The following is a 133,138-nucleotide window of genomic DNA, read 5'->3' as shown; positions in this document are numbered from 1 at the left end:
CACCACCATGCTCACGTAGCAGTGTCTGTGGTACATGGGGGGCATTTCATGCCAGATTTTCTTGGTCAAGTCCAGACGCCAGGCGCTGTTAAAATGCTCCGTACGGTCGAATCCTCCCACACGACATACTGATCCGTCGAGGAACACCGAGCCATGGTACGCCCTCGGCCGCTCCTCGTGGTTCGTGACGTTGACCCAGCAATCGGTCTTGTAGTTGTACGCCTCGATGATGTTGGTGGGATTGCCGCTGGCCCAGCCTCCGATAGCCAATAGGATGGCTTCGGGGAGCCGGGGGCGGGCCAGGCGGAATTGGGACCTCGGGTTTAGGGCAACTTCCAAGATGGTATGCCTTGTATTGATCATTGTGGTCATGCATTCCTGGTTGTTGTCCACCAGGGGGTTGTTGAGGACATTGTTCCTCACAAAGTCGTATGAGATCTGAGCGAAACGGACCTTAAAGATGCAAAACAATACAGGGTATCAAACCCCCTCTTTAATAACCTGTAGAAGTAAACATAACAAACTCTGAACCACTGACCTTTGTCAATAGATGTGGGAATGCGTCTCTACGTTTCTGGAGGTCGTGGTTGATCCAGTGCAGAATGGCTTTGAAAACGACGGTCTCATCTTTGACGTTGAGTTCATCGTTTTCTATAAATCGATCCAGATCTTCTGCAGTGAGCTCCTGAAACTCCTCAACATCCATCACCTCCTTAAAATTCCTCAGGATGAACCTCTGAGCCAGATCCCGTGTTTTGATCGACAACACCACATCTGAGAACTTCCAGATGCCGATCCAGTTCTCGGGGTCCATGTTCTGCTCCATGAACTGGAAGCAGATTTGGCTGAGTCTGTGGAGGAGCAGCATGTCGCCAGCCAGCAGAAGGTCTTGGACTGTCTCCGAGTTCAGGGAAGTGGATCCAGTGTAAATCCAGTCAAGGACCAGAGACATCGTCTGAGGAGACATTCCACCAATTGTGAAATATCTGTCTTCTTCAGAGCTCCAGTGTTCAAACGTGGCTCTAAAAAAAAAAAAAAAAAGGATTAATTCAGATTTCACTACATGAAGAAGCAATAGACATTATAGATTCTTCAGATTCAATTCTCGAGACCTTATTTTTCCTGGGTTTATATTAAAAAAATTGGACAGTTTGGACTGCTTTCTTTATGTGAATGTATTCGCAGATGCTAGGGGAGAGGACACAGCGACACCATCCATCTGTGGGAGCTGGTGATGTGTATGTCGAGAGAGGGATTTGAACGGGCAACCTTTGGATCAGCAGACCAACTACCAGCTGAATTATTGCCATATACATGTTATTCGTTTGTCGTGAGCTCGCTGTACAGCCTTTGCTCTGGTGGCTATGCTAGCAAATGTCTGATGATAGCGTCAAGTTTAGGGACAGTTAGCACGGGGAAGTAGTTTTGGGACAGGTGCTAAGCTGGCTGTGCTGAGAAAGGTAATGATGTAATGATGTATGTTGGGTGGACACTGGTCCTGGTCAAACTGTGATGGCCTGAAACTCTTCTGTGTTGTTTTCACACTGCAGTCTCAGCTCCTGCACATTTGAGGAGTAACTTTAGAACATAAATATAACATATACAACGGCTCCGTCTCTAAAGAGTTTACTCTTGTTCTTGTGGATCCTGGTTGCAGATACTACTGTAACTTACCCAAAATAATCACTGGCAATCATAATCACTGAAAATTAGAATATAGTAAATCAGTGTGTGTGTGTGTGTGTGTGTGTGTGTGTGTGTGTGTGTGTGTGTGTATGTAGGTGGGGGTGTGTAGGGGTGTGTGTATGTGTGTAAATGTATGTAAATTTTCATTTTTACATTGGATTTTTATATTTAACTTTTTAAAATGTGTTGTAGAAATAAAGTGAATTGGAAAAGACACACCTGTATTACCGCCTCCTCTTAAAGGGGCAGACATACCTGTATTACCACCGGCTCTTAAAGGGACAGACACTCCTGTATTACCACCGTTCCTTAAAGGGGGACACACCCCTGTATTACCGCCTTTTAAAGCAGGGGTCTCAAACTCAATTTACCTGGGGGCCACTGTAGGCAGAGTTTTGGTCAGGCTGGGCCGCATTAGGTTTTCCACAGGAAATGCTATTTAAAAAATGCACCATTCAAAGTGCCATTTGAACTGTGCATTCAAGGGCTTATGTAACTTCCGGTGCGACAAGTGCTGTCCCATTTCATGCACCTGACGAATGCAGCCGAAAATGTGTCATGCATTTCCATGGAGATTGGCCGTAGCCGGAGCATGCACATGAGCACACTTCGCACACTGCTATATCCCATCATGCACCGCGCCTATGCAAATGGAGTACGCTACGCAATACACGTTCAAATGTAAGTACTGGTTTACGTCACCTACAACAGTGCGACATGAAACTGTTGCTACATGAAACTGTAAAATCTGAATAAAAATATATGTGTATATGTGTGTAGTATATGTGTTTAATGATTAAAACACTTGTACAGCTGTGGCACACTCAGGTATAGAAGGCATATGAGGTAAACAGCGCCCTCTACTGGTATTGCAGTTATTTAGCCACAGATCAAATTAAACCTGGCCCAAATACAGAACCGTTAAACTGCAATATCCCACTTTATGTACAACTAATCTGTGTTCTCTGGTTTATAGACTATGAATGTAAAAATGATACTGTTTCCTCTGTCTCTGTAATTACATTTTAACAAAGTATATATTGTTAAAGTTATGTAGAAGCTACAATTGGGAAAAAAAATCACTTCGAACCTTATATTTGTCTATTGATATTAAAAGGGAAAGATTAATTCCTTACTTCATTCAATTTAAACAGAAATAAACAGCTGCGACGACGACACCTTGACTCTTCTTCTATTAAATAATAAATATATTAAAAAAAAACAACTAATTATTTCAGCGACGTCACGTAAGCGCACAGCCAGAGGTTGAAGTTCGCTCCGTGTCCCATTTCAGCGCCAAGGCGGGTACACAGAGGAGTCCCCTCCGTTGGCCGGGTACTTCGAACGGCACTTTGAACTGTGCATGTGGCGGATTGGGACACGGTCGCACCGTGGGTTTGTAGGTCACGTGTACCTGACTGCAGACACATCACACTGCATTGAGCTCCTTACTTTTCTTTTATTCCGCTGCGTACGCATCACTTTGATTTGAGCGCTTATATTAACTCTCTAAGTGCCATTTATGTGTGTGTATAAATATATGTATACAGTTATACACATTTCTATACGTATATGTACGTATAATGTCCAGCTCAGCAGCAATTATATATATATATTTTTTTGAAGTGCTATGAACACAGCGCGTTGGGACAAATGTCCGCGTGTGTCCAATAGAAATGATGCACCAGTCAGGCACGGAAGAAAACACTCCATGACAACGCTGCTGTAAGTTTCACTCATTCAGAAATGTTTCTCTGCATCAGCCTAATGTCCCGCCCTGAGAGCCATATACCCCACCGTGATTGGTAGGTTTGTTCAGCTCCGCACACAACACTGTAAAGTGCCATACATATCAAACTCGCATGCCGCACTAACATTAAACTTTCATATTAAGGCCCCGAGTTTGTGGCCCCTGGGCCGCAATTAGCTTGCGGGCCGCGAGTCTGAGACCCCTGTCTTAAAGGGACAGACACCGGTATTAACACCTCAAAGGGACAGACACACCTGTATCTGTGTCTGTCCCTTTACAGACACACCACCTCCTCTTAAGGGGACAGACACACCTGTATTATCACCGGTTCTTAAAGGGGCAGGCACACCTGTATTACCACCTGCTCTTAAAGGGGCAGGCACACCTGTATTACCACCTGCTCTTAAAGGGGCAGGCACACCTGTATTACCGCTGGCTCTTAAAGGGGAAGACACACCTATATTACCTCCTGCTCTTAAAGGGGCAGACACACCTGTATTATCACCGGCTCTTAAAGGGGCAAACACACCTGTATTACCACCGATTCTTAAAGGGGCAGGCACACCTGTATTACCACCTGCTCTTAAAGGGGCAGACACACCTGTATTACCACCTGCTCTTAAAGGGGGCAGACACACCTGTATTACCCCCAGTTCTTAAAGGCGCAGACACATCTGTAATACCAATAGGGCTCTGGGTGCAGTACTTTCTACTGTCTGGGTGTAGTACCTTATACTGTCTGGGTGCAGTACTTTTACTGTTATGTCATCAGTTCTGGTGGTATTTGTATACGTGTATGTAGGATTATTATTGTACATGTGAGCAGCTTTAGGCCGGAGCTCTGTGGAAACGTCTCCAAAGGATCAGAAAAGATTATGTCATGAGCCGAGGACGAGCTTTCGACATCACGGTTTGGAATGTGGGAACAATGTAGTAGTAGTGGCAGTGTTAGTAGTAGTAGTACTAGTAGTAGTGGTAGTTGTCATAGTAACAGCAGTAGTTTTAGTACTAGCTATGTCCTTCACTCATTTTCTGTCTCTGCTGATCCATTCGAGTTCACACATAGAGAAAAACGTTTCCTGAAAAAGTACTTGATTAATCATTTCAAACAAGGTGAGTACAAAAACAGCATGTCTGACACTAAACATTTATTTAGTCAAAAAAGATACTGTTTTAGCATTGTACGTTAACTGGACCAAACCAGGTCTAAATGAGGATCAAACCAGGACCAAACTCAGTCTAAACCACTTAACCAAATCTAAACCAGGACCAGTCTGACCCATGGTCCTTCATACAGACATTAGGCCATAAACACATTGTAAATATAGTGAATATTTTTAACATGGAGAGTATAATGTCCCCTCATGTGTTGTAGTGTATAATGTCCCCTCATGTGTCGTAGTGCATAATGTCCCCTCATGTGTCGCAGTGTATTTCGTCCCTCATGTGTCACAGTGTATAATGTCCCCTCATGTGTCACAGTGTTGCAGTGTATTTCGTCCCTCATGTGTCACAGTGTATAATATCCCCTCATGTGTCACAGTGTATAATGTCCCCTTCATATGTTGCAGTGTATAATGTCCCCTCATGTGTCGTCCCTCTTGTGTTGCAGTGTATATCGACACACATCTGGTGATTCCCACTCGCCATTATGGTGCTGCTAAGTGATGATATCACTATCAATATCACTCATCCTTTCATGCAAATGCTTGTTGCAGTATATATTGTCCCTCACGTGTCGCAGTGTATATCGTCCCTCATGTGTCGCAGTGTATATTGTCCCTCATGTGCGCGCCTACACTGTCTCTAATCCATCTTTCCCATTCAAAATCTGCCCTTGAAAAAAAATAATAAAAAAAAATCTGCCTTTGAAGATAATCCTTCATTCTGGAGAAACCCAGGCCTGTGATTGGCTAGGAAATCAATGCACCAATCAGAAACCAGGAATTATAGTCAGTCAATCATAATTATTCACATTTGCACTGGAGAGGAGGCATGTTTTTCTGTAGTGTTTTTTGAGTCTGAAGCATTTCAAGTTTCAGGGTTAATAAACAGTAAATGTGGACAGAGTTTTAATATTCAGATTTGCATCCTCTTGAGCAAGACAAGGGGTATGAAAGTATTTGTGTGTGTGCGTGTGTGTGTGAGTGATTCCTTGAAGGTGGAACCATGGTGATGTAAATAAACGTCTTGTTCAAACTCTGTCCTCGTGTCTTGTGTTTTTATTTCTCGGACACTACAGTTTAATCTACAACAGCATGATAATGAGTGAACACTGACACAGTGTAGAGCTTTGAGAGACTTCTAGGAGTCTGCAGAGCACTACAGGTGTAAGAACTTATTATTATTAAAGCAGAACTAAGGAACTTTCAGCGATAGAGCTCCCCCTGCAGCTCCTTATGAGAATACACTGTCAGAGAAAGGGCTCAAAAGCACTTATTTTATTTGTATTTAAAAAAAAAAAAAAAAAAAAGTATGTGTATATGTATGTGTATGTGTATATGAATATGTATGTGTATATGTATATGTATGTGTATGTGTATATGCATATGTATATGTATGTGTATATGTATATGTCTGTGTGCATATATATGTTGGAGGCTGGTGTTCTGCACAGACACAGCAGAGATGCTTTAAACTCCCTGAGAAAATATAAAACTCTCACAGAGACTGAGAGTGTATTAGTAGTAGTAGTAGTAGTAGTAATAGTAGTAGTAGTAGTAGTAATAGTAATAGTAGTAGCAGTAGCAGTAGTAGTAGCAGTAGTAGTTATAGTAGTATTTCACATGAGGTCTGAGGTCTGGGTCCGGCTCCAGTGAAGCAGCACTGACTCCTGTAGATCTCCTTTTAACTATGGTCAGCGCTCAGACAGGACACTCCTCCTCCTTCTTTGCTGCCCCTCACCTCCTCCCTTCTTTTCTTCTCCCTCTTCCCCTCCTTCCCTCTCTCCTCCACACTTCTCTCCATCTCTCTCCTCCCCCACCCTCTCCACCTCTTTCTTTCTCTTACTCTCTCCTTTCTCTCCATCTCTCACCTCTTCGCTCTCCTCCTCCACCCTCTCTTCTTCTCTCTCCCTCTCTGTCTCTCCACCCTTCCCTCCTCCCTCATCCCTCTGTTCTGTAAAACTGTGTGTTCCTTTAGGCCATCTCTTCTTTGATGACTTTAGTGGGACTTTTTTGGTTAAATCAAACAAAGCTCTTTTTCTTTCTGTGACTGTTTGACCTGCTCATGTGTTTTTATTTCTTTTAAGTTTGAATCATGTCCAAACAACAGTTTCTGCTTCAACAATGATCCCACATTTTTTAAATCATCACAACAAAGCACCACATGCTGTCGGTGCCCCCTATGGATAGTTCCACATCACACTAGAGCAGCACTTTTTTTTTTTCATTTGTACCAAAAGGAGTATCACCGATTAAGAAAATAAAACTAGAGAAGTGCGTACAAAATTGTCTAAATCTAAGCGTGTGTTGCCCCCAGTGGCCTCTGTGATTTCAAGTACTATGTGACATCACATAAGACTGCCTGGTGTTTCTGATGCAAACACCTCTATGTAAAGCTAAAACTATGGGCTAAATAACTAAATATAATGTAAAAAGCACAAGTATCGGCCCAATATTCAATTCAATTCATTTTATTTTTGTAACGCCCAAAATCACAACAACAGTTGTCTCGAAGGGCGTTCATGTTTTGGTTGATGGGGGAAACCAGAGTACCTGGAGGAAACCCATCCAGACACAGGGAGAAACATGAAAAACTCCACACAGAAAGGCCTGGGCGACCCGGGGATCGAACCAAACCTTCTTGCTGTGAGGCATGAGTGTTGCCACTCAGCCACCGTGCTGCCAACACACAAAAACAAACAGGAAAATCAAACAACAGGAAAAATCAGACAAAACAAGAAAAATTGGCCAGGCGAGGATGAGGGAGGGGGGCGGAGGAGGGCCAGGCGAGGAAGAGGAGGAATATATTGGTCTATCTCCACTATAAAGACAAGCTGATAATGAAATTAATCTATGTCCCTTTAAAAGGCGCTGTGTGTAGCCTGACCTGTGACCTCCTGTGTGTCCAGAGTCTTGACCTGCAGACAGAGACACATCCAGGTGTATCTCTGTTTCAGTTTATGGACAGGCCTCATGTTCAGAACCTCCAGATTCACTCACTGAGCTGCAGAGGCTGCACTAGCACTGAGTCCTGATTGGCTGCAAGTGCTGGGGTTTATGTAGTGAAAAAAAAAATCAAATCAGAGAGGAATTTTAGATTTAAACCAACTGGATTTCAGCTTTGAAATTGGCAACACAAATGAGTCATGTGAGGCTACTACTTTCTGATTGGATAATTGCCTTGAACCAAAACACAAAATTATAACAGAAACAACTTGCCCATCATGTTTAATGTTTTTGTAACTAAGAAAAAAATAATCTTTAGAATAGCGATCAGTAAACGTTATATTTGATTTGAACATATTTAGCCCGTATCTGGGGGGTCACACAGAGATCATGTTTATGGAATTTAAAATAAAAATGTTCCACGGTGCTCCTTTAAAGTTAGTGTTCTGCAGTGACCTGGAGAACAGACTCTGTTTGTAACACAGTCACACAGACTATTCAAATGTGTTACATAAGAACAGAAAAGAGGAGGAGAGGAGGAAGAGGATGAAAGGAGAGATGGAGGGGACAGAGCAGAGAGGAGGAAGGAGGAGGAGGAGGAGAAAGAGAAAGAGGGGGAAGGGACTGGTTTACACTAAAGAGTGACCCACATCAGAGCGCCCTCTCCTCTGGGAGTCTGGTTCACTGCTACTACAAGGTGTGGCTTGGATTCGCCAAAATGCCCTTAAATGCACCGTTTGAAGAATGCATCAAAGGGCACTTATGTAACCGACGCGACAAGGACTGTCTCATTTCAATGCACCTGACGAATGTGCCCAATAAAAGTGCCCTGCATGCTTAGTGTTTCCATGGAGATTGGCCATAACCGATGCGTGCATTCATGCACACACTGCTATATCCCATCATGCACTGCGCCTACTGTTCGTACCGGTTGAGGGGAGCTGGGTCACAGGCGGAGGTGCAAGGTAGTTCCAAGGAGCGGGATCTGATGAAAACCAAAATAACCAGCTGAGTACAGCGATCATATGCACAAGAACTAGACTGAGCCAAGCGGACCTGTACCACGGGGGATACACAGATGATCTGGCGACGTGTGTTGGATCCTTGGTCCCTTTGTGCTCCACAGGTGCAGGCTTGATTGCTCATGGGCTGCAGGTGTGTAGTGGGTGGTGCCAGAGTCCAGAGCCCAGCTCCCGGCACAGACACAGAAGGGAGGGGGGAAAGACAGCACAGAAACACAGGAACAGACTGGAATCTTGACAATGCTACACAGAATACTACAGAGAATACTACACAGTACTACAGAGTGTGTATTGTTAGTCACATAAAGTTCACTGCCATCTGGCTCCTGTGGATGTTCTGTTTGTTATTGACTCTTTCTCTGTTTGATTTTCTTTGGTCAAATCCGCCGTGTTCTTCAAACTGTTCAGATGTTTGTCCATGTTCTAGTCGTTTCTTCTCATTGAGCCTCTGAAGTTGTATTTGGAGTGATTCATGTTTGAGTCATCTTTAATCGACTAATTTCAAGACGTCATTTTGCCAATCTACCCCCGTTTAACCTCCATCGGTACACGCCGACTCTGATGTACACGCCCACTTATGAAGGGGTTTTAGATTAATATTGTGATTTAAAATGAGTAAATTATAACATAATGATTCACAGGGGTCACAAATGAGAACCATAGAGACACAAGCACTATAGGGCTGGTTTAAATACTCAAAGTAAATGAGACTCTTCCCTCTTCTGCAGCTCGTGACATTAGCCTTGCTCTGTCCCTCCTCACTGGCTCTGGGCTGGAGGCTGGAGGCTGCTCTGATCCGTCTCCTTCTGGGTCACACTCAGAGTTACTGGGACACTTCCTGTTCTCAGGCCAAATGGAGCGACAACGAGCCAACAGCGCAGAACATAAAATACAGACGTGGGACACACACATTATAGAAGTTTAGAAGGCTCTGATTCCCAGCGATAGGGCCTTTTCCACTGAGCCTCAGACTTAAACAAGCCCTGTTGTGCTTGTGTCTCTATGGTTCTCATCTCTGTGGATCATTATGTTATAATGTACACATTTTAAATCACAATATTCATCTAAAACAACTTCATAAAAGAAACCAATCCGCTGACTTCCACATTAGAAAACCCAATGCCCAATGGGAGCTGACGTCACCGTAAACATCATTACAACAAAGCGCCCCATGCTGTCAGCGCCCCCTATGGATAGTTGCACATCACACTAGAGCAGCAAATTTTTTTCCATTTATACCAAAATGACTACGCGATACTGCCAAATCCTACGAGTATCACTGATTAAGAAAATAAAACTAGAGAAGGAAGTGTGTCACAGTGGGCGTGTCACAGTGGGCGTGTCACAGTGGGCGTGTCACAGTGGGCGTGTCACCGTGGGCGTGTCACCGTGGGCGTGTATTGGTGGAGGTTAAATGGAGGTAGATTGACAAAATGGCGTCTTGAAAATAGTGGATTAAAGATTACTCAAATATGAATCACTCCAAATACAACTTCAGAGGCTCAATGAGAAGAAACGAATAGAACATGGATAAAGTTCTAGATGATTAAATTGTTTCTGTTAAATGTCTGAAGGTTCTGTCGTCGTGTTGTTGGCTCTGCTCTTGTTTCGTCTGTCGGCTTCATGTCCCTTTGTTCTGTATAAAATACTGTTCTAATCCCATTACAGCCACAGTCCAGAGAAGAGAGAGCGACAGGGGGAAGCCACAGCAGGGGAGCCACAGGGGGGAGCGACATGGGAGTCACAGGAGAGCCATTTACCTGATGGAGTTATGTGGACAACGAAAGGAGAGCAGCAGACAGAGGAGAGCCAGAGCAGGAGAGCCAGAGAAGGAGAGAGCCAGAGGAGCAGAGCCAGGGGAGCAGAGCCAGAGGATCAAAGAACCAGAGGAGCAGAGCCAGAGAAGCAGAGACCCAGAGGAGCAGAGTCAGAGGAGGAGAGAGCCAGAGGAGGAGAGAGCCAGAGGAGCAGAGAGCCAGAGGAGCAGAGAACCAGAGGAGGAGAGAGCCAGAGGAGGAGAGAGCCAGAGAAGCAGAGACCCAGAGGTGCAGAGAGCCAGAGGATCAGAGTCAGAGGAGGAGAGAGCCAAAGAAGCAGAGACCCAGAGGTGCAGAGAGCCAGAGGAGCAGAGTCAGAGGAGGAGAGAGCCAGAGGAGCAGAGTCAGAGGAGGAGAGAGCCAGAGGAGTAGGTTCAGTATTACAGACATTTATGATGAGATCGACACAGGGAGAAGTCATGTTATTCAAGGAGGAAATGAAAACTGAGCAAATGACTCAATGGCGCCATCTAGTGCTTACCCTTTGACGTTTTTAGTAGAACGTCAGTGTCAAAGCAAATAGAACAAAAATACAACTGCAGTAAATGCAACTTTAGGAAACACAACTGCAGTAAACACTTGAGCAGTGGCCTAATCAGTATTTTGAAATAGGGCCACTTTTCAGAGAGCGTCGTTTGGGACCAGATCAGACCACAGATAAATGTGTTTAAATCCGCTTAATGTCAAATTTAAAATAAAACTGAACCATGAGCGCGTGGTGCACTGGACAATAGTCTCAGGAGAAAGTGACTCGCGGACAAAGCAGCTGTGACCTGGAGGAGCTTTCACTGGAGGATCTGATGACCATGAATCATTCAGAGTCTGAGAGTCCGAGTCTCCCCCGGGACCCGAAGCACAAGGCACAGGCACAGAGACTCACGGAGACGCACAGAGACATACGAAGAAGCACAGAGACGCACGGAGAGACAGAGACACAGAGGGACCTCCAGTGGAACAGAGGGACCTCCAGTGGGCTGTGGGTGAGACTTCTCTGGATGTAGTTCTTGTTGGACAGCGGGTCCATGCGTAAAGAGAGTCTCGAGGGAGACTAATTTTATTAAAACTTCTTGGAAGTTCTCTGTGAACTTGTGTAACATTTGAAAACGGCCTAAACCCTCAGAGCCAGAGCCATGCTCCCGGCTCAGGAGGCCGCCAAAATCTACCACACCAACTACGTGCGTAACGCGCGCGCCATGGGCGTGCTGTGGACAGTGTTCACCATTACGTTCTCCGTCATCACGGTGGTGGTGTTTATTCAGCCGTACTGGATCGGGGACAGCGTGAACACGCCTCAGGCCGGATACTTCGGCCTCTTCCACTACTGCATCGGGAACGCGCTTACCTCGGAGCTCACGTGCAAAGGGAGCGCGCTGGACTTCGGCTCTATTCCGTCCGGAGCGTTTAAGACCGCCATGTTCTTCGTGGGCATCTCCACGCTGCTCGTGGTGGGCAGCATCGTGTGCTTCAGCCTCTTCTTCTTCTGCAACGCGGGAAGTGTGTACAAGATCTGCGCGTGGATGCAGCTGGCCTCTAGTGAGACACACGCACAGTGTACACCTCTACACACCTGTACACACACACACACCTGTACACACCCTTCTGTACACACACACACCCCTACACACACATTTGTACACACACACCTGTACACACACATCTGTACACACACACCTGTACACACACACCTGTACACACTTGTACACACACACCTGTACACACCTGTAAACATACATCTGTACACACTTGTGCACACACACCCCTACACACACACCCCTACACACACATCTGTACACACCTGTACACACCTGTATACACACCCGAACACTCCTCCTTCATAATGTCATGGACCCACACCGGGTTTATTACATGTATTTATCACATTAAAACTGCACATTCGCTCGTGTCACTGGAGTCTTTGTGAATAAATCATAAAGAGACGATTAAACACAGACAGTGAGAGTTTGTGTTTCTCATGTTTCAGTGTCACCTGAGTCTGATCTGCATAAAACATGAAGCTGTTAACATTGAGGTTATGAACAGGGTCAACCTCCGGCTCTCCCCTCTCCTCCCTCTCTCCTCCTTCTCTCCCTCCCTCCCTCCTTCCCTCCTCTCCTCACCTCGTCCTCACCTCGTCCTCACCTCCGCAGGCACGTGCATGGTGATCGGCTGTATGATCTACCCTGACGGCTGGGACTCGGATGAGGTGAAGCGGATGTGTGGTCAGCGCACAGACAAATACACTTTGGGGAACTGTACGGTTCGCTGGGCGTATATTCTCGCCATCATCTCCATCATGGACTCGCTCATCCTGTCATTTCTCGCCTTCAGCCTCGGCAGCCGCCAGGACAAGCTACTGCCCGAGGACTTCCAGGTCGAGGGAAAAGGTAGAAACCTGCAGGAGATGTTTGAGGTCTCAACAAAATCCGTCAGGTCGGCACACCAATCACTGAGCAGCATAGAGGTGTGGGTGGAGCCAAAGATGAAGCGTACAGGCGAACCAAAACAAACAGACAAACCTCAGCCTATTTTAGCTAGATTTCCATCTTGTTCTGCTTCAGATTCAAGTATCTGTCATGACATTCGGTCTTTTTCCGATCACTTTCGGTGAGAGCCGATCCAGATAAAACGTGAACAACTCCACAGATCTGTCTTGTCAGTCTGGAGTGAGCTGGGTCTGTATCTGTAGAGTTTAAAGTTGTTAAAATATTCCTCTTTGTCAGAATTACAGAGATATTCATGAGCAAAAAGAGTTGGTACATTTGCTCTAACAGAATAAAACAAAAACATAAAAACAACCACAAAAGAAAAGTGAATTCTGTAACTGGACAAATGAAATGATCGTTTTACCATCACCAGCTCCCCAGAATGGTTTTGTATTTTTCAGTAAGGTTTAATCACTGCAGAACAATAATAAGTGTCTGTGTAAGTTAGTGGACTTCAAACATAAAAGTCACACGTGCCTTGAGCTGTGGGTCCCCCTTGTGGTCGTGCTAGTGCTGTGCATGTGAGCGGGACATAAACTTGACTGTCTCTTTGTCTTTTGCAGATAACGCTTAGATCTTCTGGGTGGAGAGAATGGAGGAGTTTGAACTTTGACCTGGAAATACACAAATAAGTCTGCATCTCGTCAACTTCAATTTTTTATATTTGCAAGACAGACTGTATAAAGCTCCTCTATGGAACTTTTTAGCCAACAAATAGAATAAAATAAAGCATGTTTTCTTCATTTTTGGTTGCATTTATTGCCCTGAAAATGTTAAAAAAATACGTGTCTAACTCTGAGTGGGCTCGCATCTCCACAAACATGACTTTTATTTGTCCTGGAGGAGGACCTCACCTGCTTGTTTCTATGGAAATGTAGCTCCTTTGGCTATAATATAACTGAGTCAAGGAGAATGTTCCGTAACATGGTTTTAACTTTCTCTTTCCATGGAATCATACAGGTGAAGTACCACCTCCAGAAAGTTACACAGTGCTGCTTTAAAAGAAAGTCATGCTAAATGTCAATTAAAAATGTCAGAACTGTTGCTTAAACCTGTTTGTACTGAATTCCCTGTAGAGACTTGTGCTTCCAAAACAGCAATGGACTTTAAATGTTTTTTTCTGAAAACACTTCATCCTTATTATTTTAACCTTCTGACCTGTAAAGCTGCATGATGTAACTTTTCTGCCACCTGCTCAGTTATCAATAAAACCTAAAATTTATTTATTACTACTGTTGTCTCGATACTTTTTCCAGCTCTATTTATGACTCAAACTAATCCAATCCTCCAAAGAAAATATAAGATCCATCTGTTTTGAAAATTTATTATTATTATTATTATTATTGCCTACACAGAAATGGAAAGACACAGGAACAGATATGGAATTATTTAAGAAAAACACAAATTATCTTCTTTTACAGTTTAACCCTCAGAAAATGATTTAAAAATGCTAAAATAAGAACTAAAGTTTGGGCTGCGTTCACCTGCGATGGAGCCACCTCTTTGGTTTGAGAAGAACAAACACAAACACACTTTCTACTCAGTCTGACAAATGAACTTGAAAATCTGCAGTTTGCTCATGAGGAGAGACAGCGCCCCCATATGGACCAGCACTGCTATGGCCCTGTTCAGTCTAAAACTGAAAAGACGAGTTTAGTCCTGTGGATTTGGAGTTCAGCCTCAAAGTCCTGGTTTAGTCCTGGTTTAGTCCTGTTATAGACCTGGTTTAGGCCCGGTTGAGTCCTGGCTTAGACCTGGTTTAGACCTAGCTTAGGCTTTCCCTTAAATATTTCAGTTTGGCATTAAACTCATTTTTAAATTTATTATTAAACAAAAAAAAACCAAACAAACAAAACAAAAAAAACAACAACAAAAAACTCAAAACAGTAGCGTCACCTATCCATAGATCTGACCTGCAACTTTTAATTAAATATTCAACTGTATGGCTTTATACTCAGTTATCTCCATGGTGACAAGCAAGTGACTGACCTTCCTTCAGAAAAGTTACACAGTGAAACTTTAACTTCATGTTGAGACATTTAGACCTGCTGTACCTCACAGAGACGCCACAAAAACTAAATGAAACAGACACTTTAAGTCTGGGCTCAAATGAAACAGACTCTTTAAGCCTGGGCTCAAATGAAACAGACTCTTTAAGCCTGGGCTCAAATGAAACAGACTCTTTAAGCCTGGGCTCAAATGAAATGAAACAGACTCTTTAAGCCTGGGCTCAAATGAAACAGACTCTTTAAGCCTGGGCTCAAATGAAACAGACTCTTTAAGCCTGGGCTCAAATGAAACAGACTCTTTAAGCCTGGGCTCAAATGAAACAGACTCTTTACGCCTGGGCTAAAATGAAACAGACTCTTTAAGCCTGGGCTCAAATGAAACAGACTCTTTAAGCCTGGGCTCAAATGAAACAGACTCTTTAAGCCTGGGCTCAAATGAAACAGACTCTTTAAGCCTGGGCTCAAATGCAGCGTTGTGTGTAAATATGGCACCTTATTCCACTGTTTTTACAAATATACAATGTTTTAAGATTCACATGGCTCTGGAGAAACACTAGACCCTGCCATGCTTTTAATGTTTCAGAGCTGAAGCACTTTACAGCAAAATGTGATTTGAGGAGAAGTTACCATTTTGTTTTTTAAAGAGGGGGTATTTACTGGAACACATAAGGTGCAGGAAAGATTGCTAGATTACTCAAACATGCATGAATGACATTTAAATGCTCTTCAGATGTGTTTTTAATGGTTTTGTGTAATACCCCCTCTTTAAGTAAAACTATACATTCAACAAAACAGATTTTTTTCTGATCAAAGCAGTTTTTGAAATTTAAAAAGAGCAATACTGAAATGATCAGCATTTAATGCTCTCAAACTGTTAGAACAAACCAAACACTGCAAACTGCTCAGCCTGATTCAGTGGCACAGTCAGTGAGCTTTCGCCCTCTGACCAGAAGGTTGCTGGTTACATTTTTTACTACAACATTAAGTTGTTGTTGTGTCGCTGGGCTAACACGTCACCCACACTAACATGCTAACTCCAGTAATAATAACGTGATGGTGACTGGAAGGGCATCTGGCATCTTTTTTCAACAGGTTTTAAAACTCTGGAACATTTGAATCTTGAGTGCAACAATAAGCACTTTTCATGTTGGAAGATTAAGAGTGAACAGGTTTAAAGCACTGACATGTTTCCATGGAGATTATTTTTACTTTGCCTGCATGTTCCACAGTATGGCATTAAACCTCTGGATGTTCCGCAGTATGGCATTAAACCTCTGGATGTTCCGCAGTATGGCATTAAACCTCTCATAGTTGACTCATTACAGACATTTTTACTGCTCAAATAGACGTTGATAAACATGCTGTCTTTTTCACTGTGAGTGGGCTTACCTTTCTACAGAGCTGATCTGTGACATGGCCAAAGGCTGCCATCTGCTTGTCTCCATGGCGATAGACAAACTGAATGCCATACTGTGGAAAATTTCAGCAAAACACTAACATCTCCATGCAGACAAAAGTGAAAAGTTACATTTAGCTCTTTAAGTTTATGACTTGTGCGTTCAATTTTTTTTTCCAAATTCAATAAAACTGATACTTTGCTGCTGATGTCACCAACATTCCTTGGGGTGTGATGCTATCTGAAGGCACTACTGCGTCTGAAGCTCTGTTAAGACTTTAATTTGAGCTTTGTTTTAACACAATCTGACCATAAAGAACTGACTTATCTAAGCTGATTTGTGCTGTTAAACAAGTCCCTCTCACATAACATTACAGTCACAAGCTAGCTAGTATTAGCATTAGCATTAGCCAACAGCTCCTGAACAGGACCACGAATGCTTGGATTGATCTCAGGTTCCCGAAAATGTGCTCTTTAAATCCAGTTTGTATTTTTTCATGAGATTCCAGACTCTCTTAAAGCTTGCTAACTTGCCAACGTGTGCATTGTGACGCCATGGTAACTGCTGAACATTCCACCACAGAGATGCATCTAGAACACCCCCAGAGTGAGGTCACAGCAAAGTATCAGTAATATTCAGGGTCGTAACAGTCCAGGTGTTTTTAAAAATCCTTAAACTTTTTTTTTTCCTGGTTCAAAATGGCAACGAATTATGTTGGGAATCGGGGCTTAGATTAAAAATATGAAGAGTGGGTCAGTCCAGGTGAATTTGAACTTTTTTTCCCCCTGGTTCAAACTGAAAGTGTCTCGTTAAGATCAAGTGCTGCTTTGAGACCGCTGTGCTAACAATGAAGTATTTTTATTTCCTCTCTACCCGGCAACAGCACTCTGATTGGCAGTGCTTGGGCAGTCCACAAAACTGTTCTAAACCCAGAAAAAGAACACATGTGGAGGTCAGCGATGTGCCAAAGGGTTTGTGAGAGCGACGAGTTCAGACAGACTGAAGTACAGACCTGCTCCTTCTGTGGGTGAAACTCAGGAACCACAACTTTACTTCTACTCGTTTGTCATTTGCATCATGTTCTGCATCAGGCAGTCCAGGTGTCTTCAAACGAGTTTTGTCCTGTTTTAAAATCACAATGCCCAAAATGATTTTTAGAAGCAAAATAACGAAAAGTTTCAAAAGTTTGATGAGTAGTTGTGCATTTTTATCAATTCCTGCAGGTGTGAGACAGCCGGGGATTTGAGTGATCCTGTTTACTTCCTGTCTGAGACGAACAGTCAGACGTAGCACAGACACTCAGCAACACTGGCTCTCTTCTCTCTGGTTTATTCTTGTTTGAGAGGCGGGTGGAGGAGGGTGGAATTGGGCTGAGGCGGGTGGAGGAGGGTGAAGTTGGGCTGAGGTGGGTGGAGAAGGGTGGAGATGGGCGTTAGGAGCAAAGCCAGGGGTGTTACAGATACTGGGCGGCTGTACCTCTCCTCTCTCTTGTTTATTCTTGTTTGAGGGGTGTGTGGAGGTGTGTGGACAAAGGTGGAGGTTGGTGGAGGTGGGCGTTAGGAGCAGAGCCAGGGGTGGCACAGACACTGGGCAGCTGTAGCTCTCCTCTCTGGGACCAGGTCTAACATTGGCAAGAGGAAGCTGCTAAAGGACTGCGCCTCCTCCTTGCTCCACTCATACTTCTCCACCAGGACGTCGCTCAGACCCCACGGCTTCAGCTTCGTGATGTGTCGCAGGTCGCCTGGAAACAGGAGAGACATGAGTGACAACAAAACAAACACGCCTGGAAACAGGAGAAACATGAGTGACAACTAAATAAACACGGAATCTCTCTTTTCAACAGTAATAATCTGTGACATAAAAACAGACAATATTAACTGCTCTGTCAGCTGTCCTCTCCTGCACCTGCCACCCCCCTGTGCCCCCTCCCTCACTGCAAGTCCCTGCACTTGTCCTTTCAAACATCCCCGTTGGTTCTTGTTTGTAGGTTATGTCTGACTCTGAGCAGATGTTTGCCTGGTGCATTCAGGTGCTGGGCCTAAAATAGGACATTTGTACTCTGGGTCCTGGTGATAATGAGGCTGGAATATTCACCTTTTTTAGTGAAGAATTCCTTTGTGTATTTCCCCGTCGTAATCAGCTTCCGAGGGACTTTACCGAGCAGCTCGATGATCAGAGCAATGTGGTCTGCAAACAAACAAACAACAACAGACCAGGGTTAGACCAGGGTTAGACCAGGGTTAGACCAGGGTTAGACCAGGGTTAGACCAGGGTTAGACCAGGGTTAGACCAGGGTTAGACCAGGATTAAAGAGAAGAACCGTATACAAAAACAGCAACAGTGCAAAAATGTTCAATTTAGAATATTTACGAGTTTAGAAAGTTCAGAATATTATCTTTTTTTTTTTTTAAAAGGCACATTTCACATGCTCCTCTCAGCAACACTTCAAATGAACCACATTGTTCCAAGAGGCACACTTGTTGTTTCTCATTTTGTTTTTACACTCAGAACAAATGCTGCTGATTCAGACACTTGACATTTGAATCATGATTTGCAAAAAATATTAATTCATTCAAATAATTAAAACATACAATGAATGTCCTCATATGTGGCCATCATTTTTCTCAGAAACTACATAATGTAAAAAGATAATTCTTTGTTTTTACACTCATCAGGTCCCAATCAGCCCAAATAACAAAGAGAAATGAATAAAGGATGTCATGCAAGAGTCCGTGTCCTCGGAGGTTAAACATTTATGAAGCAGTTGGACTTTTAGGTTTTTCCAGCTCCTTAAACGAGACTGAACTGAACCATTTGAACTAAAATACACCGTGAAAATCAGGCTTAAAAACTACATCACCGTTTCATCATGCTCTGTATTATGACCATTATGTTTAATGACTTTCATTACATTATTATTATTATTATATGACATAAAGCCTTAGGTCAACTGTCACATTTCCTGAAGCCAAATATCACTTCAAATATCTGGAAGTCAAAATTTCCAGCATTTAGAAGTAACTTTATAAACTCATATTTGATGATAATAAAGTGAATTTCATGACATAAACAGTGAAGAATCGTCATTTTCTCAGTTTTAGACAGGAGTTCATGTCCCACTGACCTTCGTCTCTGGAATAGTCTTCACCAGAATGAGGCTCAAAAAGATAATCTCCTGTCGCCAGCTCAAACGCCTGAAAATAAAAATATACAAAAGTCAAAAACAAGTTTAAGGAGTTTGACTAAAAACAACCAAAATGTTTGAGGTGGTGGAATTACAGCAGATTTAATTAAAAACGCACAAGACATTTTTCCATGTCATTTTTCGCATGATTCATTCACTCAGATTCACAGCCTCACTTCTGTCAGTCTGTCCCAGGGCATCTATGGCTACAATAGTAACTTACCAGCACTATGTGTGGAGTGAATGTATAATGCATTGTAAAGTGTCTTAGTTTTCAAAAGTGTGAAAGTGCGTATCGTCTGTGTAATCCCTCAGTCATCCAGCTCTGAACAACAGTAAAAAGACAAAGTTAAATCTGTCAATTGGACAATTCGTTGTAGGAGTGAAGATGTTTGGCTGTTCATCCAAGCCGCATCTTCAGTTCTGGTCAGATTACTGCTGGACATCGCCTTATATCTGTCTGAAAGATAGCTCCGAACCTGGGGGGACAGAGCCTTCTCCATCGCTGCCCCCACCCTCTGGAACTCACTACCTAAACCCCTCCGTGACTGCTCTGACCTCCCCACCTTCAAGAAAGAACTCAAAACTCACCTGTTCAAAATCGCTTTTAAGGCTTGATTTTATGTTGTAAATTTTTGTGATATTTTATTATTGTATCTACTGTGAAGCGACTTTGAGTGTCCTGAAAAGCGCTATATAAATAAAATTTATTATGAAAGGAGGAGCTAACTATACTGAAACTGGAAACAGTTATTGTTTACAGTTCCAGTCTGCATTCAGTCTTAATAGCCCTGGCTGGTTCTACTGTTCTTTGTTTTTCTTTGTTTGTTTTGGGTCTGAGGATGGAGTTGGGGGATAGATTGTGTCTCAAGGCCTCCATTCCTGTTCAAGGAAGGATTGTCGTTCCTAACAAATAGATTCTTTAACTCCCCTCTCAAACCATTTCTTTTCTCTGGCTCAGATCTGAACCTCAGTATCTTCAAAGGAGTGGATAGTGTCTTTGACTGTTTACAGTTTCAGTGTAGTTAGCTGCTCTCTTCAGACAGATATAAGGAAGTGTCCAGCAGTAATCTGACCAGAACTGAAGAATGAGCAGCCAAACATCTTCACTCTTACAGCTTTTTCTCCAGTTGACAGATTTAACTTTGGCTTTTTAATATTTTTTTTTATATTTTTATTACACTGCCTGGCCAAAAAAAAAAATCGCCACCTGGATTTAACTAAGCAAATAGGTATGGGGTTGCTGCAGTTGGTCAGGTCTAGGTTCAGCAACAGCCTGTGCTCAAAGAATGAGGTCAGCTGACACCTGAATATACTGAATGTCCAGGTTATTCCCTCAATGGATTTTTTCTTCCCTGATGGCACGGGCATATTCCAAGATGACAATGCCAGGATTCATTGGGCTCAAATTGTGAAAGAGGTTCAGGAGCATGAGACATCATTTTCACACATGGATTGTCCACCACAGAGTCCAGACCTTAACCCCATTGAGAATCTTTGGGATGTGCTGGAGAAGGCTTTGGGTAGCGTCAGACTCGACCATCATCAATGCAACATCTTGGTGAAACATTAATGCAACACTGGATGGAAATAAATCTTGTGACATTGCAGAAGCTTATCAAAACAATGCCACAGTGAATGCCTGCCATAATCAAAGCTAAAGACAGCCCAACCAAATATTAGAGTGTGTGACCTTTTTTTTTTGGCCAGGCAGTGTGTTACTAGCGGCACGGAGTAAAGTGGCTGAAGCAAAGTGTCGATCTGAGCTCTCAGTGAAAAGATTGAAGGCTTATAATCTACTACAAAACAAACCAAAAAAATATTTTAAATGACAACGAAACAACCTTGCAGAGTAACCTTTATATAAGATATTTCTGCTTTTTAGAAGTCGATTTCACAGCTCGCTCATGTTTTGTCTGAAATTTAAACCTCAACCAAGACATTTACAGCACTGGTACTAGTACTGATACTAAAATTGCAAACTCAACTTTGATACTAAGGAATAGGTTTGATACTTGACACAGATTTAAATACTACAATGACAATAAAATATTTATGTGTTCATTTCCTAGTTCTTATAAAGCTCAGAATTATTCTAAAACTATTCAGGAAGTGTCCAAATGTGTCTCATATTTGTCGTGTTTCTATAAGACTTTTAAATTCGATTAGTATCAGATATCTGATACTTCTGACAACCATAACAGACATATTTAGTACTTTCTTATGATAGGGCTTGAATATCGTCTCCAGCTCCTCACCATGCAGGCCGTGCTCCAGATATCGGCTGGTGTGCTGTACCCAGCTCCTATCAACACCTCCAGAGACCGATACTGCCTCGTCTGGATGTCCTCTGTAAAGTGCTTATGCTACAACAACAGACAGCAGTGAGGCATGCTGGGAAATCAGTCCAGGGTTAATTAAAAAGTCTTTTAATACTGTACTAAAGCCACGTACCACCCAGCAGGCGTTTCCCAGGTCAGCGATCTTCACCTGCAGCTTCTCTGCATTAACAGGCTCCAAAGGGTTCACTAATAAACTACTGGAACATTCTGAAATAAGCATAAAAATAACTGTAATAAGTGGGTGAAGAAATGAGAAGACAAGTAAAGTAAAGACAAGTTTAAAGTAAACTACAAAAAATCCAGAAGTTTAAACTAGAATTTTAGTATTTGAGACAGTAAATAATAAATGAGACAACAGAGGAGGAGCTGAGCCTAGAGAAAAATTACATGTCACATGGAGCAGAAGATGCAGAGGAACAGAGGATGCCGAGGAGCAGGTCAGATGGAGCAAAGGAGAGAGTCAGAGGAACAGAGGATACAGAAAAGAGGGTCTTTAAAAAACACAATTTTAAAGGTGATGTAACTGATTTTTATCGTCTCAAAAACGTGAAAAACAGAACTAGTTCATTTTAAACAGTTTGGTCGAAAGTCACTCCTCACTGACCTTATGTATTCAGAACATCCTCATTACTCACAGAGATAAGCACTTTTCACAACTTTTAGAGACCAGAGCAGAGTTTTATGATCACGGTAATGCAAAAAGACAAAAACTAGAGCTAACAATACATCCATTTTGCTCAAATACCAGTTCTGGCTCTTTAACCCTATAGCGTCGGATCCTATCGTCGGCGATGGCGCGCGGATGCGGACTTTCCAGCAGCGTAACTCGGCAACCAGTCATGCTCTCATGTAAATTCAAACGGCGTCTCAAAGCGGAGACATGGGGCTATTTAACCATTTTTCCGTCAGTTACGGTAATCTGCCTCTGTTGCTCCGCGAAGGTGACGAATGAGAGCGCGGGTGCTGCGGGGATTTTCCCAGTCATTTATTCGATGCGTAAAAGAAAAAATACAGATGGATGTGTAAAATAGAAGTAGATGTGTGAAAAAGTGCAGTAAATTCTGATACTTCCTTTAATATGATTTTTATGGCTAAGAAAAATATAAAAGTCTAGGTGACCTATACTGGCCCATAGTGTGCTCAGTCCTTAAAGGGTTAAAATCATATGACAATCGCATAATGTGTCAAAACAGTTTGCCTCATAGCACTAAACATACCATTATCTGCTTCCTGCTCCTCCTCCTTGGTCTTGGCCTCTCCTTGCACCTCTCCTTGCGTCTCCATCTCCTCCTGTTTCTTCTCCTCAGTCACCTCCTCCTCTCTTTCCTCCTCTGGCCCGGCTGAGGTCTGCTGCTCCTCTCCCTCCTCAGTCCCATTACACATCTGCACATTTTCATTAGCTATCGTGTTGTTGTTTTCAGAGCTAGCGTCGGGCAAGTTAGCGTTCTGTTCATCCTCTGTTTGGTCTTGTATTGTTTCGGCGTCCGGGATCGTGGAAATGCGTCCATTACAGTTGACCTCCATCTTGGATTCTTCTTGAGATGTTTCGTCCTGGGGCGTGTCTGGTAAATGTGTTGACTGCTGCTCCTCTTGGCTGGCGTCTAAAACAGAAAGAAACCAGATTTAAGTGAATTTTAGATCATTTTATTATAAGCAGGTGAAATGAAACCAGTCCTATAGCGCTTGTGTCTCTATGGTTCTCATCTCTGACTCTGTGTATCATTTTGTTATAATTTACACATTTAAAATCACAATATTCATCTAAAACCGCTTCATAAAAGAAACACATCCGCTGGCCGTGTTGGAAAACTGCAGTGCCCAATGGGAGCTGATGTCGCCGTAAACGTCATCACAACAAAGCTGCACATCACACTAGAGCAGCACGTTTTTTTCAGTTGTATCAAAATGACTGTGATGCTGCCGATTCCTACGAGTATTACAGATAAGAAAATAAAACTGGAGAAGGAAGTGTGTACGTCACAGTGGGCGTGTCACAGTGGGTATGTACCAGTGGCGGTTAAACGGGGGCAGATTGACAAAATGGCGTCTTAAAAATAAGAGATTAAAGATTACTCAAACATGAATCACTCCAAATACAACTTCAGCTCTTTATGCATGTTCTAGTCATTTCTTCTCATTGAGCTTCTGAACAGTTTGAAGACATTTAATTTAAGTTGTTGACTCTTGAACAGTATTTTTTATGGCTGTCATAGGACCTTTTGGTTCTGTTTAACTTAAAGTGCAAACAACAGGTTTTCATGTTTTTCTAATCATTACTTGATTTACTTTTCATAGTTTTACATTACATTGTAAAAAACAGTAGGGATGGGTTGTACAACAGAATCCCTCTAGGAATGTCATCGACAGACAGACAAAAGTAGGTAAAGAGTAGGTAAAGTTTTAAATACCAGCCTAATTATGTTTATCTTTAAGTGAAATATTCTAACTTGCCATATGCACTTTATGTCCTGCATTTGAACCAGGAAACGTAGGTGGCGTTAGAAGACTAGATGAAACTGCAACAAAAACACATTTGGATACTTGGGAGCTTTGAACAAGACACAGATGGCTCAGCTAAATAATTATGGAGAGTAAAGTGAAAAAGTCCAAGTAGAGAACTGGCCCTGACACATCAGAGCTTCAGCTGCTGTGGTTTCAAATGCCTTTGAATCCTGGTTTTACAGATCTCAGCTAAGACTTACCCGCCTCATGTTTAATCAGGGGTAAGTTAAAGACGTTTGATCTGAAACAAGTCGAATCCAAAGCACAAAGGTTTAGCAAAGATTCATTCATTTATTCTACATCTGAAAACATCTGCCAACTTCTACATATTAAACCATAATGAAACACACAGCTCAGGCTCGTCGTCACAAATGAGAGAATTATTAGTTAGACAAATGAGGCGTCTTCTTTCTCTCAGGTCGCTCCCGCTAGCGTTAGCAACAGGTTTGACTGACAGCATTGCTAAGCATCTGCTAACTGCTAAATCAGCGATGTGGGTGGGAAGGGGCGTTACCTTCAACAGCCGCGCTTGAGATTGGCTCTATGGTTGCTATGATACTCGTAGTCGCAATTCCTATTATGAAACTGGGCTCCGAATTCGCTGCTATAACTGCTAGCCTTGATGAGCTTCATTTGACTGGAACTGAACGTTGTGGGTGATTGTGAGTCACAGTCCCAAACTATAATCTCACCTGTGATGTTGCTGCTCAGGTCTTGTAGAGTGGATGAAGAGGCCATTGTCACAGAGGAGTTGGTGTCCTCTGTTGTGTCCGTTGTCTCTGTGGTCTCCTCCTCTTCCTCCTCTCCTCCCTCTGCCGGTTCCTCTGCGGCTGTGCCCTCCTCGGCCTCTCCTCCCTCCGCTATGGCCACGCCCTCCTGGAGTCTCTGCTGCTCCGCCTGCTTCTTCTGTTTCTTCTTCATCTTCTTCTTCTTGTTCTTTGACATTTTGGCCATCTGCTAAAACAGTGGACATGCTGACTTTAAATTCTGACCAGTGAGATGCGGCATGTATACTGATGATCCTTGGATGGGAAATAAAAGCCATACTTTGGAACATTCTCCATGGAGATGCATCATTTGAATGTCATGCTATGGAACATTTTAGCCAAATGAAACACATCTCTATGGAGACAAGCAGGAGGCCAAGTGAGAGTCAAGTTTGTAGCAATGTGAGCCTGTCTACAGTGGGACACGTGTTTCTATATAATTCAGTGCAATAAAAACACCCAAAATGAAACAAAACATGCTTTTACCTTACACCAATAGTTCTGTGGTAGGGCTTTAAACTGTATGTAAGATTTACAGTTTAAATAAAAAACATGACCTGTGCTCCCAGATAGGTAAACATCTTCAAATCAACTGTAAATTTTACTGATAACAATCCTAAAGCTGATTTAGTTTTAATAAATAAAAAAAAAACCTGGACATGATGGACAAATCATTTGTTGTAATTTGATGTTTTGGTTCAAGACAATTATCCAATCAGAAAGCAGAATGAGCCTCACATGACTCATTTGTGTTGCCAGGTTCAAAGCTGAAATCCAGTTTCTTTAAATCTAAAATGCCTCTATGTGATCTGCACCTAGGGACAATCAGGACTCAATGCTGGTGCAGTCTCTGCAACTCAGGGAGTGAATCTGGAGGTTCTGAAATGAGGCTTGTCCATAAACTGAGACTGAGACACACCTGTATGTGTCTCTGTCTGCAGGTCAAGACTCTAGCAACTAGAGATCAACTGACGTTTTCTTTTCATGGCCGATGCAGATTGCTTAGAATCCAGAGCAGTTTACAACTAACTCCCTCAGAGCCCTTTTGTACAACAGACCTACGAAAGAGCTGTGGTCACGTTAGTGCAGCTACCTCTTCGCATTAAAGTGAAAATAACAAGTTTTGTGTGGATTTACTAGATGACAGATCGACCAAAACAAAATATCAGCCTGTGCCTGAGATTTAAGGCCGATAACAGATGCATTAAAAAGCTCAAACATCGATTCATCTCTATTGGACACACAGGCTCAGAGTAGGTGCAGTACCTTCTTCAAACTGTAAGAGGCAGCATACATACAGTTCCTTTAACATAACCCCAACTACCATTTGTGCTACTGCCAATTACTACACACACTAATACCACCATCACAAAAGTACTTTGCATTATACATCAAATACTTGTATGTACTTACTGCTTTAGGGGCTGGGGCTGTGCTCACTGAAACAAACAAAACAGAGAAAATCACATTAGTCTGACAAACATCCAAAGCATTGTGATTTCAGATTTATGTTTTAATAATTCAATTCGATTCTGTTCAAAGTTCAAATTGTAAAACAAGAATTCACAAAAACACTAAAATGTGAACTGACAAGCACATTTCAGAACATGTTTGTACAGCTCTAAACTACAGGATTAGATGTTTTTATGCAGAGTAAGATGACATGGAGACACAGGGAGGGCATCGGACACACAGGGAGGGCATCGGACACACAGGGAGGGCATCGGACACACAGGGAGGGCATCGGACACACAGGGAGGGCATCGGACACACAGGGAGGGCATCGGACACACAGGGACACTTCAGAACATGTTTGTACAGCTCTAAACTACAGGGTTAAATGTTTTTATCCAGAATAAGACAGGATATTTTGACACCTGTGTAAGAAATCATTGTACTTTAAATATTCTCGCCTTTGTGACCGTGCCTCCATTCAAACTGATGTTTTGATTCTATTTTGATTCTGTTTTGATTCTGTTTTGATCAGTCTGTCAGTCGTACTTTTACCCATCAGCCCGTGTGTGTCCCTGGTCTAATATTAGCCCAGAGTGAGTCACTTAGAGCTGAACTAAACACTGGTTTCACTGCAGCAGACGCATCACAAAAAGGCAGAATCACTATTTACTAAAACGACAGGTGAGTCATCGCACAGCGGGAGACGAGAGACCGGAGCATTCAAGAAAAATCTGAAGCCATTCTAAACAGGGAATGTGTTTTTTAATGGTCTTATGTTATTAAAGCAGCAGTACGAAACTTTTCTGGTGGAAATTGTAAACTGTCACATTTTTATACACCGCTCTACCACTAATGTTTATGTTGACAGCGGGATTGGAACCGCCAACATTCAGCTCAGTGGACAAACATTCAACCGACTTAGCCACTGTCGCCCACCTGCTTGTCGCCATGGAGATTATCATGTTATCTTGAATGTTCCACAGCATGGCATTTAACGTCTCTCTTTTGCACTTATCCAATTGCATGTTAGCTACTGATTCATCCTTACATTTGCCATGGAAATAAGCAGGTGACAAGTCAGATCTGTGGAGAGGCAAGCAGATCTTCTTCTCAGAATTAATAATTTTCCAGAATTAATAAAGTTATTTTTAGCAGTAAAAGTTGTAACTGAACATTAAAGATAAACGTTTTATGCCATACTTTGAAACTATTGGCTAAAACTGGAAGGGGTGGGGCTTTTGGTGCACCTGGTCCCAGAATCTGGAACAGTCTCCGTCTGTGAGTTAGAACACCCCTACTTTTAAATAGGTTTAAATCTTTGTTGAAAACTATTTATCCATTGTTTTGTTTTATTGTGTTTTTGCATGTTTCGTTTTAAAATTACACTTTAAGTTGCCTTTGTGCAGCACTTTGGGCAGCTGTGGGTGTTTTTAAATGTGATTTATAAATAAATTTGACTTTATACTATCTTGGCAAAGCAATAACATTTCCATGGAGACAAGCAAATGATAAAGCTACCAACAGAAAAGTTCCATAGTGCACCTTTAAAAAACATTAGTCACTGTTTCAAATCTTTGCTAAATCTGGTGAGAGAGGTCTCAACCCCTGAATAACTTAAGAAAATGGAGGATTTTAGTACCTTTATTTCTGTAAGGTTTGGCTCATCTCCACAAAACAACTAATGCAATGAGTTTATATAAAACAGTGTTTCCTTTAATGTAGTGGTGTGAGCGCCTCCCAGTGGACGTTAAGGGTTATGTACAATTTTTCAGTAAAATACATTGACATCTCTTCGCATCACATTTTAAAACTTGCCTAAATAATAGAATTTGGGCTTCACTTTCCAAATACTGAGTTAATTTAAGTGTCTGGGACGGGGCATTAATCCAATTTTAATTCAAGATTTAATTGATCAGGAGCAGTAGATGTGGTTTGAAGCAGAGTTCAGACTTAGCCATATACCGCTGTTTAAGTAACGACTGCGCTCACTCAATATAGAGCTAAAATACAATTAAAGGTCCTGTATAACACAAAATGGACTCCTTTTTTAGCCATGTTATAATGTTACTTTATCACGAACCAGGGTTGGGACGATATTGAAATTTGTGTGGCAATTCTCATGACCAAAATAACTGCGATTAAAAATTATATCACGATGACAGTTTAAAAATGGATATGAATAATTATCATTTTAATGTTATGAAAAAGTTCCATGTTGAAACAACTTATATACAATTGTACTTTTTTTTGTTTACCAGAGAACATTACGGACAAGCAGGGCCGTCGACAGAAATTTGGACCGGGTCAAGAAGTCTCACAATTCTGGGCCCCCAAGATCCTGGGGCCTGGGCCAACTGACCCCTTAAGTCGCTTTTTTTCTGCACGTTCTGCTGATGTAATGGCGATTATCTTTGTTGTCGATTATGATGATTATATAAAAAATCCCACTAAGATTAATACAGGAAGTGCTCCACTGTGTTTTTAAACTCCATACACCTTCACTAGAATCATCTGGATCATTTCAGTTCTGGAGTTGCCAATCTCTACAGAACTAAAGGTAAAAGGAGCTGTTAACTTGAAAACTACCACTTCATGACATCACAAGGTGGAACAGAGCATTTTGAGCTGTGGAGATGTAGACAGACATGGGACCTTTAATAGTTGCTTGGGCCAGTGTAAAATACTAGAGAGGGCTTAACCTGCAGATCCCGAGGGAGGAGCCGCTCCCGCCTTCTGCCACTGCGTCGCTTCGGCGGCCATCTTTCTAATGTATGCCTCGTTCACCGTCAGCAGAATGTTCTCTGGCTTTATGTCTGTGTGGATGATTTTGCATTTGGTGTGGAGGTAGTCCAAGCCCTGCAGCACCTGGAGGAGCATGAGTTTGAGAACTAAAGATAAAATGCAGATGACAGAGCAGACCTGGACTTCACTGAAATGTAGTTAACATAATTAGACCATAAACACTGGAACATTGGATAATGAACTGATCATCTAATAAAGTAACATGAAGTAGAGTCAGAGGTTAAGAACAGGTAAGAGGAAGACCGACAGAGATGAAGTGAAAGAAGAGCAGAGGAGGAGAGGAGGGGAGGACAGGAGAGGAGGAGAGGAGAGGCAGAGGGGGAGAGGAAGAGAGGAGAAGAGGAGAGGAGCAGAGGAGAGGAGAAGAGCAGAGGAGAGGAGAAGAGCAGAGGAAAGGAGGAGAGGAGGCAGAGGAGAGGAGCAGAGGAAAGGAAGAGGATCAGAGGAGAGGAGGAGAAGAGAGGTACAGAAGAGAGGAGCACAGGAGAGGAGAAGAGCAGAGGAAAGGAGGAGAGGAGGCAGAGGAGAGGAGCAGAGGAAAGGAAGCGAGGATCAGAGGAGAGGAGGAGAAGAGAGGAACAGAAGAGAGGAGCAGAGTTAACAAAGGAGAGGGTCAGATGGTCAGAGGAGAGAGTCAGAGGGTCAGAGGTCACAAAAAAGAGGGTTAGAGGGTCAGAGGTCACAGAAGAGAGGGTCAGACACTCAGCAGACTTAAATCTGACCTGTTTGATGATGCTCTTGACACAGGGCAGAGGGAGGCCCTGATAGTTGGATTTGATGATCCATTTGAGTAAATGATATCCCAGCACCTCAAACACCATGCAGACGTCTGAAGAACACGGGTCAAGGAGCACGAAGGGTCAAGAAGACGAAGGGTCAACGACACAAGGGCCCCTCAATAGGTACCACAAGAACTAGAGCCTGCAAGGAACATGGGGCTGTACAAACTCATTTAACTACATTTGTGTTTCTAGAGCACATTTACAGCAGCTGCGCAAAGTGCTTCACAGGCTCAAGAACAGGTCAAAAAACAGAACAGAACATTATAAAGATAAGTACATATATAAAAATATACTCCAATTGTGTTAAAAGCCAAAGTAAAGAAAAGAGTTAAGAGCAGATTTTAGAGGGAGCAGCTCTAATGCACAGAGGTAAACTGCTGGTTTTCTGACCTCACTGATCTGGGACATAAAGTGATAAAAGGTCTGTGCCAAAAATCCAAAGATCGATAGACAGCGATCTAAACTAAGGCAAATGCATTTTAATGGAGAGGTCTACAGCTCATCTTGCGGCGAAGAGAGCGTGTGGCAATGAAGAGGAGTCACCGCTCTCTTGTTTAGGTCAAAGTAATAGAAATCGTTTGAGAGACTTTGCAAAGATCATTATAATATATGAATAAATATATGTAAAATAAAGCCCAAACTGCATATGAAGGATACGAGTTCCATTTACACCAGAAATCTTGAAGTCGTCGAGAAGCTGCACGACTCGTTCTCTGTTTGGGTCACTGGGATCTGTGTTTCTCACCTGAAAATAAAATCAAAATATGAGCAAATCCATAAGAGCAGATGAGGCTGCACCTGTTTACAGACAGTAAACAGTGGACTTATTTTGACCTCAAGAGCTGCTTTTACAATATATCTGTACTGGGCCAAGAAAAATGTGCTCAAATACATGGGGGAAAAGATCCAGTACCAGCCCTTTAACCAGATGTAAACCAAGACTAAACCAGAACTACACTGATTATGCACAAGTACCCTACAGAGTGCTGTGTTCAGGGACCAGCCTCCACTTGGGACATTTCTGTTCTTGGAATGTCTCTGGTCATATGCAGTGGATGTGATTTCAATTGTAACAGAAGTAAAGCTGATTTATGGATGTTTGTAACTGGATGCAGTTGTGAATGATAATGCTGTTCCTCCTCAAAAACAGACCTGGAGTGGTGTTTTGTTTCATTCACACATGTTTGAGTAACACTTTACAATTAGTCTGTGTACACCTCCCAAACTCAAAATGCTCTGTTCCACCTTGTGATGTCATGAAGTGGTATTTTTCAAGTTCACAGCTCCTTTTACTTTTAGTTCAGTAGAGATCTAAATGATTCTAGTAAAGGTGTATGGAGTTTAAAAACACAGTGGAGCACTTCCTGTTTTACCACATGATGACATCACAAGGGGGAACAGAGCATTCTAACATGTGTGAATGAAACCAAACAAAACTCCAGGTCTGTTTGTGATGAGGAAACAACATGAGGTAAGAGCACATTCATGTTTCTCACAATGGGATGATGTGATTATGACATTTGTGACTTACTGTTTTTAGCAGCTTGATTTCGTCCATGGCTGTTTCTGTGTAATGCTCTGCACTTTTCACCACCTTCATCGCCACAAAACGTTTCTCTCTTAAAAAAAAAAAAAAAAATGCTATATATATATATCATTTTTAACAAATGCAAAATGTAACATACTTTAAAGAGGGGGTATTAAGGAAAATCTGCCTTTTTAAAAAATCTTTCTCCCATGTTATAACCCTGTTTCCTCATCAAAAACATGCCTCCAGAGGTTGTAGATGTCATCCATGCATGTTTGAGTAATCTAGTGATCTCTCCCAGACTATCTGAACCCTCCTTACAGTTAGCAGTATGAGTCTGAGCGCACGAGGAGCAAAGGGAGAGGAGACTAAGGCCGGCAAAACAAAACTAATAAAAAAGTTTGAAAATGTTTGGTGAAATATGCACTTTTTAAAATAAATGATAACATGACAATTTTCAAATATGTTAACAATTAATGCCCCATAGTACTGTAATACCCCCATAGTAGTGTAATACCCCCATAGAAATATAACGCCCCTTTTAACTATAATAATGAGATTAAAAGTACAGCTGGTGTTACTCACTGAATGTCCCAGGCCAACCACACTGTGGAGAAATGGCCCCATCCCAATTTGCGGATCACGTGATATTTCTGATTGTACAAGTCCCCGATCTTCACATTGTGATATCCCCCTGGTGATAAAACAAAACACAATTATTAAAAGGAAAAACAGCTGGCTTCAGGTAAAAACACATTCCGAATATATACAGAATATTAACTATTACCAAAACTACCAATGAAACTATTTATACTTCAACTAGGCAAGGCAAGGCAAGTTTATTTGTATAACACAATTAGTACACAAGGTAATTCAAAGGGCTTTACAGAATAAGAAATTAAGACATTAAAATCAAACAAATCAAAACATAACTAATGACAAATAAACATCATAAAATTAACAATAAAACAGAAGAGTGCAGAATAAAAACCTTTCAGTCGTATGAACATCTAAACAGAACTGTTTTGAGCCTGGATTTAAACATTGTCAAAGTAAAGGCCTGTCTCACATCTTCAGGAAGATTGTTCTGAGTTTACTATTTGCTCATTTGAAGCATCACTACTGAAAAATCCCAAAGACGTCAAATTTTCCTAGTTATAGTTATAGTAACAGGGCCGTAACAGTTGTAGTAGCTATAGATGGATTTGAATCTGTAACAGAAACAGTACAGGACACATGGGATCACACTGAGCATCGAGCAGTTTCCTTAATATTAAAATGTTCATATTGTGACATACACATTGTCGACTTCTGTGCTGAAGACTCCTGCTAGTTTCTTGTGTTTTTTTAAATTATTTATTTGTGGTAACATATTTGCATATGCCACATATGTGAGTATGTAGTGTGAGAGTTTATGTTTTGTGGTGGTGGGTGAAACCGGTACAGCAGATGCAGCCAGTGTGGTGTCAGTCAGCCCCAGGGCAGATGTGGCTGCAGTAATATCGAGTAATCACTAGTTTCAGAATGATAAATATAAAATGGGTCTGTTGCCATAGAAATGTACAATTTAATTCAACCTAAATAATGTATCTTTTAAATGGGAAAAAAGTCCAAAATGTTGCATATAGCATTATTATTAAAAGTCCTGTAAAAATCCAGGCCAAAAATATGTCCCATGTTTGAGAAACATTGGCCTTTCCCCAAAACAGATCTAATGTATAAGCAGCTCTTGAGCTCTTTATAGTCTAATAATCGAGAAGTGCACATTAACATAATAGTTGTTGTTAACTTTACTGGGAAAACTCCACACTGGTCTGTGAAAGTCATGAAAAGGACCCTATGAATGCATAAGGTAAGTGAGGAATAACTTTGGACACCTGCAAACTGTTTAAAATTAACTCGTTCTGTTTTGACTTTTTAAAAACAGTAAAAATCAGGCGCAGCGCCTGTAAGAGCCGAGTACCTCTGCAGTAGTCGTTGGGGTCCTCCTGCTCCTCGTCGTCTGATCCCAGGATTTCCTCGTCCTGTTCGGGCAGAGGGGAGTCAGCCTGTCCCTGAGATCCTCCTCCTCCACTTCCTCCTCCTCCACCGCCGCCGCGCCCGGGAGGCTCTGGTCTGAGGAACACAGAAACGATCACAGATAAACAAACTGTAAACTCACAAAACATTTATTTTTGTTCTCAGGATATTCTTTTCATCCAGATCTGAAGCTCCACCTGCAGATTTACATTATGGGTAATCATCAGAATGGATAAAAAATGATCAAACATTAAAATAAGTCCCACGGTCACATTTAACTAAAAAACTTACCGCAAGTATCATAGCAACCAAACAGTCAATCCAGAGCGAGGCTGTTGAAGGCAACACCCCTTCCTGCCCACACCACTGGTTTAGCAGGGAGCAAGTGCTTAGCAAAAGCTTTGATTGACAGCGTTACTAACTCTAGCAGGAGCGACCTCTGGGAAAGAAGACGCCTGATTTGTCTGTTATTAATGTTCATATCTTGATTTAAAGACACAATAGTGAAATAAAAAACCCAGGATGTAGAGCGGGTTAATACGAACATTTAGGATCAAAATGACGAGTCTGACAGCAGCAGTTACAGAGAGAGGGGACACAGTTTTTACACAGAAATTTTATTGGACCTAGAGTCAATGGAGCCGGAAGTGCACCCATGATCACTTCCTGTTTGGAGTGCGGAGGCTAGCGGGTTAGCAATGTCCATTTATATATACAGTCTATGGTTGTGACTGCCCAGTTATTATTATTATCATTATTACCTTCTTCTACTATTGAGACATCCCGCCTCTGATATGTACAACTCAGATTTGTTTTCATTTGATGTGATCATTCAACAGAAAAAGGAAACCTCCTCAAACCTCCTGTTTGAGGAGGTAACACGTCCCTGTCCCAGTCTCTAAATCACATCCTCACAGGTGGAGGAGGAGTGAGTCACTTCTCAAACCTCCCACTGAAGCCACAAATACCTCACAATAAAGAACTGAAGCCATGAGAGAACGCCATTAATATGACAAAAACGGCTGAACAAAAACTGGGAACGGCAATTATACCAAACGCTTGTAGGATTCTCATAAACATATAGAACTAACTATAAGGGATTTGTAATCAGTTAAAAAAAACAACAGGATTTTGTTACACTACCCTTATAAAGGATAACTGGAAAATTAATTGCAACTAGAGACTGACGATACCAACTGTTTAGAATCCAGAGAAACAGAGCTGATGAACTCTGCCAATATTTCTGAGCCGATATCAGGACAATTTTGATAATTTTAAGTGTTCAAGTAACATATTTTTTGTTTATATATTTTTATAGATTAATCTTCCAGACAAAGGTTTAGTTTGTTTTTATCCCTGACAGTTTGGACTACTCACTAGAGCCTCAGAGTGATCTTACTGTGGCGTGATTGTTCAGCTGGTTTAAACTGACAGCTGTTTTTTTGCACAAAAGCAGAACCAGAGCGACTCAAATCAGACATTTCTGACCACTGCAAAAGAGAGAACACATTATGGAGTGGGACGGAAAAAATTGGACAGCTGCTATAAGGAGGCAATGGAAATACGGAAACATGCACACAGGACTTTAAACCAGGAGGAGGGGGCCTTTTTAGTCTCACACACCTGGGAAACTGTACTGAAGACGTCGGCCTGTAGATGGTGACAGACAGCTCCGCTTCCTCTTTGGGCCGCGGCGGCTAGCGGGTTAGCTATGCCCATTTATATATACAAGTTATGGTTTCAAATAAATTAACAGAAGACTGGATGAACCTCACTGAACTAAAGCTTTATGTGTATCTTTAGGCAGCTGGTTGCTCAAGATTAAATATCAACCTGTACTGGAGTTATAAGGCCGATACCTCATAAATTAAACAGAACAAATATCGGCCTGATATATCTCTCTGTAATTAAACCTATGAATATGCAGCAGTAAGAGCTAAGAGTATTAAAGTGTAATCCCACTATTGAATGTCTAATGTGGTTATATGGATCTAGATGGTCGAGTGGTGTTCTGAGTGACGAGCCGGAGCAGCGTTTACGTAAACGACCAGAGAGATGATGTAATGATGTGGTCGTCCATGGTATTAGCACTTAAGTATCTGACCTGTGGGTTAAGAATGTTCACGTCTCCTTTAAAAAGCCTGTACTGGGCTGTCAAAGTATCGAAAATCAGATTGTAATCGATATTAAAACTAGTATTGAAACTATACTCATTTTTCACAGGTATCGATACTAAAAACATCCCAGTGACAGGACAGAAATGAACCTTTCCTGAATATCTTATAATAATGTTGAGCTCCATCTGAACAAGTGTAAGACACATAATATGTCCGCTGCGTGCTGTCTGCATCCAATTAGAAATATCAGAAAATCAGGAAGCGCACGTTAGCATGATAGTTGTTAGCTAAATCATCACTGCAAACTTTATCTTACCCAGACAGCAAAAAGTTGAGTCTTAAAACTGCTCGGTCTGCAGCTTAGACCTCTACAAACAGACTCTGAAATGTGATTCTTGACCAGTTCATGTTGCAGGCTTCACTTAAATGTTAAAGGTGCACTGTGTAACTTTTCTACCACCTGCTTGTTTCCATAGAGGTGTTATTGCATTGCCTGGAATGTGCTTATAGCTTATATACATCTTGAAAAACAGGCTTCTTACTGTAACCTGTAAATACTGTGGTACATTACAGCCAAAGCAATAACATCTCCATGGAGACAAGCAGGTGACAGACCCTCCACTAAAAAAGTTACACAGAGCACCTTTATGGATTACTTTTTTAAAACTGCAAAAAAGAATTCACCTCAGGATCAAAACCAGAGCTGACACTGGGGCCGTGAAGTTAATCAAATTCTAGTTTAGATTCAAGATCAATCAAGAGAGGGACGTGTTTAACAGCACAAATCAGCTCACCTGTTGGAGTTCAGATAAGTCAGTTCTTTACGATCAGATTGTGTCAAATCAAAACTCAGATTGAAGTCTAACTTGAGTGAGAGAGCTTCAGACAGAGCAGTGCCTCTAATTAGCATCACATCCCAGGGAATGTTGATAAAAACTAGCTAATAGAGTTTTTGTATGAGCATACCAGGGCTTGTTGCGGTTCAGAAAATGCTCTGCTAGCGTGTTCAGTAGCGTGCCGAGCTAATTGGTTTATAATTGTTTTGGCATCTCAGTGTGAAAGTGTGTCAGCAAAAACAGTGTAACGTCTGGCCTCACGTTAAACAGCTGTTGAACGGATCAGGCGGCTCCAGCTACAACAAGAATCTTCACAAAACACTGAACGCTACAGGTTGAAGTGATGTGAAGTCAGTCCCTTGCATATTGCACGTGTCTGATTACATTAAAGGCTCGCACTTCAAAATAACTACATTTATTTTAGATTTTAAGAGGATTTTAGAGTTCTTGTTTTGTGTTTCAGCCCTGTGTTTGACCTGGTTTAGATGAGAGCTGTTTCTATACCAACACTGTAACTGAGAAAAGCTTTAATAAGTCACTTTTTCACTCTACTAATCACTATACTGACTTATCCTTCAGTGTATGAAGCTGAAACGGGTAATTTTTGATAATTATTTGTCAATATGATCAGATTTAAGCTGTAAAAGTTTGAATTAATAACTTGTCTGACTCATTACAAACCCAAACTAATGACTAAAGTGTTTCATTCTGCTGTTTATTGATTCCAGCTCATGAAGTTTAACAATATTGTAGATTAAATCTGATCTTAAGGTTTTGTGTCAGTGGCATAAATGAGTTTCAATATTATCGTTTAGCATTTTACTTCAGCGATATATCAAACTTCAGAATTTGTTATGACAAGCCATCAGCTCTCAGTACTGGCAAACCATGATAGTACTCAAACGGTTCATCGATCTTATTCCACTCAGTGTTTTTCTAAAGGGAAAAATAGTATTGGAACAAGCCTGGTTTAGACTTCTTTGCTTGGACCTGGGTTGTAATGGGGTTATTCCATGTTTAGACCAGATTTCGCCATGTGCTTTTCTTTGATTGGTTGGAATTTGGACACATGGCAATAACGGGAGACTCTGGGTCTACTACTGTAGATATCAGAGTGAGGCGCCAGTGGCAAAAACTGTTACTGTGTCCTTAGGCAAGACATTTTACACTCACATACCACATTCATACTAGGCAGTGTGGATAGAGGTGGGAGAAGCTCATGGTCCAGGTTAGCAGCCTTGCTTCAGTCAGTGTGTCCCAGGGCAGCTGTGGCTACAATAGAATCTCACCACCAAATGTAAAGTGCTTTGTGTGTCATGAAAGGCACTATATAAATCCAGGGCATTATTACAGAGGATTATTAGCGTAAACTGTACAAATATAAAGACAATCATGGCTAATATTGTACGCTAAAAAACTCAGGTTACCTCAGGTTAAAACATAAAATGGACGGTAGAGAAACAAAGTCTCCAAACCACATGTTTTTACTGACAGATGATTGGCTGAAAAACTCTCCATTAAAAACACAACAAAATGGCTTCATTGCACAGCCCAAGCCACAAAGATCATGATGCCAGATAAATAAAATACCAGACACCACAAACATGTTACAAAAACATTAATGTAAAGGACTAACCCTGGCTTATTTTGAGCGTGTTCTAAGCCTGTTTTGAGCATGTTTTGAGCGTGTTTTGAGCGTGTTTAGAGCGTGTTTTGAACGTGCCGTTGCTGTCTACATCAGCTGACCCTGTGTGCTCCTGCAGTAGACGAGGACACTGCATGAGGACACTGCACTGGCTGTAAACCATAATGGTATTACAGCTACATATTGATCTGGAGAACACGGCTTGAATATAGAGATACAGACTGATCGTAAACTCTGGGAATCAGACATAAGGAATTATAGGTCTCTTTAATAAGAACAACAGATTAATTTCACCTTAAAAGCTGCAGATAAGGGAAGGCTGCGGAGGGAGGAAGGCTGGGGGGAGGCTGCGGACGAGGTGAAGCTGTGGACGAGGGGAGGCTGAGGACGGGGTGGCAGACGAAGGGAGGTTGAGGACGAGGGGAGGCCGAGGATGAGGGGAGGCTGCAGACGAGGGGAGGTTGAGGACGAGAGGAGGCTACAGACATCAGATGCCCTCCCTGTGTCTCCATGGGGTCTTATTCTGTGTGAAAGTTGCTAACCCTGTAGTTTAGACCTCTACAAACATGTTCTGAAATGCCCTCACTATGTGTCAGATGCCCTCCCCGTGTCTCCACAAGGTCTTATTCTGCATGAAAACTGCTAAACCTATAGTTTGAAATCTGCACTGACAAACTAATACAAAAATCATGTTTCAGATCATGTTTGTACAGATCAGGTCTTTTTGTCTGTTCATCTTGTTTAAAATATGAACTTTGAACAGAATCCTCAATATTAAATTAACATAAATTGCAAATCTGATCAGAATACTCGTCACAAAAATCTTACATTACATTTTCTTGCATTAAAATGCTAATTTCAAAATCCATGTATTTTTATGAATGTAATAATAATCTTGCACATTTCTATAAAATAAAAATAACTGAAATGAAATGGTTCAAATCCCAGGCTTGGTTTGTCTATGGGTCCAGTTCTAAGAGTCGACCTATGTTTAGTCCTGGTCTAGTTTTAAAAATAGTCACTTAAATCTGTTATAGGGCCATGTTCTTATTACTTTGGAGGTTGGTTTACCTTCTTTCCAAGTTAACACAAATATATGTCCTCTGATATGCTCAAATTCAGCTGGTCATTTTCGGTTTTCATTTAAATCATTTCTACCCGAATGCCTTGACACAAAATTTTAAATGGCAAATCCCATTGATATTTTGCCCGGTCCCAAACTGCCATGACCATCAGACAGGTCCCTCACAGTAAAAACAACACAACTGTGATTTCCATATGCACAAATATGTATTATTCTGCTAACAAAACATATTTATTCATTTGACTTACGGACAGAAGCGTCTCGGTGTAAACTAAAAGGTTCTATGCAATCAATACGGAATGTTCTGGACAATTAGGGCTGTCAAAAGTATCAAAAATCAGACAATAATGGATGCTAAAACTAGTCTCGAAAATAGACACTCGTTTGAACAAGTATCAATACTAAAATAATAATGACAATAATAATAATAAAAAAAAATAAAAAAATCACATAACTGGAAAAATTTTGTTTGCGTTTCATCTGGACCAGGGTAAGATCACATGGTATAACAAACAAATACATTATTATTTTGTGTTGAAGATTACAATATTGTTTAAAAAGAAGAGCTTTTAAAATCATCAAAATCTGTATCGAGTTTCAAGTCTATTTTTCTTTAGTGCTGAAATCCAGTTTGGAATTTTAGCACATGAGCTCCAAAAGATAAAAATGAAAACTATTACAAAAAATATCCCGATATTTCAACTGTGCTCACCTGCAGGAAGATTGAATTCCTCTGGACACAAGTGGCACAGTATGAAACAAAAAGACAAAACTTTCACATGAAATATACAAGATTTTCTGATCCAGTAGTCTAAAATGAAAAGTTGATAGCAAAAACATGAGTGTAATGCAAGCTGCGCTCACCTGCAGGAAGCTCGAATTCCCATGGACAGAAGTGGCACAGTAAACCCTGCGCAGGGTTCAAAAAATCTTAATCCATGGAGAATATGAAAGACCTCCTGCCTCAAAGGGAAAAGTTAATCTCAAAAACACAACTGTGCAGAATCAGATCAGTGGAATCAGACTGTGGCACTAGCGTAGACTTTTCCAACACGTTTAGCTAAGGCTCTATCCCCCTCTCTCCTTCTCTCCCTCTCCCTCGCTCTCACTTGCTTGTTCTGCATCTGACCGTCGAGTCTCCTTGGCTGTTGACAGCTCCAGGTCCCGCCCCCTTTCCCGGAGAGCTGCGTTGCGATTGGCCACAGCCGGAGCAGCACTGCATTGCAGGTGAGGGACGACAGCAGCAGCAGAATAAGCAGAAGAGCCAATGTTTTACCCGCACTGGGCCAAAAATGAGGAACACTTCAACAAAATCTATGTTTAGAGCATTTGGGCGAGTTTAAAGGTCCAATAATACACAAAATGGACTCTGTGACCTTTAATCCATGTCAAAAACAGACCTGGAGTTGTGTTTTGTTTCATTCACACATGTTTAAGTAACACTTTATTATTAGTCTATCTACATAGTAGTTTTCAAGTTCACAGCTCCTTTTCACCTTTAGTTCAGTAGAGATTCGGTAATTACAGGTCTGAAATTATCCAAATGATTCTAGTGAAGGTGTATGGAGTTTAAAAACACAGTGGAGCACTTCCTGTATTATCACATGATGACATCACAAGGTGGAACAGAGTGTTTTCAGTTTGTGCGAAGAACTCAGCCTAAATATGCAGGTTTGTGTGTTAAACATGTGTGAATGAAACAAAACACAACTCCAGGTCTGTTTGTGATGAGAAAACATTAGAACAGATCAGAGAATAGTGTAATATGGGCCCTTTAAGTGGCATAATTTCCTCTGCAAACGGCGAGCTACAGTCATAATGATATTGATATCATCATTGATATCATCATAATATCTGTTTCTGATGAAGAAACCTTAGAACAGACATCAGAGAATAGAGTAATATGGATTTTTAATGTGAGATCAGCCAAGTCAGCCAATATTTACATTTGGCCAAATCAATTTAGTCATATTTTCTCCTTCTGTAACGAAATAGACAAGGACTAAACCTTGACTAAACCTGGACTAAACCTAGATTAAAACGGCACCAAAGCAGGTCCAAAATATGACTAAAACATGACTAAACCCGGACTAAAACAGGACTATAATCGGCAGAAAAAAAATCAATTCTAAACCCAGTAAATCTTAACCTCAATCAAAAAATTTAAATGGGTGAAATGATCAAATCTCAAAAGGCTGCAAAGTACCATTATTTCTTGGGACGCACGATTAGATAATTGAATTTCTTTTCAGTTCTTCTGGATGTGTTTAAAATGTGAACTGTGAACACAATCCTTTAATTAAAACATGAAAAGCATATGTGATCACCATCGCAGTTAGATATTCTTTCCCAAATTGTGCAGAATAAAAACCCAGGACCAAAATCAAAGGGCAAAACCAAGATAAAATCCAGGACCCAAAACTTAAACCAAGGACTAAACACAAGACTTCCTTCCACTGTTTGGTTTATTTTGAAGTCATTGTTCTTAAAAAGTATTTTTTTTTTTTTTTTTTACTTCTATGGGGTATTAAATTGAATAGGGCCTGGGAGAGATTTTTGATGAAGAAACGGTATTATAACACGAGAGAAAGCTCAAATAACACTCCCTCTTTAAAAACAGTGACATATTGAGCATGGCGTACATCGTGAATCGTCAGAATATCACATCGTGAGCCGTGTATTCCATTGTCAGAGACCCCTGTGATGTTTAATACACAAACCCACACTGGAGACGGGTTCACAACAAACAGGAGCAGGGCTTAATCAGGTTACAGCTTCAGTCTCAGCACAAAGTCTTCTGGGAAATGTGGTCTGACTCATTTCAAAACTCCATTAATTAAACTACGCAGGCTGCTCACGTCTGTCAAGTACAAGAGCGCACATTACCACATGACCCCATCCATACAAGTCTGACCGGGAAATACACTGATCTCTGTTTATACCATTTTTACATCAGACTGGTGACTACCGTAGTGCCTCTGTTACATCTCGAGCCAAAACCAAACATTTGTGTGAAATCAGATTAGAGATCGATCGATGGGGATTTTCATGGCCAAAGCTGATCATTTTCAATCCAGATCGAGTGATGATGACAAGATCTGTTGATATTTCTGAGGCAATTTTGATTATTTTGCCCATATTCTGTCGTTTAAACTTACCACAAACTCACCCACAGCTGTGTTATTGGCATAGCCCTAAAGGAGAGCTGTGTAGTCATGTGCCGCTATCTCTTTGCAGTCTTCAAATAAAGCTTTGAGTGCATTTATTAAGGAGCAAATATTGGCCCAATATATCGGTCCATCTGTAAATCAAATTAGTTTTATTTCAGTGACACGTGAATCCAAGGAGCACGTGTCGTTTTTAAATAAACGCACATTTCTGTCACATGAACAGAGCACTCTGATTCTGCAGAAATCCTCCATGTGATATTTTTATTCTTTCTTCCTTGTCGATGCGAGCATGAGTACTTTTGAAAACTCGAATACAAATTACAAATACGTGCATTATTTTAAATTAGCCCTATTGACCTTGTGTCTCTATGGTTTCACCTCTGTGGATCATTATGTTATAATTTACACATTTTAAATCACAATATTCATCTAAAACCACTTAATAAAAGAAACAATATCCACCGACTTCCAAGTTAGAAAACTGTGGTGCCCAATGATGTCACCGTAAACGTCATCACAACAAAGCGGCGCACACTGTCAGCGCCCCCTATGAATAGCTGCACTAGCGAGCAGCACATTTTTTTTCCATTTGTACCAAAATGGCTATGCGATGCTGCCGGATCCAACGACTATCAACGATTAAGAAATTAAAACTGGAGGGGGAAGCATGTACGTCACAGTGGGCGTGTCACATTGAGTTTAATCAAGGAATATTTACATATTACTAAAACAGGACAAAAACAGGACTATCACATCTGCAGAACAAATCAACTCTAAACCCAGTAGAGCTGCAAAATTAATCCCAATCGAATCAAAATTTAACATTGAATTTTTGTTTTTCTTATCAGTTTATCAGTTCTTCTGGACCTGTTTAAAATGTGAACTTTTTAAACAGGTGGAGGTTAAACGCGGGTAGATAAAATAAGAGATTAAAGATTACTTAAACATGAATCACTCCAAATACAACGTCAAGTGAGTAAATTGTGAGAAGGAAACTAGAACATGGTGAAAACGTGTGAAAAGTTGATTTAAACGAGTTCTGATACAGGACTAAATCTCAATCAGACATTTATTTCACCCTAAAAACAGTGAAGCGCAAAGCTGCAGAGGCTGAAGTGCAGAAGAGCTGAGGGTTATGTAATAAACGCAGTGATGAGAACTCCACTGTCAGACTGGTACAAGCACAAAGACTCTACAGCAGAACACGTTACAATATAAAGTTTAAAGGTCCAGTATTACACAAAATGGACATTTGTGAACTTTAAGCCATGTTCTAATGCTGTTACCTCTTCAAAAACATACCTGGAGTTGTGATGAGGAAACATCAGAAAACAGATCAGAGAATAGAGTTTAAATATGGGGCATTTAAACTAGATGAATGTACCTTATTTCTCATCAGTCATTTTGCAGACTGTACATTTTTACTGCTATAATTTCCTCCACAAACAACAAAATCTCCCATTTTATTCTGCATAAAAAGGTCTAACCCTGTAGTTTAGACCTGTACAAACATGTTCTGAAATGTCCCTATGTGTCAGATGCCCTCCCTGTGTGTGTCAGATGCCCTCCCTGTAGTTCAGATCCGTACAAACATGTTCTGAAATGTGATTTTTCTGTCAGTCAGTTCAGATCACAGTGTTTTTGTGAATTCTTCTGGTTTAAAATGTGACTTTGAACAGAATCTTAAAAAATAAACATTGCAAATCTTGCCACACTTGTCACAAAAACTATGCTTATTTTAAAATGGTTCAGCCCACGAGTATCTTAACTCCTGGAATACTGGACCAAGTTTGAAATATGGATGGGAGAATCAAGAAGAAAAAACTAATTGATACTAAAACTAGTATCAAAACTAGATACTCATTTATCGCAGGTATTGATACTAAAAAAGTCCCAATGACCTTTCCTGAATATGTTTATAATGATGTTGAGCTGTATCAGAACAAGTATAAGACACATAGACTGGTAGTAGCGCTGCTGATCGATTCGTCAAATAAAAAGGGGGCGTGGCTTAATCTCTCAAAACTATTCTGTATCTCTGTATCTGACCCAAACTGCACTCACAAGACTACACCTGCAGGGGGAGTTCATGCAAAAACATCTATTTATGCAGAAAAAATGACCAGAAAACAATGTATTTATATAACGACAGATTAAATTTATGAATCGTGACTTTAATCTGATTTTTACAGAGAAATACCAAAAAATAAAAATCATTATAATCAAAATAACGACTGAGACGCCACAACCGAATAATCAACTAAAAAAATAAGTAAATAAAGACCTTTCTAAATGGATTGTACTCACTTGTATGTCAGACCAGAGGCCAGTTTGACCACAGCAGTGTTGATGGAGTCGATCCAGTCCAAAAGCCACATGACCCAAACAGACTCAAGACGACAAGAGTTTAATACAAAAGAACACAGCCCAAACAGAACACACCACTACAGATACAGCCAATGACACCAGGGACAAGAGGCTGTGAGAGCAGGACCGTGTACTCTGCAGCTCAGAGCAAAGCAACGTGAACAGAGAGAGGGAGAGAAGGAGAGAGGGAGGGGGGTTATGTGAAGGGGAAAGGGAGAGAGGGAAGGTAGAAGAGAGAAGGGAACAGAGAGGCAAATATGAGAGAGAGTGAAAGAAAGCTGGGAGAGGGAGAATGATGGAGGAAGGAAAGACAGGAGAATCTTTAAATAAAAAAGGAGGTGGATTGGAAGAAGGATGGGGGGGAGAGAGGGAGAGAGAGAGAGAGCGCGAGATGAGAGACACAGATGAGAGGAGATAGAGGAGGTTGTTCTGGTCACAGCTCTGCAGAGGAACAGACCAGATAAGCCACATTTTCTCTCTCTTCCTGTTTGTCTCAGATTTGAGTGTTTTTAAACTGATGAATCAGCTGCTGCAGCTCCTCCAAATCACAAATCAAAATCTTTACAGTGAAATCATCATGACATTAAAATCAATCATTTAACACGATCTACTTGAAGAAATAGTGTAAAAACTTTGAGAGTGGGTTTACATTATAACATACACAACAATGCAACGGTGTATTATGAATTAGGGTTTTACTGATATTGAAACCAGATAATTTTCCTCAATAATTTTATAATGATCTTATGATGAGGAAACAGCATTATAACAGATAAGTTGGAAAAACCTCAAGTATTCAAGTTCCTCAGTATCAGAGCCACCACACAACTCACTGGAAGAACAGCCTGTGTACACTGCATTAGGCCTGTCATGGTAACACATTCTGAAGTTCAATATATCACTGAAGTAAATATAGACATTAAATGATAATACTGAAACTTATTTACGTGAAGAAAAAGTACTAACGATAAATATTGACCCCAAAAATATGTGTGTGGTCCTCTTTACCTGAGCCTCTGCTGTCCCCGCTCCTCCTCTGTCAAAGCTCCTCCGCAGTCACATGAACTGTTCTACAGAATTGCTGTGTTCTATACAACTCTTATTATTGTGTTTTTAAGGTGACTATGTTTTGCCATCTGTCCAGGGACGGCAGATGAAAAATAGCCCTCAGAAATGTACACTGTCCGTGCTAAACAAACAAAATAAATACATTTTTATGTCCATTTGATCTTATACGATTTAATGTGATCGTTTATACTGTTTAGTTTGGAAAGTAAAAATCAAATCTGTAACTGGACAAAATGTTGTAGAAGTAAAGACGTTTGGCTGCTCATCTAGGCCACTTCTTCAGGTCGGGTCAGATTACTGCTGGGCACTGACTTATATCTGTCTGAAGGTAGGCGCTAACTACACTGAAGCTAACACACCTGTTTGTTTACAGTTTCAATTTGGTGGCTCAGTCTAATGAGCTACACTAAATGTGAACTGTGTCATATTCTGCATAATTGTTCAGGCCCCTAATGGCTGTTCTCGCACCTATTAGCATACTGACTATTAGCGTACTGACTATTAGCATACTGCTTATTAGCATACTGACGATTAGCATACTGGCTATCAATACTGTTTTTCCTTGTTTAGATTGAGGAGTTATAAACAGGAGATTGATTATATTTAAGGCCTTCATTCCTGTTCAAAGATGGATCGTCTTTCCTAACAAAAAATGCTTCATTAACCCTCAAACCATTTATTTTCTTTAGCTAAGATCTGAACCTCATTATCTTCAAAATCGTGGTTAGTGACTTGAGGTGAATGTTTAGTTTGTAATCGCACACTACAGTTTTATTTATCCGGTTATCTCATTACCACAACAAGAACACAGCAGCAGATCAATAGAGTCCAATTAGCCAAATATTTACCACACAGTTAAGTAGCTGATACTTCTGTCAATAAAAAGTAGAACAACTTGTTCCCCTGGATAATCTACAAATTTGTGATGCATCATAATGGAATTTTCAACTGATACGATGACGATCATTTGAAGATGGGGTCACATTTTATACAGACAGCTCTTTTTCACCTTCAAGACTCAAAGCACTTTACATTAACGAACCACTCACACATTCACCCACACATTCATTCACCAGTGTACACAGACACTGAAGGTGAGGGGGGGTTAAGTGTCTTGCACAAGGACAAAACAACAGCATTCATCTGTGGAGCTGCCATCGCCATCAACCAATGATGTTTTATATTGAGAGCGGGATTCGAACTGCCAACCTGGATAAACACTCTACCAACTGAGCCACTGTCTAATTTTAAATGTAAAACATTTTTTTTATTTGTTTATTTTAGTTCATAGGGCTAAATGTGACTAAAGCAGACCATATACACAACAGAAAGCCTTAAAAATATTACATTTATAAATATGAAGTAACAGGATTTGGCTGTAGCTGGTCATAAACTCAATATAAATCTACAAATCCAGAGAAGATCAAGCCATGTGCAGAAGATAATAATATCACAGACCTTTTAGCGGGTTTTCTTGGCTTGGTTTTCTTCTTTCTGGCTTGTAATGCGAGGACTAGAAGGAAAAACTGTGTTAATATCTAGACACCTGTAATACTGGGGTAAATGACAACAGAACAATATTTTAACAGAAGCATTTAAATATACTGCATTACTGAAATGTATCTTTTTCTAAGTACAAAACACAACACATATAAGCTGCTATGTAAAACTGTTCCAGCATAGAGTTGTTGTTGATGTTTTTGTGGTTAGCAGACGTGCTAGCAGGCTGTTAGCTCTTCACATGCTAACACCAGTGCCATTAGCATCACAACACTTTCCATTTGTATCTTTATTTTCATGAGATTTTGGACACATCCGCTTTATTTGTACCATAATCTTAAGTCATACGGCTGGACTGTCCAGGTGAGGTGCTGAAAAGTTTTGTGAGAATGTGTGGTTTTAATGTGACGCTAACGAGGAGCTAGTGCTAGCTTCAGTGAGAGCCTCGCGCGTGGTCAGACTTTCACTAACGGCTCACACGCTGCATGTAAACACACCGCCGGATGTTTTTACCGATAACACAGCGCATTTTCCGGGCTCTATACGAGGAGACTGTGGTTGATAAAATTGTGTTTTTGGACTGTACCTTTTCTCTCCATGCTGCACACCCCGGGTCACACGCTGCGTTTAAAGATCGGGCAAAAAGTCCGGATTTCTGGAGAGCGCCAACAGTCAAACACAGAGGAGAGGCGTTCACGGACTGTCAGGGACTCTCAGATACAGAGAAGGGGCGTTCAGGGACTCTCAGGAGTATTCAGGATGGAGGAAATAACTGTGTTACTTAAGTAAAAGTATGAATAACATACTCAAGTAAAAGTATCACATAAAAATATAAGTATTAAAATACCTCCTTAAAAATGTACTTAAAGAGTAAACAAAATAAAGTATTTCTTGCATATTTTGAGATTTATAATAAAGCTTCAAATGTGGTGATTTTTGTAAAGATTTGAGCTGAATTTTGTTCAACAGAAACAATTGAATCAGTCATTTTTTCAGTTTTTATTTGTATATTTTTGATCAAATTCTGAAAGTGTTAAATCCTCATCCTTTTCAGCAGGTCTCACACAATAATAAAAAATACTTAAATAAGTATAGATATATAAACGTACAGTACTTTTACTACTTTTACATCATTCCACCACTGCCTTTGTTATATTTCTGATTCATGACAAACTCCTAAAATATTTTTTTGTAGTATTATTTTAAAAAGAAATAGTAAAATGCAATAGACAATATCCCTGATATATTTTGCAACAATATATTAAGTTAAAGGTAGTGTGTAACTTTCTGAAGTTAGCACGTCACCATGGAAATAGAAAGTTAAAACACACAGAACATTCTCCATGGACATAGATGTGTTTTAAGCCGTACTGTGGAACATTACAGCCTAGGGAACAACCAAAGACTGTTTATATAATTCTTTATATGGGAACAACATTTCCATGGAAACAAAAGGATGAAGCAGTTCTCCAGGCCAAATAAGTGTCAGATTTGTGGTAATGCGAGCTCACAGTCAGGATGTTGTGGGTTGAGGAGGTTGTGGGTTTAACTCCTGAACCATCTGAACTTCACAAACATCAAATCAAAGAATAGTTTTAAAAATAGTATCGGCTTTATTTTATAATTGTGATATTTACAGGTGTCTGCTCTTGTGGAACATGTGAAAAATAACATTCTGAATGAACACGACGGCCTAAAGTCAACGTTTTCAGCATCCAGTGATATGAACCCCCCCACACACATGTGCCCAAACGAGTCAAAATAAAACTTTACAAAATCACAGAAATCACATTTTGATTTTTATACATAAGAAAATGAAATGTTTTATGAAGAGGGATGTATTCAGTTGAAATCAAGATACGATATTAATGATAGGATAAGTGAACGTGTTCAACTCCAGTGGTCCAAGATCCTGTCAGATCCAGATTTGAAGGTAGGTTCTGATCCGTGGTTAGACCTGGTTTAGTTCTGGTTTAGTCCAGTGTGAGAAGAATTTAGAAATTGGTTTAAAAGGTGCTACAGTATAATACGAAACTGACTCTTTTGACTTTATTCCATGTTCTAATGCTGTTCCCTCCTCAAAAACAGACCTGGAGTTGTCTTGTTTCATTCACACGTTTTAGTAACACTTTATTATTAGTCTGTCTACATCTCCAAAGCTCAAAATGCTCTGTTCCACCTTGTGATGTCATGAAGTGGTAGTTTTTTAAAGCTCCTTTTACCTTTAGTTCAGTAGAGATTGGCAATTTCAGGGCTGAAATGATCCAAATGATTCTAGTGAAAGTGTGTGGAGTTTAAAAACACAGTGGAGCACGTCCTGTATTACCACATGATGACATCACAAGGTGGAACAGAGTGTTTTCAGTTTGAGAGAAGAACTGAAGCCTAAATCTGCAAGGTTTGTGTGTTAAACATGTGTGAATGAAACAAAACACAACTCCAGGTCTGTTTGTGATGAGGAAACCTTAGAACAGTGTAACATGGAGCTTTAATCTGTCTCTGTGAACTAAAATGCTGAACATATTCACATTGTTTAAGAATTATCAACAATATCGCTGTGTTTCAGATGACATCACTACATTCTATAGACCAAAAATATTTAACACAGATGAGGCAGATAAAATAAATCCTGTTCAAAAATACATTCTTGGGTTTAGTCAGTGACAGAAACTGTCAGGTTCAATGTTTGTGAATTTACCTTTTGGATATTTCATGGAAAAGTACAGTGTAATCAATAGGGGAATCTGTCTCTTGTGCCCCATGTGGCAGCATGATGGCATCACACTCTAGAATCTGAAAAATACCATTTTGGACGATTTACACCTGTTTGATGAAGAGTTCACTATTATTTTTATTTTATTTTTTTTTACAATTTTTGGAAAAGTACCATAGTATAAACAAGATTAGGATTCTCAACTAGCTAATCAGATTTCACCGTGGTGTAACCGGACTGGCTCCTATTGTCTCAGACGTGTCAAGATAAGTTTACGGCTTTAGAAAAGATTTTGTGACAATATTATTAAACAAAAATCTAAAATGCATTCATAGTTTTTGCTGTTATGTTGTTTCTTTTTTGCAGTTTAAAGATCCACAACGCAACTTTTCTGAGTCCATAGACATGCTATTGCTATACCTGGAATGTCCCACAGTATGGTAGTCAACTTATCTCCATGGAAACAAACAAGGCCAAATTACAGATCAGATCTGTGGAGAGGCAAGCCCGCTCACAGTTCGAAGGCATGCAACATATGTTTGGAACTAGAAAAACACCTGTAATGAAATAAAGATGTTTAATTCCATACTGCGGAACACGCCAGGCAATGCCATGCCATCTCCATGGAAATAGGCGAGTAGAAAAGTTACATAATGCACTTTACTGGGGATTGTGTATTACTGCTCAAACGTGGTGTTCAAATGTAAAAACAATTATGGACAAACATTGAAACCTTGAATGCTACTTAACACTCTGGTGTTTTTAAGATAATAAAATACATTTTAAAAGGGTCATACAAAAATAAAAAATGAAAATTGTGTAACACCAGTTGAGAATCGCTAAAATCTGTTAAATAAATGGAAAAATAACAATTTCAAATACTGATTATAAATAGATTCATTCTAGTCTCGTGGGTCAAAAATACGACTGGAAAACTCAGAATCCAGGTGAGCGTTTATAAATAATAATAATAATTAAAAAAAAAACTTACAAATATCTTTTACATTGATATACAAATAAAATAATAAAAGTTCTTAAATACAAAACAAGACACACGACTGGAGCCCCCAAAACATTCAACACATTAAGAAGATTCAGGAACGTCAGAAAGTATTTAAAGAGGGGGTATTTTACCTCTGTGGGGTATTAAAGAGGGGGTATTTTACCTCTGTGGGGTATTAAAGAGGGGGTATTTTACCTCTGTAGGGTATTAAAGAGGGGGTATGCTATATTCACCCAAAACAATGCATTGACTCGCTTTGCCCTCAGTGCTAAGTCACTCCCCCTTCAGAGCACTATCACAGCACAATCAGCTGCATCCCACTAATAAAGCTACTGCACATCACATCAGGTTTGTCAAGTTGCTGTGTAGTTTTGTATCATGTTTTTGTATATTTATGGAGAATTATCGTGTGGGAGCACGGATGACGTAGGCTTGTGGGCGGAGCCTCATACTGCTAACCATAAGGAGGGTTTGAATAGGGCCTGGGAGAGATCACTAGATTACTCAAGCATGCATGGATGACATCTGAAAGCTCTTCAGACATGTTTTTGATTAGGGACCAGCATTAGAACATGAGAGAAGGCTCAAATGTGACCCCCTCTTTAAAACCTGCCACAACATTCTGGAGTGACAGAAGCTAAAGGCAGCACAAAGTACAAACATGTGTCTGTGAAAGAGCAAATGGAAACACAAACAGGCCCAAGATTAGACTGGGAAGTATTTCATAAATGTAACGTGCTTATATCAGAGGTGCTCAAAGGGGCCAAGATCAGGTTTAGACAATGTCCTGGTTCAGTCCATTTTATACTTGTAGAAATAAGAAAACAGGTTTGAGAATCACTGATAAACATTTCTTTGCTTCTCCTTTGCTTCTCCATGCTGCATTTTATTAGCATTAGCCTGAATTACCTTCATGGGCCACATGTATGCAAATTAAAAATAGACGCCATATTAAATCGGACTACAATACAACTTCGTTTTTTAGTTAAAGGTGAAATTATAGTAGAAAAATATAATTCACGACATACATGTGTATGTGTGCGGTCGCCGTGGAAATGCACTCGCTGGACAGATTATTAGGTACAGCTGCTCACATGAGTCTAACCAACCATGAACTGGAGCCTGAGTTTAAATGAAGAGAGGCGGAAAAGTGCTGGTCTAGGACTAGTTTTGAGTCTGTGTCAGTTCTGGTCTAGTCCAAGTCTCGCCCTGGTTCGGTCCTAGTTCAGTCCTGGTCTAGTTCAAATGTGATCCTGGTTTAGTCCTGGTCCAGTCAATGTTAGTGAGTTAGTACACATAAAATAGAAACTAAACAGGGACTAAACCTGGAACAAAATTCCTTCCTAGACCAAGGACTAAAGCAGGACTAAAGCAGGACTAAAGCAGGACTAAAGCAGGACTAAAGCAGGACTAAAGCAGGACTAAAGCAGGACTAAAGCAGGACTAAACCAGGACTAAACCAGGACTAAACCAGGACTAAACCAGGACTAAACCAGGACTAGTGTTTACATAATAAAGTGGCCAGTGTTAAAATACAATATCTTGTGTCTTTATGGTACAAAATACTGATCCCTGTTATTTACATTGTTTGGGAGCATCTCAATAAAGGTACAATATTGTGGAAAAGTTAAATTATTGTGTGTCAGATGCCCTCTCATCCTCCTGTACCCCTGTAGTGTTAGACTGAGATGGGCACAGGCCAAATGTGTCTAGTTAATTTGCAGATTTTGCTGTGTGGTTGGATAAATATTGCAAAATAACTTTTTAAAGCCAGATGTCCTCCCTGAAGCAACACTAATCATTTATCTGGGTTTAGAACTGGCATAGAAAGCTTATGATTCTTGGGGTTTTTAATTAAAATAAAAAGGAATATAATTCAACTTTGCCACAATATCGTTTTTCAATGGACCTCGTTTTGACCTGATACTGAAATGTAAAGTTAAAAGACGATTATGAGGTAAAACACATTAAATATACCAATTTAAAGGTCCTATTTTAAGCTTTATAAAGGCTTTCTGAACTAGTTTAATACCTTGGCATGTTTAGAAAGTAATGCAAGACAAAAATACAAGTAATTCAACTCCGTGTGTACAAAACTCCAACAGCCAGCAGAGAGAGCAAACACTCTCCTTAGTACCACCTAATGATGTCACGAGGTGGGACTAAACACGCAGGATTACTCAAACCGAATGACACTGCATGTTTTTTCAATGTATTTTTGCACAATATAAAAACTGAAATAAATGCAAGACAAACAAGTTTAATGTCATACTGTGGATTTTTTTCAGCCAATGCAATGGCGCCTTGGAAACAACTGATGCTGTACCTTCTGCCAGAAAAGTTACACAGAGCAGCTTTGATGCTCTAGTCATTTAAAGGGGCCTGTGCACAATTAGTCTGCGGTGTACTGTCTGCATTTTACTGTCCAAGAATCAGAAAGTGTGTGTTACCATGCCAGTTGTTGTTAGCTTTACCATTACGGCAAAACTCCGCTCTGGTCTCTGAGAGTTGTAAAAAGTGCTTATAAACTCATCATGGTGAGTAATTGGGATGTTCTGAAAGCATAAAGTCAGTGAGGAGTGACTTTGGACAACTGCAAACAGTTTAAAATGAACTAGTTCCGTTTTTAAGATGGTTTTAAACATAAAATAGGACCTTTAAAATTAACGGAGCGATGACAGAAAGAGCCAGAAGATTGCTTTAACGTTGAATTGATCTGATTCCCTGATTCCCTAAACACGAAGGTGACAGGCACTGAAATGAGATGGAGTGGGAAAGCGTCCCAAATAGTGCTGTTTTTATGTTTGAACAAAGACGAGAGTAGGTGAAGAAGAGGAGAGAGAGAGGAAGAGGAGGAGGAAAGTCAGGATTCCATCTCGTCTCCATCGAACTGTGGTGGCTCGAAGCTGACTACCTCCTCGTACGTTAGTCCTGGAAAACAAAACAACAAATATTAGAAATGACTATTTTGTATTTAGCAAATCAAAAAGCCCATTTGTGTAATTTGTCTAGAACAAAAACAAAACAGATACAGATGCATTGTGGAGATTTTGTAATTTTTTCAAAGTTTTAAAAGAAATTAGCTGTATAGATGGGGGAGAGATTATTTCTCAGGCTCGCATTCCTGTTTAAGGAAGGATTCTCTTTCCTAACAAAAATTGCTTCTTTAACTTCCCTCTCAAATCATTTCTTTTCTCTGGCTAAAATCTGAACTTCACCATCTTCAAAGGAGTGGTTAGTGGCTTTGAGATGGAGATGTACGGCGGACTGGGGTCCAGAGAAACTCTCCCGCCGGTGTTTGTACATTCTCTTATGAAGTAGCTGTTTAATTTCTCCAGTGTAACGCTCACTGCACTCTTCACTACACTGAATGGAGTAGGACGACTGAGGGTTTACACCACATACGTCAAACTCAAGGCCCGGGGGCCAAATGTGGCCCTCCACATCATTTCATGGGCCCTCAACAGGGTAATGGTGTGATGGTCTTAAAATGCAATTTTATCAGGAGATAAGCAGTTACACAACCACATTTTTACATCTAGGCAAATGCATATGCAATATTTGTAACTTTAACAAGTAGTAAATACAGAAACAGTTAATTAACAAGTTAAAAAAGTAGTTAGATTTATTTTACATCCGACCCTTTGAAGGCAGCTAATTTGCTAATGTGGCCCCCGGTGAAAATATGTTTGACACCCCTGGTTTACACAGACATCCCCTCTATCTCGGCTTAAAGGTGTAAAGTTGTCTCACTCGTCCACTCCTCTATCTAGACTTAAACATGTACAGTCTCACTCTTCCATTCTTCTATCTCGAGTTCGCGGCTCTCAAAGCTCTGGTCGTACGGCTCAGCCTCTGGCTCGTCGTCGGGGTCGTGGTACTGGGAGAAATACGGATGAGCCAGAGCCTCCGACGCTGTGATCCTTTTATCTGTGTCCAGAACCAACATCTTCTCCAGAAGATCTACGGCTGTGGAGAGAAAGAGACGGAGAGGGGGAGGAAGGAAAGAGAGGGGACGAGAGAGAGAGAGGGGGATGAGAGATGGAGAGGAAGAGGGGGGAGGAGGGGGAGGGATAGAGAGAAGAGGGAGGGGAGGAGAGGGAGAGAGGAGGAGAGGGGGAGAGGTAGAGACAGAGAGAGGGAGGAGACGAGAGAAGAGGGAGAGACAGGAGGGAGAAGAGGAGGGGAGGGGAGAGGAGGAGGAAAGAGAGAGAGAAAGAGAGACAAAGATAGAAGAGAGGCGAGAAGAGAGGTAGGAGAGAAGAGAAGAGGGGAAGTGACAGAAGGGGAGAGAGAGAAAAAGAAAGAAAGAGGAAGGGGAATGAAAGAATTGATATAGAAATTACATCTTTACAAAGCAAACATTCTGATGTGAATTCAGCGAGAAAAAAATTGTACTGTTGCCATAGGAATTAATTCAAAACTGAATATATTGTATATGTTTTAAAATATGAAATGTATTTAAAACTTTAAAACTTGTTGGCCACTTTAATTTGATTGATTTAATTAAAAAACCCTGTCAGAAAAATCACAGATTTAAATAGAAAAGAATGTAGCCCTAACAAGACAAAACCCCCACAAAGAGAACATGCAAATTCCACAGAGACAGTCCCAAACATGACTGGGAATTAAACTAGGGACCTTCTAGCTGGGAGGCTGAAACACTAACTAACCTGCTACACCACAACCGTGCTTCACCATGACTCCAAACATCCTGTACATGTCACTCAGAGACTCCACTAGATGGAGCTGTGGACTCACCGAGCGGGTTTGCGCCAATGAAGACGTCAGCGAAGTTCCTCTTGGGCATGTAGGGAAGAGAGTTTATGTAGTTCCTCGCCTGGACAATGACAAAACTATTTCAAAGGTGCAGTATGTAAGATTACTTGTCTGCCACCTGCTTGTTTCCATGAAGTGTCCCACAGTATCACATTAACCATATCCATTTTGCATTTATTCAACTATGGGTGTTTTTGAAGCTCAGAAACACCTTGGAAAACGTCAATTACTGTGAAAAGTTATAGACATATCATTAACATCTCCATGGATACAAGCAGGTGGAGGGCCCTCTACTTGAAAAGGTACACATTGTGCCTTTAAAGGCTTTAAAACACATACAAAAATACCTTTTAAATCAAAAGGAGCTGTCAAAACAAGATTAGTCTTGTGAATTCAAGCCATTTAAACGCATTTAGGTGTTCAGTTTTGTAAGAGTGAAGCATTGTGAGATTAAAAACAGCTTCATGAAGAAATGATGCAAGTTACAAAGGCCTGGATCATCAACAAACTGTAGCTCAACAGCTTATTAGCATTAGCAACGCACATGCACAACTAGTGACAGAGGGCACTAAGCAGAAAACATGTGTTCACATAATTGAATCAGGTATTTATAATGTCATTTAAAATGTCTGACCCACTCCTCTGCATCCTCTGTTCCATCTGCTCCTGAACTTCTCCTCTGCATCCTCTACACCTCTAACACACTCCTCTGCTCCATCTGACCCTCTCCTCCACATGCTCTACTGCTCTCTCCTTTGCTCCATCTGACCCTCTCCTCTGCACCCCTCCTCCTGTTCTCTTCTAACCCCTCACATTGACTCTTTAAACATATATTTGCATATGTAATCTTGCATGAGTAACTGTTGACACATTGGGGGCACGCGTCTCACCTCGTGGCTGGGCATCCTGCTTATGAGCGAGGCTGGAGGTGTTCCAGTCAGTCGCATGATCTGCTGCAGCTGGTTTATATCTACAGCTCGAGTCAAGGGGCGTTCAGGAAACATGGGATTTTCAAATGAGATTGAGGAGGGCGAATAAAACGGTAAAAAAAAGTGTACATAATGAAGGAGAGATGGGTTAAAACTGAAATAATATAAGAGGCGCAGTTTAACATAGGACAGTGGTTTGTCTGGAATGTTCCACAGTATGGCATTAAACTTCTGTACTGCATTTATTCCATTACTGTCTGCTGCTAGTATTACAAAACAAAAACAAAAAAAACCTTGTGCATTCTTTCCATGAATGGTCTCGCTTCTCCACAGTTCTAACCGAGCACTTAGCATCATTTGCTTGTCCCTATGGAGATAGTCAAGTTAATGTCATACTGTGGAATATTCTAGTCAAAGTGATATTAAGAGACGCAGACTCCACTACAAAAGTTACACAGTGCAGCTTTAATGCTTTTGCCACAGGGAGTAAGACTTTTTGAAAATGACTTTCTGTTGGGTTGGAATAAATAAAACCTCATGGTCAGAAATCATGTTCAAACTGTTTAAAAGTTGGGACTTCATTTTCAAGTAAACACAGCGGATGTGACGTGTATATTTTAGCTGTGATGTGATGGAAGTGTTTTGATTGGCTGGAAGTAGCACAAGAGAAGCGTTCTGATTGGTCAGTAGTAGAGGTCAAGCGTAGTGTGTCAGTGAAACAGATATGAAGCGTTCTGATTGGCTGTGCAGACATTTGAAGCGTTTTAATTGGTCAGTAATACAGGTAAGTGTTCTGATTGGCTGAGGACAGGTCTGAAGTCTTATTATTGGCTGAGCACAGGTTTGAAGCATCCTGATTGGCTGAGGACAGGTCTGAAGCGTTTTGATTGGCTGAACAGAGCAGTATTTAAACTCACAGGTTCTGAGGAGATTTTCATGGAGAGCTCAGGCTCCGGAGTCCCCACCAGTGTCATAATGCGCTTCAACTGATCAATGTCTAACTCTCCACGTGAAGGAAAACAACAGGCACGAGGAAGAAATACTCACATTCAAAACTACTACTACTACTGCAAATAGAACAGGCATGAGGCAGAAATACTGACATTTAAAAATATCACTGCTACTACTGCAACTACTAAGACTACTACAACTAATACTGCAAAGAGAACAGGCATGAGGCAGATACTGACATTTAAAACTATTACTGCTACAGCTACTACAACTGCTACTACTAATGCTGCAAACAGAACAGGCAAAAGATACTGACATTTAAAACTGCTACTGCAACTATAGCTGCTGCTACTACTACTACTACAGCTACTGCTAATGCCACTGCTGCCGCTGCGATTGCTACTACTAAGAAATCACTAAGTCAAATGAGAAAAAGAAGTTAAAAATTTTCTTTAAATCTCAAAAATCTGTAATATATAGTTCATAAATCTCCATGGAAACAAGCATGTGATGCATCAGGTAGAATTACAGGTCAGATCTGTGGAGAGGCGACTCCACTCACAGTAAGAATTCAGGATGCACCGATCCAGCTTTTTCAGTATTTTCCTAGTAAATATTTCCCTAGTAAGAACGCTTGCTTTTCAAGGTATTTTTGGCTGCCTGTAACTGAATAAATACAAGATGAATGCACTTAACGTTGCACTGTGGAAAATTTCTGGCAAAGCAAAAACATCTCCATGGAGACAGTGGAGCAAGTGACAGACCCCTATGTCAGAAAAGTTCCTTAATACTGCACCTTTAACATTCCACAAGTTATTTTACTAATATTTGCACACCCAGCCCCTACCAAACTGATATCACAACGTGTATCTTTAAAGGCTTAGTATTTCAAGAAGAAAGGCGAGATCCATCTATCTATCCATCTAGAAATATATACGACACTATGCTCGAAATTTAAATTAAAATGTGTAAAAATCAGCCACACAACACACCGCTCTCATTACCCAGGCTCTACACCAGGATGCATCGTTTGCTAATCCACATTCTCTGATGCTAACCCCGGTCCACACTGCACGGTTAGCATTAGCTAGCTCCTCCAGGTGCTGCATTGTAAAAGTGGTGGGAGGATTAAAACACCCACAGAATCCTCCACAAAGACGTTCAATTTACTGAACCAGAACACATTATGTAACTACTTCATATTATCTGCAGCTATTAAAGGTCCACTATTACACAAAACTGACTCTCATGAGGTTTAATCCATGCTCTACTGCTGTCTCTTCCTCAAAAACATACCTGGAGTTGTGTTTTATGTTTGAGTAACACTTTATTATTAGTCTGTCTACATCTCCAAATGCTGTGTTGCACCTTGTGATGTCATGAAGTGGTAGTTTTCAAGTTAACAGCTCCTTTTAGTTATGTAGCGATTGGCAATTTCAGGACTGAAATAATCCAAATGATTCTAGTGAAGGTGTGTGGAGTTTAAAAACAGTGGAGCATTTCCTGTATTACCACATGATGACATCACAAGGTGGAACAGAATGTTTTAAGTTTGAGAGAAGAACTCCTAAATATGCAGGGTTTGTGTGTTAAACGTGTGAATGAAATAAAACACAACTCCCATACATGCCGCCCACTGCTTGTCCTAGAAAGCTCTATCATATGGCATTAAAATTCTATTTCCATGGAGACAAACAGGGGATGCCACGAAACCAAGCTGCAGGTCAGATCTGCGGAGTGGCGAGTGTTTCAAGTTTAATGCCATGGACACAATTAGGCAGCAGACCCCCCACCAGAAAAAACGGCATAGGTCAGCTTTAAATAAATGCAATAAAAATAAGTTTAATGCCATACTGCGGAACATTCTGAGCAAACACCTTCTATTTTTAAATGTTGAGATCTTCTCCATAAATTGCTCCTAAAATTCAGCCCCAAGCATGGACCCGATGAGGCAGGGATCGTGGTGGGCCGATGAGTCACAGGGACAGCCTCGCACAGCTCAGTGACTCAGCCGTTTACAACACACATTCAGACACTACAGTTGTGCAATACTTGTCTAATGCACCACCCACTGTCCATGTGATGCTACTACACTGCTACTACTACTGCTATTAACAACAGCATTAATATCTACACTACTCAACTGCCGCAGGCAATGTCTCTGCCACAAATGAGGAGCAGTTTGAACGCAATCATAGCAAGAGCTAATCCGGAGCGAGGCTGTTGAGGGTAATGCCTCTTCCCTTAGCAACGCTGTCAATCAAACATGTTGCCAACTGTAGCAGGAGCAACCTCGGGGGAAAGAATGCGTCTGATTTGTCTGTTAATAATGTTCATATCTTGATTTACAGACAATTTACTCACAATAGTGAAATAAAAAACCCAGGATCATGTAGAGCGGGTTAATACAAACATTTAAGACCAAAATAACAAGTCTGACAGCAGCAGTTACAGAGAGACGGGACAGAGTTTTCCAGTTCATCCATTATCACTTTCTATTTCGAACACGGTGGGTAGTCCCTGGCTCAGTCCCTGGGTTACTCCCTAGTTTAGTACCTGGGCTCAATCCAGGTTCAGTTTATTTTACATGTGATATTTTTCTGTTTGCAAAACACTGCAATATTCTAAATCAAACACTGACTTCAGTTCAACAGCTCAAACACAAGTCTTTTTGCTCCAGTTTCCATTGCCCAATCATTCTAAATACCAACACCACCACATCTAATTAATGAGAGCAGATCTTTGAGAAAAACTCTAAAAATGTCCTGTAGCTTTAAACCATGTTCTAATGCTTTAAACCATGTTCTAATGCTATTACCTCCTCAAAAACAGACCTTTTGTTTCATTCACACATTTGAGTAACACTTTATTATTAGTCTGTCTAAATCTCCAAAGCTCAAAATGCTCTGCTCCACCTTGTGATGTCATGAAGTGTTAGTTTTCAAGTTAACAGCTCCTTTTACCTTCAGTTCAGTTCACTTCATGTATCACCACATGATGACATCACAAGGTCAAACAGAGTGTTTTCAGTTTGAGAGAAGAAGTCAGCCCAAATATGCAGGGTTTGTGTGTTAAACTTGTGTGACTGAAACAAAACACAACTCCAGGTCTGTTTGTGATGAGGAAACAACATTAGAACAGAGATCAGAAAACAGCCTAATTAAAGACACAAACACTGAAAATCCAAAATGGCCGTGCTGGAAGGATACGGTCGGTGCCGGGGAATAGTGTCCGTCCTGTGAGGAGTTCAGCCATGATGCAGCCTACAGACCAGATATCCACTGGACAAACAGAAGGAGCACAACTGTTATAACACTTGGCATATGTGACAGGGAAAACATTTAAGATTTGTTTTAAAATGAGCTTATGAGGAAGAGTCAACTAATATGAAATAGCAAAGACAAAATAGAAAAAGATCCTGCTGCCTGAGATCAGACCTGTTCTTCAAACTGTTCAGATGTTTAATCATGTTGTAGTCATTTCTTCTCATTGACCCTCTGAAGTTGAGTTTCATGTTTGAGTAATCTTTAATCGACTATTTTCATGATGCCATTTTGCCGATCTACCCATTTAACCATCACCGGTACACGCCCACTGTTACGTACACGGCCACTCCAGTATTATTATTTTTTAAATCGATGATACTCGCAGGATTCGGCAGCATCATGTAGTCATTTTGGTACAAAGGGGGAAAAAAAAAGTGCTGCTCTAGTGTGATGTGCAGCTGTCCACAGAGGGCACCAACAGCACGTGGCACTTTGTTGTGATGACGTTTACAGTGACGTCAGCTCCCATTGACACCATCGTTTTCTAACTCTGAAGTCAGCAGACTTGTGTCTTTTATTAAGTGGTTTTAGATGAATATAGTGATTTAAAATGTGTAAATTATAACATCATGATCCAAGTTTTTAGGTGTACAAGTTACAATTGCTCTAGTTAGTTGCTCTCCATGCTAAGTCACTCCCCCTTCAGAGCACTATCACAACACAATCAGCTGCATCCCACTAATGAAATTACCGCACATCACATCAGGTTTGTCAAGTTGCTGTGTACAGTTTTGTATCATGTTTTTGTATATTTATGGAGGATTGTCGTGCGGGAGCATGGGTGATGTAGACTTGTGGGCGGAGCCTCGTACAGACTCGTACTGCTAACTGTAAGGAGGGTTAGGGCGTGGGAGAGATCGGTAGATTACTCAAACATGCATGGATGAAATTTAAAACCTCTTCAGACATGTTTTTGATGAGGAAGAGCATTAGAATATTGGAGAAAGCTCCTAATGCTGCGTCTTTAACATTATTACAGATCACACCAAATCTATACCATTACTTTGTGTAGAGGAAAACACAAAAGGTTTTTAAATCTACGTTCTTCTGGCCTGGACAATGTAAACTGAAATTGGTGGCCTACTTTTCAGAAATGACGGCCATTATTCACTTTTGTGTGTCTGTGGTTATGAAAGTACTCAGCGCTGCACAAAATGGCAGAAAATGGCGTGTTCGCTGGAGTTATGTCACACCTGTCATGTTGTAGTGCATCCAGTTCAACATAATCTCTGGAGCGCGGTACCAGCGAGTTGCTACGTATCCCGTCATTTCATCGTCCGTGTGACGCGCCAACCCGAAGTCCAGAATCTGAGAAGGAAATGGGAATTTACAGTTAAAATGGACAATGATCAGACGCAGGGTTTGGACAAGACTTTAAAATGCCCCTTAAACACCTACCTTCAGCTCACAGTCCTCGTTGACAGCTAAATTACTCGGCTTCAAGTCCTGAAAAGAAAATCAAAATAAAAGTGTAAGATTTTTGTGTAATCGGATCATTTTTCAGAGCAGGGTTTGTTTTGGATCATACAGTACAGACTGCAGGAACATTCCCCGTTATCAAAAACAAGAAACATATAGTACAGGCCAGAGGGACCTTCACAAAAATCAGAAAATAAACTTCAAACAAACAGCTACTATCTGCAAATATATTCAAAACATCAAAAACAAGACTAGATATGAACTAGAATTAAACCAGGACTAAACCAGAACTATACCAGGATTAACCAGGACTAAACCAGGACTAAACCAGGGTTAAACACCATACAAAATCAAGGCTCAACATAGGCCTCAACCAGGACTTATCCAGGTGTACACCAGGTCCAAATGCCGACATGATTCAAACTGCATTTTAACGTTTCTTCTTAAAGACCTCTCACTCCATAAATGTTTATAAAGTTTATGACAAGGTACTCACTCTGTGGATGATGTCAGCAGAATGGATGTACTGAGGAGAGAAAGGAAACGGCACGTTATAAAGTGATCGTGACGCTTAAAGTGATCATGTGATGCTTAACAAAGTGATCATGTGACTCTTTGTAAAGTGATGATGTGATTAGTTTGCAGTTCCTTTTAGCGTTCGTAGACAACATGGCCGACTCAGTAAAGTGTCTCAGAGTCAGTCCGAGCCAACACACGCATCTTTTACACTGAATGCCCTTCCATGATGTTGGCTTGGGGCTGGCCAAGTTGTACAACACTGAGTAAGTATGAGCTATCATTCACAAGTACAGTGGTCCCTCGTTTATCGCAGGGTTACGCTCTAAAAATGACCCGCAATAGGCGAAATCTGCAGAGTAGTAAGCGTTATTTTTTACAATTATTGTTTTAAGGCTGTAAAACCCCTCACCACACACTTTATACACTTTTCTCAGGCAGACATTAACATTTTCTCACATTTCTCTCTTGTTTAAACAATCTCAAAGTTCAAACCTTCGTAGATTATATCCCTCTTCCTCGATGATCACTTTAAATATGTTTTTCACGTGCCTCTGCTCCAGTTGTATCTGCAGAGGCGGTCTCTCATGCAGAGAAACACTTAAGTCCAAAGCGTCTCTGAAATTTGTGGGTGCAGAACGTTTCATCGACATTGTGGGTTTTGTCTGGGAGAAAACTTGCAAACATACAGCACTTCAGAGTCACACTGCGATTGAACATTTAAGTAAATGTAACCCTAATATATCGTTCTCACCAGTCTCTTGAGGCTGTGGTTTGGCGGGTTATAGTTAGATTTAATATGATGTATTTTCTTGCTGCCTTCTTTGCTTAAATAGACCAACATGGCAGGACATTGTATAGTTTGTCTTTATTCAACAACTTAACTCATCCCGTGCACGCCCTGTGCGCGTTCACTCTTGTTACATTTTTATCTGTGCTCTTCAAATGCGCTGTACCGGAAGAATAAGTAGGAACCAATATTATTATGAAGAAAGTAAATAATGTATCCAACATAATATATTAAATAATATTCATTGTTAAGAAAATAAGTACAAAATAATAAAACACTAATGACCCAAATAAATGTTAATACATAAAATAATATACGTCAAATAAATCAAAGGTTACATAAATTTGTCTGTTTTTCTGTACTGTACAGGAAACACAGCACAGAAGAGACTGACTGACAATGGTCTACAGTCCCTCAGCCAATCAGAACACAGAACACAATGCACGCTCATACACTGTAAAAAAGCATGTAAAACTGCACGCACACAAAAAAAATCTGCGAGACCTCAAAAAGGTGAACCGTGATATAGCGAGGGACAACTGTAATCTGCAATCTAAATCCAACCTCGTCTGATACTCTGATAAAACTGTACTATGGGACTTTTCAGGTCGAGGGCCTGTCACCCTGTCAAAAGTTAGTGCTGTGCCTGGAATGTTCCAAAGTATGACATTAAATGGTTTTATTTCACAATTAAAACACCTGTTAATAAATAAATACAAACTAGACTAGCCTAATGCCATATTGTAGAACATTCCAGACAAAGCAATGGCTATTTAACATCTCCATGGAGACTAGCAGGTGGCGTACCCATCAGAAAAGTTACATAATACACCTTTAAAGTACAGATTTAGATTTCTCTATTGTTTAGATTCATAAGGAAACAACTGTGATCAGATGCAGTCACAATATTTTGGATCATTTCAAAAATTACAAAGCCAATCCAAAAATCTCTATAATCATGCTTTACTTATAAAAACAACACTACGGTTGAATGAGGTTGGAACAATATCATTATGACTGTAGCTCGCCGTTTGCAGAGGAAATTATGCCACTTAAAGGGCCCATGTTACACTATTCTCTGATCCGTTCTAATGTTTCCTCATCACAAACAGACCTGGAGTTGTGTTTTGTTTCATTCACACATGTTTTACACACAAATCCTGCATATATAGGCTGAGTTCTTCGCTCAAACTGAAAACACTCTTCCACCTTGCGATGTCATCAAGTGGTAATATAGGAAGTGCTCCATTGTGTTTATAAACTCCATACACCTTCACTAGAATTATTTGGATCATTTCAGTCGTGGAGCTGCCAATCTACTGAACTAAAGGTAAAAGGAGCTGTTAACTAATAATAAAGTGCTACTCAAACATGTGTGAATGAAACAAAACACAACTCCAGGTCTGTTTTTCAGGAGGGAACAGCATTAGAACATGACTTAAAGCTACAAGAGTGAGTTTTGTGTAATATTGGACCTTTAAATATGTAGTCTTGTGCCAAATCTGACCATTCAAATCGTGTTTTAAATTCAGTTATATATATAGTCCTGAAATCATAATAAACGTGTTTGTCCCCGTCTCCATTCACCACACAGGCTGATATAAAATGGTGGCCTCATGTGTAGCTGTAGAAGTATAGATGGAGCCCGCACCTTTAAGCCTCTGAGGATCTGATATATAAGGAACTGGACGTGGTCGTCTGTTAACTTCTGGCACTTTACGATGTTGTTTAGATCTGCTCCCATCAGGTGAGTCACCAAATACCTGCAGAAAAATATGATGACAATAATAATCAGTGTTTAAAAATTTAAAATCACAATACAAACAAAGCAAAACATAAAAACATCGTCAGAGCAGATGCCTGTCTCACTCAGTCTGTGTAAAGAAATGGACTAAGTGAGTGTGACGTCACCCACAGCGCTCAGCTCCAAATGAAGCTCATTGAGGCTAGAGCAGTTATAGCGGCTAATGTGGAGTTCCATATTTGGAATTACGACCGTGAGTATCATAGCAACCAAAGAGCCAATCTGGAAGTGCACACATGATCAATTCCTGTTTGGAACGTGTTGGCTAGTAGGTTAGCTATGTCCATTTATTTTATATATATATATATATATATATATATATATACACACACACATACATATACATATACACATATATATTCTGTGGTCATATGTCTTTAGGATTTTGTTCATTGTGCTGTTTGTGCAAATGTGTAAACATACTCTGATTCTGAAGTTGATTTTTTGGACACAACTTACACGTCGTTGAACTCCTCCAAAGACGTGGAGGGCGTAAAAACATCTAATAGACCGATTACCTGTAAAAAAACAAAAAAACAAAAACAGGAAAACTCATTTCAGAATCTAAGAGTTATGTCACTGCACTATTAGTGTCATAATCAGGAAAAGCACAGTTAACATGCTCATTGTTAACATTACCGTGATGACAAAACTCTGCTCTGGCCTGAGAGTTGTGGAAAGTGCTTATAAACTCATCAAGGTGAGTAATGAGAATGCTCTGAATGCATAAGCTCAGTGAGGAAGAATTTGGACCAAACTGTTTAAAATGAACTGGTTGGGCTGCACCGATTCACTTCATGACATCACACGGTGGAAAAGAAACACAAAACACAACTCAAGGTCTGTTTTTGAGGAGGGAACAGCATTAGAACATAGAACATAGAAGTTACAAGAGTCAGTTTTGTGTAACATACGACTGTTAAATAAACTCCAAAATAATAGATTTTTCATTTCTTTGTGGCTCCAGTCTCGTTCGCTGCAGCCTCATGGTCACTTCTTGATATCAGGTGTGGTAGCAGTGGCGGCTGATTCACTCTCTGTTTTGGAAACCACGAGCTTTTAATCATTTAAATGGTCCTGATACCAGCAGCAGCAGATAGAGTTTCACTGACAAACAAGACAGTCCCACATGACCCGGGATTCTTTCATAAACATACGCTACGGTAAAGTCACATTTTAAAGTCTCTTTACCTGATTTTTATCGTCTTAAACATAAAAAACAAAATGTTCATTTTAAACAGTTTGTACTGGTCCAAAGTCACTCCTCACTCGCCTTATGCGTTCAGAATATCCTCATTACTCACCACGATGAGTTTATAAGCACTTTTCACAACTTTCAGACTAGACCAGACCAGCTTTTTGACATCATGGTCAAGCTAACAACAACTGGGATGCTACCAATGCACTTTCTGATTATCGTAAAATAAAATCCTTAAATCACTGTGAGAAAATATTTTTTTTTTACATTCATGTGAGCAACATCTGCTTGCTTTTGTTTTCATCTGGAAAATTCCACAGTATGGCATTAAACAGATCTACCTCCATGGAAACAAGCAGGTGACAAAACCAGAGCAAGTTACAGGTCAGATCAGTGGAGAGGTGAACACGCAAACAGTAAGAATACATGCTTTTCAAGGTATTTCTGAGCAACAGAAACAGCTGTGGTTGAGTAAACGCAAGAGAGATCATTTTAATGCCATTCTGTGGAACATTCCAGACAGATCTCCATTTAGTACTTGGCTTGTTTCTGTGTCTGCACATGACATACTCAACTGGTCAAACGTTTTGACATGCCCCTCATTCAAGGTTTTTTCCTTTATTTTTACACAAATATATGAAGGAAGATATATGGGCTTACGTAGCAAAGAAAATAAGTTAAAAAAAAATTCTAAATATTTTGCAACAAAGCAAAGGCTGGATACTTTGTGGATTTGAATGTGAAATAGAAAAAATATATATACATAGTAGAGTTATTTACCAGTTTGTGTTTGGGAATTAAAATGCCGATGAACAAAATCCCCAAATCCCCAGAGTACCCCCCCCTCTACCCCTCTACCCCCCTTCCCCCCCATGCCCCCAGGTTTACAGAAAGATCTGCTTTCCACTCAGAATACAAGCTCAAAGCCGGTTGGTCCATCGCACACTCTGCTGGCACATGATTGGATGATACAGGCTTCCAAAAAATCAACATGTGAACAGTGTCATGGCAACAGCGAGAGCAAAACACGCCATCCTCCGAGTCTTCACTCTTCAGGAAAGTGTGAGGACCAGATACAACCATGATCTGTTTATTAAAGCTCCATATTACACTATTTTCTGAGCTATGTTATAATATTGTTTTATGGAGTTGTGTTTTGTTTCATTCACACATGTTTAACACACAAACCCTGCATATTTAGGCTGTTCCACCTTGCGATGTCATCAAGTGGTAATACAAGAAGTGCTCCAAATTCACACACCTTCACTAGAATCATTTAGATCATTTCAGCCCTGGAATTGCCAATCTCTACTGAACTAAAGGTAAAAGGAGCTTGGATGAACACAGTTTGGCTTTTTTGTTATATGTTGTACATGTTTTATGTTATTTTTGATTTTTCTAAATAAAAGACTGGAGTGTTTCCAGACCCAAAGCACTATACATTTCATTATTCAAGACTCACTCTACGAGGTGACTGTAGAAAACCCCAAGGCTGAATCTGAAGCCTCCACCCACTACTTCATCATGCATACACACACAGGAGTGGGTGAAGCACTTTGCTCAAGGACACAACGGCAGGATACACTGGCTGGTGCCAACTAGGACTCAAGTATGGAGCCAAGTGTTACAATAAAATCTAATAAAAAGTAGGATTCAGTTCATCATGCACATTATAAACAACGAGAACATGTTTGTGGAGACAAAAAATGGTGTTGTGCAGTTTACATCAAGATATTTTGGAGACATAAAGGATGTTTTGTTCTTTATAGAGGCCAGTCTTTAATCTAAACAACTGCAGCCTTTGTGATTAGATAAATGTGCCAACTCACATTTCGATTTTGATTAGGCTGAACCAGATGGTTTAAAGATGTGGACTGAGTGAGTGTGACGTCACCTACAGCGTTCAGCTCAAAATGAAGCTCATCGAGGCTAGCTGTTATAGCGGCTAATCTGGAGCAGTTACATATTTGGGATTCCAACCGTGAGTATCAGAGCTACCAAAGAGCCAATCCAGAGTGAGGCTGTTCGAGGTGGCTTCCCTTAGCTTGACAACACTGTCAATCAAACCTGTTGCTAACGCTAGTGGGAGTGACCTCGGGAAAAGAAGGCGCCTGATTTGTCTGTTACTAATATTCATATCTTAATCTTTTTTTATTTGATTGAATTTGAACCAATTTCACCAGAATTATGACCATTGGATCAGATTTTCCATTAGAGCTGCACAAATTATTTTAATCAAAATCTAAATTACAATTTGAGTTGGTGTAATTATCAAATTTCAAAGGCTGCAAGACCTGTACCTGTGTTTAGACATCTGCAAACATGTTCTGAGATGTCCCTGTGTGTCAGATGCCCTCCCTGTGATTTGTCTTCTCTCAAATGTTAACTTTGCTGGAGTGTTTTACCTAAACTACTTTATAAAGATCTTGCAAATCAAACCATAATCACAAAACATGTCAGAAAAAAGCCCTATTTTTGCATTGATCAAATGTTTCCATATTATTGCTTCTACACTTTCAATTTCTGCAAACCCGGATTATCAAAAACACTAATCCCATTCACAAAAGCACATTATGAACTGAGGCTGCTTTCTGCAGAGCTCTGAGCAGCTCTGAAGAAAACATCTTAAAAACACGGCACAGGGTCTGAGTTTACATCAAAAACTAGATACTCATTTTTCATAGGTATCGATATTAAAAAAGACCCACTGACAGAAATGACTCTTTCCTGAATATCTTTAGAGTGATGTAGCTAGTACTACATGTTGTAGTAGTAGTTGTGTAGTGTAAGAGTGTGCAGGTGCCTTGACCTGTGTTATCATGAACATCTGACCTCTCCTAATCTTTCTCCTACTACTGCTGCTACTACTGAGCAGTATTGGTATCGAGTATCAAATGGAGTCAGAAGTTTTTGTCTGGTGCCAGCACACGTCAGATCACAGATGCAGAGGAGCAGATGCAGAGGAGCAGATGCAGAGGAGCAGATACATCTGCTGGGAAGCTGATGTTGCTCAAGATGTCCCTCCCTCTTTTCATATCACTCACATTTTCGTGTTTCATGTGCTTGAGGATCCGTAGTTCTTTGTATGCTCTCCTCCCTCTCCTCCCTCTCCTCCCTCTCCTCCCTCTCCTCCCTCTCCACTCACATTTTCGTGTTTCATGTGCTTGAGGATCCGTAGTTCTTTGTATGCTCTCCTCCCTCTCCTCCCTCTCCTCCCTCTCCTCCCTCTCCTCCCTCTCCACTCACATTTTCGTGTTTCATGTGTTTGAGGAGCCGTAGTTCTCTGTATGTTCTCTTGGCGTGTATGATTGACTGGAAGGGTCTGGAGAGTTTCTTCACTGCCACCTTCAGCCCTGTTTTCACATCGTACGCCGAGCTGCAGGAGACACAGATGAAGATGCAAATAAATATTTACATAAAAACAAGGTACAATTCAACACACTGGGAGGACATCTGACACACAGGGAGGGCATCTGACTCACAGGGAGGGCGTTTTTTGCTACTATTTCTTTTGTGCATACTTTCAAAAGAGAAAACGTCCTGGAGAGTTTGAGGAAGTAGTTTTACTGCACAGAGGAAGTTTGACCTCACTCACACTGTGACATCATCGAGTGTCCTGCAGCTTTGGGGCTTTTACGGTTTACCAAACACATCACTAACATTTGAAACTGTTGCAAAATCAGTTCTGAACAACTGTGGTGTTACGCCCTAAAGATTCCCCAAATGTCGCAACACTTTAGTCCATGTTTGAGAGTTAATCTCAGTCATAAAAATACAGCTGCAAAGATCGATGACGGTCAGGACAGATTACACTACGGCTGCACAATTTGGGAAATATGTGACATTGTGATTAGATTTATAATTTAGGTTTTAAAAGTAGGATTCTGTTCAAAGTGTACATTTTAAACATGTCCAGATGATTTCATAAAAAGACTGAAATCTGAACTGACAAAGTAACACAAGAATTCAATTTCAGCATCTAACACAGTGAGGGAGGGCATCTGACGTACAGGGAGGGAGGGCATCTGACACACACGGCTCCATTACGTCCATTAAGACTGATTTCATTTCACTTAAATTTAATCTTGTGGTCCGAGTCAGAAGGCTTTTGTTTTTTGTGTATAAAAGTGTTTTTGCAGCAATAAAAACAGCTGTGGTCAAATTAATTCACCATGGATACATTTAATTCCACACTGATGAACATTTCAGGCAAAGCAAATCTATGTGGTGGACCATACAACAGCATAAACGTTCCATAATGAACCTTTAAAAAGAACCAGGGCAAAATAAATGTGCTAATCCAGTTCTACAGGAAATGTCGTTATTTTCAGACTCAGAGCCGAGGATCTGAGGAAAACTCACTTCTCAAACACAAAATGATTCAACAACACGCCTCTAACAGGAACGCACACAACTGGCACTGTGCGCACAACTGGGACTGTGTGCACAACTTTACAGGGTCCTGATAGCATTAGCATTAGCTCGGAGGGCCTAACGCTAATACACCCAACTTTTCCATTTACCAGTGGTGGAATGTAACAAAGTAAAAGTAGTAAAGTACTATTCTTAAGTATACATTTTCGGCATCTATGCTTTACTTAAGTATATTTTACAGTGTGTACTTTTTACTTGTACTTGAGTGCATTTGAGAGCAGTATCTGTACCTTCTACTCCACTGCATTTTTGAACTGGAGGGTTTATTTTTAACAATACGTTTTATTTTTTACTCTAAGTACATTTTTAAACAGATACTGTAATACTTTTACTTAAGTAAAGGTATTAGATGAAAAAATTAACTTGGGTATTTTCTGCACTAGTATCTGTACTTTTAAGTAACAAATTTGAGTACTTGTTGTTGCTTGTTTAGACATCCTGTTATTGCTGCAATATAGCATTAAAATGATCTGACCAGCTCAATAGAGACAAACAAGAGGAACCACCAGGCCAAATCACAGGTCAGATCTGTGGAGAGGCGAACCCGCTCACAGTCACAGTGTTTGTTTTTTAAGGTTTTCGTTTGTAGCATTAAAACATCTGTGATCAAATGAATGCTGCTGGGGAAGTTTAATGCTATAATGACGAACTTTCCAGACAAAGCTGCGATAAGGAGTTTCCCATGTGTCTGAGATTGTGTGTGTGTGTCTGCTCTGCCACAGAACAACGGCAGGAAGTGTGAACAAAATGGAAAAACATTCAAATATGTGATTGTGATTAGATCAATGATTTCAAAAGATTCAAGATTTTGTGAGTAGTTTTAAAGATACACCGTGCAACTTTCAGGGTCCGCCGCATCTTTCACAATGTGGCTTCAAACTGACTTATTCATTTTGTTCAATTGCAGGAGTTTTAATTTCCCTAAAATATCCTGGAAAAAAGAATCCTTGATATGAGTAGGGTCGCCTCTCCCCAGATCTGACCTGTAACTTGGCCTTGTGGAGTCACATGCATTTTTCCATGGAGATAGACAGGTTTAATGCCATACTGTGGCGCACTCTAGGCAACGCAATAACATCTCCATGGCACACACTTCACCCACATTGCCTTGTATGAAAGTGGTGAGCAATCCAGACCGTTTACTGCTCAAAGCCCAGAAAGTCTCACAATATTTGAACTTTTAAGATTTTCTGTCGTTATTTAAGACATAAAAACACAGTTACACATTTTATCACACAATTTTTTTTTTTTTTTTTTAGAAAAATAAAAGTCTATTTTGAGTCTCTGCTTGATATCAAGAATCAGCAGCTGTGGAAGAAGAGGCTGAATGGCTCGAGTGAGCTCGTTTTTGCCTAAACATTAGCAAAACAAAAGCTAATTTCTTTTACAAAACCAAAACAAACCATTTAACCCCAGTTTTATTCAAAAGCATCGCTAACTTTAAAAAAATATCAAGAACAAAGATAATTTTTAATGTGAGTGTGGTGACGTAACAGCTCAGACCAAAACTTCTTTAACCACAACCACCAGACTGCACCTGTCAGGCAGAGAGGACCCAGAGAGGACCCAGAGAGGACCCAGAGAGGACCCAGAGAGGACCCAGAGAGGACCCAGAGAGGACCCAGAGAGGACCCAGAGAGGACCCAGAGAGGACCCAGAGAGGACACATGACGGGGGATGCGGCAGGGGACGTGGTGAGGGACATAGCAGGGATTGTGACAGGAGCAGAGGTCAGACTGAAGGAGCTTTGGGCTTCCATTTCAGTGTTTTGGTCCAGAACTCAAGTTTAGAGACAGGAACTGAACTGTTCACCTGCGGAAATGATGTTTTAAATGAGTCTTTTGACCCAACAGTGCAGGTCTGTAAGCCTATAGCCCTATAACCCTTTAGCCCTTTAGCTCTGTAACCCTATAACCCTTCAGCCCTATTTAATCCTGATTTAAAAGGTGCTGCCTCGTGTAAATCAGGAGATGATTGTGACATTTTCTGTTTTCTCATTTTAAAATGGTTTAACTCGGGAGCTAAAGTTTCTTTGGAAGAAATATCTGAGGAGCAGCAGCTCCGGGGTTTTCCCCAGAAAAGTGTGGCTTCATTCTTAAATAGTTTGTTATTTTCCACAGGACTCTCCCGGGGCTGACCCGTCCCCTCCATTGAGCAGCACCGTCACCTACACCGAGCTCAACAGACCCGGGCCGCTCTGAGCGCGTCTCCCGGTGACTGCGAGATGAGTAATGGGCTCGACACACGGGGAGCGACGTCGCTCGCTCTCCATTTATTTTCAGTGTTACTTGTGCGAAAATCGCTCGTCTCTCTCACCTCACGTGAAAACCTCGCACTCGTGCATGTCGACGTGCACACGCGGGCCTGCGATGCGACTAATGAAAGTTGAAAAATGTTCTACTTTTATCGCTGTCGCCTGCACAACAGCCAATCAGCGAGAGTTTGATTGACGAGCCAATGCACTGTCCACTTCAGAAACATCATGGAGGAGAAAATTATACTCACGGTGTCGGATTTCCCAATTCTTTTTGACATCTCAAAGAAACTACCGAGATATATCAAAAAAAGCAGCTGCCTGGGAACTCGTTGGTGCCAGGGTGAATATGAGGGGTAAGTTAACATGCGCAAATTTGTTAATTCAGATAAATTTATGGAGGCTAATAACCAAATGTATTAAAGACTGATTCAACATTAAAAAAATGTAAGGTTTTTACATTAAACAGAATTAGCTGCAGAATAGGGTGGACCCAGAATCGCTCTTTTTTAGTTTTGTAGAGCGCAACCAATTGAAATATTTTAGTCAAATGAAGCAAAACTTTACGAGATTTCATTTTCGCGTCTTTTCCCCCCCCCCCCCATCTACCGCTATTAACCTCAAAATTCCCTCCAAATAAACAGCCAATCAGACGAGTAGGAGGCTCGATCTGCTCTGGAACAGAGCGCGACGTGACAAGCTGCCGCTCGTCGCTGCAGTTTGTCGCTGCCCGTGTGTTTGATTTTAAAGCCTCTGTGATGAGTGTCGCTGCACGGTGTCGTTAGTCGCTCCCCGTGTGTCGAGCCCATAAAGCTGACCTCGGGACAGTGACTCACGCGCACCGATGACATCATGCTGAAGTCACACGAGCTCCTATAGAAACCCGCTCAGTGCACGAGGGGCCTAGTTTCTGAAAACCACGTGACCTTCTGGCACTCTGCAGACTGCACGAGAGTCAACTGCATAATACACCTCAGTGCGCGTACACACAATAGACTATATGTATATACAGTCTTCTGTATATAAACACAACAGGCTGAAAGGCGCGGGGCTGTGGCTCCTTCGGGTTAAGTTCGTGATCTGTGGAGCAGGCTGAGCAGATGATGCAAGCACCAACATGCCACACACACGCATACACATCACAAACAGCCCACAGTGATGCTAAAGCGCGCACGGCTCCTCACAAATATCACAAGAACGCACTAAAAACAAGAGTTTATTGAATCACGTGGAGCTGATAAACGTGCACAAAATAACACGATTCTCCACCGGAGAAATACGAGCAGAGCCGAGAGGCGCCGAGGCCAAACACTTGTTCCACATACACCGTAAACAAACGCTCCTCTGAGCAGATAAACGCGGGGCCTGTCTGTGTCTGCAGCGGCTGCAGCGGCGGCTCTTACCACACAGAGCCGTACGCCCCGGAGCCCACGGGGGACAGGTTCTGGTAGCGCTGCGGCACGTCCCACACGGTCTTGTTCAGCTCCTGTCGGTGAAACACGGCTCTCTCCGGCTGCGACATTCCTGCGGACGGAGCAGCAGCGGAAACTTGAGTGTTCTGCGGCGTGGCGCTGCTCCTCTGCCTCAAACTTCTCTCCACAAACACGTCCAAAGGCGCAGAGCTCAGCGGGCTCCGGGTGCGCAGACACCGGGCTGTGACGGAGGGACTCCCCCGCGGTCGATGCACGGCGGGCGGCTCTCAGTGCTTCCTCTGGCCGCTGTCTCCGGGATTCTCTGGGAGGACGAGCTTTCTCTGGATTTCGCCCTGTTCTTTCACCGCTTATGGCACAGTGCGCGCAAGAGGCAGCAGGAGCGCGCACGGGGTTTGGCGAGGCTCTCACAGATCTCGCGAGAACTGGACTTGTCGTTGGGAGAGTTGGGGATGTCCCGTTACAGCCTCAGACCAAAAATAAGAAAATGACGAGAACATCGAATAAGGTGAAAGAAAGAGGAAGCCGAGGGGATCCCCACCCGGAGGGGATGAATAAATATATAAAATAAACACGTAAAATGTCACACGCTTAGTCATTGCTGTGAGGGGAGTTCAGGTGAACAAAATCAGACAAGCAAAAAATGTTTACATGTGATGCTCTGATTTATAAATAATCTAAAAACAGGTTCTAACAGATAAGTGAAGCAATGCTGTGTCACGTGCTTCGGTGTCTCTCCATTGGTCCAAACGCGTGGAGTGAGCGCCATCTTGTGGACGGGTGTCAGACCGCATCCAGGACCTTTTTCTGGAGCCAGTTAATTTTACAGGTTTATAATGATTGAACCTTTGTTTGACACGCAGTGAAGAAATTCCAGTGTTGCAACGCAGTGCACTTTCAGCTCTCACAGATGAATACTGTCGTTGTGTCCTTGGGCATGACACTTCATCCCCTTCTCCCCAGTGTCTGTGAACACTGGTGTATGAATGTGTGTGTGAATGTGTGTGTGAATGGGGGAGTGGTTCCTTGGTGTAAAGTGTTTTGAGTCATGAATGTGGAAAATATCTATAAAAATGAGAATATTTACCATTTAAACAGTTCTATAGGGGAAACTGGAGCCTGATTCAAAACCACTTCACCATTTCACAGAAAATAAGAAATAAAAGACAAAAATAGTACCGTAATTCTCAGGTTCTGAATGTTAAGACACATAAACATTTGGAAAACACTTTAATTCAAATTGCATTGGACCCTCATTCTCAGTTTAAAGAAGTGAAAGTGAAAATAACAGCATTTGGTGTGATCAAAACAGACCGTCAGATTTGGCATTACATCAGGTTTAAATTACACTAAAGACTCACATATTCTCATTATTATTATGTTTGATTTCCTGTACTACAATGGCAGTAAGAGACAAGAACTGTTCTGTGTGTTAAACTGTGCAAAGTGTTTCTGATGTCAACCATTTCAGGAAAAAACTGCATCAAATCAGAATAAGATATATATTAGACAAACTTTACATATATTTACTTTTCTACAATGAGACCGAGCGCACATATGCAAGCCTCCATTTTACGAGACTAATGTGACTGAATGTGGGGCAGACAACAAATGTTAAGAAGTTAAAGTAGCAGTAGTAGTAGCAGTAGACTTGGTTTGGTCCTGGTCTAGTACAGGTTTAGATCCAAGTTTAGTCCAGGTTTAGACCCAATTTTACTGGCTTTCGACGTGGTGCAAATGTGAACGATGAACGCACTATTAGAACAGTGGGTTTAGTCCAGATTTAGACCTGGTTTAGATCCGGTTTAGTCTTGGTTCAGTCCCAATTTATTATCAATTATAGCAGTAAGCTGGATCTGGCTCAGTCCTGGCTCAGTCCTGGCTCAGTCCTGGCTCAGTCCTGGCTCAGTCCTGGCTCAGTCCTGGCTCAGTCCTGGCTCAGTCCTGGCTCAGTCCTGGCTCAGTCCTGGCTCAGTCCTGGCTCAGTCCTGGCTCAGTCCTGGCTCAGTCCTGGCTCAGTCCTGGCTCAGTCCTGGCTCAAATCTGGTTAAGTCCTGGTTTTCTTTTGCTCTAGTTTATAATAATACCTGGGTTTGTGTCGTTAAAAAGATTTTTTGAGAAGAAAGTTTATGTAAAAGTTTTCAAATCACAAACATGGAGGACTTTTGCTCTGTTAAAGCTGCGCTGTGTAACCTTTCTGGAGAAGTTTCTGCCACATGCTTTAGTGTCATCACGAGACAGAAATTTCAAACTCAATAATCGGTACCATCTCTGTCCTGTGAATGGGACTGTTTAGCATCGACACTTGCTCAAATGAGTATGTAGTTTCTATACTAGTTTTAGTGACGATTAGTTTCTGATTTTCCATTATTTTGACAACCCTAATCTCCATGGTGACAAGCATGTGACGCTACCTGCCGACTTTACAGGCCAGATCTGTGGAGAGGCGAGCCAGCTCACAGTAAGAACACATGTTTTCCAAGGTGAACAATGAAAACACATAGATTTAATGCCATACTGTGGAACATTCTAGGCAAAGCAATAACATCTGCGTGACGACAAGCAGATAGCTAACCCTACAAAAACGTTTCACAGCACAGCTTTCAAAAGGATATGGTGTTTAAAGGTATTATCCAACAGCTCTGAAAGGGGAAAAACATGTTCATGTCTGTAAATCCACTCTCACTGCTGAAGATGTAGTGTCGCCGGTCACCAGTAGAGGGAGCAGCACTCTCCTCTCTCGTCTTTTTAAGAGGTCCCAGGGGTGCCCCATTGAATCAAGATGCTGTGGTTTAAGTCCAGTCCGAACAGCACCCCCTACAGTTCAGATTCAGAGTCTGCAGTGTTCATCATTTGAGGAACATGACATAAAAGGCCATGAAGAAACAGGAGAGAGCCACAGGGATGTGAAGACGAGTCCCGATCACTGCAGCTACAGAGAGAGAGGTAAAGGGCTAAATATTTTTTGTTAAAGGAACCATATGTGGGATTTTGAGTTAAAATTTCATAAACTTGACCCATTTGTGTCCCCAGAGGAACGCACCGATGTAGCAGTTTCAATACCGATTTCCATACTATGGGCTTAAATATCTGCTGATTCCTGATATCGTGCGAAACCTAAGACTGAAAACAGCATTTAAATTTTAAACAAAAATAAAACTGATCCTAATGTTTTATGGAGCTGTTATTTATCTCTGAAATAACGATAGAACAACTTTGTGTAAATAAAAGTTCAAACATTATGAGACTTTCTGAGGCAAATACGACCAGTGAATGGTCTTACTATATTAACTTAAATGTCCAACCGGTATATCCACTGAACCAATATTTGGAAGTCAATATCTGATCCAACTAAGTTTTCTGTATCTGTGCTGCAGATATAAGAAAACAGAATCAGATCAGTGCCTCCTCCAGATACAAGAAAGTAGAATGAGCCGCACATGACTCTCATTTGTGTTGCCAGTTTCAAAGCTGAAATCCAGTGGTTTAACCCTAAAATGCCTCTCTCTGATCTGAATGGTCACTACCTAAACCCCAGCACCTGCAGCCTCTGCAGCTCAGTGAGTGAATCTGGAGGTTCTGAACATGAGGCCTGTCCATAAACTGAGAATGAGATACACCTGGATGTGTCTATCTGCAGGTCAAGCCTCTGTCAAATATAAGTCATTCAAACCTCTGATCCTCTGTGGTACATACCTTTGTAAAACACGCCCCACACTCCCTTCTTCTCTGACAGCAGCCAGTGGTTGATCCGAGGGACTTTTTTCAGATACGCACAGGTGCAGATGAGCAGCAGCCCAAACACTACGATCCCGTCAAAGGAGTACACTGGAAACACATACAGGTGAGACAGGTGCTGCTCTGTACAAAGGGGTCCAACAAATGATAAATGCAGCTTATGATCCAGTAGGTTGAGTTCACGTGGCATCAGTAGAATCCCTCTGACTCCGTGTGTTTACGCTGTGTTCCATTTTAGTTATGAGCAGTACATAACAGTATAATTACAGTAATGACTTAAAAGTAACAAAACAATCGAGAGAAAGTGCTCAAACCTGCCAACTGCTGCTTAGTTTAAATCTCTTAACCTGGACATTGTTATTACATTTATTATTTTAAAATCAACGTTTGAGAGTGACTTTTGGCTTTTGTTGTCATTAGTTCTGTGTATGATGAGCACAACGTAGCATTTGAGCAAATACACAGTTGCAGAGGCTCAGTGTGAGAGGCAAGGCCACAGAAGCGGGGCAGTTCAAAGCATCGAAAGGCAAAATGACACAAGTATGCTCAATATTTTACTACTAAAGTGTTTCATTTGGCTTTGTAATTGCAATTTTTTATATTATTTAGATTTATTATTTTCCTAGGGTTACTTCAGTATTATTCCCTCATGTGTTTACATGCACAGGGATTGTGTCAGTGTCATAAAGCAGTTTCAGTAGCCATACAATCACACTTCAAAATGAGTGAACAAGTCTATATTAGCTGTCTACAATCTAAAACTGGACAATTACATCACACACTAAAACATTAAAGTTTCCCCCTTCACACAGACCTGGCTGAACTTTTAGATATTGTTTATATTTTTGTACAGTTAATGTTTAATAAAAACACAGTTTGTTTAGCTCAGACACTCCTTCACATTATGTATTTTGGATTATGAAAAGATAATGATGTAATAATAACTATGGTTTGTTGACAATTCTCTTCCTGCACTAAAAACACTTACAAAAAACATAATTCAGCTACGTCCGGATAAAACCAACTAAACAACGAAAACTTATCCAAAAATAGATAAATAAGCGTAAAAAAATTGTGTGTAGAGAAACGTGAAAGAGCCACGTCCGCAGGCTAAAGCGGCGTTAGCCTGTTAGCCTATTAGCCTGTGTTAGCCTGTGTTAGCATCTCAGCTGCTTCACTTGTTGTTTTGAATCTGACACTGCACATTTAGGCTTAAAAATCAAACATTAAAGCCTCACCATTTGTCATATTCGCAGCTTGGTCTCCCGCGGTGACGTAGATGAGTGTTTGGTGAATCAGCGGCGCATTCTGGCTGTAGAGTTTGTGTCAAGTTAAAATGTTTCGCGAAGCAGCGCTGTTTTTGACGCTTCCGCTTTCGTCATTGATTATTTTAATACGTGGCACTGCCCTCTGCTGGACACAGGTGTAACTCTGATAAATAAAACAAAGTAATATATGTATAGAATAAAAGCGGACAAGACATTACATAATAAAATTGCATGAAATGAGAATGCGTTTGTCAGAACCGGCTAAAAACGAATTAAAATACGTAAATACAGTTATGAATAATGCATTTAATGAAGAGGTAAGGTACTTTTTTGTTTTAATCTAAGAAGTGCTGTTCTTTTTTTTTTTTTTCAACATCTTACAATATCTTGCAGCGGTAATGCCATATAAACAAATAATATGGGGATTACAGCTTTTGTAAAGTATGAAAAGGAGCACATTATACTTAGATTATACAATCAAAATTAAAACTAAAGAACTTGGGACATTGGAAATCAAATGTTATTGGCACAGACAGATTTAAGAAATTTTAGGGAGGAATAGAATCATATAAATTCATTCATAAAATGTTGAAGCAGCGGGTAGTCTCTCCATCAGCAGTGCAGTTATAATGGTAGAGTGAGAAAAATCTTGGTGGAGGCTGAAAAGCTTTGTGCAAACTAACATCCAGAATGTTGTTGTTTTAAGCACCAAAAGAACTTTAGTGACTTGTTAGTTTATGACGTTTCAGAAACTGATTTTAGACAGATCTTTTTTTAAGGAAAGTCTATGGGAAACATGAATGAGAGATTTAGTTCTGGCCCCGGAGTCTGGGGGGTCAATGTGGACATCCATAAAACCTAAAATATGACAAAATGAACTGAGCTTTGAACAGTGAATTAAACTCTGCATTTGAACAGAAGTCTTTGTGTTCATGTTCAGTATAAACGATAAACGACATGCATTTTAAAGCTGCATTGTGTAACTTTTCTTGTGTAAGGACTGCCCTACTCTGTCCTATATTATTACATAGCGTTGAGTGTTTCACAGTATGGCATTAAACACATTTATCTTTTCAATTATATGTAAAAAAAAAAAAAAAAAAAACTGACATCAAAACAAAAAACAGTAGCATCGCCTATCCATTGATCTGACCTGTAACTTGGCTGAGTGCTGTCACTTGTGTATCTTCATGGTGTTATCTCCATGGAGACAAGCAGATAACAGACCCTTCTTCAGAAAAGTTACACAGTGCGCCTTTAAGCATGTGTTTTTTCATCATTTGGATTTTATTTGGATTTCAGGCAAAACGGAATCTAAAAACCATTGTTGCTTTGATGTGATGTCACTGGAGGAGGTGGTTTATCTCGGCGTTGACTGGTTCACGCAGACTCTGGACTGATGATGACGGTGACGTGGCATTTGGAGTGTTGATGGACTCTATGCTGTATATATATAAATATCTCTACTACTGGCATTTCTGTTTATGGTGAAAATAAAAAAAAAAAAAATAAAGCACAATTTGGATGTTTAAATATTTATTAAAACATTCAAGGATCACGAAGTAACACTGTTGTTTCTTTAAATAAATGAGACATGAGCGTTCACACTTCCAACACAAGAAAAGACGCAGAGTCCTAGTTCGTTTTACAACAAGTAAAAAAAAAAAAAAAAAAAACACTTTAAAAGGCGCACTGTGGAACTTTCCTGATGTAGGCTCCTCCACATGCTTGTCCTGCATTCATATCCCTGAAATGTTCCATACTATGACATTAAACTGATCTTATGTATCATGGAAATAAGTGCATGACATCGGTAAGCATATTACATGTCAGATCTATGGAGAGGGGACCCCATTCACAGTTTAGAATATTTTTTGAAGGTATTAAAGCACGCGGAAGTGAAAACAATGCTAGATATGTTAGTTTGATTTGCCAGATATGTTTATTCTGGAACACGTCTGGCAAATCAATGAAATCTCCATGAGTCAAGCAGGTGAGGGAACCTGTAACCATAGTAACAGAGAGTAACAGAGTGTAGCTTGTACATGAAGAAGACGAGGGCTGCGTCGACATGGAAACGGGTCAAATATGTTATCATTTTGTTTTGGAGAAATAAAAACAAAGTGCCTTCGGTAATCTCTGAAACAAACAGGACTGAACCAGGACTGAACCAGGACTGAACCAGGACTGAACCAGGTATAAATCAAGACTGAACCCAGACACAGAAATATGAAAACAATTTAAAAAACAGTTCATTTATCATTATATGATCTTAAAATACAGCCAGCGTGAGTGTTGTTTGCGCCCCCTACAGGACCAGCGTGAATGTCGTTAGTCCCCCCTACAGGACCAGTGTAGTGTTTGAATAAATTATCAATAAATACATATAAAAAGAAAACATTACTTTACAAAAATGCAAATTAGGCAGGAGTCTCCCATTTGTGTATTTGGGATACGACACAAAAGTACCTCAAAAAGTATCTTCAAAATATTAAGGACAGCAGAAGAAGACAGAGGAAAGGCATTAGACAGCTTAAAGAGGGGGTATTAAAACAACCATGTTACATTTCATTGTTTTGAAAATTTGAGGCTCCGAGCCTCCCCTTTGCCCCTCCCCCTTCAGAGCACTATCACAACAGAATTAGCTGCATCCCACTAATGAAACTACTGCACATCACATCAGGTTTGTCAAGTTGCGGTGTACATTTTTGTATCATGTTGTTGTATATTTATGGAGAATGGTTGTGTGAGAACTTGGGTGATGTAGACTTGTGGGCGGAGCCTCGTACAGACTCTTACTGTTAACCATAAGGAGGGTTTGAACAGGGCCCAGGAGAGATCACTAGATTACTCAAACATACATGGACCTCTTCAGACATGTTTTGATGAGGAACAGAGTTAAAATAACAGTGTTATGGGGGAAAGCTGAACACCCCCTCTTTAAGGTTTGGGCATTTTTAAAATTACAAGTTTCAAGACATTTCAGAAGTTGTATTATTGTGAAACTAAAGCCACAAAAAGGAAAAATACAAACGGCTAAAGACTTGATTTCAGTAGTTTTGACGAGTTCAGATTATTTCAGATTTTAATTCAATACAAAATCCAAAATGACCAAAGATTAGTTTTTCTCATTTCAAGTATTTTTTTTATAGTCTAGTCCTGATTTAAAGGTGCATTATGTAACTTTCCTGGTAATTGATCTCCATGGAGACAAGCAGGCAACACCATCAGGGCAAGCTACAGGTTCGTCATGGAATTTTGAGCGACTAAATACATACTAGACGCATTAGTTTAATGACACACTGTGGAACAATCCAGGTAAACTAATAGGATCTCCATGGATAAAAGAAGTGACGTATCCTCCATGGGAAAAGTTACATAGTGTAGCTTTAAGTAGGGCGCTTTCTGCAGAATGAAACAAGAGATTTTGTCGTTTGAGGAGGAAATGACAGCACTTCATGAATTTGCAGACTTTCTAATTGCTTCCATTCAAAATTGCATTTTTGATTTGTTTGGGATTAAACTTGTAGCTCCTTAAGGTGCAGACGACAGGTTTTCAGGTTTTTGCTAATGTTCATATCTTGATTTACAGACACAATAGTGAAATAAAAACCCCAGGATCATGTAGAGCGGGTTAATACGAACATTTAAGACCAAAATGACGAGTCTGACAGCAGCAGTTACAGAGAGAGGGGACACAGTTTTTACACAGAAAATGAATTGGTGCCAGTTTGGAACATGCAGGTTAGCTATGTCCATTTATATATACAGTCTATGGCAAAATCTTAACCTCTCTCACAAAGATGCTAATTGTGTTTTACTGTAAAAGTAGTTTAACCTGTCATATGCACTTTACGCTAGTCAAAACTCCTCAAATCAAGATTCTGGGTCATCATTGTAAATATAAAGCCTTTTGTGCTGTAAATATCGTGAAAAGTCCTAGGGAATTCCATCCTTCCTTTGACAGCACTGAGATGGGGGCACGCTCCAGTCGTAAACGTAGGACAAACGTAACTTCACCTCCTCTTTACAAAGCCGCCCATCACGTTCTAACGTTTGATGTTTCTCCAACATGTCCTCCAAACTCTGTTTATGTGTGACCAAATATTTATTATTGCACCCGCGAGACTTGTACTCGGTATCGAACCGCGGGTCATGAGTTCGCTTCACGTCGACTGGAGCCAACCAAGCTCCCAGAGACACATCCTCGCTCTGCCAAGTTTTGAAAAATCCAGAATTCAAACGAATGTAATGGACCAGATCGGATGAAAGGATATAGCCTCCTCCTAAGGCATAAGGAAGGTAGTAATCGCAAAGATCCCACGTACTTTCTCGCCATTTTCCGGCTGATTTCACACGACCTCTGCCTGAAAAGAATCCCCAGTATAAACGATTTGGGTCTTTGGATTTGAGCTCGTCTTTAATCAAGTCTAAACGAGCAAATGTGTCGTCATCAGCTTTCAAAACGAACTTGAAATCCACGTTTTGGTCCAACCACGAGTACATGTGTACCAGTTTCAAAGTTAGATTCTCATATGAGTCTTTTAAATCAGGTAACAGGAGCAGGTCTTTGTGTCGGGCTTGTTCCGTGTTCAGGTTCATCATGTCTTCGCTGGACAAGCCGTTAATTCCAACGACAAACATAGACAAAACATCGGCATCGCGTTTTACAAGCCACGTACTTCGGATAATACTGCGTCTCTCTGTGTATTTTGGTCCAGTGGTGATGAGCACAACGAGGAAAGCGGAGAGGTCTTTCTTGGAGTCTGAGGAGGGGGGGAGTTTCAGCGCCTCCTGCTGGTGGAGGAGGGGAGAGCCGGCGTGCGGGGCCAGTCCTGGGGTGTCAGAGTGAGACTGTTTGAGAGTTTCTGATGTGCATTTGGCCAAAAAGAGTAAAACGATAGTGAAAATGCAAACGGAGCCGAGGAAGAGCGCCGTCTTGTGGCGACACAGAAGACGAGTCAGATTCATGATGGAGATCTGAAGGAAACAGGAAAGAAAAACAGAAGAATTTTGAGGAAATAGTATAAGATTCAGGTTTTATAATTCATAAACATGTTTAATCTCCATCTCCAGATTGGAGCCCAGTACTCTATTTGGAATTCTGACGGCAAGTATCATAGCAACCAAAGAGCCAATCAGGAGCCAGGGTAGGAAACAAAGGTAACACCCCTTTCCCCTTGACAGTAATGTCACTCAAACTTGTTGCTAAGGCTAGTGGGAGCGACCCCGGGGAAAGACATAAAAATAACAAAAATATCACCACTATGGTAAAGACGATAAATATTGAGCCGCAAAATATACTAGTCCCAGCTCTCATGTACTGAACAGTAAGTCACTATAATAACCACTATGACAAGTCTAGTGTTAGTGTAGACTCTGCAGCTCAGTGAGTGAACTCTGGAGGTTCTGAGCTTTCATCTAAGATTAGACTTTAATCTGAGTTTTGTTTTAACGCAATCTGACCATAATGAACTGATTTATCTGAACTTCAACAGATGAGCTGATCTGTGCTGTTAAAAAAGTCCCTCTCAAATAACATTACAGTCACAAGCTAGCTACCATTAAGATAAGATAAGATATGCCTTTATTAGTCCCACAGTGGGGAAATTTCAGTATTGCACCGCACAGTTAAAGAACAGAAGGAAAATGGTACATGCAATAAATCAAGATAATAGATAAATAGTTTAAAATAATTTTAAAAATATACTTAAAAATGAACTAAAAATAGACTGTGTGCATTGTGTCACCATGGTAACCGCTGAACATTTCAGCAATTCAGATGCATGTGGAACCCTCATCTACAATTTGATTGTGTTAATCTCTCATTATTACTTTGGGGTCAGCTCCTCAAACTTGTCAAAGGACTTTAAGCCATATAATTAATATGACGACACTGATGTCTAAACCAGGTCTAAACCAGGTCTAAACCAGGTCTAAGCCAGGTCTAAGCCAGGTCTAAGCCAGGTCTAAGCCAGGTCTAAACCAGCACTAAACTAAGGATAAACAAGGACTAAACCCGGCCTAAACCAGTTCTACTTCTTGTGGCTATGCCCAGTAATTACAGGACTATTAATCATAAACCAGGTGAACAAATCTGCAGTCTGACAGTTACAGTTAATTCCACTATAGAATTCTGACCTCTCCTTCAGCTCAAGAGAGGATAATATTCAAAGGACACACAATGTCCCTAAAGCAGGATTTCACAAAAAAAAAAAAAAAAACAAAAAAAAAAAACAATTCTATATGGGGGTTTTTTTATGAACATGAGCTGCAATATATCAGTGAAACACTTAAGGAGTCATGGAAGTTATTTACTCAACTCTTTACTGCTCAAATCTGCAGAAAAGTGCAAAAAATAAGAAAAGGTTCCCCACTGGTACAAAAAGTGGGTATATGTTCCATGTAACATATATTACATTAAAAAATTCTCACGCACGTTTCTCAGTAAGAACTTGTTTATTTCACACCTTGTACAGTGTCTGTCCATGCAAAGCTCACAAAGAAACCTTGTATTGATTGATTGATCTGCAGCTGTTACTGTAGTTTTCCTGGTTAGCAAAAGCCACACAACTTAACGAATTAAAACAATGTAATAAGCAAATATTTAACAGACAATTTACCTTTTGCTGATGACGTGGGATGACCGTGAATCACTGCAAATATGCGTGAAACTGCAGCCTTGTTGTGCTAACGTTAGCTAATACTGTACGCACTTTGAATAAAACATCCTAAAAATGTAAACAGACAGCGCGTGAACATGTTGGCCTAAGAATTAAAGCAACAAAATCAATTCGTAAATAAATTAAAGCATTTGTAAGATAATCCAAGCCATATTTGATCCTAAATGTCCAGATTTTGTGGATAAATCTAATGAGCGCTTTGCACAGAGAGCCGCCATGTCGAAACGGAAACGGAAGTGAAGCCCCGACCGCAAGAATATTAAAAATAAAAAAAATTGTATTACTTGAGATTTTAATTTATGGTTTTAGAAACACTATGATTTTCACTAGGGTGCAAGCAGGACATTGTAAGAATGTTGTTTTGAAAGTGTCAGAAAAAAGATGAAATGTCGACAGCTGAAAAAGGAGCATGCGCAGAAAGGTTTTGAGTCAAGTTCCGGGAAAATAAACAAGAGCAGACCGGATATACGAGTTTGTTGCGCTTCAAAATAAAAGTACAATGGATCGAATTGAAGTTGAAGTACTTTAAATGGCAAATTAAATAAAACTCTACAAAAGCATTTATTCAGTGGTTTCAATAATCATTTATTGGATTTAATAAAAATATAAATATATTTACGTATAGAATGCATTTGATTTTTTATTTTGATTTAATTAAGGTAAACCAGAATTTGTCGCACATAAAAATTAACTGAACAGCTGAAAATATTTATTTATATTATATGATCTTATCTCTTCTTTTATTTCGTTTAATTCTATTATCATTCTCTAAATAAAACATTTCATTTTCTGATGTGATGTGTGCTTGTGCTTTATAATTAGCTTTCACTACTTAAAATATATGTCATATACATATAGATAATACAGGAGACTATGGTGGCCCCACCAGCGTCTAAAAACAACCTGGATTACATAATAGCATAACAAAATGAGACTTTTAGATTTACACAATTGAAAAGCGACTAAACTGGTCTAAAATGAGTGCTTATAAATCACATATGGGCAGTAAATGACATTTATGCTCCACAAATTGAATGAGATAAAATTACTCAAATAAACGTCCTTTGTGTGACCCTAGTCTTAACAAAATCTATGGTAAACACTGTATTAGCGCTTTAAATATAGGATGTATTAATAGAAATTAAACTATATTAATAGATGTAGATTTCATCCGTCTGTGTAATGCCTCAATTGTCCAGCTATGATCCATAGTTAAAGATTTTTAAAACCTTACGAAATGTTTTATTTTGATACCCGGAAGTGTATGTTCTGTGCTGTACCTCACGCGCTCATGACTCGTAGCTAGAGGTTTAAATTCACCTTAGCTTCTGCAAATACAACGATGACAATTTGCATTTTCATACATATCTAACCTGAACATTCACTACGAACATGTCAACGCTTATAACTTAATCTATCAGCCAAAAATAAATCGCTTTTTGTGTGAATTTGAGCCGGTTGCTGTTGCTAACGCCGTTAGCTGCTGCTTCAGAGGAGCGATGACAGGCAGGAGGCAAGAGCGAGTTCAATGGACATTATCACTGCGGTTTTGTTTATTTTTACTCATTTTGTGGCCGTGGATGGTAGAATCGGCTGAGTTTGATCCGTATAAGATACTAGGAGTGAGTAGAAGAGCGAGTCAACCTGAAATCAAGAAGGCTTACAAGACCCTCGCCAAGGAATGGTGAGTACGAGACCCTCGCCAAGGAGTGATGAGGCATCTGCTGCAGGCCACTGTCACCAGAACATGTACACAACACATTTACAGCTGGTTTCTCTTTCCTTTTACTATAATTTGTAGGGTGATTTTCTGTAGTAGCCTCTTAATAATAAATGGACACCCATTAGATATTGCTTAATAATTAGGCAGCAGTGTTGTCAAAAGTATCAAAAATCAGATACTAATTTTAGTATCAAAACTAGATCCTCAAGTTTCACAGGTATCGATACTAAAAAAGTCCTTTGGCAGAAATGAACCTTTCCTGAATCTGTTTATAATGATGTTGAGCTGCATCTTTCACAAGTATAAGACGCATAGACTAGAATACACCCATGGACCACTATGAACATTACTGGACCAAACCAGGACTAAACCAGGACCATGGACCACTATGAACCTACTGGACACTGGGGGATTACACAGATATAACGACACATTGGAGTATAACACAAAGTATCAACATTTAATGTGGAACAGCACATTCTATTTTCTAAAGGTATTGAGTCTATTTGTTAGTATCAGAAGTGAGTTGACAACACTATTATGTCGGCTGCAGTTCATGTCCAAATAGAAATAGCTTTAGATACGTATTTAACATGTTTGTTTTGGTTGTGCTTTTTGTCCTTTTCAGGCATCCAGACAAGAATAAGGACCCATCAGCTGAAGACATGTTTATCAAGGTTTCTAAGTCTTATGAGGTACGACTAACAGTGTAATATCATACACACTTATATTAAAAAGCTGCAAGCATTTAACACACAAGCAACCTTTGGAATGACTCATAACAATGTTTCACTTTGTTTCATTTTCTTTTCTGCAAGTCAAATAACTTTTATATAAATGCCTTCTACTGTGTACAGCATATGTATCTAAACGTGTCATAAAGGTTTCAGTTTCTATCTTTATTCAGAAAAAAATACATTAAAACACATAAAATTAACAAATGTTGACATTTGTTAGTTTATCCAAACAAAAAGACTAAAATCTAAACTGACAAACAAAAAAGTTTTTACAGAATATGACCCCATGGAGGGAGGGCATCTGACACACTGGGACATTTCAGTACATGTTTGTAGAGGTTTAAACAACAGGGTTTGCAGTTTGTTTGCAGAATAGTCGTAATAATATGTTTGTCTTGTGTTGTTCCAGATCCTGTCCAATGAGGAGCGCAGAGCAAACTTTGACCGTTACGGGCAGATGGACGAGAACCAGCCGTTCGGTCAGTCTCAGCACCACGGCTTCAGGAGCTTCCACCACAGCTTCTATTTCGATGAGTCATTCTTCCAGTTCCCACGGTAACAATGATGCTTTAAAGAACATTATGGAAAATGCAGATGTTTTACTCTGAAAGCAGAGCTTATGTCATTGTGCAGTTATTCACATCCCTGTGGTCAGAGGGTGGACATTTATTCTCTGTGTAGTTTAAAGGCCCCGTATTACACTATTCTCTGATCTGTGTTCTAATGTTGTTTCCTCATCACAAACAAACCTGGAGTTGTATTTTGTTTCATTCACACATTTAGGCTGAGTTCTTCTTTCAAACAGAAAACATTCTGTTCCACTTTGTGATATCATGTGGTAGTGTCATTACAAAATAATACAAAATAATTATCAATTCATTGATAATTGATTTCCATTGATTGGAAATTAGCATTTTGCTAAATCTGGGGCAGCCATCTTTTTAATGTATCTGCACACTGTCCTTCAAATAAATAAATAAATAAATAATAAATAAAATAAAATTACATTATTTGAGGAAAATGCTCAGCATCAGCCTCACATATCAGGCACAAAATATCGGCAGAGTTTATCGCCTCTCTTTTTCTCTTGATTCTAAACATTTGGTGTGCGGGGTGAGAAAAAAAACATATCAGTCGATTTATTTACTTAATAATGAGACATAATCATGATCGTTTTTATGAGATTCATAGTTTTGTTCCTGATCTAATAAAACTGAGCTCTTCTTAACAAACATACTGCAGATTTTTGTTCTTATTACAATGAAATAGACACATCCATCTCCCACCAGTGTCCCCCATAGTCCTGTTCTACACCCACAAATCTGTACTCTGATTATGACCTGCTCTCTCTCTCTCTCTCTGTTCTCTCTCTTTTCTCTTTCTTCTCTCTCTGTCCTCTCTCTCATTTCTCTCTCTCTCTCTTTTCTGTCTCTATTCTCTCTCTTTTCTGTCTCTATTCTCTCTCTTTTCTGTCTCTTTTCTCTCTCTTTTCTGTCTCTTTTCTCTCTATCCTCTCTCTCTCTGTCCTCTCTCTCTGCTCTCTCTTTTCTGTCTCTATTCTCTCTCTTTTCTCTCTTGTCTCAGGTCTCGTGAGTTTGCCGACAGTAAATACCTCCTCCATCACACCCAGTTCAACAGTGAGGTTCTTCCAGACAGTTTTAAGAGGCCCTACCTCATCAAAGTGATCTCAGAGTGGTGCTTTGCCTGTGTGCACATCCAACCAGTGTGGAAGGAGACCGTGGAGGAGCTGGAGCCTCTGGGTAAGAACTGAGAGTGAGGAGAGAGAGACAGGAGTGATAAGGGAGGGATGGAGGGAGTGAGGTGAGAATGGACCACAGATGAACTGGAACCACTGGGTGAGGAGGGAGAAAAGGAGAGGGATGGATGGAGAGAGGACAGAGCGAGAGAGAACACTTCCTGTCTTCAGCTGTGCTCCGTTCAGAGGCTGAGGTCAAAGGTCATCAATTATTCATCAGTGACAGATGTTAAACAGATGCATTTTAAACTGCTGAAATCAACAGTGTTATTGTTGGACTTAACACGTCCCTATTTAAATGAACCAACAAAAAATGAAATATATTTATTATATTATAATGTAAAATAAATAAAACAAGTTACATTTTATACATGTTTTTATTTTAGGGTGTTTTTATATATATATATATATATATATATATATATATATATATATATATATATATATATATATATATATATATATATATATATATATAAATATATAAAAAAGATTAGGGACTGTATTAACCACAGAATATGGACCAGAACTAAACGAGGGACTAAACCGGGGGACTAAACGAGGGACTAAACCGTGGGACTAAACTGGGGACTAAAAAGACCAACTGTAAATGTAGCCTTAACTTAGACTTTTATACACAGCTGAGCATGTCTCCTCCTCACACAGACCTTTTAAACTGTCTCGTCTGTATCTCCGTCTCTTGCAGGTGTGTTCCTGTTCTTTTAAACTGTCTCATCTTAAACCTCTGCATCTCTGTCTCTTCCAGGTGTGGGCTTTGGCATTATAGACCTGGGATATGAGCGGAGATTGTCGACTCAGCTCGGAGCCCACCGCGCCCCCTCCATCATCGGCCTCATCAACGGCCGAGTGTCGTTCTTCCATCAGGCTGTGGTCAAAGAACACCTCAGACAGTTCATCGAGGACCTGCTCCCAAACAAACTTGTGCACAAGGTCAACATGCTAATCCCTCTCTATAACTGTTTATACTTTAATATGATGTAATGGCATCTAGCACATCAGAAAGGTGAACGCAAAAGTACTTATTTAGTCAGACAATTGTCCTATTTGAAACCTAGAAGTCCCTGTGTGTCAGATGCCCTCCCTGTGTCTCCATGAGGTCTTATTCAGTGTAAAAGCCACTAACCCTGTAGTTAAGACCAGTGGTTCTTGACCTTTTCGATTTCGAGGCCTGACATTTCTGTACAAAGTGAGTGGTCTTTGCCCACTCTCATATTACATGCATTATATTCTACTGACTCTCGGGTCCTGAAGGAGGTGCTCATGGCCCTACTGTGTGCCCGGGCTCTATGGTTAAGAATAACTGGTTTAGACCTCTACAAACATGTTCTGAAAAGGGATTCTTGAACTAATTTAGCTGTTCAGATTTTGTCTTCTCTCAGATGTATTTGCTCATTTTTACATTTGAGACTGAAATCTGAACTGCTAGTCCAAGAATCTCATGTATTTCAGAACATGTTTGTAGTGAAAGGAGTTTTTTGCTAATCTAACTCAGTGATTCAGCTTGAGTGCAGGTAAGCTCAGTATTAATCTTATTTGTGTTTTGCAGATCTCTGACAGTAACTACGAGTGGTTCCTGGACGCCTGGCAGGACGAGAACAAACCCAGTGTCCTGCTGTTTGACCAGGTCCCTGTGGTCCCCCTGCTTTATAAGGTACAACACATGGACCAGGCCAGAATAACCCCCTCCAAATGATCTCAGCTACTAGTACTAGTTTAGTTCTGATATGGACCTGCTTTAGACCTGGTTTAGATCCGGTTTAGTCCTGGTTTAGTCCTGGTTTCCTCTTGATTTAGACCTGGTTTGGTCCTGGTTTGGTCCTGGTTTGGTCCTGGTTTGGTCCTGGTTTAATCCTAGTTTAGTCCTGGTCTAGACCCGGTCTAGTTTAATGCTGCTTCTCTTCTGGATTGGCAGAGTAAAACTGGTTCAGCTTTTTCTATTTTATTGTTCACAAAAATCTATTAGTTGCTGTTGTATCTTTATTGAAACAGATGTAGATGATGTAGAGTGACGCTGTTGTCTTTAAAGTGGTGTCGTGTTTGCCCCAGAGCCAATGTCCCTCTGACAAACCTGTCCCTTAGGAAAATTGCCTTGAAAAGCCCTGACACTAACACTAAACACGTTCAAATCAACACTATATCAACAGTACAGTTCATCAGAGTATGTTTGATTCATTCTGATTCCCAATGTCACTTTCACTTTTATCCAGCTGACGGCGTTTTCCTTCAGAGACCATGTGCGTTTTGGATACGTGGATCAGGGCGGGACCCACAACACTCGTCTGCTGCGTCAGTTTAATATCAACACGTACGCTCCGACCATGCTGCTGTTCAAAGAGGACGTCCAGAACCCTGTGGACATCATACAGGTAACAATTTATGTGTGAATTATTACAACTGCTGGTAGAAAAACAAAATGGTGGCCTGGAATGTAACAATATCCAAATGTCACTGTGCAATATCCCCTTGAAAAATGGATTCTGTCGCAACTGATTTTCTGCAGAGACATCAAGCTGGAGGGTTCTGTGTGTATGTCTATGGCGGAATGTTCAGCAGTTATCATGGTGACACAATACACACACATATAAGTTTTAAGATAATCAATCTGAAAACTCAAGAAAAAATACAAAATGGATTTAAACAGCTCATTTCTAGGAGCCTGTGGTCAATCTGAGCATTCATGGTCCTGTTAAGGAGTTTGATTTTACACAAAAGGTTACAGTGACTCACTGAAAAACTGTTGGCTAATGCTAATGCTAATGCTAGCTAGCTTGTGACTGCAATGTTATTTGAGAGGGGCTTGTTTAACAGCACAAATCAGCTCATCTGTTGGGAGTTCAGATAAGTCAGCTCTTTATGGTCAGATTGTGTTGAAACAAAAGATTAAAGATTAACTTGAGTAACAGAGTTCCATACAGAGCAGTGCCCACAGTTGGCTTCATAATTTATAAAACGTGAAATTCTAATTCCAAGGTGACCAAATGCTTAAAAGGAAAAGAACGCCACAAAATCCATGCATATGTGCTCTGTACTCACTTTACATTAAGGACCACTCACCCATTCACACACACATTCGTACACCAGTGGGCAAGGTGGGTTAAGTGTCTTGCCCAAGAACACAATGACAGCATTCATCTGTGGGAGCTGGAATCGCACTGCCAACTTGTGGCTGACCATTGATGTTTATGTCAAAGGCGGGAATTGAACCACCAACCTTCAGATCAGTGGACAAACACATTATTGTAATATTTCAAATTATTTAATTAAACAAGGAAAATACCAGCGGTCTCATGTCAGTCCATTCATGGCGAAGAGTCACTGTTTCCCTGTTCTCTAGATGTTTATATGTTTCTCTGTATGTTTCAGGCTCGCGGGATGAAGAAACAGATCATGGATGAGTTTGTTTCTAATAACAAATTCCTCCACGTTCCTCGTCTCGTGAATCAGCAGCTTTTTGACGAGCTCTGCCCCATAAAGCAGTTCCACCGACGCAGGAAGTACGACTTTACACTTTATGATTAGAGAGAAATGAATATTCAACTTTACAGGAGAGGCAGAAAGCATTCACACAAGTCACTTTTAATGAAGAAAAAATAAAAAACACATTTTACCTTTTGGTTTATTTATATTAATAAAATGAATAATCATTAAAATATAGACTTAAAGTGGCTGTACCCGGTTATAATGGCAGCTCTAAGGGTTAAAATTAGATCACTGTGTGGTATCTGCATCTACTTAGAAAGCTTTTTTATCTTCCTTGAACCAGGCAATGTGTTGTTGCATGCTAATGTTTGTTAGCATTACTGTAATGGCAAGATTCCATTCTGGTCTCTGAGAGTTGTGAAATGTGCTTATAAACTCACCATGGTGAATAATTAGGATGTTCAGAATGTGTTAAAATGATCTCTTCAGGCTGTTTATATCATATTATAGAGTTTAGGGCTGCACAATTTGGCAAAACTATCCAGTTGTGATTTTTCTGATAAACATTAACATTTTAAACATGTCCAGATGAACTGAGAAAAAGACTGACACTGAGCTGAGAAACTAATACAAAAAGAGCACATTTGTACAGATCAAAACTACAGGATGAGCAGTTTTTATGCAGAATAATACCCCATGGAGAGACAGAGAGGGCATCTGACACACATGCAGAATAAGGAGATTTTGTGGTTTGTGAAGGAAATTATGGCACTTTGCTAACTGCCCCAATTAAATTACGATTTAGATTTGCGATATTCTTGCAGCCCTAACAAAGTTCTAGCATATAAAGCCATATATAGTTTTATGTACATTTACTTATCACACTCCCGCTCTTTTTCCTCTGCAGGTTCTGTGTTCTGCTCATCACAGACCAGGATGAGTCTTTTGTCTCAGGGAACAAAGCGTTTTTGGATTTTGCAGTGGCAAATCGAAAGGACGTTCTTCGGTTTGCGTATGTTTACCAAAGACACCAGCAGCCTCTGTGCCAGGCCCTGCTGCGGAATCAAGCGACGCTCTCCCCTCAGGTAACACCACAACACAAAACTAACATGCAAACACGAAAGGCACAGGCAAATGAGGCTGTTTGCATCTGGTCCAGTTTGATCCTCTTTTAGGTCTTCAATTAGATAGTGTAGTTTAAAATGCATCATGTTTTTCTAAATCTGACTTGTTTTGATGGGATAGTGCCTGTGGTCAATATTTATATAGTTGTAGGTCCAGTGAAAGGCCCGATATTACACAAAACTTACCCCTGTGAGCTTTAATCCATCCTTTAATGCTCCTCCTCCTCCTCAAAAACAGACCTGGAGTTGTATTTTGTTTCATTCACACATGTTTGAGTAACACTTTATTATTAGTCTGTCTACATCTCCAAAGCTCAAAATGCTCTGTTCCACCTTGTGATGTCATGAAGTGGTAGTTTTCAAGTTAACAGCTCTTTTTACATTTAGTCAAGTAGAGAATGGTAATTCCAGGGCTGAAATTTAAAATGATCCAAATGATTCTAGTGAAGGTGTGTGTAGTTTTCAGTTTGAGAGAAGAACTCAGCCTAAATATGCAGGTTTGTGTGTTAAACATGTGTGAATGAAACAAAACACAACTCCAGGTCTGTTTGTGATGAGGAAAGAACATTAGAAGAGAGATCAGAGAATAGCATAACATGGGCCCATTAAGTGTCAGTGGTTAAAGAGGCTGTTGTTTATCTCTCTGTTTATCCCCTCTGTATCAGTGTATTAACCAAAACACCAGAGCACTCAAAAATATTCAGTTGTATTTGAGTGAAATTGAGCCAAGAACCAACAAATTGAAGGAGGAAATGTCCTGACCCAGTTTCATCTCCAGGGACAGAAAACAGATTGTTCAAATTGTTCAGGGCTTTGGGTCTTTGCTCCTCTGATGGTGAGACACTTCTGTCTCTGATCTGTTGATTTTGGTCCTTTTTAAACTATTTTACAGCCAAATGTATGTCCTGTGTTTTAAAATACAGGACATACTGAACCGAGGCTGAACCGAGGCTGAACTGGGGATGAACCGAGGCTGAACTGGGGATGAACCGGGGATGAACTGGGGATGAACCAGAATCAGAATCGGAAGACTTTTATTGCCATAGTCTGTGAACACAGTTCACAAACTAGGAACTTGCTTCGGTGAAAAAGTGCAACATAAACGCACTGAATAAATACAAATACAAATAAGGGCATGCACAAAGTTAAAAAGATATGCTTAAAAAAAATCAAGTGAAATACTGATTTTACTGATACCAGAGCTAAATCAGGACAATATTTATTTAATATTAGAAACAAAACTATCAGATTCCTATATCACATTGTGCTCCTCACATTACAGAGTAAAACGCTTCGTGAGGCTCTATATTAAACCCTGTGCTGTTCAAACAGGTGGTGATCTTGGAGCGCCGTACGCAGGCAGGTAAAGTGCTGTTCCGCTCGCTCAGTGGAGGATGGAATGGGAGTGAGGAGGATAAATTTAGACTACACGGAGAAATCGAACTCCTCCAAAAAGACCCATCGTACCTGAGCTCTGACGCAACGCTACCACAGCTGAACAATGAGATGGCGCCGGTGAGAGGGGGGCGGGGTTTATTTTTGTGCTCATGTAACTGTATTATAATCTTAGCTAAATTTGGCTTTGCATTGATCTAAAAGAAAGATTCAGTACTGGTGTCGTAAAAATTAAATGTTGGTGCGATGGTTGGATCTGTCATACTCATATACTGTATATGTAAATGGAAAGGCAAGTTTATTTTTATAGCACAGTTTGTACACAAAGTAATTCAAAGTGCTTTACAGAGTAAGAAGGATATTAAGTCACACAAATCAAAACAAATAATCATAAAATTTACATTAAAACAGAAGAGTGCAGAATAAAAACCTTTCAGTCGTATGTACAGCTAAACAGAACTGTTTTGAGCCTGGATTTAAATATTGTCAAGTAGAGGCCTGTCTCACATCTTCAGGAAGATTGTTCCAGGTTTTAGTTGCATAAAACTGTAACGCTGATTCTCCATGTTTAGTCCTGACTCTGAGGACTTCAGGGACCAGCCTGCTGGTGCTCAGAGTGTGAGATGGTTCATATGGCACTGACATGTCAGAGATGTACTTTGGTGCTAGGCCATGGAGAGACTTGTTCACAGGCAGAGCTGCTTTGTTAGGTTAGGTTTTGGTCTTAAAATGATCGTATTAGCCCACTCTATGTGATCCTGATATTTTTATTTTACTATTGTGTCCATAACTTAAGATACGAACATTACCAGACTAGTCGCTCGGGAGTATAAGTTGCACCAGCGAAAAAATGCGTAATAATGAGGAAAAAACATATCCAAGTCGCACTGGACTATAAGTCACATTTTTGGGGGAATTTATTTTACAAAATCTGAGACCAAGAACAGATATTTTGTCTTTAAAGGCAAGTTATAATAATAGTAAAATAGAGAACAACAGGCTGAATAGCACAATAGCACGCTAACATAACACATTTATATGAAGCTATGAAGCATAGACAGAACTTAGTACATGTCTGATATGTTAACTTAAGATAGTAACAGTTAATCAGATAACTAAAGCATAAAAAACAAGCTAACAAGTTTTCTCTGGATCTCACTAAATCCATTGAATTCTTCATCCTCGGTGTCACTTCTGAACAACTCCACCTGCTCAGGAGGTAGATGAAGCGACTCTTCCTCTTCCACGTGGCTGTCATACTGGTCACAAGTCTAGAGCGCCCTCACGCGGTCTTCAGTGTGACAGTAACGAAGATGAGAAATTCTACATTTTAATAATTTCACATATAAGTTGCATCTGAGTATAAGTCGCACCCCTGGCCAAACCATGAAAAAAATGACACTTATAGTCCGTAAAATACGGTAATAACGGACAAATCACGTGCCTTCTTTCCTCGAGGTTTAATTTACAGCGTGGCTGCTCTGTGTTAAACCAGAGATGCGGGCGGGAAGGGGAGTTATCTTAGTCGGCCTCGCTCCTAATTGGCTCTTTGGTTGCTATGATACTCCCAGTCAGAATTCCAAATATGTAACTCGGCTCCAAATTGGCCCCTATAACTGCTCTAGCCTTGATGAGCTTTTTTACAGTCTGCGGTCATTACATTCTCTTCAGACTCTCCTTCAGTGTGACACCGGGTCTACTGCCTAATGCATCATGTGTCTTTGATTTTAAGCCTAAATAAGTAAATTTAATTTCCTCGTTTATTCTCAGCTGTTGAAATCACAGTGACCCAGAAGTGGAAGGGTCTTTGCATAAATGTTTTATGTTATATATAATGTATAATAAAAAAAAAAAGAAATCCCACTAAGTTACCTGGAGGACGCCATAGAAAATTGTGCAATGCAGCTTCAATAGTTTTTGTCATATTTTTCATTTCAGATTTTCATTATCCGCTGGTTAAATGCTGCGTACGATTACTTCATTCAAGTCTATGACGATCTGCTGTACTCAAACTGGTAAGACTCTAAAATGCTTTGGCATTAAATGAAAACACAGAACGACATAGAACATAGAAATAGAATGCATAGAATGAAAGCTAATAATGTAACTGCGGTTCTATGAATCACGGATGATTGTGGACATCCGTACAAACCAAGTCGAAGTAGAAATGACAAAATCTTAAATATGTATTATTTTTGTACTCAAGCACATACTGTTGTTGTGTCCTTGGGCAAGACATGTCTCCTCCATTGGCCATTCCAATCACAAAGGGAAAAAAAAGTGAGCGTGAGCGACAGTGGCTCAGTTGGTAGAGTGTTTGTCCACTGATCTGAAAGTTGGTGGTTCAAATCACACTCTTGACCAATGTCTGCGTACATTGGTGTATGAATGTGTGTGTGAATGGAAGACTCAGAAATGTCACTACATAAACTCAAATCAAAAATGGTCTCACTGAGAGTATGTAGTTATAGTATTAATAGTTAACAGTATTTCTCCATCTCCTCGTTGCGTCTCTTCTTCAGGAGAGAGATGATGCCGATCCTGTCCCTGATCTTCTCTGCTTTGTTCATTCTGTTTGGCACCGTCATTATTCAGGCCTTCAGGTCGGTTCATTACATTTATACATATTTAAACCTTTTCATATTAACATGTAAAGTAAGTTTATATGGCTCCTTGTCCTTCCCACAGTGAGCCCGGGGAGAACAAACCCCAGAAACCAAAGCCCAAAGAGCAGCCTCCTTCCCCAGAGGACACAGGGGACAGAGGCAGCACGTCCAGGTGAGTCCACTATAACATCAGACAGAATATATACAGATGAACTAATGTTTCTCTGGTACAAGTACAAAAAAATATCAAAACTATTACTCAAGTAAAAGTAAAAAAAAGTCTAAAATATGTAAGGACTGAAAACATCCAGTCTATAAAAGAATAACAAAAGTCCCATATTACACAAAACTGACTCTGTTCCCTCCTCAAAAACAGACCTGGAGTTATGTTTTGTTTCATTCACACATGTTTGAGCAACACATTATTATTAGTCTGTCTAAATCTCCAAAGCTCAAAATGCTCTGTTCTACCTTGTGATGTCATGAAGTGGTAATTTTCATGTTAACAGCTCCTTTTACCTTTAGTTCAGTAGAGATTGGCAATTCCAGAGCTGAAATGATCCAAATGATTCTAGTGAAGGTGTATGGAGTTTAAAAACACAGTAGAGCACTTCCTGTATTACCACATGATGACATCACAAGGTGGAACAGAGTGTTTTCAGCTTGAGAGAAGAACTCAGCCTAAATATGCAGGGTTTGTGTGTTAAACGTGTGTGAATGAAACAAAACACAACTCCAGGTCTGTTTGTGATGAGGGAATAACATTAGCACAGATCAGAGAATAGAGTCATATGGACCTTTAATATTCTCTTATTGATGTGTATGTAAACCTAACCCTGTCTCTGTTTCCTCTCTCTGTCTCTGTCTCTTCTCAGCCGTCCTCCTAAGAAGGACTTTGTGGAGGTGACGGAGCTCACAGATGTCACTTACATCAGTAACTTGGTGCGGCTCAGACCCGGCCACATAAACGTGGTCCTGGTTCTGTCTGATGCTTCCAAGAACGTTCTGCTACGGAAGTTTGCCAAAGAAGTCTTCTCCTTCTCTGGGTAAAATCCAGGAGAATACCACTCATGTTTAAAAAAATGTGTGCACAGGCCTGTCATGATAGATTTTATTCTAAATCTTTTATTGTTAAAATGGCTCTGTGATATTGTTGAACTCCATGTGGTTGACTCGCAGTCATCCACATGATTATTGTAGTTGAGATTAAATTTGGCGATTTATGTTTTAAAAATAGAGTTCAAAAAGACTGAACACATCCAAAAGGGTTAGCAGTTTTTATGTAGAATAAGACTATTTATTTAGTTATTTTGTTTTTTGTGAAGGAAAGAGTTTAAAAACTTCAAAAATGTGAAATTTGCTAATCGCCTCCATTCATGTTGTAATTTGGATTTGATTGCGATTAGTCATGCAGGGGTAAAAATACAACTTTGAATAAGCTAATGACGAGGGAACACTGTTACAACATGGTGTAATCGACTTCCATACATCCCCTTTAAATAACAGATGTGCAAAATGGACTTTTTTGAGCTGATGTTATAACACTGTTCCCTCATCAAAAATAAATCTGGGGTTTTATTTCGCTTTGTTTATGACTTAAGTCTGCTCCCTCGTAGTCGCCTCCCTCCAAAACTGAAATTCAGTTTTGTGATGTTAGAGGTAAAAGTGCAGACGTTTCCTGTGCTTTTAACTCCATTAATCAAAATCTGAGCATTTCTGCAGTCAAATCCCATTCATTGCATCTGCATGGTTGTGTTAGCATGTTGAAAAAGTTGCTAACTCTAGCTGTTGAGTGTTTATTGAATAGTAATTGCACCTACCACCAGTAGATGGCGTCATAACCCCAATTCAGTGTTTGCACTTCTAGGAACAAGGTCTCTATTGTGAGAGGATAGGAGTGCTGCCAGATACAAAAATTTAGATACTACGGAACAGACTGCATACTTGATACCGATCCTGATACCACGATGATAATATTTCCTGTCCAGTCAATGGGACTTTTTTAGTGTCAATACCTGTGAAAAATTAGTCTTTCTAGTTTAGATACTAGTTTTTAAGTTCTAAACCATGACAGGTTCTCAAGAGAATCTTTTTATAATAACAATACAAATCATGCCTAATATGCCCTCTTTAAATCTATATCTTTCCTCTCTATAGAACCCAGACCCTTCACTTCTCCTTCTTAAACTCAGACAAACATGGCCGCTGGATGCCGTCGCTGCTGCGCTCGGCTCGCTCCGATGATCTGGATCCAGAGGAGGAATACTCGGACTTCACCGGTCACGTTTTGGCTCTGAACGGACACAAGCGCTACTTCTGCCTCTTTAGACCCGTCTTCACTGGAGACCAATCCGCAGACTCCTCCCTCTCCGATGCTTCAGTGTGCTCCCGAAAATCCAGATCCAGGTCTAGGTCCAGCTCCAAATCCCGATCCCGGTCTCATTCGCGGGAGGAGGGCGTCTCGAAGAGGGGGTCTGCCAGAGCCACCAGTATAGAGCTGCATCATAAGCTCGACAGACTGGGGCTGTGGATGGAGAGGCTCATGGAAGGAACTCTGCCCCGGATACACGTCACAGCCTGGCCCCAACTGGATGAAAATGCAAACTCCTCGGCCAATCAGAGCTGAGAACGGGCAAAAATAATATTGGGGACTACTACGACGAGTTTGCAGCTGCTTTTTTTTTGTTTCTGACACTGTTTTAAAATAGGATGTCTAATAAGGTTTATTTCTAACTCACTCCAATGCAAATACAACAAGCATTTGGTTTACAGTAAGTGCACATGAAGGCTGTCGCTAACCCCAAGTGCTAACCCCGCAACGTGGATTAGGTTAGCAAACAATGTTACATTTCCACTAACAGAGCGTTCTTCTTCCCCAAATCAAAACTAATTCAAACCTTTGATACAAAACACTAAATATACATTTTTTAGTTGCCAGTTTATTTATTTTTAAAAATAGAGTTAGGGTTAGGCTATAATAGGACTAAGCACCGGGACTAAGCACCGGGACTAAGCACCGGGACTAAGCACCGGGACTAAGCACCGGGACTAAGCACCGGGACTAAGCACCGGGACAAACCAGAACTAAGCAATGTTTTAAACACTTAAAGAGGGGGTATTAAAAATAGGCTACAGAATAGATTTTCTTTTATCTTTCTGCCATGTTCCAATGTCGTTCCCTCATCAAAAACCTTTCTTACCTTTCTTTTTCGAATATAGGCTTTTCAAAATAATAAAAGGAAACATGGAGATCTATGTGGTATTAACTGTAACACATAACATATTTAGAAGTAAAATACCTCCTCTTTAATACCTCATAGAAGTAAAATACTCCCTCTTTAAATTCTACCAAACAAAAGCGCCTTCACCATGAGTTGAGAACCACGACTTTACATGACAATTTTCATGGACTAAGCTTTGCGCAACTCCTTTACCGACATTATCTGTTGAAGGGTCTTAGCGAAATGGTTAAAAACAGTTAGCGCAAAATCGGCATTACTTATTTATAGAACATGAAAAATGAGATAATAATTTAATTTGTAATGAAGTTTTGACTGATTTAAAGGCCCATATGACTATTGTCTGATCTCTGTTCTACTCACAACTGGACCTGGAGTTGTGTTTTGTTTCATTCACACATGTTTTACACGCAAATGAGTTCTTCTCTCAAATTGAAAACGCACTGTTCCACCTTGTGATGTCATATAGTGATAAAGGAAACTGTATATGCTCCACTGTGTTTTTAAATTCCACACACCTTCACTAGAATCATTTGGATGATTTCAGTCCTGGAATTGCCAATCTCTACTGAACTAAAGGTAAAAGGAGCTGTTAACTTGAAAACTACCACTTCATGACATCACAAGGTGGAACAGAGCATTTTGAGCTTTGGAAATGTAACAGACTAATAATAAAGTGTTACTCAAACATGTGTGAATGAAACAAAACACAACTCCAAGTCTGTTTTTGAGGAGGGAACAGCATTACAACATGGATTAAAGCTACAAGAGTATGTTTTGTGTCATATTGGACCTTTAAATAGAAACCTAACACTATGGGGCGCTATGGAGCAGCTCATTTCTGTTTTGAGTCTTAGTTTAAGTTTGAATAGTGGTTTATTGCCTTTTGCACTGAAGTAAAATATTTATTTGTTGATTTTTAGTTCAATGTTTATTTTGTCTAACAAGAAACAAAACATGATCAGAATCTAACGTTACTGCATCATGAAGTACACTGCTGTTTGGACTGAACCAGGACTGAACCAGGACTGAACCAGGACTGAACCAGGACTGAACCAGGACTGAACCAGGGACTAAAACAGGTCTGACCAAGGAGTAAACCCACACTAAACCATAAATGTCTAATCTATTCTGATGCTCAGGAAGAAACCAATGACCGAACCAGGACTAGACCCGGACTAGACCCGGACTAGACCCGGACTAGACCCGGACTAGACCCGGACTAGACCCGGACTAGACCCGGACTAGACCCGAACTGAACCAAGACTGAACCAAGACTGGAGCAGGACCGTAGCAAGACTGGAGCAGGACCGAAGCAAGACGTCAGTCTCATTCATCTTGTTTAGAAATCTTTGGGTTGAAATGTAAAAAGTCAAATCGGGAATGTACTTGCACAAAAATGAAAGACTTGTTTTAAATTTTGGTACGAATGTTGATACTTGAATCCTCCCCCTCCTCTTCCTCTTCCTCCTCCTCTTCCTCCTCCTCCTCTTTCTCCTCTTCCTCCTCCTCCTCCTCCTCTTCTCTCATTATCTCCAGTTTAAATTGAAGTGCATGTAAATAACATCAGATCCTTTTGTTTTTAGCATGGACTATCTGAGCGTCCGTGCCTGTTTCCATATGATTTGAGTGAACACATGTGAAAACAAATAGAACATCACGTGACAAATGAAAGGGAGGTGTTTAAAAAGTTTTATTTATGAGATTTGTTCAAACTTTTGACCAGTGTAAAATTATTAAAGTTCTGTTTATTATTGCTGCCTAATAAATATTTTATTTACAACAAAAATACTTTGAAATTCTGAAGGTTCTTTCAGCATCATTATGGAAAGATTTACAGGAAGATTAGCTGACCCGAAACTAGCGTTAAACAGGTTTAAACCAGACTAAACCAGGTCTGAACCAGGACTGCACCAGGACTGCACCAGGTCTAAACCAGGTCTAACCCAGCTAGGACTAAACTTTACCTAAACCAGGACTAAACTTGCTTCTCAACAGATCTGACTCGTAAACAGCAGGCACATCAGCTGCTTGTTTCCATGGAAGCTTTGCCTGGAATGTTCCCGTGTAAAGCTTTATTAATGTATTCATCTCCACAGACACATGCAGGTGGTATGCTCTCAGAAATGTTACAAAGAGGAGCTTTAAAGGTGGTCTAAACTGGGACTCAAACAGGACTAAACCAGGACTGAACCAGGACTAACCCAGGACTCAACTAGGTCTAAACTAGGAATAAACCAGGACTACCTCAGGACTAAACCACCTTTGACAGATGCTGACTACGTTGTTCTAGATTTTACAGTTTATTTACATGCTAATAATAAACATTTTCCAGGATTATTAAAATTTACAAAATGTGTGAGCTGTTTCTTCGAGCCTCCAAAAATATAGCACAAAGTTATGAAATGAAATATTAATCCATTTGTTTTCTCTCAGTCAAGTACACAAAACATTTGACATTACCACAAGGATATTGACTTTTAAATACATATATGCCTCATGTGATATCATTAATGTGCGAGTTACGTTCAGGAGGATCCAATATGGCGTCCTGGAGGAGGTCAGTGGCCATTTTGGATCTGCAGTTTCTTCATGGACAGATCCTCGGGGCCGAAGGAAATGGGAAGCAGCTCGTCCACAGTCATCTTCAGGTACGAGCCGTCCGGTTTGGTCAGATACACGTCCCAGTTGGCTCCAAACTACAGGATGCAGAGGTCAAAAAGGAAAGGTCAGAGGTCAAAAAGGTAATGTTTAAGTGATGTCACCCAACTAAACTCTTAAACTCTATTTCCACACTAACAAATAAACTCGACTCTCAAAGTCTGTGATTGGTCAGACTTACTGTTGTGTAACTGTGCTTTTCCTGACCCCTGCCTCTGTGGTGTTGTTGCCAGATTGTGAAGTAAAAGCTCGTTTTGACACTGGACTTTGGTTCATCACAAACATGGCTTTGACCTTTTGCCTTCGCTGCTGGACAATATTTCACAGCTTTATATAAACTGACCACTCATTTACTCTGTATGGAGCCAGAGTGAGGATGCACTGCACAAATGGGCTGAACTCGGGCTAAAGTCGAGCTAAACTGAAGCTAGCTCAGGCTAAGCTTGATGCATTCATCGGGCTGACTGTTGATTGACTAATGCATGACCGATGCATGGCATAACTCGCGTCTCCACAGATCTGATCTATAACTCAAGCTGATGACGTCACCTGCTTGTCTCAAATGAGATGAATTTAAAGCCATACTGTGCAACACTCTTGGCAAAACCATGACATCTGCCTGGAGAAAAGCAAGTGATGGACCAGCAGAGACATTACATACAGACTAGTCTAAACTGGTCTAAACTACATGTGACCTGAGCTAATGTACAACGTGTAAAGTAAATCCATACAGTCCACGGCCCTCCTCAGGTAAACATTTAGACTTCTGTTTACAGAGTGAGTGCTCTGGCCCCACCCCCTGTGTGTGATGTAACTGCAGACACAAAACCAACAAACCTCTCTCATGAACTGTCGGCAGCCTCCACAGGGAGAGATAAACTGTTCACACAGGTCACTGCAAAAACACAAATATACATCACAAAAACATGTCCACACATAGAAAGAAGTGTGAGTAAGGACATGTGTGTGAAGACATGTGTGTGAAGACGTGTGTGTAAAGATGTGTGTGTAAAGACGTGTGTGTGAAGACGTGTGTGTGAAGATGTGTGTGTAAAGACGTGTGTGTGAAGACGTGTGTGTGAAGATGTGTGTGTAAAGACGTGTGTGTGAAGACGTGTGTGTGACATCACCCCCAGCCTTCAGTCAAAGGAAGCTCATCGAGGCCAGAAGTTATAGCGGTGAATTTGGAGCAAAGTAATGTTCATATCTTGATTTACAGACACAATAGTGAAATAAAAATAAAAAGATAATACGAACATTTAAGACCAAAATGATGAGTCTGACAGCAGCAGTTACAGAGAGAGGGGCCATAGTTTTTACACGGAAAGTGAATTAGAGCCAGAGTCGATAGAGCTGGAAGTGCACCTATGATCACATTCTGTTTGAAACACGGTGGCTAGCAGATTAACTATGACCATTTATTTTACATATACAGTCTATTATTCTGTCTGCATCTAATTAGGAAGCATTTTATATTACAAGAATCAGGAAGTGCGCGTTAGCATGCTAAGTGTTATTAGCTTTACCATCACAGCAAAACACTGTTCTGGTCTCTGAAAGTTGTGAAAAGTGCTTATAAACTCATTGTGGTGAGTAATTAGGATGTTCTGAATGCATAAGGTGAGGAGTGACTTTGGACCAAACTGTTTAAAATGAACTCATTCTGTTTTTCATGTTTTTAAGACGTAAAAATCAGATACAGAGACTTTAAAAACACAGTTATACAAGTCATAAATCTGCTCACTCAAAGTTTAACATGAATATGATAATAATGATTTATCTATGAGCCCAGTTTATCTGATCTAATGGTGAAAGCCCCACTGTGTAACATTTCATATTCATTATGACCTCACTTTAGTTAAACAGGAGTGGACCTGAGTCATGAGGAAGTGATGAAACGCCAAGCTCTTTCAGAACCATGTGCGTCACAGATTTACACCAGAGACTTACACCAGAGCAGAAAGTTTCAGAGTTTCACCGGAAACGCAACGGAATGTAAATTAAAGCTCCACTATGTAAGTTTTTGGTGACGGTTACTGTCCCTGTAATGTTCCACAGTATCACATTAAACTATTATCACACTGTCCACACACCTGGAGTTGTGTTTTGTTTCATTCACACATTATTAAACACACAGCCCCTGCACATTTAGGCTGAGCTCTTCTCTCAAACTAAAAACACTCTGTTCCACCTTGTGATGTCATCAAGTGGTAACACAGGAAATGCTTCACTGTGTTTTTAAACTCCACACACCTTCACTAGAATCATTTGGACCAGTTCAGCTCTGGAATTGCCAATCTCTACTGAACTAAATGTAAAAGGAGCTGTTCACTTGAAAACTACCACTTCATGACATCACAAGGTGGAATCGAGCATTTTGAGCTTTGGAGATGTAGACAGACTAATAATAAAGTGTTACTCAAACATGTGTGAATGAAACAAAACACAAGTTCAGGTCTGTTTTTGAGGAGGAGAAGCATTAGACCATTAGGTTTGTGTGATATCTCTAAGTTTCATGTAATTTTGTGGAACATTAAGATAAAATAAAAGGCAAAGCAAAAACATCTCCTCCAGTAAAGTTCCGTAGTGAGGCTTTAAAGCGTATGTTTACCAGTGACGTACATTGAGGTGAGGCAGGAGAGGCAGAGCTTCACCTGTCAATCTTTGAAAAAATACATATATATGTATATAAAATATAATAAATGGTAATATTTGTCATCTGGTATGTATTATAAACCCCTTTTCCGTTTGAATCAAATATGGAAGAATATTTTTGTCATTAAAAATATCAGAAAACACAAAGAAAGCACAGGGAGGAGGGGCGCCGCTCGGTGCACAGTATAACGCCTCACAAACTGTGCTGTGTGCGATGCTGACCCTCTGTATATAACAAATAAAACACTCTGATGATATGCTCTGTATTTCCATGTTCTGGATAATGTATGAAATGTATTTCTGAAACATGTTTAGGCTTGAAGATTTATTTATTTAGTTATAAAACAGCAGTAAAAGTTCTCACTCGGTGAGGCAAACAGTATGCCTGACTCACAACAGAGGGGCTGCTGAGCCCGTGGACTGTTGCACTTTCTTCTTCGGACTTGAACTCTTTTATTTTCTATTTACAATCCGCCTTATCAAAATGGAAGATTACATTTTCAAGCTAAAACAGTTTTGCGAATCTGGATTTTCAATCAAAGCAAGAGGTAATAACTAAAAGACCTACATCAGAGTAGAAAGGATTCAGACACAGGAAAGAACTTTACCCACTCTTTTCAACGCAGTGATTCACTCAAACTTATATTTTCAATGAGTGACAATGTGCACTATGTAGTACTGAAGAGGAGCGGCTTGTGAAGTGAAGGAGCCGTGTTTGTGTTTTGAGGTCGTGAGACAGATGAGCCCCCGCAGTAGACCTGTATGTGAAGGATGTGTTACAGAAACACACCTGTGTGGAAAAGCTTGTATCTCAGACGTAGATGGAGCTTCTGTTTTACCTGCAGTGATCTCCATTGAGTCGGAGAGACTTTTAAAACTGAAGGACAACAAGGAGGACTTCTACAAAAAAATCATAGACATTTTTGTCCAGAAGAATCGTTGCATGGATTTCATGTACAAGTAAAGGTAAGCATAAACTTAAACATTTATTTTTTCTTGAAATGGCCTCAGTTGAATTCAATGGCATTAATTTTTTACCTTAAATTAAATATGTATATGTATATGTATACATACGTATTTGTATAAAGAATGCCCCTATGAGATATATAGCATAACTCCTTGTCTGTTGTCAATCAAATTATGTTTAAGGTGCTCTTTTGGGTTCATTTGTATTTGTAAATCTGACAGTGCCTCACAGGCCATGAACCTCATCACATGTCACTGGTGTTTACCTGGAGATGACGATGGCTCTGAAGGACCTGCAGCCCTCGGACACGGCTTTGGCCATGGCGTTTCGCTCGGCGCAGACGCCCAGGTTATTGCACGCGTTCTCCACGTTACACCCTGCAAAACGACTCACAGTGAAGTACTACATACACTGGTACTACTGATACTTTTCACCTGATTGACCTATTGATACTGGGGTCTTCTGCATGTATTTTTATGGTGAAATGTTTGGCAGTTACCATGGAGACACAATGTACACATTAGCAAACGCAGCCAAAAAGTGTTTAAATTGTCTGAAAACTCAAGAAAAAATACTAAATTGATTTCAACAGCATGTTTTAAATGTTGGGATTTTAACCATCTAATACAAGCAGCTTGTGTAGGTCAAAGGTCAGACGCTAACAACTGTTGGACTGTGTGATTTGAGCAGTTTGTTTTTCCTGTATCCAAGACTATGCTAGCCAGCTATCTCTGAAATGCTACAGATATTTTCCAACAATGTAGCAGGCTTCCCCTTGGAGGCTGCTGTGATGCTGCAGGATACAGAGGAGGGACACTTTTGTCCTGAGGGCTGTTCTCCCCCTCAAATCGTCCTGACATAGATCTGACTCGACCTGTTGAGCTGTTCTGAGACTGTGACACTTTTTTTTGAGTTTTTACTTAAACTGCCCCTCGGGGCAGGCGGGGCCTGGATAACGCTATGAGTTTTAAAACTTCAAACTTGTTGAACCTTCTTATTATTAGTTTGGGATCGGCTCCACAAACTTGTCAGATTAATGTCTCAAGTTAAACGACACTCACATCTTTGTCTTTGTTTATTTACAGAGACGACGTGAAGCAGTTGAACCTGTATAAGTTTGAGTGACGTAAATACGACTTTTGAACAAATGGAAATTTCTTTCCAAGTAAAAGTGACTAATCATTTTGGTATCATCCCAATGCACAGAATGATGGAACATCTGTTTGACTCTTTAGCCCAGACTTGCCCCTGCCCTCTACACCCCTGCCCCCTGTTGCCCCTGCCCAATACCCCCCTGTGCAGGTTTGAATAATGTTGTGTTGTTCTGCATTTGCCTCCTCTCGTCTCCTTCCACTGTCTGGGACTCAGGTGCATTTACTCCAAAAAATACCTACCTATCTTATCTGTACAAATCATTTAACATGTAAACAATGAAATACTTTGTTTTAAATCAGCCCTATTGTGCTTGAGTCTCTATGGTTCTCATCTCTGTGGATCATTATGTTATAATTTACACATTTTAAATCACAATATTCATCTAAAACGACTTAATAAAAGAAATAAGTCCAAGTACAAGACTTCCACGTCAGAAAACTGCAGTGCCCAATGGGAGCTGACAACGCCATTAACGTCATCACAACAAAGCGCCGCATGCTGTCGACGCCCCCTATGAGCAGCTGCACATCACACTAGAGCAGCACTTTTTTTTTTTGTCGTAACGGTGCGGATAGGACCAAAGGATGCAGACCAGAGCAGTTTTAACAGTGTTTATTTACAGCGGTGAAAATGCAGTCTTTAAACAGGTCACAAGAGCAGGTACAGGAACCGGGGAGCGGGAGACGGGTCAGGCGGGTGCGGTGCAGGTAGAGGCGGGCAGGACAGGACCAGGACGGGGATAGAAGCAGGTGCGGTACCAGGGCAGGCGGATCAGACGAAGACCAGAGCGGGGAGCGGGTGACAAACCAGAGACCAGGACCGGACAGGAGACGAGACGAGCAGGAGACGAGACGAGCAGGAGACGAGACGAGCAGGAGACGAGACGAGCAGGAGACAAGACGAGCTGGAAGCGATACCGGGACTGGAACGTGGCGGCAGGAGCTGGGCGAGTAGAGGCAGGAATCTGGAGGGTGCATAAATCCAAATGAGCATTTGCCGGAAAGTACCATATAACAAAGCTTAGCAAGAAACATTCACGTTTTACACGCGGACGGTCTGGCACCGAGTGTAGACTGCCAAGCCTTCTTGTACTCAGCAGCAGGTGGTGGTGATTAGGCTGATGCACCCCAGGTGTGCACGGGAGGAGTCAGGCACTCCACCCAGCTCCAGACACACAGGTAGGGGAGGGGGAGAGAGCACGGGAGGACAGGGAAACTGACATCATGACAGTACCCCCCCCCTAAGGTCCACCTCCTGGTGGACCCCCAGGCTTGTCAGGATGAGCGCGGTGGAAGTCTCTCACCATGTCGGGGTCCAGAATGCGTGCCCTGGGCACCCAGGATCGCTCCTCCGGACCGTAACCCTCCCAATCGACGAGGTACTGGAGGCCCCTACCACGGCGACGAACGTCAATCAGGCGGCGGACGGTGAACGCCGGGTGGCCGTCAATGACTCGGGCGGGCGGTGGGGGATCGGCCGGAGGGCACAGGTCGCTGGTCCGGACTGGTTTAACCTGGGAGACGTGAAAGGTCGGATGAATCCGGAGAGACGGGGGTAACTGGAGGCGCACCGCCGATGGATTTATGATCCTCATGATCTTAAACGGTCCCAGGAATCGGGGGGACAGCTTACGGGAGTCCGTCTTCAGCGGGACCGTCTTGGCGGAGAGCCAAACCATCTGGCCAGGTTGGTATACGGGCGCCGGGACACGGTGGCGATCGGCCGTCGCCTTAGTGCGCGCTCCAGCCCGAAGAAGGGCCGCCCTGGCCTTCTTCCAGATCCGGCGACAGCGCTGGAGATGGCGCTGAACAGACGGGACGGCGAGGTCCCTCTCCTCCGTGGGAAAGAGAGGGGGTTGATATCCCAGCGATGCCTCGAAGGGGGACATACCAGTGGCGGAACTCACGAGGGAGTTGTGAGCATACTCTATCCAGGGCAGGTGAGTACTCCAGGTCGCGGGGTTGGCGGAGGCTGTGCACCGTAGGGCCGACTCCAGGTCTTGGTTGGCCCGCTCCGTCTGCCCATTAGATTGTGGATGGAACCCGGACGTGAGGCTAACCGTGGCCCCCAAACCGTCGCAGAAAGACCGCCATACCTGAGAGGTGAATTGGGTCCCTCTGTCGGACACGATGTCCACCGGGATGCCGTGGAGTCGGAAGACATGACTGGTCAGCTGGTCGGCAGTTTCTTTGGCTGTGGGGAGCTTAGGCAGGGCAACGAAATGGGCGGCCTTGGAGAAGCGGTCCACAATGGTGAGAACCACCGTGTTCCCCTGGGAAGGGGGAAGGCCCGTCACGAAGTCCAAGGCGATGTGGGACCAAGGGCGACGAGGAACTGGGAGAGGATGCAAGAGACCAGAAGGGGGTGAGTGGGAGGCCTTGGCCCGAGCACATACCTGGCAGGCGGCGACATAAGCCCGGGTGTCTGTGTCCATCGTGGGCCACCAGAAGCGTCTCCTGAGGAGGGAGAGAGAGCGACCGGCACCAGGATGGCAGGCGAAACGGGAGGCATGGACCCACTGGAGCACCTGAGACCGGACAGAATCGGGAACAAACAGTTTACCTGGAGGGCCGTTACCTGGGTCGGGGTCGTTGGTCTGGGCCTCTCGGACGGTGTCCTCGATATCCCAATGGACCGCGGCCACCACACACGAGGAGGGAATAATTGTTTCTGCGGTGACCGGGCTATCCTCCAGGGCGAACTGGCGGGAGAGGGCATCGGGTTTGACGTTCCGAGATCCGGGGCGGTAGGTGAGGAGAAAGTTGAAGCGGCTGAAGAAGAGGGACCAACGAGCTTGACGGGGATTGAGGCGCCTGGCGGACTGGATGTACTCCAAGTCTTTATGGTCGGTCCAGACGATGAATGGTTGCTCCGCCCCTTCGAGCCAGTGGCGCCACTCCTCCAAGGCCAGCTTTACGGCAAGGAGCTCCCGATCCCCCACGTCATAATTGACCTCGGCCGAGGACAATCGCCGGGAAAAGAAGGCGCAGGGACAGAGGCGGTTGTGGGGGTCGAACCTCTGCGAAAGCACGGCCCCCACTCCCGAGTCGGAGGCGTCGACCTCCACGATGAATTGCCGTGAAGGGTCGGGCTGGTGCAGGATGGGAGCGGAGGTAAATAGTCTCTTAAGCTTCTCGAAGGCTGTCTGCGCCTCAGGAGACCAGGCAAACGGCAAAGCAGGAGAGGTGAGTTTAGTTAAGGGCGAGATAACCCTACTAAAATCCCGGATGAAACGTCTATAAAAATTGGCAAAGCCGATAAATCTCTGGAGCTGTCTCCGGCTGGTAGGAACGGGCCACTCAGTGACAGCCTGGATCTTTTCAGGGTCAGCTCTTACTTGGCCCCGCCCCACAATGAAGCCCAAAAAGCTGACCTCCTCTGCGTGAAACTCGCATTTCTCAGCTTTCACGAACAGTTTATTCTCGAGGAGGCGCTGGAGAACCTGGCGAACGTGCTGATGATGCTCCTGGGGGGACCGCGAGAAAATCAAGATGTCATCCAAGTAAACAAAGACGAATCGGTTAAGGAAATCACGGAGCACATCGTTGATGAGGGCTTGGAATACGGCAGGGGCGTTGGTGAGACCGAAGGGCATAACCAAGTATTCGAAATGTCCCAGGGGTGTCTTGAAGGCCGTCTTCCATTCGTCTCCCTCCCTGATGCGCACCAGGTGGTACGCATTCCGCAAATCCAACTTTGAGAAGATGGTCGCACCGTGGAGGGGCGTAAATGCCGAGTCCAGTAAGGGAAGCGGGTATTTATTCTTTACAGTTATATTGTTCAGACCCCGGTAATCAATGCAAGGCCGCAGGGATTTGTCCTTCTTAGCCACAAAGAAGAACCCCGCTCCCACGGGTGAAGTGGACGGGCGGATGATTCCGGCAGCCAGGGACCCACGGATATAGTCCTCCATTGACTCGCGTTCAGGTTTAGACAGGTTATATAGCCTGCTAGATGGTAGTGGGGCACCCGGCAGGAGGTCAATGGCGCAGTCATATGGACGGTGGGGCGGTAGAGAGAGGGCCTTGCTCTTGCTAAAAACCTCCCCCAGGTCGTGATATTCAGCAGGCACCGAGGACAGATTGGGGGTGTCTGGGGACGGATCAGCGACAGGAACGGACCTCCCGGCCGGAGGGAGGGCGGACCGAAGGCACTTGGCGTGGCAATCGGGACTCCAGCCCGAAACTCCGCCCCTGGCCCAATCGAAAACAGGGTTGTGGGCGCGTAGCCAGGGGTAACCAAGGACCAGAGGAGAAGCGGAGGAGGACAGGACATGAAACTGACGGTTCTCTTGGTGGTTGCCGGACAGAATCACGGTGACAGGTTCTGTGATGTGAGTGATGTGCCCCAGAAAACGTCCATTGAGCCCCTGGGCATTTAAGGGGCGTTCGAGGGGCTCCAGGTAGACCCCGAGCTGCTCCGCGACTTGGGCATCAATAAAGTCCCTCTCAGCCCCGGAGTCGATAAGGGCGGAAACGCATAAGGTCTCTGTGCGAACGCACAGGGTGGCGCTGAGCCGCAGTCTATTAGAAGAGTCCAGGATGTGTTGCTCGCCCACCAGTACTCCCAGTGCTACTGGTGGGCCCCCCCTTTTGGCCGAACTGGGCAAGTGACCACATAATGTCCGCGCTCACCGCAGTAGAGGCAAGCCCCGGCCAGACGACGCCTCCGTTGACGCTCCTCGGCCGACACAAGGGTCCTGTCGAGTTGCATGGGCTCATCCGGCGGGGCGGGGCAGCGCGTGGCTCCGGCGGGACCGGTGACCGGCGTCTCTCTCGGCGACGAGCCCGTAGGCGGTTGTCTATACGGTGAGTGAGGGAGATGAGGGTCCGCAGGTCGGGGGGTTCGTCCCGGGAAACCAATTCATCTTTCAAAGTCTCGTTCAGGCCCCGCACAAACACAGCCCGCAGCGCGCTGTCCGTCCAGTCCAGCTCCGCCGCATGTGTCCAGAATTCAATGGAATAATCCGCTACCGTCCTGGAGCCCTGGCTGAGAGTCAATAACCGGGAGGCAGCATTGTCCTGGTAGTGCGGGTGGTCAAACACCAGCTTAAACGTGGACACAAATTCATTAAAATCCAGGCTATCCACAGACGTCTTCATTAGGCGCGCCTCTGCCCACTGGAGAGCTCTGCCCCGGAGTAATCCACATATATATCGGATCTTGGTGGCCCCCGAGCTGAAACGAGAAGGGCATTGCTGGAACATGAACTCGCACTGGAACAGGAATCCGCGACAGAGGTGAGGTTGTCCAGCATACGGCTCCGGATCCGTGCCTCTCGGCTCCGGGAGGCGTGGCGGCGCTCCGGCTGCAGCAGGCGGGGTGACGAGGAGCGCGGCCACCTGGTGGTTAAGCTGTGCCACCTGCTGGGACAATGTCTGATTTAGCTCCAATAGAGTCCGAATGGATTGTTCATGCTGACCCAGCACCGCCTCGGGGTGAGAGTGCGTGAGGCGGCGCGTCTGGTCCGGATCTGAGCCTGCTTGGTCCATAGTGGCCAGACCGTTCTGTCGTAACGGTGCGGATAGGACCAAAGGATGCAGACCAGAGCAGTTTTAACAGTGTTTATTTACAGCGGTGAAAATGCAGTCTTTAAACAGGTCACAAGAGCAGGTACAGGAACCGGGGAGCGGGAGACGGGTCAGGCGGGTGCGGTGCAGGTAGAGGCGGGCAGGACAGGACCAGGACGGGGATAGAAGCAGGTGCGGTACCAGGGCAGGCGGATCAGACGAAGACCAGAGCGGGGAGCGGGTGACAAACCAGAGACCAGGACCGGACAGGAGACGAGACGAGCAGGAGACGAGACGAGCAGGAGACGAGACGAGCAGGAGACGAGACGAGCAGGAGACAAGACGAGCTGGAAGCGATACCGGGACTGGAACGTGGCGGCAGGAGCTGGGCGAGTAGAGGCAGGAATCTGGAGGGTGCATAAATCCAAATGAGCATTTGCCGGAAAGTACCATATAACAAAGCTTAGCAAGAAACATTCACGTTTTACACGCGGACGGTCTGGCACCGAGTGTAGACTGCCAAGCCTTCTTGTACTCAGCAGCAGGTGGTGGTGATTAGGCTGATGCACCCCAGGTGTGCACGGGAGGAGTCAGGCACTCCACCCAGCTCCAGACACACAGGTAGGGGAGGGGGAGAGAGCACGGGAGGACAGGGAAACTGACATCATGACATTTTTATTTGTACCAAAATGACTAAGCGACACTGCCAAATATGAGTATCACTGATTAAGAAAATAAAACTGGAGAAAGAAGTGAGTAAGTCACAGTGGGCGTTTACATCACAGTGGGATTGAAGAACAAGGCGGATTTAAAATAAAATACCAGTGACAATACATCTGGTCTAATCCAATGAAATAAATACAAATCTCTTAAATTACCTGTGTAGATGTGGTGATCAGTAGTCAGTAGAGCTGCTCCCACTCTGAACTGGCTGTAGGGGCAGTACGCACAAGTCTTCACTTTATCTGCTTCAGAAATCATCTTTTTCAACATGTCCTCCGACAGAGCCTCGTCTTTGTGAGGAGCCTCCTTCAGACTGTCCTCTGTGTGACTCTTCAGGCTCGTCTTCATCCTGTTCACTGCCTCCATGTCTGATCAGGTTTGTTTTTCAGGTTTAAGTCAAGGCGAGTTTGCTTTGGGTTTTAAACCAGGAGGGGGTGGGGCTAAAGCAGAGACAGCCAATCAGAGAGGAGGGTGTGGTGATGACGTCATGGAGGAGATTTGGTTGCTGCAGGTTTTGTCTGTGATGAGACATGAGCGACTCTGCTGTTTAGTAACTAAAGTGTAGTAGTAGAAATAGTAATAGTACTAGTGGCACAGCAGCAGTAGTAGTAGTAGTAGCAGTAATAGTAGTAATAATACATGATAATACATTCTGTCACCTGCTTGTCTGGATGGAGATGGATAAGTTTAATGCCATACTATGGAACATTCCGGCCAAATCAATCACGTCTCCATGGAAACAAGCAACTGGCAAATCCTCCAGTTTCTTGTTTAGCCTGAAATGTTCCACAGTTCCACAGTTCCACAGTTCCACAAATTTTTTACTGCACCCTCTCCACAGATCTGAGCTGTAATTTGGCCTGGTGTTATGATGAGACTAAAATGTCAAACTCTATTTCAATACTAAGGAATAGACCCGATACTGATAAGGAGGAAGTGCTTTCTGCTGTGACACTGTGTCCTCCTGCACATTCCAGGCAAAGCAATAACATCTCCAAGGAGGTAGGCGGACGCAGACCCCACACTAGAAAAGTCCCATAGTACAACTTTAAATAATGTTTTTGTTCTTTTGAAAGCAGATGGTCGACATTCTGTCTGTCCTGTACTTCCACCTGCTCCACTCTCCTACTCAAAACAAGAGTGTGTTGCCCAAAGGCACAACAAAAGTGTGTGCTCAGAACACATTCAACCATCAACTATACCTGTGCGTAACCTTAATTACTCTAAGTATCTAAGTAATTACCCTGTTCAAACTCTGACCTCAGACAACGTTTGAAAAGGAGTTGAACCTGTTTCAGACAAATTTTCACGACTTTATTCAAAAGTGAGAAGTTCATATACATTTCATTAGTATTTACTATGGCCTTTAAACCTTGTGACTTGGGTCAAATGTTTTGGATCCTTCCACAAGGTTCTCATAATAGAAGAATTTTGACCTTGTCATTTTATACAGTGTCTGTAAACTTCTGGTTTCAACTGTTTATAATCAATGTTTTTTCCCAGTGTATTTTGCCCCTTTCGTATTGAGACCCACTTTTTAGATTAAGATTACACTGTTGTCCTCACAGGGAAATTTGTCCTCTGCATTTGACCCATTCTTCAACACCCAGGATTCATGTGCTCTTGTCACTCGGCTTGGTCAGGACCTAAGCGGGAGGATTTGACCTGTTGTGCATGTTTTGGTTTGATGGAAGGAAACCCACTCAGACATATGGAGAACATGCAAACTCCAAAACCAGTTTTTGATTGGCATTTTAAGATAGCAGTTAGCACATAGCACAGGGATCAAAATTCAACAGAATGCTTGTTAAAAAACTTATAGGACTCAGTGCTGTGACCGCTGCAATTTCTGGTACTATGTGACATCACACATGACTAGCCTGATTAGAGTCAAGTTTGTCTAATACAAAGACCAGGCTGCAGGGGGCGGAGTTTGAATCATGAATACCTGTTAGACCAATCACACTGTTTCTTATAGTACCAGACCCCGCCCCTCCTCCTCCCCCTCACTCTCCCCTTTACTCCTCCAGGCCCCACCCCTCCTCCTCCCCTTCACTCTTCCCTTTAGTCTACCCCAGCTCCACCTCAGCAGCAGATCCACCAGCCTCCTCAGCCTCTCCATCTCCTCTTCACCTCTGCCTCCCTTCATTAAGGATGACACAAACAAAAAAAGAGATGGAAAATGGTTTGAATAAATATTGTTTATTGGGGGGGGGGGGGCAAACAAAATAAAAGGTCAGATTGAGTTGGGTCCCATAATATATATATATATTTTTTACATAAACAAAGCTCTCACCGAGTAGCATAGACAATTTGAATAAAAATATAATAAAATAGAAGATTTATAATGATGGCTGAGGTCTTCTGGATAGTCCCGAGTTGGTCTGGGTTTGGTTCGGTCAGGTTTGGTGCAGTCCTGGTTGAGTCCTGGCTGAGTCCTAGTTTGGTCCAGGTTTAGTTCAGGTTAGTCCAGGTTGAGTCCAGGTTTAGTCTTGGTTCAGTCTTGGTTTAGTCCAGGTTTAGTCCTCATGCAGTCTGGATGTAGTCTGGGTTCAGTCCTGCTTAAGTCCTGGTTTAGACCTGGTTTAGACCTGGTTTAGTCCTGGTTTAGTCCTGGTTCAGTCCTGGTTTAGTTCTGGTTTAGTCCTGGTTTAGTCCTGGTTTAGTCCTGGTTCAGTCCTGGTTTAGTTCTGGTTTAGTCCTGGTTTAGTCCTATTTTAGTTCTGGTTTAGTTCTGTTTCAGCCTCGTTCATGGGTGTTGATCATCCATCGGATCCAGTCCACAAAGTTCTCAACTCGGGTGTAGACTCCGGGGTAGTAGGAATAGGCACAACCGATGCCCCAAGACACGATGCCCTGCAGTTTACCGTTACACATGAGAGGTCCGCCCGAGTCGCCCTGGCAACGCAACAACACAACAACATCAACAAACATGTCAACAAACACATCAACATCCTAGTACAACGTCAGTGCAATCTCTCAGTCATCCAGGTCTGATCCATAGCAAAAGAGGAAGTTTAAATCTGTCAACTGGACAAATTGTTGTAGGAGTGAAGACGTTTGGCTGCTCATCCAAGCTGGTTCTTCAGTTCTGGTCAGATTACTTGTGGACTCTGCCTTATATCTCTTTGAAAGGAGGAGTTAACTACACTAAAACTGGAAACACTTATTGTTTACACTTTCTGTATGTAGGCTAGGTTTATTGAGCTACACTTAGTGTGCACTGTGCATCCTGGCTAGCTCTATTGTGTTCTTTGTTTGCTTTGGAGCATATGTGGTGAATAAATAGGAAGTTCTGAATGCATGAGAAGTGAGGAGTAACTTTGGACCACTGCAAACTGTTTAAAATGAACTAGTTCTGGAAATAGGTTGTTGCTAATCTGCTTTAGATAACCTCATGATTGACTTAAACCACATCATGACTGAGGAGAGATGAACAGGTTTAAAGTGCTTTAAGGACCTGAAGAATCTCATGAAATTCCCATTATGCCCCTCCTCCCCCTGCTCATGTCCCCAGCTCACCCTGACCCAAAAATGGGTCAAAATTGGCCCAGTTTTGCATCATTTTATTAAAGATTTTGCATAGTTTTTTCTAATTTTTACTTCATTTTACTTCCTGGTGGGACACAGCAGCAGATGTGGCATAGGCAATACATGTTCCATAACTTCCTAGGCCAAAGGAGCCAAAATGTGTCAGAATTACACATAGCCTGTATATATAAATGGACATAGAAAATCTGCTAGCTGCCACGTTCCAAACAGGAAGTGATCATGGGCACATTTCCGGCTCCATCGACTCTGGCTCCAATTCACTTTCTGTGTAAAAACTGTGTCCCCTCTCTCTGTAACTGCTGTTGTCAGACTCGTAATTTTGGCCCTAATTGTTCGTATTATCCCGCTCTACGTGATCCTGGGGTTTTTATTTCACTATTGTGTCTGTAAATCAACATATGAACATTAATAACAGACAAATCAAACACCTTCATTCCCTGAGATTGCTCTCACTAGCGTTAGCAACAAGTTTGATTGACAGTGTTGCTAAGAACCCGCACAGCTGGTATAGAAGGGGCGTTACCTTCAACAGCCTGGCTCTTGGCTATTTGCTTGCTATGATTGCAATCGGAATTCCAAGAGTCGATGGAGCTGTAAGTGCCCCCGTGATCACTTCCTATTTGTAATGCGGCGGCTAGCAGGTGAGCTATGCCCATTTATATCATAACTATTGTGTAATTTAGACCTTCGCATTATGGTTGCTAGGTAACAGTTGTGGGATTACCTCATCATATGTCACATCTGCCACAATCTGACCAGAACAGAAGAAGCAGCTTGGATGAGCAGCAAAACGTCTTCACTCATACAACGATTTGTTCAGTTGACAGATTTAAACTTTGTCGTTTGTCATGGATTGACATGAGGTTCTACACAGACTTCAGCAAAAAAAATCTAAACTCTTAAATACAACTGTGTTAACTATGTTACTAGTGAAATGAGTAATCTAGTTTAGAGCAACACCTGATATCGCTGTGTTTGAGAAGACTTTACAGTAATCTGAATGTTTAATACAGATGGGGGCAGATGAAATGAATAGTTTGTAAATGCAGATTTATCTTGTTATATGGCAACTTTTTTGGTCTAGTCACCAGGGCTGTGGTCGACTAAAGAAACTCTAGATGGTCTGAGGGCATGTGCTGCTGATTGATTGGTTAACTCAAAAGGGGGCATGGCAAAAGCTCTCAAAACTATTCAGTATCTCTGTGTATCTCTGTGACCCAAACTGCACTCAAAAGACTACACCTGCAGGGGGAGCTCATGCAAGAAGTACTATTTATGCAGAAAAAGTACTAAGAAACAATGTATTTATATAAAGACAGGTTAAACTTGTGAATTATGAGTTTAATCAGGTTCAACACTTTTGAATTTTGGATATTTCATGTTAAAGTACAATGTTATCAATAGGAAAATCTGTCTCTTGCCCCCATCTAGGACTGTGACATCATTACAGTCTAGAATACCCAGTGGCGCCCTCACCTGGCAGGAGTCCTTCCCGCCCCTCCACGATCCGGCACAGATCATGTTGTCCGTCACTCTGAAGTAGTAGAAGTACGAGCATTTTGGGAAGAAGTCCACCTGTACAGAGCGCAGTACTGGCGACAGATTGTAGGACCAGAGCGTGGTCACGCCCCACCCGGACACTGTGCACTGGGTGTACCACGTGAGAGGGGGCTGCCCCACCTCCGGAAGGGGGGCCAGACCCACCGCGGACGACAGGACTGCGGGACGGTCCAACTGAGGAGAGAGAGGGGGAGGGAGAGGGGGGAGAGAAGGGGAGGGAGGGAGAGAGAGGAAGAGGGGAAGGAAGAGGAGGGGGAGGGAGAGAGGGAGGGAGAGGGGTTGGAAGAGGAGGGAGCGGGAGAGAAGTGACGGAGTAGAGTGGGGGATGGATGGAGGAAGGGAGGGAGGAAAGAGAGTGGGGGAGGGAAGAAGGGAGAGAGGGGGAGGGAAAAGAGGGAGCGGGAGAGGTGGGCATAGAGGGCGAGGAAGGTAGAGGAGACACAGGGAGAGGGAGAGGAAGGGGGGAGGAGAGGGAGGGAGGAGAGAGGGGGAAATCAACATCATTAAACAAGGAAATAGAATAGTTAAAATAGATCATCTACAGATATAAACAGATCCACTTTTCACCAGAGTCAGGCTTAGAGAGAAACTTATGGAACTCCAGACAAAAAGAGCGACAACAGCAGCTCTAGATCCATTATGAGACAGATTAGACCACATGTGTCAAACTCAAGGCCCGCGGGCCAAATGTGGTCCTCCACATCATTTTATGTGGCTCTCGACATGGTAAATTAAAAGATATGATGGTCTTAAAATGTCATTTTATCAGGAGCTACACAGTTACATAGCAATATTTGTACATCTAGGCAAATGCATATGTAATATTTGTAACTTGAATAAGTAATAAATACTTAATTAACAAGTTAAAAAAGGAGGAGGAGGTTAGACTTATTTTACATCTGGCCCTTTGAAGGCAGCCATTTTGCTGATGTGGCCCTCGGTGAAAATGTGTTTGACACCCCTGGATTAGACTGTGCCAAAAGTCTGAATAATTTGCAAAACATTTCAATATATTATCATGTCAAAATAGATTCAAATCAGTGTCGTTCTTTCTCTTGCGACCCCCAGCTCAAACCTAACCCTAAACTGGGACGATGGGGCCTTGAGGTACCTCGGCTCTACACTTACTGTTTGTATTTGAAATGAGGGATGCCACTTTTTTGCAAAACGAGTACGAGTACTTCATTTTTAGTACTCGCTGATACCGAGTATCGATATCAGACATGATTTTTACATGTGCTCGATTACAGTGATAAATCTAATTCATTTCATAGGATTTTTATAATATAGCCACTTTTTCATCTTAAAATACTTATTTGAGGCTGTTTTAAATTTCTACTGGCATCACTGCAGTTTGGGATGATTCCAATATCATTTATGTAAATAAACACCTGGCTTTAATATTTACACTCTGTCTTTGCAGACCGAGTTAACCGCCAGCGAGCTAACTGCTTACGCGCTAACTGCTCAGGAGCCACAGCATACCAGTGAGTGTTGTCTTTTCCCAGGGCCACACTGTGACCAGTCTGGACTGTGCTGTATATGTTCATGTTGTACCTCTTTTTAAAGCTCGACACATTTGTTTGTCTATTACAATAAGTTACAATGCACGGACAATCAATACTCGCCAGCGCCACTTAGCAACGTTAGCAACGTTAGCATGCTACTATCGTAAACACTGCACTGATATCGGCTGTGAACTATAGAAACATTTTGAGTCCTAAATATTTGCACAGTTCATGTGACAGTCATGTGACGCAGGACAATTACAATGGCATCGGTTCTTGATATCGGCAGTGAATTGACGAGTACTGGCACGTGGTATCGGACCGATACTGGTATCGATATCGGTGCATCCCTATTTGAGACACAGGTAGATGCCTTTTGAACAGCTCATCCTCATGATGGCACTGTGGCTTTGGAGCAGCAGATCACAGCTCTGTGTACATATGAGTGGTCACTGAGCCAAAGGGAAAGAGCCTGTAAATACCTTGATCATCATGATATCGCTGTCGAATGTCTTTGAATAGTAGTTGAAGTGACGGATGAGGGTGGCCACTTGAAACACCTGCTCTGTGGGCTCCTGCTCGTACAGTTTATGTTTGCCCAGAGCCACCTGGATCATCTGGGCCCTGCAGTAAACACAGTACACACAGTGCATGAATACTACAGGTTAGAGTATTTTACTATGGTGATTCATCGTCCAGTGACTCTCATCTGGTCTTCTGATCATTTATTTAAATTCTTTAATTCTTTTTTCAGACCAAGTCATATTATGGACTGAGATGCAGCAAACATCATTGGGACAGAGGACTACAAACATTGAAATACAGAAAGGTCCCCACAGGACTTTAAACGGGGAAGAGGGGACCTTTTTACTCTCACATCACTGGGTTACTGTCCTGAAGAAGTCGGACTGCAGATGGAGCTGTTGTCCTGCCTCCACCAGGAAGAAGACAGTGCCAAAATCAGCTGACCGCACACATCACAGTAACATTACGTGAACACTCTTAGGCGCTAGTGAGCTGTCCAAACTGTCAGGTATGAAAACACACTACACCTTGGTCTGGAAAAAGAATCTGTTCAAATATGGTGAATCAGCTGTGACCTTTGAACTCTATAATGTAATGTTGTCATTCACCAGATGGCTGTCATTCATTTTGTCTGCCCCTGTCTGTGTCACACACTGACTTACAGAATAGTATAGGCCCATAACACCCAGCACTAGTCTCAACTATTTAAAATATACTTTATACATTAAGGGCACTGTGTGTGATTTTTACTGTTATGTTATAATTTAGTTTTGGTTAAATTGATATCTGATTATCCAATCAGAAAGCAGAATGAGCCTCACATGACTCTCCCATTTGTGTTGTCAGTTTCAAAGCTTTTAAACCTAAAATGCCTCTCGGATCTGAATTCTCATTGCCTAAACCCCAGCACCTGTAGCCAATCAGGACACAGTGCTAGTGCAGACTCTGCAGCTCAGGGAGTGAATCTGGAGGTTCTGAGCATGAGGCCTGTCCATAAACTGAGAATGAGACACACCTGTATGTGTCTCTATCTACAGGTTAAGGCTCTGGACACAGGTCTATACTGAGAATGAGATACACTTGGAAGTGTCTCTGGACACACAGGCTCAGATGTGAGTGTAGAACCTTTTTAAAACATTAAGAGGCAGGATAGCTCCTATAACGTCCCACAGCATGAGTGACTTTAGCGTGTGTTACTCACGGCCTCCAGCAGTGGGCAGCAGAGATCACCCACTGTTCGTGGATGAGTGTTCCTCCGCAGAAGTGCTGCCCGAAGAAACGCAGAGACGCCTGGTAACTGATGCTGTATGGCTCCACCTCTGTGCCACCAATGATCCGGTCCGCCGAGCAAGGCCCTTCACACGAGGGAATTCAACTACAGGTTAGGAGACTGGAGGAGAGAGAGGAGGAGGAGAAGAAGAGAGGAGAGGTAGAGAGAGGATGAGAGAGAGGAGAGAGAGAGAGGAGGAGAGTGAGGAGAAGGGAGGAGGAGAGGAGAGGAGAGGAGAGGAGAGAGGAGGATGACAGATAGGAGGAGGGAGAGGACAGAGAGAGGAGGAGAAAAGAAGGAAGAGAGAAGAGAGAGTAGGAGGAGAGACAGAAGAGAACAACAGAGAAAAGAGGAGAGCAGAGGAGAGGAGGAGAAGAGAAGAGAGGAGAAGAGGAGGAGTATTGTAGCTCCTCAGACCTGCACTTTGACACTACTGTGATTAAAAACACTTTACTGTAACTGAGGAAACATTTGGATAATTGTACTTTGTGGTGGTGGGAGGGGCCTGTGTCCGACTGTCCCAGCGCAACTGTGGCTACAATAGTATCACTCTACCACCAAGTTAACAGCTCCTTTTACCTTTAGTTCAGTAGAGATTTGCAACTCCAGGGCTGAAATGATCCAAATGATTCTAGCGAAGGTGTGTGGAGTTTAAAAACACAGTGGAGCATATGACATCACAAGGTGGAACAGTGTTTTCAGTTTGAGAGAAGAACTCAGCCTAAATATGCAGGATTTGTGTGTTAAACATGAGTGAATGAAACAAAACACAACTCCAGGTTTGTTTGTGATGAGGAAAGAACATTAGAACAAAGAGAATAAAGTCATATGGGCCCTTTAAGTCAGAGTGTGGGAAAAGTACTGACCATGTTTACTGACGGTGAGGAGAAGGAGGACTAGCGAGAGGAGGCACACGTTTGGAGGCTTCATCGTCTTTGTTACTAAGAAACAACAAAACACAAAACTAAAATTACGATGGAGCTGCATCTCGCTAAATGGTGTGAGTCAGAACCAGAATGTGTGCCATGTGCCGACCTTGACCCAGAGGAGAGCCAAAAACACAGAGAGAGAGAGTACTTCAAAACAACAGTACTCAAGTAGTATGAGTGTCACTCAAATACAATATTATATCATCAAACTTTGTGGCATGAGAGAAAGCTACACTGGAACCTTTCCTGCGGTGGATCGGCCACCTTCTGGTCACCCTGGAGATGTGATTTTTTTTTGCCTAGATCATAGGCAGATGTATAAACAAATGGACTAAGTGAGTATGACGTCACCACAGTGTTCGGCTCCAAATGAAGCTCATTGAAGCAGTTATAGGGGCCAATTTGGAGCAGAGTTTCATATTTGGAATTCTGACCATGAGTATCATAGCAACCAAAGAGCCAATCCAGAGAGAGCCTGTTGAAGGTAATGCCCCTTCCCACTTGCACTGTGGGCTTAGCGGACACTTAGCAAGTCAATCAAACCTGTTGCTAACACTAGGGGGAAAGAAGGCACCTGATTTGTCATTAATGTTATTAATGTTCATATCTTGATTTACAGACACGATAGTGAAATAAAAACCCCAGTATCATGTAGAGTGGGTTAATACGAACATTTAAGACCAGTATGACAAGTCTGACAGCAGCAGTTACAGAGAGAGGGGACACAGTTTTTACACAGAAAGTGAATTGGAGATGGAAGTGCTCCTATGATCACTTCCTGTTGGGAATGCGGCGGCTAGCAGGTTAGCTATGTCCATTTATGTAAACAGACTATGGCCTAGATTCTTTGCCAAAGAGTGGAACACCACAAGTAAAACATACAGGTAAAACAAACAGTAACTATCATAAATGTTCCACTGCATGGGATTAAATGTATCTATCGAGACAAGCAGGTAACTTTACAGGTCAGATCTGTGGAACAGTGATCCTCCTCTGTCATGAGGCACGTATCTCTGCTCTTGTTTTGCCTCCCTGTGTGCTCTTCCCCCCTCCCTCACCTGCCTGAACCTGGAGCTGGGCGGAGCTCCCGGCTCCTCATGCGCACACCTGCTTCCCATCTGGGTAATCACCACCACCTGCTGTGGAGAAGAGGAGCTGGGAGAAGACACTCGGTGCCAGATCGTCCGCGGGTTAACGTGACTATTCTTGCTCTGTTTTTGCATTCTTGTTACTTACCTTTTTGATGCTAGTTGGAGTTTGCTGCGTCCCAGGTTCCGGTTCTCCTGACCTCCCCAGCTCCTGGTTTCTGGTTCTGTTCCTGACTCCGCACTCCTGCTCCAGTACAGTCAAACTCCTACCTTCACCTCCCTGTTTCGTCCTGGGTCCCGGCTGCTTCACGTTTCCTGTCCTGGCTCCCGCTCCTCGGTCCGTCCCAGCTCGGCTTCCTCTGGCTCTGTTCCCGGTCCTGTCTTCGTCCCAGTTCTGGTGGTTCCCTGCTCCAGTCTCTGCTCCTTCCGACGCGTCCCTGGGCTCTGGCTAGCAGCCTGCTCCGGATTAATGAACTCTTGTTTGATTATTCACTAACTGTAAATAAACATTGTAAATCTGCCCAGAATTCTGCACCTCTTTGGTCCAACACTGGCGTTACGACATGCTCATAGTAAGAATACATGTTTTCAAGTTGTTTTTGAGCTAAAAAAAAGCAATCTTCACTAAACCGTAACTGAATACATGCAAGATGGAAAACCTTTAATCCCATACTCTCGAAGATTCCAGGGAAAGCAAAGACATCGCCATGGAGACAAGCAGGTCGTGGAGGACCCATTAGAGAAGTTACGGAGTACACCTTTAACTGTAGAAAGTCACACTATGCACTAGGAGAGTGCACAGTGTGTGGATTTGGTGCATTAAAAGTGAGTTATAGCCAGTGGGGGAACTTCTGTCACTTAAGCAAAAGTATTTCACTCAGATTTTGGGTCTTATAAATCTTCAAATGTCATGATTTTGATTCAAATCTGTACACTTTTATTTGTTCAAATTATGAACATATTAAAAATAAACTCTCTACCAAAATGTAAAAAAAAAAACATGAGAGACAGAGAAACTGAGCTGCTCAGGTGAAAACCTCTAACTTCTACCTCCAGGGTTAGGTTGGGTGGAACCCTCCCAGGGTGATGGACATGTCCACCTCAGAGACTTAAGGGTGATGGACATGTCCACCTCAGAGACTTAAGGGTGATGGACGTGTCCACCTCAGAGACCTAAGAGTGATGGACGTGTCCACCTCAGAGACTTCATGGTGAGGGGCAAGTCCACCTCAGAGACTTCAGGGTGATGGACATGTCCACCTCAGAGACTTCAGCGTGATGGGTGTGCACCTCAGAGACTTCAAGGTGATGGGTGAGTCCACCTCAGAGACCTCAGGGTGATGGGTGTGCACCTCTGAGGCATCATTCTCTGCTTCCTCCTCGAAGACGTGATGGTGGGATTGAGGAGATCCTCAAAGTCCTTCCACCGCCCAATGTCATCCCCAGTGGAGACTTTACACCGTAAACAGTGTTGGTGAAGCACGGCTGCCCCCCTGAGGCATCAGACGGTATTTTGCTTCAGTTACCTCAAAAACAAGTCTTCTTACTCTTACTGTGTAGGTTTGTCTCTGCACAGACCTGACCTGTAAGTTGGTCTGGTGGTGCCTTTTGCTTTTCTCTGTAGAGTTTGATGCCATATGGAACATTCCAGGCAAAGCAGTAACATCTCCATGGAAACAAAAGTTACACAGAGCATCTTTAAAGTTTGAAGTGTCTCCAGAGCTTCAACCTTCACCTCTCCATATCACCATTTTACTGAGGCTGTGGTCCAGAAGAGCTCTTCTGTGTTCTTAAAGTCAGTTCACAAGACTCACTTTGATGATTCAACTGAAATACCCAGTTCAAACCTAGCGCTGCGTTCTCGCTCTGAGCCTGATTTAAACTGCCTCTCTCCTCAGTGGAACCAGTGTAGCGCCCTCTGCTGGTGAGTTTTATGTATAAATAAGGACAGCATGGTCTTCAGTTGTCTCCTTTCAGACACGTCATTTGAACTTTAGGAAACAAAAAGTAAACTATCGTTTTGGTTTGAATGTTTTTTCTGTGCAGCCCTTTGGAGACATGACAGTTTATAGAATGTATTGTATGTAAAGTGGCTTGGATTGGACAAAAGTGTAGTTTAGATCAGTGGTTCCCAAACTGTGGTACAGGGACCAAGGGGAGCATGAGGAGGATTTAGGGGAAAAAGAACATTTAATCCCAGAATTTTTGTTACTTGGATCTCCCATGCTCGTCTGAATGTTTGAATTACATGGTTTAATATAGTAAAAAATCAGACTAATTAAATTATATGAGGTACGCAGCATACACAGAAGTGCATGTCTCCATCGACTCTGGCTCTAATTCACTTTCTGTGTAAAAACTGTGTCCCCTCTCTCTGTAACTGCTGTTGTCAGACTCGTCATTTTGGTCTTAAATGTTAGTATTAACCTGCTCTACATGATCCTGGGTTTTTTATTTCACTATTGTGTCTGTAAATCAAGATATGAACATAAATAACAGACAAATTAAGCGCCTTCTTTCCCCAAGGTTGCTCCTGCTAGCATTAGCAACAGGTTTGATTGACAGCGTTGCTAAGTGCCTGCTCCTTGCTAAACCAGTAGTGTGGGCGGGAAGGGGCGTTACCTTCACTAACATCGCTCTTGGATTGGCTTGCTATGATATTCCTAATATGGAACTCTGCTCTAAATCGCCCGCTATAACTGCAGCCTCGATGAGCTTCATTTGGAGCTGAACGCTGTGACGTCACACTCACTCAGTCCATGTCTTTATAAAGACTGTGACCCACACAGCAGTTCTTTGGTGGTCACAGTTTTGTTTATCATTTGTTTATTTTAACCATCTCTGTGAGGCACTGTGATCTAAGCCAGGAATCAGCAAACGCAACATCATCCCAGTGAGAATCAGACCCAGAAAATAAACTTATTTCTGTTTTTTTTTTAAATGAGAAGCACAAATGTGAGTTTGTCTGCCTTACGAGTGTGTGAGGAGCAGAGCTGAAGGTAACCTGAGAATACTGAAATATTTCTGCGTACTCACTTAGAGTAACTATACTCTGGTACTGTTATTCTCTCGTTTGGTTATATTCAGAGCACTTACTTTGCTAAAATCAAAACAATACACAGCAGTATTTGACCACACATTTAGGCTCGAACTGCACAGAATCAGAGAGAAACATATCAAAGTGTTCTTGTAGTGAGATTTTTATAATTTAAATAGAACTCTGTGTAAAAGTATTTTAAGTATTCAGAATACAGGACTCTGAGTGGCCCATGTGTCAGAATCACAGAGTACATATTCATTTGAGGATTCAAGATTCTGAATTAAGAGTTTTCTTAAGCGTTGCTCGTATTACCTCGTAAAACTAAAATAATTACACTGATGGCTGATCAGTGTCTTTAAAAGTAATCTAATAGCTACTCAGATTAGTCTCTTTCAAAAGTAATCAGATTACTGATTATAATGAGTTACTTAAAAGCAACAGACAGCTCAGGATCCAACCTGGAAAAGCAGGACATGTTCCCAGTTTTCCCGTTTAACCTCGTTTGACATAAACAGAGACAACGCCTCCCACAGACCTGGGGCTTTGTTTTGGGTCAGAGCTGATCTGCATCTGGCCCCTGAAGATGTGACTTCTTCTGTTGTTTTATGACATAGTTCTTCTGATAATGCACACTGAAAAACTCTGATCTAATTATAAAGTACTGCATTACATAACAAAGTAATCTAATTGCAGAAATCCCAGAGTGTAGCCTTTAAAGACACTCTTTACTGTGGACCTCAATGTTTTACCTGTTACTCTACAAAATACAAGTAAAAATCTCTATATTTATCTCTTCTCTTAAAAAATCTTGCAAAGGGTTTTTAGGGCACTCATTGGACATGCTGTGGACCGTTGGCCTGCTGTGTATATCTGTATATCACTTTATATATAATTCTTTATATATTTCTGTATATAGTTGTTACAAGCTGCATTTTTTTCAACACAGTTAAACCCATATACAGTATTTAATAAAATGCATAGCATGCTATCTTAAATATTTCCGGAAACTGTGGTCCACAGGCTTCAGTAACAACACTAAAAAGATGATAGATATAGAGTGTTTACATTCATTTAAGGGCTTAGTTTGAGTTTATGAGAGCGTTCCATAAATGAGGGGCATAGAACCTAAAACCAATGTTCTCTTGCTCTTTGTAGATTTGAGGTACCACTGAGGTGAGTCTCTGCGCAGACCTAGTTGAGTAATGATGAGAATTTAATAGAATCAGGGAGGTGAGAGACTGGACGTTTTGCCAGCATAGCTTTGTAAATGAAAAACAGGCTTTATTCCTGTAAACAATACTTGAATTTGAAGTTTTTGTGAGAGGTTGTGAGTGTGTGTTTTAAAATATGCCTGAGAGGTTTTTATAATGAGGACAGATGATGTCTCCTTTTAAAGTACCGATGGGGTCATAGGAGCTGTGACATGAGATCTGGGGAAGTGCAGAAATTTAGTGTTTGAAGAGTTTAGGACCAAATTTAGACTTGTGACTGTTGAAAAATATGAAATGTATTCAGTGATTTGGAGCTTCCTGAGCCATCGGTGAAAACAAAATTGTGTCATCTACATAAAAATGGACAGTACAGAAGGAAGACGGTGGAAATATTATGAAAAGTAATGGGCCAAAGACTGAACCTTGGAAAACACCCTTTTTTATTATTAACTATTGAGATATGTATCCAACAGCGGTAGCGAGTGGACTAAATGGGTTTATCCTCAAACAGTGAAAGAAGCACACTCTGCTGTCATATCCCTGAGCAAGACACAGCATTCACTTCAGGCACTTTGTGGTGGATTGCTTCGGGAAGGACATCTGACATAAAAAAAAACCATTCCAATTCACTGGTTCATAGGTTATTCCAGATCAGACCCATTTTGAAAGTCCTCATGTCTCTGTTATTCCACCAAACTGAGCGAGAACAGGACACGCTGTTAAATGGACCCTCGGTGGAGCAGGACGTACAATAACAGAGGGGTTTGAGGTTTAATAATAATTTCCTTAGGAAAAACACTTGCCTTTGACAGGTAGGGCATCCAGTGTAAAAAACAAACAAACAAAAAAAAAAACGTTGTGTGGTGATCCAAAACACTCAAAAGATTAAAAGTCTTCAGTGCGATGGTGGAGAATTAAAAAACCCAAGAAAAAACTGAACAAAAATGTAAAACTGGAGCAACAACCTATTTTTTTTTTACATTACAGCCATAATATTGGCTCTAATGTAAAAGAATGTGCTCTTGTGTAAAAACCTTACAAATCAGACTTTTTATTTTTTAAACTCCATATTAAAAATCCCTGTATTGTGTGGACTGCTCCAAACCTTTCTAGTGTCATAAAACTGTATGAAGCTAATTTCTCAGTTATTTTAAATATAAAAATGTTAAAGGTTAAAGTTAAAGTCCCATGCGTCTCACCTGAGTGTGGCCGCTCGGTCGCTGCCTACGCTGACACACTGCTACACACTCGCTGTCACGCACTCGTCTCATTCCGGGGACATCGATCTTTGGGAAAGACTCTAAACCCACTTTTTATAGTGAAAGGGGTCCGTCCGTCTTTTGTCCCACTGCTTTTGTGTTGTCTATATCTAAAGTGAAAGCGGAGGAGATGACCTAGTACAAGCAAAAGACCCTGACAATGCTCCCAGCAGAGAGCTTCTCCTGCTTACGCCTCATATTCAGGGGCTTTGTCTCACTTTTATTGTTCTGTAATGGAAACAAAGTCCGACTGTACAGACACGAAACCAAACGCGACACAGAATACGCAGTAAAGACGTGTTTTTGATAATCTTTCATGTGGCTGAGGCCTAATCTGCAGCGGCGGAGGAGGACGGAGAGAGAGGGATGGAGAGAGAGAGGGACAGAGGAGGAGAGGGATGGAGAAAGAAGAGAGAGAGGAGAGAGGGATGGAGAGGCATGAGAGAGGTGCAAGAGAGGAGAGGGGAACGGGACTGAGCAGGAAAGAGAGGAGAGGGGCAGAGGAGAAGAATGGAGAGAGAGGAGAGGGGAGAGGGGGGGATGAGAGAAAGGGACAGAGGAGAGGGGAATGGGACTGAGGAGGAGAGAGAGGAGAGGGGCAGAGGAGGAGAGGAATGGAGAGAGAGGAGAGGGGAGAGGGGGGGAGAGGGATGAGAGAAAGGGACAGAGGAGAGGGGAATGGGACTGAGGAGAAGAGAGAGGAGAGGGGCAGAGGAGGAGAAGGATGAAGAGAGAGGAGGGGGAGGAGAGGGACTGAGAGGAGAGAGGAGTAGGACTGAGGAGGAGGAGAGGGATAGAAAGGGAGAGAGAGGGAGAGAGGGAGGAGCG

General features: G+C 41.6%; 8 protein-coding genes across 12 annotated transcripts; 2 read left to right on the top strand and 6 right to left on the bottom strand.

Annotated features, from left to right (window-relative positions):
- The first annotated feature begins 11,514 nt into the window (after positions 1 to 11,514).
- On the top strand, positions 11,515 to 13,441 carry lhfpl5a (LHFPL tetraspan subfamily member 5a). The gene is made up of 3 exons (XM_033967229.1): positions 11,515 to 11,917; positions 12,532 to 12,870; positions 13,431 to 13,441. The coding sequence occupies exons 1-3, from the start codon at positions 11,515 to 11,517 to the stop codon at positions 13,439 to 13,441; spliced, it is 753 nt and encodes a 250-aa protein (XP_033823120.1).
- A 768-nt stretch (positions 13,442 to 14,209) lies between these two features.
- On the bottom strand, positions 14,210 to 48,132 carry srpk1b (SRSF protein kinase 1b). 3 transcript variants are annotated; one of them, XM_055222077.1, is made up of 16 exons: positions 48,028 to 48,132; positions 47,400 to 47,454; positions 33,599 to 33,750; positions 32,221 to 32,329; positions 31,639 to 31,726; positions 30,765 to 30,852; positions 30,048 to 30,154; positions 29,223 to 29,388; positions 26,482 to 26,507; positions 24,994 to 25,258; positions 23,017 to 23,400; positions 21,912 to 22,006; positions 21,716 to 21,823; positions 19,398 to 19,467; positions 18,368 to 18,460; positions 14,936 to 18,014 (listed from the first exon to the last, which is right to left on the bottom strand). In XM_055222077.1, exons 1-16 carry the CDS (start codon positions 48,038 to 48,040, stop codon positions 17,830 to 17,832), a joined length of 2,004 nt encoding a protein of 667 aa, XP_055078052.1. In that variant the 5' UTR covers positions 48,041 to 48,132; the 3' UTR covers positions 14,936 to 17,829. The 3 variants fall into 3 exon arrangements, with proteins under 3 accessions (XP_055078053.1, XP_055078052.1, XP_033822910.1); XM_033967019.2 differs by having other exon boundaries at positions 24,994 to 25,255; positions 48,028 to 48,071; XM_055222078.1 differs by lacking the exons at positions 47,400 to 47,454; positions 48,028 to 48,132 and adding an exon at positions 40,201 to 40,456 and having other exon boundaries at positions 14,210 to 18,014.
- Positions 48,133 to 50,265: 2,133 nt separating this feature from the next.
- Positions 50,266 to 75,386, bottom strand: mapk14b (mitogen-activated protein kinase 14b). 3 transcript variants are annotated; one of them, XM_033966874.2, is made up of 12 exons: positions 74,961 to 75,386; positions 70,116 to 70,245; positions 66,131 to 66,189; positions 65,519 to 65,630; positions 63,058 to 63,087; positions 62,541 to 62,588; positions 62,336 to 62,450; positions 61,026 to 61,097; positions 56,827 to 56,906; positions 55,919 to 55,997; positions 54,953 to 55,126; positions 50,266 to 54,088 (listed from the first exon to the last, which is right to left on the bottom strand). In XM_033966874.2, the coding sequence occupies exons 1-12, from the start codon at positions 75,077 to 75,079 to the stop codon at positions 54,021 to 54,023; spliced, it is 1,086 nt and encodes a 361-aa protein (XP_033822765.1). In that variant the 5' UTR covers positions 75,080 to 75,386; the 3' UTR covers positions 50,266 to 54,020. The 3 variants fall into 3 exon arrangements, with proteins under 3 accessions (XP_033822765.1, XP_033822766.1, XP_055078076.1); XM_033966875.2 differs by lacking the exon at positions 56,827 to 56,906 and adding an exon at positions 57,783 to 57,862 and having other exon boundaries at positions 74,961 to 75,355; XM_055222101.1 differs by lacking the exons at positions 70,116 to 70,245; positions 74,961 to 75,386 and adding an exon at positions 69,914 to 69,949.
- Positions 75,387 to 76,199: 813 nt separating this feature from the next.
- tmem167b (transmembrane protein 167B) lies at positions 76,200 to 80,108 on the bottom strand. Its single transcript, XM_033966818.2, has 3 exons — positions 79,964 to 80,108; positions 78,684 to 78,815; positions 76,200 to 77,919 (listed from the first exon to the last, which is right to left on the bottom strand). Exons 1-3 carry the CDS (start codon positions 79,971 to 79,973, stop codon positions 77,837 to 77,839), a joined length of 225 nt encoding a protein of 74 aa, XP_033822709.1. The 5' UTR covers positions 79,974 to 80,108; the 3' UTR covers positions 76,200 to 77,836.
- A 1,407-nt stretch (positions 80,109 to 81,515) lies between these two features.
- Positions 81,516 to 86,911, bottom strand: b3galt6 (UDP-Gal:betaGal beta 1,3-galactosyltransferase polypeptide 6). The gene is made up of 2 exons (XM_033966713.2): positions 86,617 to 86,911; positions 81,516 to 84,973 (listed from the first exon to the last, which is right to left on the bottom strand). Exon 2 carries the CDS (start codon positions 84,962 to 84,964, stop codon positions 83,933 to 83,935), a length of 1,032 nt encoding a protein of 343 aa, XP_033822604.1. The 5' UTR covers positions 84,965 to 84,973; positions 86,617 to 86,911; the 3' UTR covers positions 81,516 to 83,932.
- A 1,165-nt stretch (positions 86,912 to 88,076) lies between these two features.
- Positions 88,077 to 103,901, top strand: dnajc16l (DnaJ (Hsp40) homolog, subfamily C, member 16 like). Its single transcript, XM_033966549.2, has 15 exons — positions 88,077 to 88,360; positions 89,028 to 89,094; positions 89,546 to 89,691; positions 90,721 to 90,896; positions 91,659 to 91,843; positions 92,460 to 92,564; positions 93,121 to 93,279; positions 94,277 to 94,407; positions 95,241 to 95,418; positions 96,790 to 96,972; positions 98,791 to 98,867; positions 99,375 to 99,455; positions 99,541 to 99,630; positions 100,334 to 100,504; positions 101,616 to 103,901. The coding sequence occupies exons 1-15, from the start codon at positions 88,176 to 88,178 to the stop codon at positions 102,082 to 102,084; spliced, it is 2,403 nt and encodes an 800-aa protein (XP_033822440.1). The 5' UTR covers positions 88,077 to 88,175; the 3' UTR covers positions 102,085 to 103,901.
- Positions 103,902 to 103,986: 85 nt separating this feature from the next.
- cdab (cytidine deaminase b) lies at positions 103,987 to 116,743 on the bottom strand. Its single transcript, XM_055222108.1, has 4 exons — positions 116,524 to 116,743; positions 109,246 to 109,357; positions 106,196 to 106,253; positions 103,987 to 105,396 (listed from the first exon to the last, which is right to left on the bottom strand). The coding sequence occupies exons 1-4, from the start codon at positions 116,732 to 116,734 to the stop codon at positions 105,259 to 105,261; spliced, it is 519 nt and encodes a 172-aa protein (XP_055078083.1). The 5' UTR covers positions 116,735 to 116,743; the 3' UTR covers positions 103,987 to 105,258.
- Positions 116,744 to 118,552: 1,809 nt separating this feature from the next.
- On the bottom strand, positions 118,553 to 132,328 carry si:dkey-33m11.8 (trypsin). The gene is made up of 6 exons (XM_033967228.2): positions 132,251 to 132,328; positions 125,650 to 125,724; positions 124,715 to 124,868; positions 123,471 to 123,612; positions 121,397 to 121,654; positions 118,553 to 119,266 (listed from the first exon to the last, which is right to left on the bottom strand). Exons 2-6 carry the CDS (start codon positions 125,711 to 125,713, stop codon positions 119,108 to 119,110), a joined length of 777 nt encoding a protein of 258 aa, XP_033823119.1. The 5' UTR covers positions 125,714 to 125,724; positions 132,251 to 132,328; the 3' UTR covers positions 118,553 to 119,107.
- Between the last annotated feature and the right edge of the window lie 810 nt (positions 132,329 to 133,138).

This window comes from Periophthalmus magnuspinnatus, chromosome 5 (genome assembly GCF_009829125.3).
Source record: "Periophthalmus magnuspinnatus isolate fPerMag1 chromosome 5, fPerMag1.2.pri, whole genome shotgun sequence".
Lineage (NCBI taxonomy): Eukaryota > Metazoa > Chordata > Actinopteri > Gobiiformes > Gobiidae > Periophthalmus > Periophthalmus magnuspinnatus.
This window is presented reverse-complemented; position numbering and strand designations above follow the sequence as displayed.

Excerpts from the sequence above, each read along its gene's own strand:
- cdab (XM_055222108.1), bottom strand. The coding sequence starts at position 116,734 with ATGGAGGCAGTGAACAGGATGAAGACGAGCCTGAAGAGTCACACAGAG. Across the intron at positions 109,358-116,523 it reads TGATCACCACATCTACACAG|GGTGTAACGTGGAGAACGCG; the intron begins GTAATTTAAGAG and ends GTCGTTTTGCAG. Across the intron at positions 105,397-106,195 it reads GCCGACAGTTCATGAGAGAG|TTTGGAGCCAACTGGGACGT; the intron begins GTTTGTTGGTTT and ends TGCATCCTGTAG.
- tmem167b (XM_033966818.2), bottom strand. Across the intron at positions 77,920-78,683 it reads GTGGGGCGTGTTTTACAAAG|CTGCAGTGATCGGGACTCGT; the intron begins GTATGTACCACA and ends CTCTCTCTGTAG.
- b3galt6 (XM_033966713.2), bottom strand. The coding sequence starts at position 84,964 with ATGAATCTGACTCGTCTTCTGTGTCGCCACAAGACGGCGCTCTTCCTC.
- si:dkey-33m11.8 (XM_033967228.2), bottom strand. The coding sequence starts at position 125,713 with ATGAAGCCTCCAAACGTGTGCCTCCTCTCGCTAGTCCTCCTTCTCCTC. Across the intron at positions 124,869-125,649 it reads CCTCACCGTCAGTAAACATG|GGCCTTGCTCGGCGGACCGG; the intron begins GTCAGTACTTTT and ends CCTCGTGTGAAG. Across the intron at positions 119,267-121,396 it reads GCGGGAAGGACTCCTGCCAG|GGCGACTCGGGCGGACCTCT; the intron begins GTGAGGGCGCCA and ends TTGCGTTGCCAG.
- mapk14b (XM_033966874.2), bottom strand. The coding sequence starts at position 75,079 with ATGTCGCAGCCGGAGAGAGCCGTGTTTCACCGACAGGAGCTGAACAAG. Across the intron at positions 70,246-74,960 it reads GGGGCGTACGGCTCTGTGTG|CTCGGCGTACGATGTGAAAA; the intron begins GTAAGAGCCGCC and ends TGTCTCCTGCAG. Across the intron at positions 54,089-54,952 it reads CGAGATAGAAGAATGGAAGA|GACTAACGTACGAGGAGGTA; the intron begins GTGAGACTGTAC and ends TTTGTTTTCCAG.
- dnajc16l (XM_033966549.2), top strand. The coding sequence starts at position 88,176 with ATGACAGGCAGGAGGCAAGAGCGAGTTCAATGGACATTATCACTGCGG. Across the intron at positions 94,408-95,240 it reads CAGTTCCACCGACGCAGGAA|GTTCTGTGTTCTGCTCATCA; the intron begins GTACGACTTTAC and ends TTTCCTCTGCAG. Across the intron at positions 95,419-96,789 it reads AAGCGACGCTCTCCCCTCAG|GTGGTGATCTTGGAGCGCCG; the intron begins GTAACACCACAA and ends CTGTTCAAACAG.
- srpk1b (XM_055222077.1), bottom strand. Across the intron at positions 33,751-47,399 it reads CCAAGAAAACCCGCTAAAAG|ACCAGAGCCTCCCGGGCGCG; the intron begins GTCTGTGATATT and ends TGTGTTCCTCAG. Across the intron at positions 18,015-18,367 it reads GGAATTCTTCACTAAAAAAG|GCGACCTGCGACACATCACG; the intron begins GTGAATATTCCA and ends TCCTGTTTCCAG.
- lhfpl5a (XM_033967229.1), top strand. The coding sequence starts at position 11,515 with ATGCTCCCGGCTCAGGAGGCCGCCAAAATCTACCACACCAACTACGTG. Across the intron at positions 11,918-12,531 it reads GTGGATGCAGCTGGCCTCTA|GCACGTGCATGGTGATCGGC; the intron begins GTGAGACACACG and ends TCACCTCCGCAG.